Genomic DNA, 144,179 nt, shown 5'->3' on the forward strand with positions numbered 1-144,179 from the left:
TTATTAGCAGCACAAATCTCTAAACTGTCTTAACTTTCAAATTAATTAAAAAAAAAAAGGTAAAAACAATTACAAACCACAAAATGTATGTGAAAACATTTGGACATTCAACATATAACGGGCAGTGAGTTTGGTCATTCATAAGTTTAGTTTATTTGTTTATTTGAATAGAACTATGTAAGTTCATTGACATTTCACAAGGAAAGTAAAAATATGTCAAGATTGTCAATAGCCAGAAGTTTATCTTATTGCTCCTTACCCAGGTCTATAGTCTGCAAAGTCTCTAATCCTGCAGCACAATACAGAAATTCTGAACACTGATTCATATGAGAACAAATTCTAACAAATGCAAAGCTTCACAAGCATTTTTGCTAGTACAAGTGTTTCTCTGAGATAACCATAAATAACAGCCAGTTGAACAACTGCAATGCACTATTTTTGTTTTTGTTGTGCCATTTGTACTGCCATTTCAACAGTTAAAAGCTGACAGAAAGTGTAATCGTTTACTGTCAATTTTTTTTACTGTTTCTGTGTGCAAAAATAGAAATATAATAATATATTTTGATTGTTGAACAGAGTATTGTCCTGCAACAGACTGGCGACCTGTCCAGGGTGTCCCCTACCTTCGCCCAAAAGTGGCCAGGATAAGCTCCGGCAGCCCCGTGACCCCGAAAGGGACAAAACAGAAGAAGATGAATGAATGAATGAATGAATGAATGAATGAATGAATGAATGAATGAATGAATGAATGAATGAATGAATGAACAGAATAATATATTTAGCAACACAAAAATAAGCAGAAAATTAACAATAAAAACATGTCAATATGGTAGTATCAAGTCCCCTTTTAAAATTCAAATTCAACTTTATTTATGTAGCGCTTTTCATGCTACAGAGCATCTCAAAGTGTTTCCCAGAGAAAAAGTTAAAATAAAAAATATTATAAAAAATATAGTAGTTAAAATAACAAACACAGTAAAAATGATGCAAATAAAAATTAATGAATTAATAAAAACGCATAAAAACACAACACATACACATCCCACCATTAAAATCAAAACAAATCAAATTAGTTGTTAAAATTTTATTAAATCAAATAATTAAAATCTATGTGAAAGCTTAACTAAAACCTCCACAGTGGCTGAAGCCCTCACGTCCTCGGCCAGGCTGTTCCACAGGCGAGGCCCACAGTGCTGAAATGAGGCCTCGTCGTTGGTTTTAGTTCTGACCTTTGGGACCACCAGCAGACCTGGACCTGAGGACCTGAGGGCTCTGGGAGGTTCTGGGAGGTTTAAAGGATTTGTTATGAAACTGATGCCTGGAATAATGTTGATATAACATGTAAGAACGAAGAATTTCGGACACAATGTGATATGCTGAGGCTAATTTTAGTTTCTCTGTGTGTTTCCATACACATCAAAAACACTTATTTAAAACTTTTGAATAAACTAGATTATCCCACTGTTTTATGGGTAATGAAATGTTTGTTATTTAGTGTTAAAAGAAAAAAAATATAAAGAAAAGGCAAAAGGACTCATGCATTTTTGCAAACACTGAAGTTTGCGTCATGATTTTCTTTGTTAAACCTCATTGAAATTCTCGGCTGGAATGAATTTGTGATGACATGGTGCACATACCCATTAACATCGCTCAAAACACCTTAAAGAGGCCAATGTAATTGTAAACTGTTTCAGGAGGAGAGATCAGGGACCAGTAAGTAAAAACAGTTTGCTTCGTATCTGCTTATGCTCTCTGATCTCTCTAAGACACAGCAGTCTCACTGGACACATTTTCAATCATGCAAGGCCTCATAAGGACTGATTACCTGAGCACTACTGTCAGTTTTTACGCATATTTATTGAAAATTCAATAAAATTCACCAGATTTTTGCTGGGAGACCAATATCTTGATAGGAGTCTTGAAGAAGCAGTCAAAATAAGGAATTGTTTTTTTTTAATCTGGCTTTAGAGAACAGAGAAGATCCATTCACCATCAGCCACCTTCTAACTACATTCTCAGTGCGTAATGGCTCTAGCTGTGCTTTTATTTGGTGATGGAAAAACTTGCCAGTCCGGTCTCTTTTTTTGCCATGTCAGTCGTATAGTGTTTCCATGACTTTTTCGTTGGGGCACAAGGGTGACAAATAAAAGCAGAAAAGTGCTGACAGATGAAGACGATGTGCCAATGGATGTATGAGGCTAGAAAAGTGCTCAAGTTATGTGTGTTGCTACCGCATACGCTGTTCTTTAAAGAAAAGATTTGTTACTATTTTTTTTGGTGGGCTTTTTTTTTGGTAGAAAAACAAACAGATGAACAGCACACTAAACTAAGTCTTTTATTAATGCATTATTTTTCATCTATCAACCTATGTATTGATCCCTTCATGCTTAATGTGTTTGCTTTGTGGGGTAGTGATGCATGATGTATTAGTACACTAAGGGAGGCTGTACAGAGCTGGTAAAGGCACATGTTCACATCCTCTTGGCAGTTTGAATGTCTCTTTTATTGGCGGCAAACAGCCATATGCCATATTTAATAATTTTATATTTTCCCAGAGATTTTTATTGCCTTTGAAGACAAGCCAGCTGCATTCAAACAGCAAACATAAGCTTTTCTTGGCTGTCAATGCTAAAATCATGCATTAACAGGCACAGTATGTGACGTAAAACATGATTGATGGCGCTTGATTACCATGAAAAACATTTAAGGTTTTTACCAAAACTTGCCCATTCTAGTAAATTGGACAACTGAGACAAATCCTATCCAGCACATGAGCAGCATCAACAAACGACCAAATATCTTTAAACAGAACATTTTGACATGCCTGGTATAAACAGGTCATTTTTTCTCTTTAACGTTCCCTCCTAAAATACCTGTGGTGGTGTGGTGTAACGGCTAACACCATTGGCTTGCAGCAGGGAGATATCTGGTTCATATCCTTGCTGAGATTTTTCTGTGTGGTGTTTACATTTTTACAGACTATTTGTTGGTTATAAATATGAGTATAAGTGTAGTTATCTACCTTAGCAGTGCACTGGACATCCGTTTTGCCTTTATAAAAGATAAGAAATGGTTTTGCAACCCTGGTTAGAATGTAGCAGATGCACATTTTTACAAAACCAAAACAAATAATTCAACCTATATGTTTTGTTTGGATGTCCATTCAGCTTTCATGACTCAACTAAATTGCAAGTGAAAGCAAATATTATTAAATCAATCTATTTTTTAAATCAATTTGTATTTTTTAGTTTCAATGGATTAACACGTGAAATTTTGCATTGATTCAATTTTTTTTTGTGAATACCGGTAGTTTAAAGTTGAATTTAAAGAAGAACAAACTCTCAAATTCCCAGTGGGCTGGTACCCACTTTGAACTTGTAGCAGTATTCTCAGTGCTGCTCAGGACCACTAGAGGGGTAGATTACATAACATCGTAATACTGTTTAGTGAAACAGACAGTTTCCCAATGACTGTACGTGTTCATCCAATGAGAAAGATACTGCATGATGCTAAGGAGAGGAAAACTGACAACAAACAGGAAACATGGGGAGGTTACAAGAGCCCATGCAGCAGTTTGTTTTGAATTGGTTGACATGTCTGCAAGTATAACACAAGTTTGAGTTGTTAAAAAAATTGAAGTTCAACCATTATCACACACAGGAGAGGGAAATCCGTTCTCCGTATTTGACTACATCCCCTGAAGCGAGCTGTGAGCAGCAGTCACAGTCGTGCTCGGGAACCATTTTGGTGGTTTGCCCCATTCCCCGTTCAACCCCTTGTTGCTTTGTTATGCTTCCTTTATATTGGTTTAAGTATTTAAGTATCTTTCCCTAAAAGTCAGACTCCGATCATGATCATCCTTTGATCTAGTGTACAAGTGTTCCCAGATTATGCTGCTTTGAGCCTAAATACAAAAAAACTGTCATTTTCTAGGACATATTGTCTGTAGAACAGCAGTAGTACATTAAAGATTTGTGTCTGAGTTGTGGGCAGAACTGTTGGCATGAAGCAAGCCCATGCCTCTCTACCCTTCCCGTTGCTGAGCGCTTGGAGCAGGGATATTGTGGTCCGCCCAGCGTATTATCTAAAAATCAGATCAGCCCGTTGTTAAACTGCCTTTTTCATCTGCTCCTGATTCACAATGATATGAATAAAGGAATAATAAGAAATGCATTGTTGAGCTTAACTTTCCTAATATACAGTATGTCATCCATCATCAGAAAAATGCCACAAGAACATTTTTAAACACCAAAAACAGAATTTTCATCTGTGTTGGCCTTTAAGTATTTAAGCCACCAACAATTTTTATGAGAAATGCAAACATTCATCCATATAATCTGTACTCCGTCCACATACCCCAAACATTCATCCACCAATAGTCTGCAAGATGACAAATGAATAGTGTCACCTTGCTAAATTCCTACTTGCACTGTTATTATGGTCAGATACAGCAGTTATGCAATGCTCAAAATAGCTCACAAGCTTGAAGAAAAATCATGTTTTTACCAAGCAAGAAAAGACAGTCTAAACCTTTGCTGTGAGCTAAAACATTGTTTTATCTGATGTGAAATCTCAACTCTGTAATTTCTCTTAAGGAACACTACAATATTAAACCCAGTCTGCCTAGAAAAAGTGGTTAGTTAAACCTGTGTCACTTTGTCCTTCACACCACCTAGTTTTGCATGTCTGTCTATGAGCCATTAGTGGAGCTGCAGAGCGAGTGAGTGTCACTCTGCATTAGTCCAGCTGCCTCGTCCAGCCATTCTCTCCTGTCTGATAAGATACAGTCTTCTACCGTAACCCACTGTGTCAAACCTGAAATCACACAGATGTCACAGAGCATTATTGCCTCTCCTCTGACCCTCATGAAACCAAATCCCCATTTTATGTTGAGGGTTAAAGACATCCAAGGTAAATTATAAAGGGGATTCTCACACATTCTGCAGAGGGGAAGAAAAACAGCTATCTTTACGATAGCTGCAAGTAAAAATGTAAAGGGGGTCATCAAAGCTTTAGTATCCCACCTCATACACATCCCCGCTTTTATCATGAACATTTGGATCATAGAACTGTTCCACGGCAGTGATTAGAATACCTAAATTCCCACTTTAAAACCACAGAAAATAAAGCAAGGCTTGACCTTTTTTTTCTCAAACTTACTACAGGTTATTATTAGGACAGGTTATTTACGACTATAAAACTGAATAATTAAAATTAAGTAGATTTTTACTAAGAAAATGCAAGATTGATCATTCAATTCCAAGAATCCATGAAACAATACTTTCAAAGTAATGTCTTATCAGTCGAAACACATTTTTTTGGTTTGCTCTTAATGTAAGAATGCATTTACTAACAAAAGTTTCACTTTCATAAATCACTACTTCTGTGAAAACGATTTACATTTTGTTTTTGGAATTACGTTTTGTTAAAACAAATTGAGTTTAAATAAATGTAATTGAATTTTGAAATAGTGAATTAAAACCAAATGGGTTAAATTTTTTGGCAGTGATACCCAGACATTAGAAAAAGAAAACTGTAAATGAAACCAAAGAAAACAGTAAATGAACAAATACACATAATTAGCGGACAGCAGATCTACTCGCGTGTTCCCACGGAAACAAGATCCAAGTCCTGGAAAGAGTTTGTTTCTGGAAAATCAAAGAGAAAACAGATCCATATCCATATCAGTTTATGATTGATGTAGAGAAAGAAGATTAACTGTTTAACAGAATTACACCAAATTTAGACATGCATGAACCAGAAAAACCATACATGAAAGAAAAACACTTGTTTTCATTTTATCATTTTAAAGAAATATTTAAATAGAATTATTGGCACACGTATTGCAAACTGGCACACCTATCGATAAAATGCTGAAGAACAAGGAAATTAAGTGGTAACCACTAAAAAAAAAAACATGTCACCAATTATAATCCTTTTAAAAAAAACTACAGAAGCAACATGGAGGAAAAAATCTTAAAACAAAAGCAAACCATAAAAGCCAAACTATAGACAAAAAAGTCAATCTAAATATGGTTAAGGGTAATTATAAAGGGGAAAAAAACATTTGTACCAAATAAAAATTACAGATTTTAATTATAAACAGAACAAAACAAATAATCTTTAGAAATATACATTAAATAGTGTTCATACTATTAAAAAATGAGAAATTATGTTTATTTTAATTTATTTAATCTCTTTGCATGCAAAAAAGGTGGCAGTTAACTAAGCTTATAGGTGATTAAATCTATTAAAGAACATGTTTGAGTTGAAGCTGTATTAGAATTTAAACTAAAACCAGCTTAAAAGGCTACAGTTCAAACACAACTTCAAGAAGAAGCAAAGGAAATCTCCATATTGGGTCAATGCAATGGCAACTCATGGATGCACAATCAGTTCTGACATGTATGCAAAACATATACTGATGTGCAATCATTGTTTACTAAAAATATACAAATGACCACATTCATTAATTCCAACTTTTGAAAAACTAAGCAGAAAGAGTCATTGTGTTATTTTATATGCATACTTTTGTGTTTTTCTTTTGCTCCACTTCTCTTTTTTTCCAGTTTTTTAAGCATTTATACTATTTAATTCCACCCTGATTAGATTAGCCACAAACAAATTTAGTTTTTTTTCCAATAATTATACATGTCAAATTTAAAGGTATGAATTTGAGCCCCATGTCTGAAGTGCTTTAAAATGATGATGTAATAATGGTGAAATATGTCTCAGCACTGATTAGCTGCTTTCCTTTCTCTTTGGGAAGAAATTATTTAATTAGCTTGGCCTTTCTAGAGGGCTTAACCTTTTTAAAGGCCAGGTGAAGAGATTTAAAATAAGTGCACCATATTCTCCAAAGACTGCTGTTTTACAGCGACATGGCAATCTTCAAAGTTTCGGCACAAAAAAAAAAGCCTGACAGTGATGAATCTGCTGCCTTTAGCAATTTGTTAGAGTTCAGATATTCTCCTGGAAATCCCGTTCAAAGCAGAGGACCCACCAGCTGAATTGAGCGATCTAAAAGCATGCATAACAATCACCTTTCCACACTTTATAAGAATTTACAGAGTTCATCCTATTAGTTTTGCTTTCAGGTGAGTGCTTTCTTTCTAAATAGCATTAAACAAAAACCTGGGTTTGCTAGACAGGCAATAGAGGATAAAGTACAGCTATTCCACTCAATGACAGGGCCATTTGTTTGATCTGAGAGATCAATCTAGCTCTGTCTTCTTTGGCTTTCTTAGGCTTTTGTTGTCACCACTTCAGCTGTCTTTACTAATCATCTGCTTTCATATCAAATAGATGAGATGCTTTATTGCCAGTGCTTCTGCAGCTCCACCACTGGTCAAAATAAATGAGAATGAATATGGGTTATTTTGCAAGGACTTGTGTGCATGTGGAGCAAATGCAGCTCAGCTATAAAGGCCTCTGTCAAAGTAAATTGGATCACACAGATGACACATCCAGTGCACTTTACCTCTGCAAGAAAAAAAAATACTTGTGAAAATTTAATGACTCTAAGAGAAATGTGGTGTTCAGGATGAGTGATGTGAAAAGTGCCTTAAACTGCTGTTTGTTCAAAGCATACATATGATGTCAAAAATAACCAAAAAATCCTGTTTTGAAATCTTAAATGATTAGGTTAAGTTTATCTTTTCCTTTTTTAAATAGGTTCTTAAACAAATGCACACATAATGTGACAGCTTTGTGCTTAGCAAAGAGGGAAAGCTGTGTTTGTAAGAAATGATTAATCGTATAGACGTTTTATTTTTTATTTTTTTTAAATATATTTATATAGATAGATAGATTTTGATAGTCAAGTACCCATACTTATTCTCTGGACACAAGCTTTTCACATGAGTGTCTGCCTGTGACAACATATATAATTCATGTAAGCAGTAAAGCTTGACTTTTGCCGTTCACACAGGAATCACTAAGACACGATCCCTATCTTTAAAAAACTATCTGGGAAGTTTTTTTGGTCAGTGAACACTTTACAAAAAGCTACGCACACACTGGCCTCAGCAGCTGGAGTTCCAGCAACCACTTCCAATGAAAAGTCTATTTAAACACCCATAAACCCACGTTTCGGGCTCTTCTCATGTTTATTAAGTTGTAAGGCAATTTTCAGGCTCTGCATACAAATTGAAATTTCAACCTGTTAAACGTTCGACTGCTGACCTTTGACCAGTCAGGGACTCAGATTTAGTAGTGACGTTTGGGAGTATGTTGGGAGTATGTTGCAAGTATACAACAAAGGAAAAAATGTGTATAAAATGTAAAATTTAGTGCAGTGAAAATAACAAACAGCCAAGGGGATAAGTTGCATAAATGCATACAAAGATTTACAAGTATTAATAGTTTTGAGAGTTGTTTTGAAAGTGGAGTGTGATATTGGTTATCGTAACAATCTACATCTCTAAGGAATTGCAGAAAATATGGTGTTTTATGATTAAATTTACATTTAATCATTTACAAAGCGGTGCAAATTTCATGTATCTTGCTTCCTGCAAAGGCTTTGATAGCCCAAAATGCACATGCGTTTATATGGAGTTTACGTTGAAAGTGTTTGCTTGAACATGGATTGTCGAGGGCAGTGTGAAAGTAGCTTTAGTTCTAAAAATAATCTTATATTATTCACTTAAGTGACACTATTCTGATGTGTTTGAAAGAAAATATTCAATGTAAAAAGCAAGAAATCACACCTCGAGTGCAGGCCTGTTACTCACTGCAAAAAAGTATGGAGTGAAACACAGGAGAAATGTTGGGAATACCGAGGAGCAGAAAGCAAAAACATTTCACGCCCTTGACTAGAGCAGATGGTCTTTCTTAGTATCAAACACTGACAGGGTGTTGGTAAAGAAATAGGTGATGCAACACTGTGGAAAACATAACCACTTAGAAAAGCAGGGCTGGCATTTGTTTCTTAAAATCTACCAAATTGTTTCACCTTTATTCAGCTCTTTTATTTATTTATTTTTTTTTGTCACAAACCTAATTTCATTTTCTGGAGTTTCTCTTCCTGCATTATTTCATCTTGCATTTATTCTTTTTTGTTTGTAACCTTTCTAAAACAGTTCCAGCTTGACCTTCAGCTCAGACTGCTATTTTACAGACTCACATCATCATGGAGAGAAGCTTTTGAAGGCCTTGTCCTATGCGTGTGCTGTTTGTGGGCTGACTCTGGCCTTGTAGACATTCTAATTATAGCTATAGTTGTATGCCGAAGTGGCAGCACTTCCCTCTGCACTATCAACACCCACTTCTACCACTGACAGCAGACTGCATAAAAATATTCAAATAGGTTTCAAGATCGACTACATTTACACTACATTTTTTTACCAATTTTAAGCAGGAGAGCTGCAGGAGGAAAAGAAAAATAATCCGGAAGTAAAAGCTGTGCTGCATTTTCTTTAGACAAAAAGAGAGACCAAGGTTTTACATTAGCATGCATTCATTGTTAATATACAGCAACCAAAGCCTCACACTTTTACTATGTGACTGGGAAAATGAAAAGTTGAACTGCTTATCTATTCTGCTTAAACCATCTTATTTCTTTATTACAGTTTTGAGAACTTTTTAGAAAAAGCTGACCCCATAGGACGCTGTAAATGCATTTGATTGACAGCACGCGATTTCTCAAGCCTGTGTTACGGCTTCCCAGACTATTAGAGCATATTGAGGCATTATTTGTGGGGGATATTTGCTGGGAGTAATTAGTTAAGCTCTTCCGACTTTAGAAACCTAATTGCAGGTACAGTAGGACGGCCAACAATGGGATAACTGAAGCGTGGCAATGGTTGTATGTGTGTGTGTGTGGGGGGGGGGGGGGGGGGGGGTAAATGCACCCCACATGAGCAACACTGGAACACACACAAACTCTTGCGGTTGCCAAAACAGAGAAACAAACATAACTGCACACTCAAAAAAAAATATGCTAACCATTCTCTTTTTGAATCCATTACTGACAGTAATATTCATTTATCTACCAATTTCATGTTTCAGTAGAACTGCAAATACACCGAGCGCATTATTAGGAGGGACCGCGCAGACCATCCAGAAAATGTTTGTCATTTATCATACGCCACAGGCTTTAGTGAGATATTACAAATGTTTGACCTTGAATTATGTTTTTCTTTGGTCCTCGCATTTTGAAAATGAAAGCACAAGGCACTACAGTTACACTAATACCATCTACTAAGTGCCTGAAAACATACATCTGTTATATAAAGATAAATATTTCTCTTCCTTCTCCATCATGCCTGTGGTTATCATTATTTGCATGGAGATTAAGAGCATGTACATTCAGACCATCTTGCTGTTCAGCCTACGCAGAAAAAAACATGCAAGGGTGATAAATCTTCTAAAAATTTACTGTTTACTTCTGTATCTCATATGTGAGACCGACATTAAATGATTTAACAGAAGCAACATCTGAGCTGAAGCATCAACCACTGGAAAATGTAACACAGTGGACACAGTGGTAATTATTTAAAAGGGTCACTGACTGTTAATGGTATTTTGTCTCACCTGTCCCATTATCTGTAGCAACCAGTTTGTTTTCCTCTCAATTAAGCACAGCGAGTGAACAGCAAGCATATGGCAGCAGAGGGCATGAGGGAAGGAAAAATAACTGGATGCTGTTGTTACCACTGCTGGTACAGCTGGTTTCTACAGTCATGGATAGGAGATTTTTCTTTTTGCTGCATTGACAGCAGTTCATTTCTATATATTCGTTCAACCACAACTTGTTCTATTGTTAAGCCTTTGTCTGTATCATTTAGTGGGCAGGAAAGACTGGACCACTGAAACTTGACTCCAATGAGAATATATTTTTCCCTTTTTTTTTGCTTCATACTACTAATATACTTTCATATTTACAGGTCATGCAAAGGTATTTTTACCTGAAGAATCATGTTAACAGAAACTGAATTGAGATTTTCTTTGGTCATTTACTGTAAGTCTGATGTATCTTTTTCTGGAAAACAACCTATTACCATTTGTTTTCAAATTTTCATCAAGCCTATTCAAGACTGTCCAATATTAATCGTACATATTTTGCAGCACACGTTCTGCTCAAAAGGCCTAAATACAACTATGTATTAGCTAATTTAGTCACATCTTCTTGCTAACTGAAAGAATTTGAAGTGAAGTCCCAACCAAACTAACGCCAGGTCTCTTCTGATTGAATTTGACCGTGACCAATTTTTTCACGCAGGGTGAGTTTTATCTTTAGTGTAGAAACAAGAAGTAGTGCATGTATAAAGGTTTCTTTATACATGCACTACTTCTTGTTTCTACTTTTTTGTGCTTATACCTGATTTGATTCACACGACTTTAAGATGATTTTGGAAAGATTGCATTTTTTGATTTGGACAAGTTTATTATTTGCCTTTTTTTCCTTTTGCATTCTTTGGCCTGCACTGAGCAGGTTTTTTGGTCACAGAAATGGGTGACAGTAATGCTTAATACATCCCAAAAACAGTTTCTCAAACCATGTGTGAAAATGAAAATTTGTGTGGTGTTTTTCTTTTTTTGGGTAGTTATTATTTTAAGTTAGGTTGTTGCAAAGATGTTGCAGCAATATTTAATAAAGCATACACACAATATAATTGCAGTACATTTCTAAGACACCACTGCTCCCAAGGAAGCTTTTTGTCCATGCATTTTAGTATTTATTATATCTAAAAATATAATAAATCAAAATTATAAAGGCTTCAGAACAAAGAATTAACTTTATCAGTTAAAGACAATGTCTTTAATTGTTGAAAACAACGGAACATAATTTCAAATGGAACTGACTAAATAGTGAGCAAAGCAGTGAAAAGATTGCAGTGATGGGAGGCTATAGATGTGGGATGTAGGATTTGTTCAGCGATATAATCCCCAGGTGACAGGAAGATGGAGAACAAGAGTTGTGGAATATCCTCAGCACTGAGGGATTTTTTGAGCTTTTTTTCTTTGTAGAATCCTCTCAAGCAAACACAGTTCCAGTGAGTAATGGTGGTCCTGAGCCCTGTCACTAAGAGCCAAAAGCCCCAGACTTAGTAATTCCTAAAGTCACTGTCATTTTGTTTTGCTGTTTTGTACCATTTTTTCACTGAGCAGCAACTTTTTGTCAGGTGTTTCCAGATAAAAACTAGATGTATTTGGAGTTATTACACCCAATCCAAACAGCATGTTTGTAATGAGTATTCTGTTTTGTACCCATTCTTTACAAAACACTCTTCAAATATATATATGGAATAAAACTTTCACTATCTATTTAAACTTTCTGTTAGATACTGTATATCGACTTTGAAAATTGCCACAATTTTGTGAAGGAATGCATAGTTGTGCGTTCAAAAAAATTGCCATGCCAAACCGAACTAGCCCCTGAGCCCCAACATGCCTGGTTGTTCATGGTACAAGCCAAAGTGTCCCTAGTTCAGCGATTTAAGGTAATTGGAGTGATCCCAGGAGAACAGCTTTGCTGCATCCCAGAAGTGACCCATATTAAAGTCTCCACTCCGCTGAGCTACAGATGTGCATCAAGTCTTTCTAGAGTAATGTGCACAGGAAAAAGGCACACTAATGGAATTAGTATCTGTGGGATTAAAAAAAGAAAGAAATGCATAAGCAGAGCACAAGGTATAAATAAGCAGAACTTCATATAAGTTAAAGGCAGACAATTGATAAACTAAGGTTAATATGATTTTATATGTATGAAAAGAGAGATTAACTTTGGGGGCAGGTCAGGACAGAAAGGATTAAAAATAATTTAGAATTGATGTGATGTCACCAGTTTTTTTTTTCCAACTTGAAATAGTTACACTCAGCAAAAAACGGAAGAAATCCCTGAGTTTTGACAGTTTTCTTCAACTTGAGGAATGGTATTTCCCAGTTTACAAAAGGTTGGAGAGCAGCTTTAATGGACACTTTGGTTGAAACTATCTGCCACTGCAGGTAACTTGTGTGAAGATGTACAACATTTTTTTCTGTAGATCAGGCAATTGGAACCAACTCTGAATACACGCCCATGCTTTGAATTCTTTCTATAGACAACCTCAAAAAACACTCAAATTAAAGACAAAACCTGCTTATACCATTTTCACGCATTAATGCTATTTACAAATAAACAGTTTATGCCTCCACTTTCAGTCATTCGCCAGTACTCATACTTACTTCATATTTTTGCTTTGCCTATAGCCTGGGTCTTACGGGAACTATTCATTGCCCAGTGCAATGAAATATATACACATATATATGTGGCATCTTGGAATTATCAGCTCCAATCACCACATGAAAATGTAAATTATTTGTAACTTTCAACATTTATAAGTAATAGGTTCGTGTTAAAGAAATCTATCAATACTGTTGACTTTAAAAAGTCTGAATGTTCAGCTGCATTTGTTGTAACCAAATAAAGAACTTTTTTTTGTCTTCACAAGAATAAAAAAAATGCTTCAGATAAAAGTGTCTGAATCTACTGTCCAGTGGTCACGTGAAAACTTGGTTTATTCTTATGGTTTAAAACAAATTTGGCACTGTGACAAGGATGCCTTCAAGTCCCACTCCATCATTTTTTTTGATCTACTTTAAAAGCTTTCCAAGTGGTCTTTCAATTATGATTATGCTGCTTTTAACCACAGTCAAAAAAATCTGTGTCACTTTCTAAGACATAGTTTCTGCACAGCGGTGATAATTTCTTAGAAATCTTCTCCAAGTTGTGGGAAAGACTACTGGCGGGGTATAAGCCTGCTTTCATTTCCCAAGATCCCTTAGTTTACACTCTCTCTTGCTGGCTTACGGCATCTCACAACAGCAACTTAACATTATTGGTGCAACAAAAATGGTGACCAATATTGGAGCTTTCCAGTAGTACAGTTTTGAGCCGGATGCCAGCTCGGATGAGGAAAACAAAGCTGTACTGCACATGGATATATTTGTCCGCAAGTGGATGCATCGATATGGAGCGGAGCACCTATTTCACAGCTACAAGCTTTTACCAGCTGCTCTTGATTCACAACGATTTGAAAAAAGAAATATTTTAATCTTAATTTTTCTCCATCATGAGAAAGTGCTGCAAGAACATGTCAAAATCACCAAAGACACCATTTTTCATTGGAGTGGGTCTTTAACTGTTTACATTGTGGAATGGTGTTTAAACATACGTGTTTCTATGTGGGTGGGATTCTCCTTTTCTCTCCCAGACAGCTCCGATCTTACGTGCCGATGACTGCTGTCACTGTGATTCCTGCTGAAGCTGCTGTGCCCATCTTTGTAATCACACTCAGGCCAAAGGATGTTTGTTGGCAACGAAAGGCTGATGATTCATTTGTAATGCCACACACTCCGGATTCAAATAGTAAAACTGAGGTGATAACTTTTTCCTTGTCCCTTGAACCATGTCATGCTATTATTTGGTGGCACATGCGTGATTCCATTTTCCTCTCGGGGAGTTCACAGAGATTAGGCTTTGACATCATTTTTTTTTCTTCTTTTACAAGACTGTCCTTCTTTTCTCCAAATGCAGAGTTTTCTTAGAGTTGTTTTGAAATGTGTTTTCAGAAATTTACATCTCCAGGGTACACACTGTTGGTTGAAACTGTCTCCTTCAGCCAGATTTGTTCTTTCTGTAACGTCTATGTAGATGGGCCACAATGACAGCTGCATGTCTGCATGAACAAGTCACTGCTTTCCCCAGTTTCTTTCACTGAACAATGCACTGACAGAATAAAGAAGAGCTCCTTGAAAGCAGTCTCTTATCAGCCTCTAACATCTGGCTGAGACTGATGAGCTCTTGGAATAGCTCTCCAAATATCATTGAGTTTGAGCTGCATAATGCTTGTTTAACTGCATCCTTCCAACAATACTAATTCAGCCCCCTTCTTATGTGTTTTTCACCAGAGGAACCCATTTCTATGATTACTGAAATTAGTTCCTCAGCAGAACTGGATTGATGTGAGGCACTCTTCTAAAAGGTAGAAAATGAAGAGATTTAGAGGTGAGGTAATAGAGCAAAAGGGAAATGAAATGGCATGGCCTGCACTAAGAGTCAAAAAAAATATTTAATTTTCAAGCTGTTAAGCTCTAATATCTCTGACACAAAAAGCCATTTTACCTGAAATACATGCAATCTTTAGAGAATTAGTCCTGCTAAATTGAAATTTTCATTTCTAATTGAAAGTGTATGGCCCTCATGCATTACAGACTGCCAACTTAAAGCACTGAAGTAGTGTGCCGCAGATTTCAGATTTTATCTACCCTTCATTGACTAACCAAATCAGATCCCATTCTGTCCATTTCTGCACAAAAATGTAATCTGGATAGAACCAATAAAGTTTGCATTGTGTTTTCTTATGATCAAAGCTTTGCTTTTATGTCCGAAACTGACTTTTTATTAGGTAAACACCTGCAGTGTTTCATTAAAATTTTTTTTTTGTCATTTTCTTTTAAGTTCCTCATTTTGTGAATGCCAGCACCCCATGCTGTCAGATCCTGCTGAGCTAGTCCCTATTGCTCATAAGAGGAGAGCCACGCGTTGCCGTCAATTCACATGGAGTTGCCAGCTGCTTCTTCTGACTTGACAGCAAGAGGCTTCACAGCACATGCAGAGGTTCAGAATGCCTCCAACAGATCAACATATTCCTTCAACTCTGCCTCTATAAATAAAGAAACATAACTGGGGATTGTCATAGACGCCATGGGAAACTTTGATAAATGACTAACCACTAAAATGATTCCTTAACTATTTATCAAGCCTAAAAACTTCAGAACAAGTGTTTTACACATTCTAGGAGCTAAACGTTATTAAATAGAGTTCTATTGATTTATTTTAAATATGATTTGCCTTATATAATTAATTGTGGTTGTCGATACCAGTTGTCGATACCACTTTGACTCAGAGATAAATACCTGAGTACTGAACAGTAGAGGGGATGTTTTCCAGATTCCTTGTATTTCTCACAAAATTATCAATTAAATGAAATATGTGTACAAACAAACAAGTAAACAAGAATTAATGGCAAATCCATTCACATTTTAGTTTCTTAAAGTTTAGCCCAATGTTGTTTCACTGTATAAATATAATAAAAATGGAACATTAGAACATCACACTGTAAGGTCACATCTCTCTGTGTTTCCATACATTGGACTGTAATGATGGCTTGACCCTTTTTTACAAGTTTTTTTTTCTAATATCAATTAGAATCATTTTATTTAATTTGACACAATTTAATGGTATAGGTCAATTCGATTAACAACTTGCCTCAGACAGATCGATTTGATTTGATTGTATAGGAATATTAACGGATTCATCGATTTAGTCGGCTATTTTTACACCCCTAATACTAAACATTAATGAAAGAGTGTAAGCTTCCATACCGACACTGTTGTCCATCCTAAACTACAGAGATGTTCTAAAATCTGTTCAAAAACATCTGTTTGTATGAGAACTGGACTGAGTGAGTTTAATGACCCCCACGGGAAATGAATTACTTCTGGCTCCAGTGAAGTCAATTCAGTGGCTGTTTTTGTGATACGGCAGATATTGTTAGTAAGCAGTGATTGATCCAAAGCTGTCTAAACACACCAGGACGAATATTCGCCAGGCGTTATTCGCCAGCGTTTTTTGCCACGTTTTTTGTGTTCACACCCAGGCGATTTTCGCTGACGATGAGCCGAGCGAACATGCAATTTCATTCCCTGACATTAGATGGCGCTTAATGTAAACAGAAATACTCCTGTACTCAAGGTGGCGCTGCGCAACTTTACGCTTCTTAAACTCGCTTTTCCCTCAGAAGAAGAGAGCAAGTATTTACGCGCTTGTCAGAATCATACAGAAAAAAAAAGAATATTTCAAGCACCAGTAGCTCCAACTGGTGCTTGGTTCGGGGATATTTTAGAATGTCCGTCATTATTTCTTCGCGGCTGTGTAGATGGCGTCTATCTTCTTCGCTGCTATGTGTGCTCAGCAAGGCAGTTTTGTGTTTGAGCGCCCCCAAGTTGTGTTTTACTGTAACTTCAGAAGCTCCAGACACGTGTGCAAAAGCGCCGTTCTCATTGGTCGAATAGATTTCGACGCGTCAAAAAAAAAAAAAAAATGAACCCGAGGCGTTTTTTTTTTTGATGCTTTGACGCGTGTCGTTTTTTCGGGTCGGTGTGCACACTCTCATTGGTGCCCTTTGTTTAGTCACGAGGCGTTAAACCTCGGCAGAAATCGCGCGCGAAATTCGTCCTGGTGTGTACGGGCCTTAAGTCACCATTTCTATGGCAACCACTTTCGCCAAACAGGAGAGAGCTTATTAGAAGTCCACACCCCTACCATTTAAATGCAGGTGAATCTGTCAATTAAATTCTTCAAACATTCAAAGGAAATCCACATACTTTTTTGAGGCATCTGATTGACCAGTATAAAACTTGAATAACTTGTATAACAGAAAAAAAAGAAAACGTAGAATTAGCAAGAACATGATGAAAAAGGGAACGTTTATTCTGACAAATATAATGACTCAATAAAAGCTGTATATTTCTCAGTAGATGTCTATGTGATTTTGGCTCCTTGGAATCTCTTTTAATGCTTTCTAGCACACTACCCGTCCACAACAGGTTTCTGTTTACTGCCTCAGCTGAGTTGTGTCTGTTTAGCACCTGGTTTCATTTTGACTCTGCTGGATCATTCTGGTGCTGTGTCGTCCTTATCTTCAGTTTGTGTTTCTGTTAACTATAGTAGTTTGTTGCACAAATGTTGTTCCCAGTGTTCTATGCATTGATTCAGACATTGAAATAGGTGATGCTCAAATTATAATTTCCGCTTAAGAGTTTAAAGAGTGCTATGATAAACCCTGATAACCATGATTATCAGGGTTTATCATAGCTTATAATTTAAGTGTAGGTGGGGTTGTATGATATTTCCGATGTTAATGATCAATATTGCATTATTGATATAACTTGCAATACATAGACAAATAGCAAAACAACCAAAACCATTATTTCCATTTCACTGCAACAGTTTAATTTAAATAAGAGTCAACATACCTGAAATTATACTTTAAATCACCCTAGTATACATAGGAGGTGAGCATCTAAAATAAAAGGGCTCCATTCGATTGGTCAATTGCGTAAAGGGATTTACTTGATTTGTTAAATACTTCAAGCACATTTAAGGTTACCATTTATCGCAATTTTTGCCGTCTTTTGCGATATGCGTGTTGCACAGCTTGCGATTTATTGTGCAGGTCTAAGCGTAGGTAATTTCCCTTTAATAGCTCAATAAAGTTAAACTAAATCTACTTGAAAGAAACTGGATAAGGAGACACCTTCAGCTATATCCTTTGGAAATGGCTTGTCCTTTTTGTTGGTATATTTAAGAGTTTTTTTTTGTTAGTTTGTTTTGTTTTTATCTCCAACATAAAAGTTCATGTATTCAAATGTTGAAACTGTTTTTTGTTAAGACCTCTTAATGATGAGAAGAAAGCTAAAAGATTGAGACAAAAACAAACTATCCAATGTTCATGAGCAGATAAAAAGCCTTTAAAACAGTAGCACTCACCATCTTAAGATGTCCACTCTGGCATGTAAAGTCACTTTTCTAAAACAAAAACAGCAAAATAGTATTGACACAATAGTAACCCGTTTTTGCCTCTAACAGGCAGAGATTGAGATTCAACTTTCTTCCATCACAAACACACACAGTTGATAGTGAGGCTCTGTCTGTCAATCACTGTCAGGCTTTTCATGATTTCTGACTGGCACCCTTAAATGTGCTTTTAAAAAGAAAAAAAGAGCGTCACACAAACATTTGTTTCATATTTTTCTTTCAACTTTGCAATTTTACAACAATTGCAAAGTTGAAATTCCACCAAATGTATTCTTACATTTTAATTCACACAATAAAAGCCTAAAAATGAACACTTACAACCCAATTTCACTCAGATTCTGAGGTTTATGCTCTTATCTTTAGAAATGTAGAAGCCGACTCTTTGAGCTCCAGAGAATGCAGCTGTACCATGAGTTTTACCTATGCCAGGCTTAATCATTTTAATATTTAAAAAGTAAATATTTCACTGATGTAGGCAGAGTTAACATTTTGATCATATTGAGTGAAAAAGTTATGTTATAAGGCATTTTTTGTCTTTTATTACATTGTCCTGTCAAGCACCAAGGCAAACAGATAATAGCTGAGAGCTTCTCGTGTTTGACAGATTTTATAGTTTCAAAAGAGTGTATAGCTTCGGACATAATGTGGTTATTTAAATATCTTGTATTTGAGGCTTAACTTAATTTATATTATACTTTTGAGTGTTTCTTTTTGGACCAGATGGAAGAGAGAGGGAGAGTGCAATATCAAAAATGGGGGACATGGCTACAAAAAGGGCAAGAGGGGGTCAAGAAGTAGGAAGATGATTAGTGCAATGCTGCTCAAATGAACTTTTATAATTACAAAATCAGTTTCAAAACAATAATAAATAAATATTTAAACTGCAAGGCAAGTAGGATTGAATTTGAAAGGGATTTAATGAGATCGAGTCAGAAATTTTTTTTATGCAGTATAAGGGTGGTACCAAAACAGAGAAAACATCCAGTGAGCAGCAGTTTTGTGGGCGTAAAAGTCTTGTCGATGCTAGAGGTGAGAGGACAATGGCCACACTACCCAAATACCCACTTGTTACAACCAAGGTCTGCAGAAGAGCATATCTGAACGCACAACACATCCAACCTTGAAGCACATGGTCCACAGCAGCAGAAGATCACACCAGGTGCTACTCCTGTGGCTACAGGAAACTACAGCTAAAATTACACAGACTCACCAAAATTGGACAATGGAAGATTGGAAAAAATGTTTGGTCTGATGAGTCTCCCTTTCTGCTGCCATATTCAGAGGGTAGGGTCAGAATTAGGCATCAACCACACGAAAGCATGGATCCATCCTGCCTTGTATCAACGGTTCGGCTGCTCGTGTCAAATGTTCTCCAGAGTCACCAGATCTCAGCTCAACAGATCACCTTTGGGATGTGGTGGAACAGGAGATTGGCATCATGGATCTGCAGCTGACAAATCTGCAGCAACTGTGTGATGCTATCATGTCAATATGGACCAAACTCCAGTACCTTGTTGAATCTATGCCATGAAGGATTAAGGCAGATCTGAAGACAAAAGGGGGACCAACCCAGCATTAACAGGGTGTATAAGGTGGCCAATGAGTGTACATTCTTTCACATTTTTATCATTTCAGGACCATGGACAGCGCCACTCTCTTGTTACTGTTAATAGAGTTAGAAAAAAGGAAAACAATAAAAAACAAATTTTTTTGTCTCAATATTTTTTTACATGCTATGCCCCGTTTAACAGAAAAGGACGTGCCTCAGTTTCATCTTTTTTTTAATGGAAGGTTGATTGTCACAGCTCCAAAACAAATTGGAGTCTGGTTTTAAATGATGTCATCTGTAAACTCGTGGGAGCAAACTTTTAAGGCATTTTGTGTTTTACAGTGTCAAACCCCACCACCACTTTCATCCCTGTCTACTGGTCCACTCTGGTAAATGCACCTACTCCCACAGACACTTCCGAATTGAACGTTTTTATTGGCCCGGTCAAACTGGTGTTCACGTGCGCAGAGCTGCTTCCACGGTCTCAAAGCCCAGCGGCGTAAGGCTTCTTCGTCAGATCAAGTTTGACCAACACTGGCCGCGTCCAATCAAAGATCAGATCAGCTCCTTCTTTCCTCCACGACCCCTCCCCTCCCTCTTTCCTTCTGCCTCTCTCTCTCCCCTCTTTCTTAGTTGAAAAAAGGGAAGAAAAAAAAGCCTCTGCAGCTGTGTTGCACCTCAATGAATGAATTGGTGCACTGTGAGCGCCCATTAGCTATCCACTGGATTTCCGTTCGCTTCCGTCTTTCATCCAGAACATATGAATCTGCTTACACAAACCGTTTCTAGGAGTTGAATAGATAGGTCGGAGAAAATGGCACAACGCGTGGTTCTCCTCCTGCTGTGGCTCTTTGACTGCACATTCGCAGGATTCCCCAATCAGATTAACATCGGTAAGTCTTTTGCTTTATTAGGCTCAAGATGATTCTATTTGGAGAATAAAATGTGGACGAACACAGCGATTTCAGAAAGAACGGGCTCTGCGTAAAAATGCTGCCGACTAACTTGCTTTCCTTTCCCCCTCAGAATGAGCTGCGTGCCAAAAGCTGCTGCTCTTAAAACTAATACAGCAATTAAATAAAGTGAATTGAGTCTAAATAATAGCAATCTAAATTAGTAGGGCTTTTAGTGGAGATGTCGGGAGAAGTCTTTAGTTTTTCCGGTCAGGGCGCAGAGTTACAGCCAGGCGCACAGGTGAATGCAGGAGTTGTTCTGTCATCTGCTTTTTTTTTTTAATTTAAGTGCAATCAGTTTATAAAATTGAAAAAAGCATTTGAAAAACTGCTGAAGAGTTGTCTGATTTGTTCTCATTTCTTTAAGGGGGGCTCTTCATGCGTTCCACTGTGCAGGAGCACAGCGCGTTCAGGTTCGCTGTCCAGCTCTACAACACCAATCAAAACACCACTGAAAAGCCTTTCCATCTCAACTATAATGTCGACAACCTGGAGTCGTCCAACAGCTTTTCAGTCACCCATGCATGTAAGTGCGCTTCCCTGTCAGCCTGCTCGTTGGAATCCCCAGCACTTCTGTCCACCAAGAATGAGCAGAATTATTTATGCTGAACTCCTATGGAGCTTGTAGAGCCCACAGCTGAGGTTCTGCTCACCTCACTCTGACTCAGAAGGTCTCAGTGGGATGGGAAAAAAGAGAGAAACCTGTATGCAAGCACACTTATGTGGCTGAAATTGTCCTGTAAAAACCAGCAATAACGGTTATTTGTGGGAGTAACTCAGAGTATTATTGGATCCACCTTCTCCTGCATTTTGCATTTAATCTGTTGTTAAATGTATTTTAAAGTCAATGATGCAGTATGCTTGTTAGTTTACTCTTTTACGTGTACCCTATCCTATCCATAATTTTGGCTTAATGTGTATTTATGTCAAGAAACGTGACAGTCATTGTTACTCATTTTTATTTAGTCAACTATCTTTTAATATGGACAAAAATGCTTAAAAAGTTTGGATAAAAAGGCGTCTATGCTATTTCAACAACTTCTTGAATTGATTTAAATACAAACTTCTGGGTGCACAGCTCTGTTTGAGTGACTGGTGCGACTGCGTCCCTTTAACCCCCGCATGGCACAGTCATAATGGACCACCGACTACCCGTGAGCAAGAGCGCCTCAGCCTGCTCCGTCCTCTGACTCCTCCTGTGTTAGGGAGCATCTCCCCCCAGCACTGCAGACTCAGCTCATTAGCACTCAGCCCTCATAGCACCTCACTGTCCTGTCATTGGGTAAAAGGAAGAAGAAGAGAAAAAAAATCCATAACTCCCCAACCATTGCTAGCAAATGAGTTGGACTGAGACCTGCAGAGGAGGTGGGTCTGAAGAGGGAGGGAGTTGGAGCAGAGCATCGTATCGCCCTCAGCAGAGCTGCATTCGTCTTAACGAAGGCATCCAAGGGAAACAATAAACAAATGAGAGGGGATATAGGATAGATAATGCTTTGCAATTTCGCACACTTTGAAGAGGAAGGTAAGTGTGATAGACAAAAAAAATAATTGATATCAGAATTTAATTAAAATCAGGGGAAGACAAAGTATAGAACCTGTCAATCAGAGCGCAACATGAAAACATGTGGTGAACTCAACAGTTTATGCTCCCCTGACAGACCTCATAGTTCTCTGCTTCCATGTATGAAACACTGTGCAAGTGCTGCAGTGACCAGTAGCCTCCCCCAGCAGGACTGTGTCACGCCCCTGTTCAAGAGCTATTCAGGGAGAAGCATGCAAACAGTTCAGGATGTCCAAAAAATATATTGTAGATGCAGGTTGTTTGAAGAAAAACTTTCAATGATTGTAACACAATGAATAAGCTTAAATGTATTTAAATAAACCATAAACATACTGCTGACAGCCCAGTCTTTTCAAAAACCCAACCCCTCATCAAACAAAAGAAAGTGTTATTTTTTTTTTTACTTTTTTAAAGACTTTGGTCTTTGTCCCTTTTCAGTAAATAAGTGGGTGCAACTGTCAAAGCAGTGTCTTCTTTGACCTTTTTTACTGATACCTTCATAGATAAACCACTCAGCGACAATCTGGTTCCCCAGTGATTTAACAGGCCTTGAAACTTCCTCGTTCCCAGTCTGTAAGAGCATTTCAGGGATGTGCTGGAGCCGGCCCAAAACTCACAGGACCCAAAGATCTGCTGCCAAGGAGGCGGACATCGCAGAGCAACCCCAGGGGTCCGGTGTTCTGGCCTAATGAGTCAAAGCTGTTCTGGCAGCAAAGTAAACTTGATTAAACAGGTGATTTTACAGTCCTGAATGATAATTAATTGTCTTCTCCATAGATAAAAGAACATTAAGCATGAACAGTTCTCAAAGTTACAGTGACAAAGTGTCCTTTTAAGTGTATTTTGAAGAAAAAAAGTCTGAAGCTTTTGTCAGGAGTTATATTGTCTAACAGAGGTCTGAAAGTGTACACATAACATGCTAAGCCTTAGTGACGTCCACAAGCACCTCTAATGCGCTCTGTCTGTCAATGTAAGGAACAAAACAAAGCTGACAGTTATTAATTATCACTTATCTGCCGACATCTAAGCCTTAAGTCCATGTGCTGTCAGCAAATGAAGAGCTTCAGGTTTTCTTAGTGCCACTGTTTGTTTTTTTAAATTTTTTTAAACTAATTTTTTTAAAATCATTTTATCATCAGTGGGCGCCTTTTACTGCTTCATATCGGTTAACCTTATGTCTGTATATTTTAACGTTTTTAGCATGAAAAGGACAAGTTTGGAGAAAAGTAACAGCATAAACCCAGGATTTTATGAGTTATTTCAAAGATCATTTTTTTTAAGAAATGCAGATGTGCAAATTAAACTAACATTCTTGTTTTTTTTCAGAAACAAAAAATACAAATCCTTAGCTGTAATAAAATCATAATTAAATGCAACTTCTTTCAAGTCAGTTTAAAGCAACATAGGATTAATTGAATTAGTGTCTGTACAAACAATGCGAGGCCTTGGTAATCCTGGAGGCTTCACTTTGTGCCACAGCAGCATGGGATGAGGTGACAAAGCTGTTGTTTCTTTGAAGTAGCACAAGAAATGTTAAATGCGTAATTATCAGCTCATGGTCCATAATAGTTGTGGAAGCTGGTTAGTCAGGTATGAGTCCCCAAAGAGCAGAGACAAAAAGGTAATCAATTTGAGGAAAGCACACAGTTTACTTATGAATGTTCATTCTTGGCAAACTTTTCTGTTTACCTTTTTTTCTGTAATTGCTTTTCTTGAGGCGTGGAAAATAAAACAAAACAGAAAACATCAGCCACCCTTGAGCTTCCTTTTGCCTTGCTATTTATGAGATTACTCGCCTTGATTCTTGATAAAGGCAAATTTTGCACAGCTTGAGTTTAGAATCTCATCTCCCTCTTCTTCATCCCTCATTCTGTCATTAGGCTAATGGTGTGTGTCCTCACTTGCCAGCCTTTTTACATCTGCCTACACATCTTTTATTGAATCTTCCAGGTTTTTAAACCTTGGCAGAAGCACAGACTTCAATGACTTTTGTCTTCTTCCATATTAGTTTTTACTTTTTTTTTACATCTTCTTGCCCTGAAATTGCTTTAAATATGTATGAAAACAAGATAAAGTCAAATTGAGTGGTGTTGTTTGGATTTAAAGAATTACGGGACATAAAAGCATAATGAATGTGATAATTTTTTAACTTTTTGGCATTTGAGACTCAGACAAGTTACTTTTAAGAAAAATATCTTGTAGAAATTTGACAATTCCTTGTTCTTTACACTTCCTAGATGTTTCAGTATAAATCCACAGTACTGATTATTCCCTTATCTCAACTCAACATCCTCTACATTTATGAAATTCATCCCAACAAATTGCAAAGCAAACAAAACATTCTGTGTTTCAGAATTGGATTTAAAAACACGTTTTAGGTCATTTGTGTATTTGTACTGTAGATTATTGTCAAATTGGGGGGTCAAATATGAAATATCCTGATTATTTTGTGGTTATCATACAATTTCGAAATATAAAATGTAAATGTTGGAACTTTTTGGATTATTATTACTTAAATGTAATAGTCTACATTAATTTTTAATACTCTTTTCCAATGCAAGAAAATACAAGGTAATTTAATTGCAAATTTTTTATCTGAGCAGTAAAATAAAACCATTTCTCAGATTTAGCTCCACTGCTGATGATGCTAACCAAAACTGATAACAGTTCAGTTTGCCGTTTAGTTAACAAACCAGCTCCCTGGTCAAAACTTTAGACAAAACTTTTGGAAAATGCCGACCATATTGCCACTGTTTAAGAACTTACTTCAGTCATGGGCCCTATGGTACAAAACCAGGAGGAAAAACAAAACTAGAGTGATGCTCAGGTCAAATTACAAACTGCAAAAATATTTAATTACCGTACTTATATCAGCCTCAGCTTGCTAACTCAGAGGCTGAAAACTAGATGTTTTCATTTCCAGAACATTATTAATTCAACAGCACTTTGTTACTCTTCATGCATTTATGTGTATTTGTATTGATAATAAAACTTAATGAACTGAGTACAAAAACTAAGTGCTAACACGCTACAAGGATTAGCTTCTTCAGTTGACTTTCATGTCCTTGTCAGTCCTAAAAAAACGTGTTTATGAAAAGTTTTTAGATTTTCTTAGACTTAGTTGGATCATGATTAGAATAGTCCAATTATTATATGAAATATTCTAATCTTTTACATAAAATTGTGCATGTGAACACCTTTTTCATAATTAAAAACATACACATGGGTAAAAGCACGCATAGAATGTTCTGGTGCTTGTGTGGAACTTTCTAAGCCTTAATTAGTAAATTGTGGCACAATTTTTTCTTTCCCCACCAATCCAGGCTTTGAATCTTTTGTCTTGTCTTCTAGAGGATTTGGATATGAATGGTATGTTCACAAGCCTCATCACTCCACCCATGATATTCTCATGTTCTTGACGTCTGTTGTTAAGCAAATGAATGAAAGCAAGTGTAAATTCCTTGTAACACGCACCTACACATACAAATACAAACTCAAATGTAATGCCACATATGATGAAAGAGGGGTAGGTTAGTTCCCAGAAAAGAAACAATGTCATGTGTTGCCAACGGTGCATTATTCATAATATGCTCATTAACATGTAAACAGAAATAATTCAGTTATTGAAACACAAGCAAACACATTATTCAGAACCACTCCAGATTATTCTGTGCACATAAACAATCACTTTAATTCTTATGCTCAAACTTGCAATTTCCAGCTATTGAGTACAACAGTAACGTGTGTGCAGCTGCTGTTTTCAGATGACTGATTGAAATGACTGATGTCAATGTTTTATGAATGGTACAGCATTGTAAATCAAATAAATATTGGGCATGAATTTACTTAATCAGTGAAGCAGATTCTTGAGGTTTTGTTGCATTTAATGAACGGATGATCTTTGATGTTTATGTTGGCCGGTCCAGGTTTATGAAACATACAGTATTAATGAGGTATTTCTCATGCTCGCTGCAAAATTATAACTTGACATATGCTCTCCAGTGAAGTACCTATCAACTACCATTTCTAACAGCCCCAACTATCCTGGAAGATTTTATAATTACTGAGAAAGAACAAGTAATGTTGCATGTTCTAGTAAAGTAAAAGTCAGTGATCGAACAAGCTGACCTTAATATCCAGCTAAAGCTTGAATAAAGTTTGTTGCTTTGTTCTTTATCTCAAGTTTCAGAGAGGAAATAAGGAAATGTTTTTACACTATACACTGGATTGATTTGCATTAAGGAACAACCAGTCTTATTCTTAAGAATCTTGCTTAAGATATTTGTTCCCTTTTTATTTAACAAATCCAATTAATCTGGTGACTTCTGACCCACTAGGAAGGCTGAAATGTAAAAGCGTGTTGCGTTTCTCATAGTATTATGCCGTTGGAACACGTGTGAAACAACCTTACCTCCAGTATTTGTAAAGATTCTGTGGATCATTTAGGTTATTTCATTTTAGCCATTTAAAACCTAACTTCTTAACTTTTGTTGTGCATGACAATGAAGACAAAGTCCAAGCAAAGCAGAGCATTTCAAACAGTTCCGTAACGGAGTCCTTGAAAACAAAAATTGACGCCTTTGACCTTTCCAAATCCCAAAATGCATCATGTGTCCTCTGTAACCAGATGCTTGTGTTTAAACAGATGTGAAATATCATCATAACTCAGTGGGGTTGCAGTCATATTGTTGTTTACACACACATCCGTAAAATGGTCGTCTTTACTGACCTTTACACAAACCTTGGAGGTCTATCTCTTTTCAACGACACTAGAAGAGAGTGTTACATGTTAGCACTTGATGGAGCTTGTGTGGCAGAAGGGACTTGAAGCACAGATCAAGGGCCTTCTATTAAATCCTTACACTTATTCTGTTGTGTAGCTCTTGCAGTTGTCGTTTTCCGTGTACTAAATATCTACAAAGTTGGTTTGTACCCAGGGATAGAAATATGCTACAAAAAGCTAGTCATACAAGTAATGGTAAGATAATTGTTATGGTTCTTTAAGGTTGTTACTTCAATCAATGATGAGAATATGGAAAGAAGGATGCAAAAAATGTGTAATCTAATGAAAGGGGAGAGGGATGGTGGCATTAATGCAGAAATGATTTTTTTTTTCTAAGTTGTTCAGTGCATCCGCACCCTACCAAATAAGACCACACATTTGAGACTGAGACCTCTTCAGGCTATGGGGTTATACAAGGACATGCCATCACAGTCCAGCTGTGTTTGAGGCACAGATGGAGGTTTGTTTATGGATGCATACACATATGCATGCAAGTGTGGACGAATACGAGCAATCGCATGCAGAGAAATACTCCAGTTTGTATGCCACAAACTTCCTTCTGCCCTATTTTAACAAGCTCATAAAACACGAAATTCTTTCGTATAGGATGGAATTTTGCATAGTAAATGCATGAATGACTCTGCTTTATTAAGACCGGTAGACATCAACAACATATTAGTTAGGATGTTTAGAGAAGATTTTCCAGACAGCATTTTTGAGTTGATGGTTGATACAGATTTTTGTGAAAATTACTGGTTGATCACCAAGCCTTATTTAAAGGCTCAGTCCAAGGAAAATCCCGTTTTTGGCGTTTTTAACATTTTCTTCTGGCATTTATCTCATTATATTAATTATAAAAAATTATAAAAAAAAAAACAACTCTTGATTCTCTTGATTATGGAGGACGTATAATTAAGAAAATTAACCTCAAAATTGGGTTTTTGAGTATTTCGTTAATCAAATCTTTGTAAATTAGAAGCCAATGACAAAAAGTTATTTAATAAAGCCCGTAGTTGTGACGTAGAAGCTACAATAGGCGGGCAACAAACTCCCTGCTGTCCTCGATTCCAAGGCAACCACTTGTAAATGACAAGATTCATGTTCGCCTTCATTTTCCTTGTCTGTGCTGGCATCTGGCTCAAAATTGTACATCAGCTCCAATATTGCTGTCCATTTTTGTTGCATCTTTAATATGGGATGGGGGTGTGAGGAGCTGTAAGCTAGTGGGAGAGTAAACCTCAGTCATGGGTGATGAAAGGGGGGGCTGGGTTGCTCTGCGCCTGCAGTCCCGCCCACAACTCTGAGGTGAATTTCTGATGAACTACTGTGGTTCTGTCCTAGAATATGACACAGGTTTATTTTTATTTATTTATTTTTTTAACTGCATGCAATTTTAAACCAGTCATCAGGCCCGTGTGTGTACCAAAAGTGTAGTGCTTCAGTTTTTTATGACTGTTTTTTGATTTCAGGTTTGAAATGTAAAACTTTTTGCCTTTTGACTGAAAAACATTTAGTATTCCCTTCTAAAACAGCGACAGCATTGTTAAATGATTTACAGCCATAAGAAGTCAACAAAAACACACAAAGGAAAATAAGTTTTAAAAAAAAGCACTTTGATGCTTCAGTAAAAAACATCCAAAACGGAGAAAATTCTGAGTGTTACAACTTTAATAGTTTAAAATATTGTTTAAATGTTTTACATATTTCAGTGTCAGACTGCCTTTTTCAATAAAAGTCCACAAACTCTTCAACTAAATTGTATTGAGCCAAAAAACCTTAATGAAAGCTTTGTAAATAATCAAATACATTCATCTGAAATAGGGTTATATAACTATATAATCTATGATTGTTACTTGAAACTGCACACTGTTGTTGTTTTGAATTTAAATCAACTGTTTTATAAACTGAAAAGGACATGGTTCCATCCGACACGTGCCCCCGTGTTTGTGAGATAGTTGGGGAGCAGCGGCAAGGATAGAGGCAAACTCTATTTCAGTCAAGTCAGTTTTAATTTATAGAACTGAACGGACTGTCTTTGTGTTTGAGATGAAATGAAAGGGGTAAAGAAAGGGATTTTCAAGATAAATATTCATGTGAGGACTCTATACATTACCACTGGATAAACATGTGAGCTCACAGTCTTGCTGATCAAAGATCTGTCACTTTTGCTGCACTTCTTAAACAAGCCCAATGGGACACACAGACCTAGGAAAACCACTCCCCGTCAGCACTTTTTAGATTAATAAAAGGCATATTGATCAGACTACATGTTAAGAGCACCTCTCATGCCTAATGAGATGTTGTTTATTCAGACAAAAAATGTCTAAACACCCACACAGGACATGGGACCCTGCCAAAAAATAGAAACTGAATTATATTATTAAAAACATTATATTATGCTTAAATACAAAGTTTATCTGACAAGTTTGTTTTATTCTTAGCAAGTCATTAAGGTTTACGTCCACTGATTTGTCCACCAAGCCACTGAGTTGGTCTCTATTTTCTGGCAGAGACTAACTAAATTTCTGCTTTAGATAAGAAAGAGTATTTTTTATGGCATATTCTTCTAACTAAAAGTATTTTCTTTTTTGTGTAAATTGCACGTTGTAAAACAAGAGGGATAAATGGTTTGGTTAAACAAACAACACAACCCTACAGAAACCTCTGAGAGAAACATGAGCCACTGTTCAGTAATGGAGTGATTTTGAGGTCAGCAGGCCAGGTGGTCTCATGGGGCTGTTGAAGAGGCTAGATATGGGTCTCAGTGAAATGAGAGCAAAAATGAGCCTGGATGGAGTCGCATGCTCTGTGGGCTGCAAAAATCTTTGAGAGGGGAAGCACGCCGACAGCTCATGGGACCGACCCATAATGCACTTTGAGATTAAATTAGGATTATCATTTGATGTCGTCATTTTCTTTAAATATTTTTCACCTCTTTTTTAGTTTATACTCAATGACCTAACACAAGGACAGCTTTTTTTTTTTTGCTTTCAAAACATATGTTATTATTTACGATTTTTCTAAATGTGCTTTTTTTTAAATCTTTTTTGCTATATTTACAACAAAGAACTAAAGGGCTGGTATAAAACTTTGTTGTATTTCCTAATAAAACAACACATAACAGGGTGAAACAGTTCCAAAGACCAAATCTCCAAAGGGAACATTATTTTTAACCTAATTTACTGGCCATGAAATGCCCTCTGCTGCATCTTTTTTAGCATCAGGCACATTGCTGAAAGCAGTAATGAGATTCAAAATACAAAACATAGTACACACTGCAAGGCAGATTCAACACGATGAATTTTTAATCAGAATATCAAAGATCCTCTTAAACTCAACCTGCAGAGAAGAGCTGCTGTCGGAGAGTTATTTATCTTGGAATCAGCGATGTCGGCAGATGTTGTTTGGCAAAACAACAGATTTCCTCCCTTACTGCTGTGATGCCTTCAAGTCTCTGTGCTTCCAACAAACGCGGGGCGTTTGGCCATTTTCAGCTGTGACGGAGTATGACTAGTATGCAGTGGGAGAACAGATTTTTGCTTTGAACGCACACCAAACTTCATCATATGGTAAATTTACTTCAGAGTGTTTAAAGATTTCCCATGCCCCGACACTTATTAGTCCTTGGTGCTGTCTTCAAACCGTCAGTTGGGATTTTTTAATTTCCAATTAATTTCCTCGGACTAATTTTATGGTGTGCTTATCGTGCATTCCAAATTATAGGAGGGATTATGACAAACTGGCCATGGAAGGAATACTCTGATAAAGTCTGCAGCCTGTTATCACAAGAGCAGCTGACAAAATATTACTGCCATGTGTTGGTACTAAATATAATGCTTTTTATAAATATTATTTTATATAATTTACTAATTTGGCAGTTGCAACATGTAAGGATAAACTGCTTTTAAATGCATTTTGTTTTTTAAATCTTTTAACCAGAATTAATGTTACATTGAGAGCATGACAAAGCATGCAAAGCCTTAGAAGATCAGCATCTCAGTTTCGTCAGCAGACATGATGTGGTGTGACAGCCCATCCCTGCTCTGCACATCTGTTTGCAGCTGTTCAAATAATAAAAATGGGCTTAAAACTATAAGTCCACAACCTCAGACTACGTCTGTGTTCCTTTATTGAAGATGGTATCGACGCAGCCTTGTGATGAGCAGGAGGAAGTGGCTGACCATATGAAAAAGCAACGATAAACCCTATGAGGGGACTACACAGGACAGGGACACAAGAATCTCAGACACACATTTGCCGCTGTAAGAAAAACAGTTTCTGATAAGAATGGAGCATACTTGGTGCGCATTTTAAGTAAAATGAACAAGGAGTAGGCCACTGTTATGAACTATTCATCTCGTGCTCTGCGTGATGGCTGCTTTCCGTTTTGTTTTCTCTGTGAGCAAAACCTCTCTAGGAGGGTGGGTTATGTTATTTGCGGCTGAGATTACTTTTTTCATTTGAAAATCTCATTTACCCTCATGTACCCTTTTTTGAAATGGCAGAAATGGAAATGCGTAAAAATCTCAAACCTTCTTATGGATCTCAGTCACTGAAGCAAACATTTTTAACTGACCCCTACTGCTTTTGTCTTTTCTTTTTTTTTTTTTATTCCCCCCTAATATCACCTTTATAGCTGATCTTGGTTCCCATAGATTCTGCAGACACTTGCAGCTACTGTAGCTAAAGGCCATACCCTCCACTTCACTACAATAACTCTAATCACTGAATCAGTAATCCCCTGCTGGAGCTGGAACAGCAGATTTGAATTGTGCTTCCTCAAAGGTTCATGCATTGCTATGGCTTCTGTGGGACAATGAAATTCTGCAGTCTTCCTTAATAGTAGATGCTGATGGCATGGTCCCGACCAAAGTCATACAGCCTTTTTAAAGGTCCACTTTAATGAAAATTGCGTTTTTTGTGTTTTTAGCATGTTCTTGTAGCATTTTTCTTATGATGGGGGGAAATATTTAAAGAAAGTTAAATTTGCATTTCTGAGTATCTGTTTTCTCAAATCATTGTAAATCAGGAGTAGAAGAAAATATGGTCTTGGAAAAAGCTTCTGACTGTGATGTAGAACCTACAACCGGCAGGCGACAAGCTCCTTGCTCCGCTCCATTTTGATACATCCTCTTGTAGACAAATAGATCCATGAACGTCTTTGTTTTCCTCTTCTGAGCTGGCATCTGGCTCAAAAGTGCATGGCTGCATAGCTCGAATATTGTTCACCATTTTTGTTTCACCGGTAATGTGAGGTTAGGGTTGTCAGGGACTGTGAGCTAGCTGGAGAGACAGTAAACATGCTTACCCTGCGCCAACAGTCCTGTCCACAACTATGAGGCGAATTCCAAATGAACTACTGCCATTCTGCAGAAACTATGTCCCAGAAAACAATACCGTTTTTTTTATGCTTTCTAAAAAAAGATCTAAAAAATCCTAATTAAAAGACCACTGCGAGTGCATTCACAATAGATCAAAAGATGGACTATAAGAACCCAAAAATTCCACGATAAAAGCTTCTTCAGGCTTCTGATCACTTTGACCGTATCGCCACCTATTGCATTGATCTTATCCCTCTTGTATTTGTGAGGCGCCCTAAATCCTCAATGCTACAGCCAGTCAAAAACCAAGCAGATGTCATAGCCGTGATGTGATGAAAACAAAGCACCAACAGGGAGTGTCACGACATCGTCTCCCAACTTGTAAATATTGGATCACACTACGACGGGGCTTCAAGCTCGCAGCTCCCCCTCTGCCGACTGAGCAGATTGATCTGCGCATTTCTGGCCTGTTTCAAAAGAGGCAGTTGCTTGCAGAGCCCTGCCAAAACGGCATGTCTGTGCTGAAACAAGCGCTCCATCATAAGTGATTGCTTGTGACAGTTCACAGTCGCCAGGCCACTGAAGCATCATAACCTTGTGAAACTAGTGGATGGGCACTGTAGTACACAGGCAAAGGACAGAAGGAGGACAACATATTAACATAGTCTTTGCAGTGATGCAAAGGAGGCATGTTCTGCCACAAATAGATCCCGCTGTTAATATTAAAGATATCTTATATAATGAAGGCCATTATGAAGGCCAATGTTGCCGCATATCGAGGAGAGTTTTTTGCAGTTGATGATTTAAAGAGTAAGGCCTCAAACGGGGGAGGGGGGGCGCAAACGGCTCTGTTGTTGCATTGGAGTAAAATGTAAATGACAGCGAAAGAGAAATATCTTCTGGCACAGCTGAAGAACAAAACTCTGGGTTTCCAGATCGCTTAAGTTGAGTTTGGCATCGTGACAAATATATTTCAGATTACTCACTGAATTGCAAAGTCGGCGTCAATTTAATCAATTTTGCACAGATTCTGAAAAGAGCGAGATCCTGATCAAACCGCCATAAGTAATATGCTCACAAGCAGTCAAAGCTCCACCGGGTGCTTTGACCTCCTCTCTGCCACATCAATGTCAAGACAAACGTTTCCATGGCTGTCTGTCATCTTGTCAGACTTCTTCTGGACGGATGTGTTAGTGGTGTTGCTTTACATGTTTGTTCCCATCTCTCCCCTGTCCTTAGTGCTCACCATCCCCATGAGAGAAAATTAAGAGAACATGATGTGCTCTTTCAACCGTGACCCTCCTCTGTTCCTCCTTCCAATGGCTAATTCACAGAGAGTGCAATGTGTGGCTCTTGCCATTTCACACATGGGCACGCAAAACCTGTGGGCGGTTGCTCTCAAGCCACTGCCTGTGTTTGCGTGTCCATGCATGACTGTGTTGATGAAATCTTAAAGTGGTCCGTCACTCTGTGATCAGCCGTTTGATCACCGTCTCCTGTATTTGTGTCCCTTAATTACGTTATTCTGTCCCATTTTTCTCATGTTGTGGCTTCATTTGCTGCAACAAGGTGTGATGATCAGGTGGGCGAACTTCATCTCAGACTCGTGACACAGCTAATCAATTACAGCTGCATAATGAGAAGGAGATTTGGAGCAGATTCGTTCTCAAAGCCTCAGCTTTGTTCGGTGTCCGTTGTAACGCTGTTACTGGGTAAAATAGGATGCCAAAGGACACAAACAAGTTCAGCTGCTTTCCTATGATTTTTAGTGATGGAAGTTTTACAGAAAAGATGCAGGGCAAAAAATAAAGCGATGAAGGAAAGCGGTTTGTGAGATCTGCACGGCTTCTACCTTTAACTACGGTGGCTGAGAGGTGCAAGACACGCTTACATTTAAGATACAGCAACATCAAATCCCAGTACAAATGAACAAATCACGAAACACAACAGCAAATCATGAAACACGACAGCAAATCATGAAACACAACAGCAAATCACGAAACACAACTGCGAATCACGAAACACAACAGCAAATCATGAAATAAAACAGCAAATCACGAAACACAACAGCAAATCACAAAACACAACAGCAAATCACGAAACACAACAGCAAATCACGAAACAACAGCAAATCACGAAACACAACAGCAAATCACGAAACACAACAGCAAATCACGAAACAACAGCAAATCACGAAACACAACAGCAAATCACGAAACACAACAGCAAATCACGAAACACAACAGTAAATCACGAAACACAACAGCAAATCACGCAACACAACAGCAAATCACGCAACACAACAGCAAATACTAAAACACAACAGCAAACCACGGAACACAACAGCAAATCACACAACACAACAGCAAATACTAAAACACAACAGTAAACCACGGAACACAACAGCAAATCACGCAACACAACAGCAAATCACGCAACACAACAGCAAATACTGAAACACAACAGCAAACCACGGAACAAATGACAGAGTCCTGAAACACAAAAGCAATTTTGGGTGAAAACTAACAAATACTGAATTACAAAAACAATCTCGATACAAATGAACAAATCCAGAAACACAACAAGGAAAGCGGAGAAACGGCGTCTAACTGAAACGGAACGTCCTGAATCCCGGAAGTGACGGAATATAAAACTAATTGTGTATTATTTTTTACATTTCCTTATTACTGTCTTTTTTATGTGGACATTTTCAATACATGAGACAGTCCAAAAGCATTTCTTCAATTGTATTAGTACAATAATGTTATCCTAGGCACTTTAACATTGGGAGTTGGGTCATCTAGACCCACTAGACAGTCCTCTGAACCTTTTTTCTTCAATGATTTGTGATCTTCACTGGTGTCCATGGATTATATGAAATCTTTCCACCTTTATCCACCTTTGTCATTGTAGGAATAACACATCAATGTAAGGGTGGGGTCATCTAAGATAGCACAAGGGATAAAAATTACAACAACTTTTAAGAAGGTAAAGTTTTTGCTTTTCCGGTATTAAGTGTATTCCCTCTCCGTTAAGACCACTCTAACAAGAATGCTTCAGGACTGTTTCATGTATTTAAAATGTCCACATAAAGAAAACAGTAATTAATAACATTTAAAAAAATCATACACAATTGATTTGCTGTTGTGTTTCAGTATTTGCTGTTGTGTTTCGTGATTTGCTGTTTTGTTTCATGATTTGCTGTTGTGTTTCGTGATTTGCTGTTGCGTTTCAGTTCTTGCTGTTGTGTTTCAGTTCTTGCTGTTGTGTTTCATGATTTGCTGTTGTGTTTCATGATTTGCTGTTGTGTTTCGTGATTTGCTGTTGTGTTTCGTGATTTGCTGTTGTGTTTCGTGATTTGCTGTTGTGTTTCCGTATTTGCTGATGTGTTTCCGTATTTGCTGTTGTGTTTCATGATTTGCTGTTGTGTTTCGTAATTTGCTGTTGTGTTTCGTGATTTGCTGTTGTGTTTCATGATTTGCTGTTGTGTTTCCATATTTGCTGATGTGTTTCCGTATTTGCTGTTGTGTTTCATGATTTGCTGTTGTGTTTCGTAATTTGCTGTTGTGTTTCGTGATTTGCTGTTGTGTTTCGTGATTTGTTGTTGTGTTTCATGATTTGCTGTTGTGTTTCATGATTTTCTGTTGTGTTTCAGTATTTGCTGTTGTGTTTCGTGATTTGTTCATTTGTACTGGGATTTGCTGTTGCTGTATCTTAAATGTAAGCGTGTCTTGCACCTCTCGGCCACCGTATTTAACCGACAATTTCAGTGACACGGACAGTTACCAACATAATCCATAAAGGTGCTTATCGCACAGAAATGTGAAATATATTTAAAGGAACTGATTTGAAATACACAGAACTTCTAATACATTTAGATATAAAGGGCTGCATAGTTGTTTTAAGATTTAAATCCATAAAAAAGAGTCTATTGTTTTCTTCCTGTGACTTTCTTCTGCCCACTGTGGCATTTTCTGCTGCAGCTGCAGCTTCACCAGAACCCTCCTTAAGCTGTAAGGGGATCGACTTTGAGTCTTTTATGCATAAAGCAGCTTAAGTTTTGAAATTTCTCTCAAGTGCCTAAAGTTTATGAAAAGTCTAAACATTTCAATGCCAATTTCAGGGGTTTGACTTTGACTAAAGCATTTTAAAGGCACACTGTGTAATAGAAAATGCTAATGAGAAGCTGGGGGTGAGTCACGCTTTTTCTATATATGTGTAAAGTCTTTCATGAGCACTGAAGACCACAAAATGTTTGTACATGTTTATATCTCAAAAATGCAAAAAGCAGGAAGTTCCATTGAACAATAGTTACAGGCAAATTGTGATTTAATTTTTATTTGAATCAAAGCAGTCACTTAAATTAGATCCCCCACTCAAAAAATGCAATTACTCAAAAAACTAAATCAGTTATTAACACACAGAGAAAAACCTTCAATGTAAAAATAAAACAAATTAAAAGTCTTAAATTAGATCTAAACATTTTTTTAGTTTATTAGACTTGAAATTTTGCCATTTTTTACAATTTCTTTTAATTTCTTGACTTACCAAAACAATGAGGTAAATAAATTAGTATATAAAAATGATTTTTTTTCAAACAAATACGAATGTGATTGTTATTTTCCCTTAAGATACAATACCATGAAGAAGCTGAAATGTCCTTTTTTTTATCAAACAGGACCTACCTAACCACTTCACAATTCATCAAACTAATGTGCATTTTTCCATTTCTATGGATAGTTCTTACTTTTATGGGTTAATGGAAGCTTGAGCCTTTCCAGTTTGTCATTACACATGAAGGAATGCATTCTAGACAGCACATTGGCACATCAGTCTACTGGGCCACACAGAGACAAACGAACATACAAACAATTTACAGTTACGAGCCAAGCTAGCATTTGCTTTTGAGAGAAAACCAAACAGACTGACAGGGAACATGTAAACTAGAAAGAAAAGAAAAAAAACCTCAGTGAGGATTGGACATGAAAAATATTCCTTTGTGGAAACAATAAAGACCACAGTGATGTCAGCAAATGGACATTAAATCTAAAAAATTTGAAACAAGGTTTTTCTGTAATTAGAAACTTGCAAGCTAATTTGGTTGCCTGTAAAGCTGAGGGCGATGTTACGCATGTTTTCATTTATGACTTTGTGCAGAGTGATGAGAAAAATAATATGCAATTTAAAAACTTTTCCTTTTCTCTGAACTGCTTTGAAGTTGTACAGGAAAAGACCTCATTTATCTTATATTTTATGATTCTGAGAGGATTTGCAGACCTTGTTCAGTCAAAGGAGATCAGCTGCAGTCTGATGACATAGATAAAGGGTTGGGAGGGGGGGCAAAGGTTTAATAACATAATAATGTTAGCAATAATTTCAAAACAAAATCGGTGTGTTTTTTGTTCTTGATCCGTCACTATATTGCGGTTCCCTTTGCCCAGTCTTGGAGAATGTTTTTTTTTTTTTTTTTTTTGTGTGAAAATCAGCATGTTTTTTTTTTTTTTAATGTGTATTGTATTCTGCATCCTGATTGGCTGTTAACCATAGTTCGTCAATCTTCTCTGTGCTGTGTCTCCTGTACAGTACAAAATGGGTTTGCCACATATACATAAAACTTTGATCGCTGGCAATGCTTTGGTTTTATATTTTATTACCTCGCCTCTGCTCCTGCTCCTACACCTGGCTGTGGTTCCTGTCTCCGGCTCGACTCGCGCCTTTGACTGTCCCCACAACCACGGCTGGATGAAGCTCGTCTGCTGGACTTTTATATATGTAGTTGTAGATTTAGATAAGTTAATTCTTCTCTAAGAGTTCTGGTAAATCGCCTGTCCGTCCTGGGGGAGGATCCCTCCTTCATGTGGGCACCCCTGAGGTTTCTTCGTTTTTTCCGGAATCCGTTTTTTTTGGGAGTTTTTCCTTACCGCGAAGGGGGGTCTAAGGGCAGGGATGCCAGTATAGCTTAGTCAGTTTGTTAGTTCATTTTAGTATTTTCCTATTGAACTCTTTGTATTCATGATCCTTTTAAGTTCATGTTTTACTTCGAAGCCCATCGAGACGACTGTTGTTGTGATTTTGGGCTATACAAATAAAATTGTATTGAATTGAATTGAATTATTATGCCCCGGAGCTTTCACTGACTGCAAGGACCACATTGTTTACGCAGTCGGAAAAGTTTCGGCGCCTTTGAGCAAATATTTGACCCTCACCACATGTGCGAAAATTCACCAAAATTTGCACACACCTAGGACCCGGCGAAAAAGAATTTTTGGCATAGCGAACGACAACACCCCCCCCCCCCCCCACCACCACCACCACCACCACCACCACCACCACCACCAAGACGATGACATCAAAGGGAGCGATACCATAAAAAAATGAATGGGCCAAAAATTGCTTAAGGAGCCAAAAAAAAAGAAAAACCAAAATACAAGTGTCAGGAATTTCCAAAGGAAGTTTTGAAATTATTATTAACGCAGCTCGGGGCTTTGATTTTACTTATATTTCTATGAAGGTTTGGAATTTGAGGGAGTTTTAACAGAGATAAAATTGTCAAAATATTATTGTCAGTCTGAGAAAATTGTATAAAGTCTGCAGCAAGGAGCTTTACAGCCTTTAAACATTTTTAATAATTGTAAAAAATAATTTTGCCTATTGAGGGTTGTATTTGGAATGCAACTCATGTGACTAACAAGGGGTTTTGTGATTAAAAAGAATGATTAAAGAGGGAGCACTGAATAAAATGTTGGGTAATGTCACATTCAAGCTTTCCTGGGAACATTATATTATGTCACCTGAAATGACTTTAGAGTATTTAGTAATATGTCATAAAAAAAGATCTTCAGAGCAACTCTGCTCATGGGCATCCCCATTAACACTAGAGCTGAAGCTGAGCAGTTCAGTACAACACTTTTCCCTATTCCCTTTTCTTGTTTTTATGACCCCAAGAAAAAATATGCATGAATAAAAAGATAAAGATTATTTTATTTGATACAAGAAATGTCTGCCAGTCTTCTCTCCAAGTTGGTTTAATGAAAAGACTCTTAGTGGGGGAAAAAGAAAAACCTCCTGTTGAAAATCTTTATTGCTTTTAGTGTTAAATGTATCATATTTCAATTTCAATTTTATTTGTATAGCCCAAAATCACAACAACAGTCGTCTCGATGGGCTTCGAAGTAAAACATGAAATCAAAAGGATCACGAATACAAAGAGTTCAATAGAAAAATACTAAAATGAACTAACAAACTGACTAAGCTATACTGGCATCCCTGCCCTTAGACCCCCCTTCGCGGTAAGGAAAAACTCCCAAAAAAACCGGATTCCGGAAAAAACGAAGAAACCTCAGGGGTGCCCACATGAAGGAGGGATCCTCCCCCAGGACGGACAGGCGATTTACCAGAACTCTTAGAGAAGAATTAACTTATCTAAATCTACAACTACATATATAAAAGTCCAGCAGACGAGCTTCATCTAGCCGTGGTTGTGGGGACAGTCAAAGGCGCGAGTCGAGCCGGAGACAGGAACCACAGCCAGATGTAGGAGCAGGAGCAGAGACGAGGTACTCGGTCAGGTACAGAGCAGAGACGAGCCAGAGATGAGCCAGAGGCAGGATCCACAGCCAGGTGTAGGAGCGGGAGCAAAGGCGAGGTAAACGGTCAGGAACTGGAGCACGGATGAGCCAACTGGAGTCTGGAAGCACTCCCACTCCCCAGGAGGGGAGAGGAAAAGAGGGACAATACATGAATCGCACTGCACCAAACAGAGGCATGGAGAACTAAATAATAAATTATGATCAAGAATAGAGGAGAGGAAGGGTAGAAGTAAAAAAGGAAAGAGGACAGAACCCCAGTGTACCATAGTTACCCCAGCTTCAACTTCTAGCAGCCTTTTAAAAGAAATAGTTATTATTAAGTTTAATTTAAACAAACTAACATTAAGTTAAATAATCTCTGAATACTAACTAGTCTGACAATAAGCCTGTCCAAAGAGGAATGTTTTCAGTCTAGCTTTGAATGTAGAAACTGAGTCGGCCTCTCTTATATGAGCTGGGAGTTTATTCCATAAGACAGGGGCTTGGTGACTAAACGCTCTACCTCCAACCGTACTTTTACTAATTCTAGGAACCACAAGCAGTCCTGCATTTTGCGAGCGAAGTGTTCTGATTGGTTGGTAAGGGACTATGAGGTCCTTAATATAGGACGGGGCCATTCCATGTAAGGCCTTATAGGTTAACAGGAGGATCTTGAACTTAATTCTAGAATCAACTGGGAGCCAATGGAGCGAAACTAACACAGGAGTGATGTGATCTCTTCTGCTGGTTCCAGCTAACAATCTAGCAGCTGCGTTCTGAACAAGCTGGAGACTTCTTAAGGAACTCTTAGGACACGCTGCTAACAAGGAGTTACAGTAATCCAGCCTCGACGTAACAAATGCATGGATGAGTTTTTCAGCATCACTCTTAGAAAGTATATTTCTGATCTTAGCAATATTCCGCAGGTGAAAAAAGGCAGTTCTACATGCCTGAGATATGTAGAAAAGAACAAGTGTGAATAGGCATTTTAGGGCGCCTGTATGCTCCAAATAAAGAGATTATATCTTTGTCACTTACATGCCTTCTGTTTTTCATTGTCTACCTGCTACCTTCTCCAGCAGTTCCATTCAGGCTGTACAAAAGTGAATAATAATATAAGAAGTGGTGTTGGACTGGAGATGCTCAAACTGAGAGAAAAAGGGGGAATTTTTCCTTAAGTCTTTAAGGTTAAGTGAATCCACCTGACTTATTGTGTTATTAGTTGTTGACTGACAGCTTTGTGCAGGAGGGGGGCCCTTATGCAAACTTCACGGTGGAAACGTTGACACACAACCTTAGACCTTTTCACCATTGGCTCAAAAAAGATCTGCAGATAAAACTGATGTGTAGGAGCCGGAAATTTTGCACTTAAAGCTCCCAGACACCTTCAAAGTTGATATTTTTATTATTATTGTATTGCAGTCCTCTAAACAAGAGCAGGGAAAGGGGATGTTTTTAGCTTGAAGGTGTTGTTAGATTTAAATTCAAGTCAGCAGGGTGCAGCACATCTTCTGTGGAGGATCACTGTGAATCTCTGCTCAGATGAAACCAGCTCTCCTGTAGTCAAGTCACGTCATCTAGAATCCCCCTCAGAAGGTATTCCTTTAATCTGTTTGATGAGACTTTTTTTTAGCTTGCATCTTCTTTTTTTTTTTAGGTAGCCCTGAGGTGAATTGTCTCCTATGATTCAGCAGAGCTCACCTGGCTTGCTTGTTGCAAAGGCAGATTCCTAGACCTCTGGTGACAACGATGGTTTGGCCGTTGTGACGTGACTGTTTGAACTCTGTCTCCATCCTGCCTCCTCCTCGCTGTCCTTGGCACCTTGCTCGCTCTAATCACCGTGCCCCCGCCTCACAGGTGTTGATTAAACTGGCAGTTAGGACCCATTGGCGCACGCTAAGCTCCCCCTTCTTTGTGCACTTGTGCTGCTATCCACACCCCACTTCTCTTCCAGAACCCCCGTGCTCTTTCTTATTTCATGCACCATTCTCTTCTCTTCTTCCACATTCATCTGCGAAGAAGAGCACGCTTTATACCCGCAGTGGTGATTGGGAGGATTAGTGGTGTGTGAGGGACTTTGTCACCAGCTTTCTGGGAAATCCAATTACCGAATATCATAAGCCTTTACATGTCTCATACTTTGCTAAAACCTCCTTGAAAATGCACACCTCCATCCTCAAAGGGTCAATGTTTAGCACCTGTCCTCGCTGTACAGCGCAGGGAAAAGGTGAAAGTAGTGATCATCTTAGAGAGGATAAGAAGAATCCTAAAACACTGCCTCTGCATTGCAGCAAGCTCTGGACTGCATGAGCCTGTTGAAGGAGAGGGCGGTATTTGCTCCATATTACGGGCTGGGATCTCAGCGTGTGTCAGCTGAGGTGAAGCGGGGGCCAAAAGGGGTTGGGTCTGTTATGTGCTCACAAAGATAGCCCTTAATTGCACTTGTCATGAAGATGATATGCTGTCGTTGGAGGCTCGTAAAGTGCGGTGCTGCATGTATCGGCCGAGTCCAATCAAACTGATAATATTCAAAGCTATTAAGTGATTCATCCAATCTGACAGCTACATCATAATGCTATTATCTGAATTTTTGGAGTGGCTTCTTTTTCCAACACAGGCATTCTTGTTCCGACCTCCTGCTCTTTTATTTTGCATTTTAAAGAATTGACAACAGGGCAGAAGAAACAGGAGAGAGTTTTTCTGATGTGAGGGTCTGAGAAACGCAGAGAGGTACAAGTTTGAAGGTGAAAATTCATGTCAGAAGGAGACGGAGTTGAGTCACTGGCTCCCATGAGGATTACTCACTGGCCGTGGGTATAGGGCTACATCATCAGGATGGCAGGTAGAGGAAAGAGTTGCAGAACTATATCATCAAGATGGCAGGTGGAGAAAGGAGGCAGCATGTGGCTGAAGGGCTGAAAGGAAAGCAAGTTAGAAATGAGATCAGGAAATGAACTCTGGAGGGTGTGTGCACGTGCTTCACCTCTGACCTCCATGAGTCCACTGATCAACAGCATAGTCATTTTAAAGCAAGTCACGTTTATACCTAAAGCATGTCAGGTGTTGGTGACGGTTGAAGGAAAAGGTCTACATTTAAAGTTTGAAACACAAATGATGGTCAAAACTGCATGTTGCAAACAAGAAATTGGGGGGGGGGGTTGCCAAAGTTGTTATTATAACTTAGAAAAAAAAAATCAACATTAATTAAGTTTTGGGCAGTGAAAAATTTAGTTGGCATGACAAAAAACCTTTTATAACTGCTTCACTAATATGTATATCACCGCCTCGTTCATTTTTAGTTCAAATTGATTCAAATTTAACGGGGAAAAATCCTATTTGAAAGATCTAACTTAAAACTGCTAACATTTGAAACTTGAGCATAGAATTTCTAAGAATTTACAGTATTTTCTGCCTTAATTTGTTTCTAAAAACAACTGTACACCTTATAACCTGGAATGCCTTATATATGGAATTATTGTGGTTGTGTTTACTGATGTCAAAGCAATTTTGAGAGGTATATATATATATAAATTATATATATTATATTATATATAAATTCTGTCAACTGAACGTTTAATGAGAAAAACATCTGTGTGTGTGATATTTGCAACATTGGCACACAAATTCAAGGCATGTTCCCATGTACATATGCAGCAAAGCCCGAAGAAGAATTGGAAACTGTTGTGTTTTCTTTGAACTCTCGTGTCTTCCTTTTGCCCTCTTTCTTTTTTCCTACTGAAAACAGCAGATGGGGCAGTGAAAAATCTGACCCGGCAGCTCAAACATTTTACAGATGACAGCTCACTTTGCAAGAAAACAAATACATGAGAAGACCCAATTTTAATTGGGGTTTTGCAGTGAATTTACTTATATGAAAGTGTCTAACAGAGCAAACTAATATAAAGGACGAATCTGTTCCTTTTGCGAAGCACTTGACATTTTTTTTACAAGTGCCTCACAAGCGATTTATGACACAATAAAGTAGCATTTTGATGATGGTTTTATACCTTCATGCTATGAAAGGATGTAGGTGCTTGTGTTTGTGCCTTCAACAAATAAGCATTGTTCATTTTTTTATATCAACATTTGCAAAGCTCTTTTTATTGTAAAACCTGCTATATTGCTTTTTAGCAGACGTTTTTTCTCAAAAATGTGATTTATTTTGTGGAGTACAATCTATACACAGGCTTTAGCATTTTTTCTCTAATAACTTTGTAAAACTCCCCTCTAGGTTTTTTTTTACCATCCTTTTTTTAAAATATATTATCTGGAGAGCACTTCCCTCAATGTGTGTCTTTTATCCTGGCCTGAAGAGACATTTTTCACAGCTTTTGTACACATTCACAAGTGATTTGTTTTAAAGAATTTAGGTCAATCAATTCAAATGAAAAATCTGTCGTTAATACTTCAATTAAAACATTTTACTCCTCTGTCATATCTAATATGCATGTGTGGTTCTATTTTGCTTTGATTAGCTGAAGTTAGCAGATAATTTGAAGTCTAAATAAAAATTCCAGAAGTTGATTCAGAAGGACTTCTAACAGCTTTCTTTTATCGGCTCAAAGCACCTCTGCAGTTGAGTAGTTCTTGAATCTGGGTCTGCCATTTGAGTTAACAGTCTGTAGCACTTCACATCTCTGTATGACAAGAGCTGATGCAATCCCCCTAGGCACTTACAAGATATCTCCCTGTGACAGCATTCCTTCTTCATTTTGGGTTTGGAATGGCTGTTCTTGATGCTGGCAAATGGGTTTGGGAGGATCCAAAAGGACCAGTGAGGAGGACTAAATGAGGAAGGGGACAGAGATACAGGAAGTAACCAAGAGGAGAGATGGATGAAGCAGAGATTAAAATATATATTTTGTGACAGAGGAGAGAAAAGCAGCTAATCACTGTGACATTTACTTTTCTTGACCCACCCAAGCCTGTGCAGGATACTAGGTCGACCACGAAGGGTCTAAATGCTGACTGAACGAAGACGCCTTTTTTTACATATTTTTTGAATTAGCCCAATGTGCCTACAGGACATCATGCATCCATCTGAATGAGCATTTCAGCTCAGTCATCTCAAGTGATGCATTGGAAATGTAACATCCCTGTAGCACTGTTGAGTGGCCTGATTATAGATGGGAATGAGGGCAGCACACTGTGTGTGCTTGACCAGTGAACTGGAGAAGGGATGCATAGTTTCCCTGCAGCAGGGGAAGGGGGGAGGCATGGTTAGCTGCAGAGAAAAAAAGAAAAAAGACTAAATGGGATTAAAGAAAACTGAAAAAAGAATGGGCAGATTAGAAAGAGCAATGTTTTGTGGTGTGCTGTTTACCGCTTAGACCTATGCAAGATTCTGTAATGACTGTCGGCGTGCACAGGGCCGCCTTACTTAAGTAAATTAGCATTATTGAAATTCCAGGTGATGCTCTCAGAATCATATTAACAGACGCATTATTTCTCCTGAGTTAAAGATGGGGGCAGCCACCTATATTTCCACACAGAGCACAACATTTATTTTCTTTTTATTTAATTACAGAAAGATAAAGCTGAGGCTAGGGGATTTCTTCAGTGCAGCCTCGATCCCTGTACCGCGCTGTGTCCTCTGTTCCTCCCAAAGTCCAACACCTACAGTATATTTGGTCCACTGACAGCGCAGGATGATATTATGAGGGAAGCGGCCTGAGAGGAGAACGCAAGAGGCACTCAGCTGGAGAGAAGTACCACCATGCTTGAAGAGGAGTGTGCTTTGGGGGATGACCAGATGGCTGAGGCAAAGAAGCAAGCAACAAAAGAAGGAGCCTAATAGAGTAGTGGAGATAAAGGAGACAGGAGTGGAGGGAGACATTGAGGTGGATAAGGAGGAGATCACTCCTGCATGGAAAAAAAAATCTATAAGAAAGTGCCTGAAAGACTACAAACTGTAGAGAAGAACTGCTGTGTAAATGTATCACAGAAATAAATACTTCAGTTTTGTTACTGTAAATCAATTATTATTAATATATATGTTTGCACACTAAGCTGCATTTTTGCACTGAGGCTGAAAAAATATCCAACATATCTACAGTTTGCCCTTAGAAAGTTGTAACTTTTTTGATTTTATTGAACTTTCTGCTGACGTGTCTTACCGTCTCTGAAGAAACAAGGCAGTTGACTTGTCAGTTTGATCTATCTCATTTTTCATTTTTTTTTCCACTTTACATGAAAAAAATTACTTTGGGGATTCTTTTGGTACTCTATAACTAGTGAAATTGTATTGCAGTGCATCCGACAACTAAAATAAATTTATTTCAAGACCATTAAGACCAAAAAGAGACACCTGGGAAACATTCTTAAAAATTGTTGAAAACACAAATACATGATTTTGAATTTAAATTATGAGATATAGGATATTAGCACACAAAGTAGTAAGATAAAGTGCCAAATACATTATGGGATGTTCCTCAGCAGTCTTATCTTACAGCATCATAACAAAAAAATTAATCTTAATCTGAAAAGCATTCCTCTGAAACCTCAGCAACTAGTTCCACATCAGTGGAGCCCAAAGGACAAAGAGTTTAATTCCAGTTCTTTCTTCTTCTTTTTTTGGAGATCACAATAAAACTGCAATTTGGGCTCATTTGGAGTAGACTATTAAAAGAATGTAGGGTACAGGGTGACATTTTAATTGAATAACTAAGCAGATTAAACAAAATCATCTTTTTTTTATTTTGCTTGTCTTGTTTCAAATAAGGGTATACCTTTCATTGGCAATACTATGCTATCCAAAAAACACAAGTGTTCTACAGTACATGAAGTGTTTTCAAAAAAGGTGATCAAACTACAGCTTTACAAAGATGCCAAAATGCTCTCTAGGCCAATTTACCCTAAATCACCCATTTCACCAAGCTCTATTGACAAAAACAGCTGAGTATAAATGAATATATTGACACTAAAGAAAATAGACTTTTTTTGACAGACTTCATTAAAAAGAAGGAAAATGTTATTTCAACCAATTAAAAGTAAAATGTGGATCTGCTCAAATAAATACATGAATACTTTTTTAGATTTAGTAAAATCTAAAAAGTAAATAAGATACAAAATTATCAGGTTTTAATTTTTTTTTTTTTGGCTAACAACAATGTGTGGTTCAAGATGGTAAACAAAAGTATTAAAGACATTTCAAAAAATGTTTTAAAAAACCCTCACCAGTGAAAAACTTCCCTGCCACAGCAGGGGGTTTCTCTCATCTTTTGCCAGCAGTTCTTCTTCAGCTGTCTCCTCAAAACCTTTCCTCATGCCACAAAGAAGGATTTCCTAAAGAATCGCGTTGTGCTTTATTTCATCTGGACAGTTATCACTGCTGCGGCTCCGCCCTCTTTTCCCTCCGTTTCATCTTTGATGGCTTTTGAGTTTCCGTCAGCGCCTCAGACAATACTCTCATTCTAAAAGCATTTATCTTTTCATGCTTAATGGATTGTGCCTTGAAGGGTGTATCTACCAAGGTTGTTGTGTACAAAGTGGTCATAAGTTATTTTAGTCAGGACATATTTCAACGCGGTGTACCGTGAGAGTCATGTTTACATCTTCTGTGAGCCATGTTTCAACCTCAGAGTCTGAGTTCTGAAGAGATTCAGCATCAGCATAAGGTTTGACCTTAAAAAAAAATCACATCAAATTCACAGGAAAGTGAATAAGTGACATCAGTATTGGTTTTATAACATCCACATCCTGCAGAGTGGAAGCATAGCTCTTGATTTGCTTATCGACATAAAGTCTCAGGGAGATGGTCTCATGCAACTTTAACACCTGAGTTATCTGATGTGAACCCCACCTGGTGGGAAGATCTGTCCCCGGCGTGTGGTGGAGTTTAAGCAAAGGAGTCAGCAAGTGTTAGAGAAGCATGTCAGGCTTTAAATCTTTCTTCAGCTCTCTTTTCTCCATGGAAATAGTGACAAAAGCATCTCAAGGCTTTTTTTTATTTTTTTTTTGTAATTTCTTGATCATGCTTTGCTGGTGACTATATTTGTGCCTGAAAGAATGGTTCTGATGCAGATGATGGAGGAAAAAATGGGTTTGTGGATGAATTTGCTGCTGACAATACTCTGATTCTTGGAAGAATGAAAGTATTTTATCACTGCTGAATTCTTGCATTACAGCAGTCACTCAAATACTTCACATTTGGGCTGTTTTTTGTTCCTTCCAACATTTATAACATTCTCGTCTTCATCGTCTCCTTTATCTCATTGAACTCTGACATGCTGACATGAGCAATCATTTGAACGTTGTCATGTGTGCAGTTGCAGGGTGACGGATTTACAAAGCCTCCAGCTTCTGCTCATGGATTGAAAACCAATATGGAAGTCTCAAATGTTGCCATTCCTTCATGTGATGACTGAAGGATGGTTGCAAAGGGCAGCAAGTTCTCCTTGAGTCCATGGTTTATAGATTGATTTTACAGCAGAAACATACTTAATGTCAATCTGGTTTAATATATCTATGATTGTTGCATTATATTTTATTTATAAAAAAAAAATATATGTTTGTTTGTTTGTTTGTAATTATCTGTGTGTGGGGGGTTAAATGCTTGATTTTAATGTAGCTCGGATTTTTATATTATTAGAAGCATGATTTTTCTTTTTCTTTTTTGTATTGGCTGGTAGGTGGACTAAAAATATCTATGCATTGTTTAGTTCCACTCTGCTGTTGAAGAGGGAGGAGATGACTCTGACCAGTGCTCTCCTTTCACTTTCATATTCACTTTCGATATCCTAAAGATCATTCTAAAATGATTCCTCTGAGCCCTCACCGCCCCTTGCCAAATTTGGTATTAACTCCCATCGACTACCTCATTGACTTTTTGATTGGAAGGTGGGTGGACCCAACAGAGCTTTTACTTTTACTTTGAGACTTTACCTGTGTTTTACCGCCCATGTGTCCTTTTCAGATGTGGGCGGAGTAAATTCTAGTAAATGATCCCACCCCACTGAAGGCTTAAGAAATGACATTCAAGATTATCTGTGCAGTATAAATACATGTCTGAATTTCCAATATGATTCAAGCTGTAACTTTGTTCCAGAAGTATCATCACAAGTATCTTTTTTTGCATTTTGTGTTTTATTGCCGATTCAGATCATTTATTTTGTACAAATTTTTACCAAAATCACCATTCTAGCAAAATTGGCCATAGAAGGGAAACTTTTGCTTTACTGCAAGTTTAACCAAATTTGACATGAGAGTGAATTTTATAAAGAAAACATTGCATGTGTCCTCTCATGTAACCTCAAAGAAGAAGAGACAATTTAAACCCAAATCTTTCCATGTTTATGTGTCAAAAGTTTCTTTCAGAAAAATGTAAACTTTGCATTGCCCTTTGTGAGTTATTGACTTGTGGCCTGCTTTGGATAAACGTCTACTGAATTAGCATAATTATATACTTAGTTCTAGTTTAGTCACATGACATTGAGATAAAATCCAAGATGCATAGCTTTTTTTTCATCTTCAAAAAAGTCAAGGACACAAAAGGTTACTGTTTGTCATCTTCTCCATCCCTCAGACTTTAACGAATCTTGAAGCTCTGCCAGCTCTGATCACTTCCCGCCTGCAACATATAAACCCCTTCTGCAACACCAAAGACTGGAGATGTGGCATCACTGGTTGGTTGGCCTCTAACCATGGAAATGTGCCAGTAGTGATTAAGAGAGAAAACAAGAAGCTTCTGCACAGCTCAGCTTAAAGCACTCCTCTGAAAAATCAATAAAACTGCTTCCATTATTTGGATATTGGAATTTGGCTGGAATTCCATGAGTTTACAGTGAACATATATAAAGCAGCTTTCAGCCTTTAACCTAGTGGAAATGACGCTTGTGTAGACAGACTCTTAAAAAAACTGGTTCTAAAGGAGGAACATTGTGATGCAAGTTAAGACGAAGAGTTCAGCATGATTTGCGGTTAAGGGGCAGAGCTGCAGAATGCTGCCAGATCTGGTGCGGCGTGACTAACCCAGTGATGACCCCAAAACGGAACCCTTCAGCTCTCGTCTGTAACATCTTCATAAACTTTACCGCCACGAAAAACGCCAGCTTGGGTCACCCTAGGTAACCTTGCTTTTGGGATCCTGCTCTGCCAACATTTCTACTACAATAAGGTGGAGAGAACTCAAAAAGGAGCAACACAAAGAGACTGTTTCACTGAGGGGGGGGTTGAACAGAAAGCTCAAAGCTCACCCCCAAAACAAAAGGATGACTCGTGGAGGGGAAAAGTTGCCACATATGTGCCAGTATTGGCCCAAATTGAGAAAGAGAGCAGGACAAACTGGGCCTTGACAAGGCCTGAAACTCTTACTTGCTCTTTTTTATTGTGGGCGACGGCAGCACTCCCTCACAATACCGCTGTCCAACCTGTTGAGTCACACATCAAGCAGCTGCGTGTGTGCTTGTCTCGTCGTGTTAAGCTGCGTTTTTTGTGTGGTGTTCCTGGAAGTGGGGCCTCTGTGAGGACAGATAGAGGGTGGGAATAGAATTAAAACGGATATCACAACAGTGGCTAGGTCTTTCATTTATGCAGCGGTTGTGGTTCAAGGACAAACACGTGAACCGTGTCACGCTGTCCTTTGTGCGTCACAGAAGCTTGCACATGCATTCTTAAAAACAAAACCTCTCAGGGCGGCAAAAAAATAATACAAACAAATGTATTTTTTCTGTGAAGTATAGCATTTTATCCTTGATTAGGATGAAAGCACAGATCCAGACTGTCATGTTGATGATTGATTGTCTTCAGCACAGAGGACACTAACTCTACATTTAAAGAAAAAGCCAAAGGTATATCTCAAGTGTGTCGCCATCTGACTCAAGTAGATATCCATCAACCAGTCAGACGCAAAAGCCTGACACATACTTTACATAAAATTGGATGGAGACATCCTCACTGTCGACCAACAGCTTTGCTGGAATACAAAAAGTGTTTACGGATGTTGACAATGGTTGATTAACCACTGGGAACCCTTGAGAGTCAATCAGAGTGAGTGAACAGGCAGTCCTGATTGGTGGGAAAGCAAAAAAACATCTGCAGCTCTTGGTATTAGTTTACACATTAATGGCTTCTGACTCGCTCCAGACTTACAGTTTATGCCGTCCCACTAGAGTGTATGATGAAAATGCAGAGCGTTTTTATTTTGTCCCTGAAGAAATGTCATATGCATATTCTGATAAACAAAAAGCTCTCTGCATTCTTGAGATGCTCAGTCCCTGAAGTGCTTGTTCAGATTTGTTAGACAATATTAAAATAACTGTTCTTTTATTCTATGCTTTTGGTGACTTCAGATTACAGTCTCGCTTTCGTGTCAAAGACAGTTTTTTCCTACTTCCACACATATTCTTCTGCAGCAACTTGCACAGATTAAGAAAAAATGTTTGTGTAATGTTAATGAAAGCAGAACTGCTTCCATTTAGCAGAAAGAGATGTCTGTTTCAGCTAGCAGGGAGCTTTTGCAGCAGTAGCTGTCACAGCTGCTGCGAACGCTGCAGTGACTTGTTCATTTTGGGTGAGGAAGCAGAGCGATAACTGGTCGGAGCTCCTGTTGGGAGCTGTAGAGCTCCAATGAATGGTGTGACGTTTCTATTCCTCGGCTGCCACTTTGTTCTGGCACAAACACGTATGCTGCAGTGCTTACATTTGTGAGCTGCTATCATTAAATCTGTCCACCTCCTGCTAGAATTCTGGGGGGGTTTGTGTGCATGGTGCATTAACGCAGAATGTGTGCAGATACAAATGAATGAATAGCATCCCATTAGACCCCAGAATACAACCTGGGTTTGTGAAACTAGTTCATGTAATATATTTTTGTATTTTTCCACACAGTATTTGTTGTGGAAAATGCAGATTTCCAAAATAAGATTATGAATGTAAACAATAATATTGACACAGTCTCAGATTTTTGATGAAAAATGAGTTATGTTGTTAAATTGGGCTTGAAAAATCTTGATGAACTTTAATTTAAAAAAGACATACTGTAAGTAGTGTGTAATGATCACATACAAATCAGGATATCAAAATAGATTACTTTAAGCTTCCTGCTTAATGAAAGTAAATCAGTCTAAGCCCTCTCTACCTGGCCAGAGTTAGACTCCAAATTCACATTCTAGTGGTCAATAAACTGTAAATAACAGCTCAATTATACTAAGTCATTAAAGAGATTGTAATGAACTGGCTGTAACTCCTTGCAGCAGAAATTGTACTCTCCTGCTGTTCTAGTGACCAATTTAGACAGACATGGTGGAGGAAACGGCAGGTTTTGGTTTCTGAAGAAACTTCTTCTTTTTTTTTTTTTTGCGTAAGTGAAATTGATACGATCTTGTATAAAAATCCCCTGAAATTTCTTGTTGAATTACAAAAATCTATCATGCAAATCAAACATTGCATGTACAGTTGGTTAATTAAAATGGTGGTGGAGGGTTCATTTTTATAACAGATGCAATCTGTTCTCAGCACAAGGGCCCTAAGGTTGAAAAAGAAACTGGGAATAGAAGGGATATCTGATCGCAGGGGACAGCTAGCATTTAAAGAGGAATGGAGCAGCTGATAATAGTTTTTAAAGATGGATTCTCTACTGTTGCAGTTCAGGACGGCTATACCTGCATTACGTTGGATGTTAAATAGACGAGCAAAGTGCAGTTGGATTGGGTCAGACAGGCTTTTAGTGTGAAAGCACTCTGAGTGGCTGCCAAAACTTAGAAAAAAAAGAAAAAAGAAAACACTACCGGTAAGGAACATAAATGCTGTCCATTTAAAGTTTCTTACGATAAAAAAGACATTGAATGACTGATAAAAACTGAAAACACTGCTTTCTATAATTCTAGTGACAGCCAAATGAAAATTATATTTTAAAAGGCACTCACATGTTTTTCTGTGATACTTTTTGTCCAATCATAGTCTCAGAAATGTGTCATTTTAATAATGCGACACACATACTAGAGTCCTGTATTAACCGACAAACATTCAGCAACAGTGAGTGTCAAACTAATTGCTCATGAGAACTCCAACAGCTATCACAACTTGAAACTTAAATGGCACTACCTCTGATAAGTAGCTAAAATAGCTTATTTTTGTTTGAACCACAAAGGCAAAGAAAAGTAATGCCTAAATTGACTGCCTTTTTTCACCACCTAAAGCTTTTTCTCTTATTACAACTCTATACGAGTATGATTGAATCCATTCCACTCTTCATAGTTCTTTGTTTTTTTAACAAAATAATTCTTTGTGAACTGGTTTTATTTGAATTTAAACTCATGAAATGAGACTCTGATAAGATGTGAAATCAAAATCTAGAAACAATATATCACTGACCCCCCCCCCCCCCCCCCCCTACACACACACACACCTACACACTTACGTTCACAAAGAATAGGATCCCCCTGATTAAAGCAAGGTGGCACATATACATATATAAAAACTGTGACACAGACTTTCAGTTATGTAAGAGGCTGGAACACCTCTTCCCCCCACCTTCTCACTGGGCAAACATTAGGCATAGCAGAGATTGACAGCTCAAGTAAATGAGAAAATCCAGATTTTATTGAGGTTATAAAAGCTACCCGGGTGCTCCCATGGCCTGTTGTTACTGTGATATTTCTTTGTGTTTTTTTTCCCATCAGCCACTGTCATGAGCTTCCCCACACTGTGCACTTTGTATCTCCGAAGTTTCTGTGCTGCTGTGATGCTAGAAAATTGTGTCTTTGAAGGCTTCGTTGACATACCGCTCATGATTAACTGTTTAATTTCGAGCCGATGGCAAATGCGACATTTCCACTCTGCTGTCTTTAAGAGGTATATCTGAAGCAAAAGTGAGGAACTTGAATACATAACCTAGCATTGGCTGTCTGACTTATTGCCACTGCTTTAAAATGCATGTATGACAACAGCACTAAGGCACAACACGTTTGTGTTTAGTTACAAACTGCAGCTGACTGGATCCTGCAGTTAACTTTAAATTTGAGATCAAAGTCGCATTCCAAACGGACGTGTGGTATTTTAAATCATAAATAGGTCAAGAACAGAGGGGTAAATTCCAGGCCTGGAGGGCCAGTGCCCTGCATGTTTTTCAACCAACTGGCCATTGTGCCTTCTTATTGGCAAAACACACTTGATCCAGGTGATCAGCATTAGGTAGGGCAGAGTTTTGAAAAAACTGCTGGATGTCAGTTATCGAGCGCTTGACAGTATATGAGAACTGGACTGAGCGGCCACTACCCCCTCAAGTTTCAAACAGGAAGCACCCGCTGGCTCCAAGAAGCCAAAATCCTATAGACTTCTTGAGAAAAAAACAGCTAACTACTCAGTCATATTTGTGAGAATCACCATCTTTGCCCTTCCAAGTTTTTATATGTTTTTACGAAAATCCTAATTTTTTTATGATAGTTTTTTTTTGCAGTGGAAGTTAATCAAGTTGTAAAGTGGCCAATCAGAAGCCTCAATAAAAGTATTTGGTTTCACATGGAATGTTTGAAGCATTTGATTGACACATTCCCCTGGGTCTGCTTTTAAGTGATAGGGGTGTGAAATTCCAACAATCTCACTCCCGATTGGCAAGGGTAGTTGCTGTACAAATGCTGGACCAACATGATGATTTTCACATCACTAAAAAAAAAAAAAAAGGCGACTGAATTGATTTCATTTGGTTGGAGCCGAAGTACCATTTTTTATGGGTGTTGACATCACACTCACTCGGTCCAATTCTTATATAGCAAATGGGTCCAACACTCCCAGTCTAGAATAACCTTGATGGGCGTGTCCCAGGAGCTGTGAGGTCAGTTTATCTCAGTAATTTGCCCAACTGTATAAAGGTAAGTATTAGTTAAGTCACATCCGTCACAAATTGCACCTGTCCCAAAACTAAACTCTGGCTTCAAATTGGCCTGAATACTGAACAGTGACGTCATCACAACCAATTTTCCAAGCCTTTCTTTTCACCAATTTCTTTGTGAACAAAATAAAACACCTAAACTCTTTCATGACAATCTGTCATTATCATTATTCTTTTTGTTGTACTGTATAATAACAAAGCTCAGAGAGATGGTGCAGTACCTTTTTAGGGACCCCATCAGCAAAATGGTTTGAATATAATGCCTAGTAGCTTCAGCCAAACTCTAATATAAAATAAATTGAAAAACTCTAAAATTATATATTTTTAAAAGTAAAAAATAAAAAATACAAGAGAAAAAGATTAGAGTGGAACGCTTAATGTCAGATTTGGGACATTGCTACTATTTTTTACTTGTATTAAACGAACATTTGTTTCTAAAATTCTTGAAAATATTGGGCTGTATGTTTAAAGTTTTTGAATTGCGTTGTGGTGATTCATGAAGTCTGTTAGACCCTGGTGACCCTCTGACTGGCTGTCAGTGCTTTGTCACACACTAAAGCATTTCTGCCTGAACTGATGTGGCCCACATTTTAGAAAGTGCATACATGCTGACCACTGCTGTAATGCTTGTGCTCTTCTGTGCTCTGCTGTCCCTGCAGTTTGCTCTCAGTTCTCCCGCGGGGTGTACGCCATCTTTGGATTCTACGACAAGAAGTCCATGAACACCTTGACCTCGTTCTGTGGTGCTCTGCACACCTCATTTGTCACGCCCAGTTACCCCACCGACAATGAGGTACAGTTCGTCATCCAGATGAGGCCTGCCCTGCGGGGGGCGGTCCTCAGCCTGCTGTCGCACTACAAATGGCAGAAGTTTGTCTACCTCTACGACACTGACCGAGGTAAGAGGGAAATCGCAGACCTTGGATCACTCACGTAGCTTGATTTACAACATGAAAACACACAATAAAGAGTAGATCAAACCTGAAACACAACAGAAAGCCTTTAGCTGTAAACACAACACTCTTTATTGAAATAATTTGTTGTTGGGTTAAAAATATATTCACCAGCAGCTCATTGCACTTGTAAAAACAGCATCACACTCAAAGCAATGGCATGTTCCATGAGCAATAACCCCTTGGATCCTTCCAACAGTTGACTGCTTTGTGTCAGTTAATCTTCTGTTTAATCGTGTTGTTGATATTGGCTCGTTTCTCATTTGAAATGAGGTATGTCACAGCTGCCACTGAACGCTTTTATACAGAAATTAGACTCTGCCTCCCAGTGGGGGCTTTTCATTGTGCTCCTTCGCGAGGGTTTTGTGTAGCTCCCATATTGCATTTCATTGTCTACACCACATATCTGACAACCTGTCATCACACCTAAGTGTCAATTCTTCTCATTTCTGATGTCAGAGAGAAAATGAGCTCATTATCTTCCAGCAGAATTTTGCTGCTCCTACAATAACTTTGATTTGTTCACACAGCACCTTGGAAGGTGTGAAGGATATGTTCAGAAAATGACAAACAAAACAAAACAAAATTGACTTCTGTGTTGAGATTCCACAAACTGTGTTCATCCTACAATGGTCCTGCCTTTTTTTTGCCTTATTTATTTGGTAATAATGGGGGAGCCGGTTTAGCTAGTGCTGGTTTGCGGCGCCTTCCGTCCGTGAAACCAGGGTTCGACTCCGGGCTGCTCCCTATTCCCTTCTCTACTTCTGTGCCGGTCCCAAGCCCGGTTGCTTTGAGAGGGTTGCCAAGTTTATCGTGCGACTCGTTTGCTGTGGCGACCCCTGATGGGAAAAAGCCTAAAGGGAAACAAACATTTATTTGGTAATTATGGAAAGGTCCTGACCTGCAGAAGGGCCCCAAGCTTTCTATCTCCTGCAGCCTGTTCTCAGCTTTTTTATGTAATGGTCTGGCCTCACGTCTCTTTCTGCAACTTGCTTTGAGGCAGAATATTTGGAGTGTTTTAGCATAGAGTCCTCTGTCTATCAGTCTACAGGCCTGCATGGTCCAACGCTAAGAGCCTTAATCTTCCACACTGCCTGCAGATAATATGTGGTTAATTAGGGTCATTCTGACTAGGACACTCATTGGATCTTCCCCGCGGACGTTTGCAACCCACATCTTCTTCAGCACAACCACTACAGCCGAGCCCCCATCCATCTGCCTTTCAACTTCTGTCTGGCAAGCCAAACTGTCTGGAGCAGAGTTGGGATATACAGCGGAGGTGTGGAAGGCAGAAATACAAACACTGAGGAGGTGTTGCGGAGACGGAGAGGCACTGATGACAAACTAACATATTCTTTAAAGGCACAAAAGGGCAACAGAGGGAGGGAAAACAAGGATGAAGAAACAAAACATCTATTCAGTCCAGCAATTAAGGCAACAGCAGGCGCTTGTTATTTACAGCCCGTTACCTGTGTAGAGACAATTCCCAGCATAGAACATCGGCGTGCTGAGGCTGATGCCAAGCCACTTTTACCTCTCCCCTTACTGCCAGTGGTGTAAGACGATCCCTTATTAGTGGGAGGACATTGGCCCCAGGAGGGGATTAAAGTTGTTTATTGATGCACTCCATCCAGCACTTTGGGGGGCTTTGACACTTGGCTCATCAAGCAGACAGATGTGTCAAAGAGTCTGTGCTGCTGCTATCAGGTAGTTCAGCTCCTCTGGCAACGTGGACCCTGGCTGTTGGCTACACCAAGAGGAGTCCGATTAAAAATTAATATCTTAACACTGCTGATTTCACCCTCCAGCTCTGAAGCGAAAGAAAACTGACCGACATCTTAGCATGTTTTAGATCTTTTGGAGCTTTGTTTATTTCCCACTCTCTTTCAAGTGATTTGTTTCAACTGTAAAAAGTATGAAAGCATCAAAACTTGCTCTTTAAACCTATTTTATATTTTTTCAAATACGCATATTTCTCTTCTACCATGCACTGCTGTGGAACCTCTTGCTGATTTTCCCTAAGATGTGGGCATTTCAGGGGAAAAGAAAAAACATAATAAACGGTGACATTACTTGAGTCAAAATATATATAGTGTTCCCTCGCCTATCGTGGATTATTATCTTAAAATAACTCGCGATAAGTGAAATGTGCAAAGTAGAATAACAGGTGTTTTAAGGCTGTAAAACCCATCACTACACACTTCATGCACTTTTTTCTGACAGACATGAACATTTTCACACTTTTCTAACTAGTTTAAACTGTAAAAGTTCAATCCTATATTAAGAAATAAGTCCAGTATTAGAGAATGAAAACAGAGATCTGATCGCCATTGAAGACGTATGTTGTCAATGATCTTGAAAGGTTTCATATTTTTCTGAATCAAACTGATCAGGTCCAAAAAAGTGACAGATCTTTTAGCTGATCACTTATCCAATCAATTTATTATCAACTAAGAGTCCTAAAATATATATTAATGAGATCATTTTCTTTCTTTTTCTTCTAGTTTTTGTAGTCTATTGCTGTATTTTATAGTCTATTGTTGTATTTATGTTGCATCTTTTTGAATCCACACAAACAGCTCCTACCATATTCTGCCCGTGCAGAACAAATTTTGCACCAGGGGAAATTAAAAATAAATAAATATATAAATAAACACCTGCAACAAATGACCCTGTGATCCGAATGGGAACTTCAAAGCATCTGAGGAATTTGATCATTTCCTTTAAGACTATTTTATCCCTTTTAATTTGAGCTGGATAAAATAAAATAAAAAAATCATTGATTATCCACAAAAGTGGAAGCAACTTAGCAATTATTCCACAGTCTCCCCTATTACAGGAGAAAATTACGGTGCTAAGGGAAACAATAAACAAATAAATGAATAAAAACAGCTGAGTTCCACCAAGAGGTTTTCGTTCAGTCAATATAAAAGATTAATTACAGCAACACTATTCATTTTGGTCTGTTATTGGAAAGGCGAAAAAAAGGCTTTTAGGCTTTAGTGCAGTGCTTTTTTTCAGTCAGAGAATGATGGTCTTTGCGTCACAGTCTCGAAAGTATTAAAGGGAAATGGAAGGAAATTTGTACCTTAAATGTCAGTTTGAAACCATTTTTTCTATGATCAAACCACAGTGAGGGTAAATAGCATTTGTAGGCAGTGTTACGCTCGTTTAATGACTGGTTGCTCTCCTGTTTCGTGTTTTAATGTATGTGCTAATAAAGGGAGATGTGAGATTCAAACATCTGTCATCTTTTTCGATTCACCCCCCAACATCACATATAACTAACCTGGATAAACTGTACTTCAATAGCCACCTCTACTCTACTCCACCCTTACCTCCGCTACAGGGAATATTATCTTTTTACTACCTTCTCTTTCAGCTTCCATCAGCACACATATTTCCCCTTAAAAACCAGAGTGGTACAGGGCGATAAGGTGAAGGTAGATGGATACTGCCCTTTCTGTTCTGGCGGTCAGGTATGGGTAGATAATTGCCAGTTCTGTGCAGCAGAGACAGATGATTACAGGCTTTATTGTCTCTCCCAGGCACAATCAACCCTGATTCAGCAATCTCACCTCTTCTTGATTTATGAGTCACTTTCTCTCTTTCTCTCGTTTCCACTCAAATCTTGGCTGTGGGCCCTGCGTGGAGTTTGCATGCCCCCTTTTCCAAGAGGGCTCATATTTTCCTTCCTCTGTCTCAAAACATGCGTATTAGGTTGTTGATTGTCTACTAGCATATCCTTGCTGTGGTTTTTTTGTGTGGCCTTGTAATGGACTCGTCATCTCACCGGGATGTACTCTCCCTGAAATACTCCAGCCTAGAAGAGACCCTGATCAAAAAGAAGAGAGCCCAGAAAATGATCGAATGGAGGGTTAGGTCGGCTCAAGATGGATAGATGACCTAACTCATATGTCAGTGTTGCTGGGTGGTTTGGAATTTTTGAAGCAGAGCCTAAAACAAACAAGCAAACCTAAGCCTAAAAAAGCAAGGAAAATCAGCTTTCAAATCCTTTAAACCTGCACTTCTAGCCAAAGAACAGAAGGTTCTTCAGTTAAGCTGATAGCCCTTCTCTGGCTTAGGCAGAACACTGTACCCTCATCTCATTTACAGTTACACTATGTAACATTTGGAAAGCTTTCCTGGTAGAAATACTATCTAAATTTCATTGCTATTTTAATGAAGGTAGACATACTAATCTATACATTAGTAAACCCAAAGCAGATCTCCAGGGCTCCTCCAATTGTGGCTGAAAAACCATTAAAATTGTTTAAAATCTATTTTGTGCTACATCAGTTGTAAATTAACTTTATTCATTTGTACCATGAACCAGTGTTTTTTTATTTGTCTTTAAATTAAAAAATAAAGCACCTTCCAAACCCCAAGTTAGAACTAGTCAGTCTTGCTATAAATTATTTGTACCTAATTTCTGGGTGTAGTTGTGTTTTCATTACATAGAGGTGAAAGAATGCCTTGTTTTTCCCTTTGTGATTCACACTGATGTGGCCAAGTTCTGCAAAGGTCTGTCTGGTAAAATTGGTGCTTCTGTTTGAGAAGGCCTGAATTTCATTATGCTAATGAATCCAGGCCAGATTTTTTTTTATTTTTTTTTACATAATCTGCCCTGTGGAAGGAAAGCGCTCCTTCAAAATACAGGGTGACCTGATGAGACTTTTTATGAAAATGCTTTCAGGTATCCATAGTCCAGGTCTCCCTTAAAAAGACATCTCAATGGGACTTCCTGGTAAAATAAAGGTTAAATAAATAAAAATAAAGTATCATATCTTTGTATTGAGAAAGCCCCTGAAAGGTGTGCGTATGACATATATAACCCTTGTAGAGTTTCACTGTCATTAATAAAGGTTTAGCGATAATTTAAGTAGTAAATATCCTGTTATGATGTAAACATTTCAGTCACTAAAGTCCCACCAATGTGGTTTTACTTTTACAGCCACATTGACCACACCTGAAGTATACTAATAGATGTATTTGCACCAGATTAATAGGAATGTAAAAATAAAAAGCTCATCCTGTCAGCATTTAAATGAACTGAATTATCTATAGCTGCAGGTTAAAGTAAACAATTAACCTCTGTCAAACCAGAAAATTATTCTTCCATGCAGAGAAACCTCTAGCTGGGATCCAGATCAAGATGTCCTTGTTTTGAGGCAGTTGTATTAAATTCTAATGTATATGATTCAATTCCACATTTTAATATTTTTTTAATGAAAGAGCAACAAGACAAGGGACTGGCAGTTAACTTTTTCGAGCAGTTCCAAGTTGTAGAAGAAGTGGATTCTTGCCTGATGGTTAGTACCATATTTTCCGCACCACAAGTTGCATTTCATTCCTCATGGTTGAAGTCCAACTGACTGACTTATCTCTGAATCTTTTGTCTCGCTTAATGCGCCTTATATTTTGGTGCACCTTATATATATATATATATGACATAATTTCGTTAATAATATATGACATACATTTTTAATAATTAATTGACGGTGTGCCTTATTCCCTATAGTGTGGAAAAAACGGTAGTTTGTAGAGAGTTTTAGGGAAGATGTAACAAGAAATAAACCTAGAGGAATGTATAAACGCCCTGCATCAAAGGAGAGACGTACATTTACTTTATTATAGTAGAAGAAAAGAAAAATCTCATGAAATGAGTCGACAGTCATTTACCAGTCAGCTCTTTGAGCCTAAACTCAGATCAAACAAGCCAATCTGGGTCTTTCTCATTGCAGGCAGTTGGTAGTCTGTGCTGTCTCCTAGAAAATACAATGTATGCTTAGGAAAGGGAGGTAAAAAATAATAACTATTACAAAAAAAACAACAGCTGTGAGAGTGATTTAAGTGAGTAAAGAGACTATTTTAAAGCAATTTCATATTGTTGCAGAGTTTACTTAGGTTATCTTTAGCTGTCTCATTAGCCTGTTGCAGGTATAGAATGTAAATCCAAACCTAAACTTCTCTAGCCACCAGAAAAAAAAAAATCATAATATGACAAGCATTCTTTTTTTTTTTGCTTAAAAACAATTATATGTTATTAAATTTCATTTATTTGTCAGATAGCACTGTGGTGAAAAAAGTCAATGGAAGTGACAACGTGCTGTGATATACACTGTTGGACAGTTTAATGGAATCCTTCTAATTAAAATTTTACAAAACTGTAAAACTGATGTGTAATTGTTGTATTTATTGATCTATGTTGTAACTTATTAGTAGCTTTAATTCAGTTGTCTTGTTAGTTTGGACCCTTTCCGTTGTACTGAGGGTTTAAGTTTTCTTTACAAAATCTTCTTACAAATGTTATCAAAGGCTCTTCTGCTTCATAGATGACTGCTGACAGAGGTAATTCCCAACAGAGGACTAATGTTTGTGAATGGGAAGATGACCACACCTTGATCCCCTCTAATTCATGCCAAACTGTGACAGTGTGGTGGGCAGAGGAAGAGATCTGAAGTGTGGCAGGGGAGGATGGATGGGAGGGGGTAGTTTGAGCAAACTTTGCTCCATGTCCTTCAGCAATCCCTGTAATTGGCCATCCTGAGACAGTTGCCTTTGTTCCTTGGAAGAGTCAAACAACAAATGCTGCCTGCTGTTCTCCTGGATGCTTTTGATGGCAAACAAAACAAAGTCTGTCCTTTTAATTAGGTTGCTGCAAGATCGGCGTTCCTCCTCATGTTGTGAACAACTTAATAAACCAAAATGTTTGGTGCAAAACCAAAAGCACACAGGACTGTCCAAACTAAAGAGATTTACCACATAAAGGGCATGAAACAAATTATTTTTACTAACGCACGGCCATTGAGGAATGTGCAGCTTTCATGTGAATTCTCTGTAGTTTCTCTTTTTATCTTTTAACAACTCTGCTTTACAGAAGCCTGGGGAAAAAAAGCAATAATTTTCAGTTTGTAAAATTAGAAAGTACTAGCGCTTACCCTTTTGGTTTGGCTTTTTTGCAAGAATTCTTCTGCCACTCTGACTCAGATTTCACACAAATTATGTCCATTCAAGTGCAATATTGTCTTTCACAATGGTTGATTTATAGTTCTTTTTGCTCGCAGTGTGAAATACTGAATGAAAGCAGCTCCTCACTGCAGCCGTGTTTATATCATACGCCGCGGATTGTTTCCGCAGCGTTGTGGGCTCATCTCAGCCACAATAATGGCACATCAGCTGCACCCAGCTGCGACTTTGTACGCACGCACACACGAACGCAAACGCATAAACGCGCTGTGAGCACAAGAGTCCCTCTCCTTCACGGTGGCTTCATGACAACTAAATTATGCATGCACCCAGAGAATAAATCAGCCTGGACACTCTGACAAGAAAGGGCACATCCAAAAACCCATACAATTCACAAGAAAAATAATATTGAAATATGGATGAAAGCACGCATCCCATTCTCTTCTTATTTTGCTCACGTAAACAGATAATACAGCCAAAGTCACGGCCTAATAGACAGAGTCAAACCAATGGTGGCAACCTGCATAAATTCAGTTTCCCCTTAAAGTCAAACACGTGTCTTCAAAATAAATAAAACTCTGATCTGCATCATCTGTCACAATGAGCACATAACAAAAACACTGTCACCCATGAATCTGGAATGAAGACATTTCACCACCAACCTGCCATTAGCTTCAGCAGCAAACAGCTCAGACATGTTTTTTTTTTTTCATGACAACAAAGTGTTGCTTCCTTTTTAGAAGGAGCTGCAGACACTGCTTATGCCTTAGTCACACTGCACTGTTGCTGTAGATTCTTGGGTTCTCTGGGCTCGTGGAGGGTCGTAGACAGGATAGACAGCACAGGTGTCTTACAGTTCCCTATTAAGATTATGACCACCTCAAGGGAAGCCATGAAGATGGATCGGCAACTGTTGTAGGTGTAGTAGGTGTATCGTGAAGTAATTGTAAGTATTTCCTTTAATTAATAAAATAAAAGTTGCCTCAAAGAAAACCCCCCAATATTTACACTACCTCTTCCTTTGTGTTCATTTATCATACAGCTGCTTTAAAGCTACTTGATCAGTTCCTTCACGCGCACACTGTACAAAACTGTGTGCACAGCATGTGCCAATATGTCACACTGGTGTGAGTGAGTGGAGAAAAATCACAGGGAGAGACAGGAGTTGTAGAAAGTCTGTGGGTGGATTTTCACATTGGACAAAAGTTCTCCTCCCCTGCCTCCTGCATTCACATCTCAAAGATACAGACAGCATGCTGCTTCTGTTTGATTTGACATGCACTGTCTTGTTGATTAGGACAACAGTTGGCAGTGGAACTGTTTTGGTTGTAGGCCTACTGTAAATACCACATCAAAGCATTGGCTTTTGGGCTACTTTGGCATTCACTTCTCAGTAATTCATGTCTTTCTAACATTCCTCTAAAGGTCTAAAGGAATCTTTTTCTGTGGGCATGCAGAAATTGAGAAGCTGTAACAATTGTTCTTTCTCCCCCCAACAATTTCCCAAACAGCAGTCATATTTTTTGATACAACTTCCTCTTGACAAAGATTTTTTCTCCTAACGACTTTGATCTTGACTTCACAAAAGTGATGGTTTCTTTTTAGCAAAGAATAATACTCACCAACTCTAAATGTTCTATTTATTCAGCCTCCCTCAAAAGACAATCAAGTCAGAGCATCTGTGGGAATATTTATAAATGAGAACAGACAGACTGACACAGTTAACCAAGAGTGAGACTTTGACAGCTTGAGTTTCAAACAAGCTTTCATTGTGTCCTCGTGGTGATGGCAGCTGTTGTTTCAGGGCTTCTTGATTTATAACAAGGTCACTCTTCAATGAAAAGTACATTTTTAAACTACAAATTAAAATCTACCACATATATAAAACATATATCAACACAATGCAGGCACACATATTTAAGTATAGAAAATTTTAGTTTAAAAAACCTTATCCTGAGTCATGCAGGTTGGTTACATGTCAATTGTTGGGAAAAAAAGTAAATTGTGGGTTCCTGAACGTGGTTTTAGCAAATGGGATGTCTCTACCCGATACTACCGCGTCTACCTACAACTGGAATAGGCATGGTGCGAAATGTCAGAGCGATGCCCATCTCACAAATCTTGCTTTAGACTTTTTCTTTGACAGCTCTATTTCTGGAATATGAAAGACTTGGTGTGTCCTATAATTCTGTCCGGGCACAAACTGGTATCATTCATTTTTCCTCCATGATCAATTTTTAAACATTTTTCACTTCTGTGTATTGAAGAGGACACCATCCATATGTCACCACTGGTTCTACTGCTTTAACTTTCAGGGCGTGTACAACGACCGTGCGTTTGTAGGTAGAGCCAGGAAACGTGCATACATGTGCGGTCACATAGACCTTTTCTTGGAGGTGGTCACTTGAACACGCGTGGGCGTGGCTGGTGTGAACACGTCATCAGAGTTGATTTAAAATCTGCCTCTTTTTCACATTTGTCTCCTCTATTTTCCTTCAGTCAACGGATTTAGGATGTACTTGTTTTCCTTTACCATGTGATCGTTTGGTTATTCCGTTGTGGCTAGCATTGATTATTTCAGTCAAACAACTCATGCAGTAAAAGAAGATTTATTTCCATATTTCTTTTAGTTTGGCATAAGGCTCCATTCAGATACATAAATCAAAGATCTCCATAGAAAACTTTGGGTATTAAACTACCAACCCCTAACGGAGCTCACAGGTGGAAGCCGGGGAGGAGGGTGGGGTGAAGAACACAGAGCTCGCACAAATGGAAGAAGAGGGATTGGACCGCACACCTGGAACTTAAGTAGGACGCTAAACAGGTGAGTTAATGAGACTGAACCGCCCCCGGGGAGGAGTAACTGCTCAAATTGCCTTCCTGAAATACTCCCAGGGTCGTTTATTTTTTTACCTAATATTTAGATATTTTGAAATTCTTTAAGATAAAATGATTATTTATTAAAATGGGGGAAAAAATCAGAGCAATTCTTTTTATGTTTCTTACACTAAAACTAAGTCAGTAAAATAAATGCTTTGCAAAATTTCCCTGAATTTCCCGGTTAAAGTGAATCGATAGATTCAAAAAGAAATGAGCAAACGTGGGGAAGAAAGCGAGACAGAAGCCTGTACGGAAGCCTAATGAGAGGTAGGTAACCAAAAGAGCTGGGCAATGAGATTAGATGCAACTCAATTCAATTACTGCTGAGCCGCTGCGGGTGACGCTTCAAAACTCATCCTGTTAAGATCCGGTTCACAGATGTAGAAGAAGACATTAACTCCTACTCGGCCACTGTTCGCTAGATTGCTACAACATTTAAGTGTGATGCGAGGTTTCAGAAGCACTCGAAGCATCTTCGGGCTCTAGCTGGATCCGATGGCAGAAGACCAGAACAACTGAGTTTCATCCATCACAGCTGCTGCAACAACTGTGAATGTGTTTCAGAGGAATGCTTGACAGCAACTTACACCACTCACTTTATACTTTCAAACTTTCATTCAGGCTTGGATGTGCCGGCTTTCCATTTTCTACAGTAGTCTGTCATTCATGCTGTTTATAATCTAAAATGATCTCAAAAAGAAGCTTAGTGGATTTTGGCAGGTGACTGTTAGAGCCTTAAAATGTCCACTTGAGTTTTGCTTAAACCCCCCCTTATATGTCTGTAGACATGTGAACACGCCTTTTCCTCTCCATGTAACCCAAACAGGTTTTAGCCTTAGAGAAGTTAAGAATATATTTTCATCGTAAGTGCAATTTTAGTGATTCCTGCAGTTAGGAGAAGACCTCATGCACTTTAGCAGATAGAAAAAAAAATGCAGAATTAGTTGTGGTCAAGTTGATATTCCAGCCTGACATGCAGCAAAAAGTCCAAAGTAAATGTACAATTTTTCACAAAGATATTTTACCTTCAGTAGTTTGCCAGCGCAAAAACAGGCCACCTAGGGATAAGTCACAAATTCTTAAAATATTAACATTTTTCTTTAAATAAGCAAAAAATCTGATAATGTGGTAAGAAATATGGTCTGACTAAAAATTCTTATTTTAAAAAACCTCCTAGTTATCAAAATGTATTTTCTCAAACTGATATTTGCTATTGAAACATGTTATACATTTATATTAATTGCAGGACTAAATAAGACTATTTTTCATGAAACAAGGGTCTTCCTACATGTTTTAAGATTAAGTTTTTGCCGTGTAAAACTAATTTTTGATGTTCAAAGGAATTGTAACACATGAAAGTATCAGTATAATGCATTCTCACAAGTTTAGACAGAGTTATGAATTCCTGGTTTTATAATCACATATATTTGTCATCTAAAAAGTCTTATTTTGTTCAATCTTTAATCAGAAATCTATGGAATTCACCTATAATGATTACTGCTGGCCATTACTGCCAAGCTACTGAATCTGATTACAATCCATATCAACTTCTGGTTTAACTTAAACGCAAATAAATACTGTTATATCCCTCAAATTTCTATTTTAAAACCAACTTTGATTTTTGTTTTACTATCAATATGTTTAACATACATTTTTATTTGGAAAAATACATTTTCTATAATAAAAATGAGCAGAAAGGCATCTTTTTGTCAACAAAAAATTTAGAAAGCCCTTAAAAAATTGCTTTAAAGACTTGAATATTTCATTCTGCACATTCTAAGTAAATATTCATGTAATTGTACCTGGTTAACCCCAGTCCTCCTCATATAATTATTGCAATTAAATAAAAAATAAAAAAGTTTGAGGACATTTATTTGACAATAAATACACACTATTAAAAACAAAAATACCAGAGAAAGATACAACTGAGAAAGTGCTTAAGTTTTTAAATTATTAAATATAATGTTAAAAAAATAAAATAAATAAAACTTGTAGAAATGTTTAACATCAAACACATCAACAAGTTAAACATCATTTTTCATCAACAACAAGCTTATATAGATGTTTAACGAAATTGTTATCACTATTACATGTTTTTTATGTAGGTTTATTTGACATAAATATAGTTACTTAGTTACAGGTTAAAATAATGTAAAAACAAGGTTTATCTGTAGAAAAGGATCTGCATCTTTAGTGTTTAAATGAATCTTATCCAAAAATCTTTTTTCCAAAAGGAACCAGGAGTGAATACATAAACAGTGTGTATACATGATGAAGTGTAGTTTCCTCTGTACTCAGTTTGTATGTTGCTATCTGTTACAGTACTTCATGTAACTGCAAATATCATTGTTTCGCAATGATTAGCAATGATAGCAATGTGGAGCCCGATCATCACAAGCTGCTGCGTGTTGATGCATCTGCACCTCAGCAATTTACAAGAGCTGATAAGGAGACCATGTTGTCCTCTAAAATTTATGTAGTCGACTGTATCACATTTTCAGATGCAACACAGCTGCAGGGCTCCCGTTGGCAAAGAGGTGCAAGGGATTTACAGCTTTTCTCCGTGATGGAAATAAATATCACTATCAAAAGCGTTTATGAGAGTCTCCGGGGCTGTTCAGGAGGATGCATTCATTGATTGACTCAAGCTGGAAATAGATTCTTGGTCCAAGAAGGGTTAGTGGCAGATGTAAATCTTTGCAGAGAAGCATGGATTAGCAAAACTGATTTGTCATTTGTACTTGCTGAAAGGTATGAAGAGAAAACTATCAGTCTCTGTGCTGCTGTCAGATTAAGTTGAGAGCTCAAAGGATTTCGTTCATCTTTGATTTTAGACCTGACTCATGAAATATTAACCTTTGTGTCACTTTAAAAACAAAATGGATTACAATAGGAGCAGGAGTACCCTGTTGTTGGACAGGCTATTTATTACTACCGGATTGTGTAGCTTCAATTCTAGGCTAATGTCAGTTTTTGCCGGCACTGACTTTTCTGTAAATCTCGGGTGAATCTAATTGTTCCCTTGGTTGTTCAGGGTTTGCTGGGCACAAATGCTTCACAAATAGCAAATTCAAAATAAAAGCCTTTCCAGATTCGAATTCAGTTGACAGTTCCAGTCTGTGGTGCTTTCGTGTTTAGACATCATGAGTTTTGACAGTTTTTTTAAAGCCTCAAAACATAAATATTTTATATTTTTAGACAATTATGCACCTCATAAAATAAGCTTATATCTAAACAGAATTCACTTGCAGTAATGATAGGATATAAGTCTGTGTTTATAATTTTCAACCTTTACCGCCTGCCTAACTGCACACATTTTTTTTTATTTTATTTTTTTATACATGTGAAATAATATACACTTTGTCATTTTACCTATTGTGCGTCTCTCTAAACTGATATAAATGCTGCTTGTTTAAATTTGTTTTTGACTTCTATCGTTTTAATTTTTTTTCTTCTTTTTTTAACATGGTTAGCCTTTTTAAACAGTTTCCAACCAGCAGAGACCATTTTGACCCAGTTAATCTGCACAGTACTTTTTCATGTGCAAAGCTCTTACTGCTGGGAAAACTGCTATGCTACGAGCAGGCTTATGGGTGTTGAGGTTCTGAGCATATATGCCTCAGGAAAATGAATAATGCATCTGTTTTATTCAAACCTCTATACTGTAACTTTCAATTTACATAGAGATGTGAGAAGTAAAAGAAGACAGGAGGCTGCTGCTCTATTCATGTAATAATGATGATACTTAGTTCCATATACTCTTCTTTTTGTTTGTTATTTCTTCAAGTTGGAAATTGATGGAATCTGCACTAAAGATCACCACTGACTGAATATCAGTCATGATATTTTTTGTTTGTTTTTATTTGCCACAGTAGCGTAAGGATGTTGACCCTATGACTGAATCTTGGCAGTTTATATTTGGCTCTAGTATATTTGACCTCTAGAGTTTGGTTGGCTTATCTAAACGTATTGCTCCAGTCTGGTTTGGAGCTTTGATCAGTGGGCTTTGTGTGCGACAAAGTGCGACAATCTACAACTAGTTACCGTACTAGTAACTAGTAACCGATCTTGTGAAATCCTGTCTATTAACTTTTCAAAACAGTTTGACCTTAATGTCAATGAGACTGCAACCCTGTTGTCCTCCTTACCCAGATGCTTGAGATCACCCTGATTGCTTTCTAGCCATCTCTGCCCTGTTCATTCCCAATAGGCAGGATTAGTTGATTCTAGGTTTGGATTGATTGATTAAATACACCATATCCAGGTAATTGGCAGCCTATTTAGCTGGGCTGTGCAGCCCCACAAAAACAGGCTTAAAAAGTAAATAAGGCAGATATATTTGCACTATTCAAGGTAGCAGTTTGGTAACTTTAGCACTTGCAAGTCCTTCTCTTCATTTGCTGCTAAAGCAGAGGGGGTGCACTGCTGCCTACTGTATTGGGGTTTAGAAAATAGTCAGTCTGGATCAATAAGCTCAATGTCAGCCGAGCTGGGAGTCTGGATGGCGCAAAGAGTCTAGCTCTAGCTCAGTTCAAAAAATGATGCCAAGTGATCGTAGCCCTGAAACAGCTCTGTGACTCAGGATACTTTTAAAGTACTTCTCTGGAAGTGTATCTGTTCATATCTTCCACACCTGGTGTCATTCGACCATGCTTTTGCTACAAGTTAAGCCTGTTCTTTGAGATCCAAACTGATATTTGGATTGCTTGACCTTCAGGTCAACTGGTGTGTCCCAAACGACAGATTCTCCAGTACGCTTTGTACTGCATAGGGAAAGGTCACTCTGCTTTGACACAAATTTCCAGAGTTTGTCAGCATGGACCAAATAAAGCAGAAAAGAAGAAAATGTTGGAGTTTTGCAGCTGCTTTGTTGCGGTAGCTTTCATTATTTCTTCAGATAATATTGTCCTTTATTCAGCAATTGCAGTAATCTTCCTGGAAAAAGAACCAGAGGACATTAAAAAATCATTGAACTTTGTGTCTGGAGAAATTGCAAACCTCTCAAAACAACGGAACTACTTAGTCGAGGAATTAGTCAAAGAAATATGGTAAAAAAGGAAAAGGAGTCACAATAGAAAAAAAAACGAATACATTTCCCCACTTCTCTTCAAATATAGATGTACAGTATTTACATACCTTACCCTGACTGGCACCTGATTGGCCTCCTTGAGTGACCCGTTTCTTAAATGTCATGTAAACCAGGAACCAAGTAGAAAAAAAAACAGCTTTCTCTATGATCTCATTTGCATTACAATGACCACTGACATTCTGGGTTTAGGTAAAGGTAACCTGGGTTACTGCTGTGCATTTCAGTTTATAAACTAGTTACTCTAATAGCCAGGTTTACCACAGGTTATTTAAGTGCATTTAAGTGAACCTAGGAAGACCATCAGGGGTCTGCAACCTGAGGCTCTGGAGCCACATGTGGCTCTTTTTTCTCTCTATTGTGGCTCTTTGGCTTTGAAGAAAAATGGAATTTGAATATGTTATGGGCTTGTTGTTAAGATTAATTTTTCATAGTTAATTACGTTTTGTCAGTTATGTTTAGATTTTTATTATGTTGGAGAGCTGAGCCAAATGATAGTAAAAGATTTCTCCTTTTGTCAGCGGGTTTTTAGAAGAAAGTTAAAGCACGTATTCTTATCTTTTGATACAATGTAGTGCCTAGTTACTGTTTAGAGGCAACGGTCTTAAAGTATATATATCTATAGATAAAAAGACATAATGATTTTATACCAATGTCATTTTTATTTATTCAGTGGTGAAAGGAGAAAAAGGATGGAAGTGAACCAAAGTCAATGAGAGCAAATGCAGTGTTTGAGTTTCTTGACTTTCTTGGATTTTTAATTCAAGTAAATCTGCTACATCAGTGCTTTTTTTTTGAAAGGTACTTGTTTTTCGCTGCTGTCGAAAGTAAAAGAAGTTTGAATACTCATACAGAGAAAATTGCATAACTCTTATAATTAAATTATCATAAACATTTAAAGCTACATTTAATAAATGAATGGCTGAATTGATATAAAAGCATAAGAAAGTGTATTTTTCTAAACTGTAAACTGCTTTGCAGCTGTCGCTGGGTTTTGGTCCGTGAGAAACTGGACCAAATGTTTTTTTTAGTGTTAAAGGTTGCAGATCCCTGGTATAGCAGAATTGGGTGTTGAATACTTTCTTTTGTTCTCCTTCTGTCTTTTAGTTTACTGCATTACAGATGCTGGAAATTGAACAGGAGTACCAACAAAAAAAAGAACCTTGTTGAACATCCAGCTCTAGTTGCACTGTCCTTGGTTTAATGAAATACCAGCTGCCTGTTTGCTTTTCATTAATAGATCCTGCTTTCATTTTCACTTGTTTAACACTGCAGATGAATGAAGGGAGTTTTATTCCTGCATGCAATCCTTCCCAACAGAGGCAGACCTTTATTATTCATTGCTTTGGTGTGTTATTTGGTCATAGTGTTTCTGAGCACTGCGCTGACTGAAAATATTTCACATGTGAATTAATCATTAGAAGGCCTCACAGTCTTCTCACAGCCCAATGACTTATTTCTAACAGTAGCCGGGATTAATCTTTTATTGTCTTTATCTTCAAAATGCTTCACAGCATTGTCTGATCTAACACGGTGTTCAGCTAAATACCATCGTCTAATTGATGCCAAATGCAGAAACATCTCTGCTGATCAATTTATGAAAAGTTTTTTCTTTTTCTTTTCAAATATTCAAGAAACAATATTTTTGGAAGGTACATTTTAATTTGTGCTCTGTAGTGGAAAAAGTTGGACTTTAAATGCTATGTTCTCAACAGAAGTTCAGATTTGTTAAAGCTATTTTAATTATTTTTTAGATCTTTAACCTTTGGATTTAACAACACTCCTATCTTTTGAGTCTTATCTAGCCTAATGTTTTTAGCTATCTGTGTTATTTTTTTCTCCTCTCTAGGTTTCTCCATCCTGCAGGCCATCATGGAGGCAGCAGTGGCTAACAACTGGCAGGTGACCGCTCGCTCTGTCAGCAGCACAACAGACGCAGCAGAGTTCAGACGCATCATCGAGGAGATGGACAGGAGGCAGGAGAAGCGTTACGTGATCGACTGTGAGGTGGACAGAATCAATACCATTTTAGAACAGGTAGGTGTCATGCTCCACACTCATATGAGGTCATGATAACACCAAACACCTGCACTATCCCTCCTGTCTGCTAATGGTTCATTCCAGAACCAGTGTTTGACATTGGTTAGTTTGCAGTAATGGTAACTGTGTCTCAACACTAAAATGCTGGTGTTATGTAATCTAATCTGCTCCCAAAAGAGAGTTCCAACTTCAGGGGGAATCTAATATCAGCAGATAACTTCAATAAGGCATGCCTTTTTTTCTTTATTATATTTAAAAAGTGTCAGTGTTAAATAAACTCATAGCTGGCTATGAAACGCAATAAAAATGTAAATGTACTTTTTGGAAACTAGGTTTCTCCAAAAAATGGTTTGGCTGCACAGATCCAGCTTTATCAGCCAAAAAACAAGTTTAAAAACGACACTGATGGTGGCAGAACGTGTCAAACGGAGCTCAATGTGTGGAATTTGGAGCTGTGAAAAATGATTAGTTTTTTTACCTACTTCAGAAGTTATAAGTGTGGGTGTGATTAATTGACCTAATCAATTAATCGATTTATATTCCTACGATCCAACCAGATTTATCTGTCTGAGGCAAGCTGTTAATCGCATCGACCTATACACATATTTAGCTTTAGCCCCAGTGTTGACATCCTTGAATTACCAGAAGTCACCAAAGATTCTGAATCTGAGAAAAGCCGCTTTGCAGCACTTTACAGTAGTAAAGTGGTCACGCATCAACGTATATAAGCTGATTCTGATGTAGAGAAGTATATGTGACAAAATGCAGTACTTTACTACTGTAAATTACTTTTCTACATTAAAATGTTGCATATCAGCATTAAAATCTTGAACTGTTGTTGATTGTGGAAAAGGTTGAAGTGCATGTGTTTTTATTGCTTTCCCTGGTGAAAGCTTTGCTGTTAAAGGGTTAAAGACTTTAACTTAAAAAACAAAGTTGTATTAAAATAAAACAAATTATTCAAGATGCTCTGTTTCTCTACTGGGTCACAAAGATCGAGCAGACAAATAAAATTTGTAAGATTTTTACACAGAAAAAAAAGTCTGGATTCAAATTTAACTTGTATCTTCAATGACAAGTCATTTGGTGACTAACATACTGTAAATGAAGACGCATGCCAATGCATTTACCAATGTTATGGTGACTACAGGTAATGCAACACAGAAAGGCAAAATGAAAGCAAACCTTAAAAAAGAAGGGAACCGTGGCCTCTTTGCTTGCTGTGCCTGTAAAGGTGTTGACACTGGGTTGTGCATCTGAGGTCTTTCAACCAGCAACTTCCTTTGACCTTTAAAATGCTGCCAATCATATATTTGAAATATTGGAGATAAGAGGGGTTTTTCTTTTGTTTGTTGTTGTTTTTTTGCTATGCTCCGTGACATGTTTGAAAATGACTGTGAGCCTGTGGTGGAAAAGCCTGAGAGGGAGCAGTCATTGGAGAAGATTCAACCTCTTTAATCCTTCACTTGACAACCCCAGACCCCTCCATTCCTCCATCAATTTGATTGCCTGGAGAGAAAATGAAAGGTCCACCAGTCCTTGCAGTGAGCAAAACACAATTACCGTGAATAGATGAGTGGCTATTATGCCAAGCATCTCCTCTGTCGGCCTCCTCTCGCTCCACCTTGCTTCACCGCTGCCTGCTTATAAGGCAATCAGTTCCAGAATTGGATCTTGATCGTTAACATTCATTTAGATATTGGCTTCTCTTTGCCTCACAATATCCCATCATCAACCGTTACTTTGCCTGTTTTTTTTTGTTTTTTTTTATCCCCTGACTGTAATTTGATCCCGGAGTCATAGTTTAAAGCACAACTGCTGTTAGTATTAATTTGCTGTGTCTAATTTAATTCTTGAGCCGAAAAATTTCTCCACTTAAAATCCTGGGGTAGACTGAAATCTGATCCCTTCTCACGTTAACAGCACGCATCAGCTCTTAAGAAAGGCTTAGAATATTTATCACATCTGAGGCGTATTGATGGTTATGTCTGTAATTGCTTCTTTTCCCTTAAAAAAAAAAGATGCACAATCGTAATCTTTTTAAAGCTCTATGATTCCTGTTTTTGTTCATTATTAGATATTGTAATTGTTTTCTCATCACCCCTGAATCCCTGTCAGTCATCATCAGTCTCTTACCTATCCAAACATTGTTTTTAGACAGATAAGGTAGTTTCCTTTTAGCAGCTAACCTTCAAATCAGCAGCGTGTTTGTTTTTTGACTCATATTCCAGTGACATCCTCAGCATGGGACTTTTTATTCTCCCCTTTTTGGAGCTAATTGGAATAATCCGTCCAGCTCTGCCAATATGAATGATTCTCAGGCATTCAGGGAAGCTGCTGGACTTTTCTCTGTAGCTGCCCCATATCGGGCAACACTATTATTCTCTGAAAAAGCAATGTGCTTTCTCCCATGAGGGCAATCACACCAAAAATGGCACCCACTGTCAGCTATGTGGAAACCTGCTGCTTGTACCTGCTGCTGCAGTTCTATTTAACAATGATTGTAGACAGATACAAATGCATCTGCGCATTTGAGCCTGTTTGAGGAGCCAAAGCCGCCGTCTGCATGGTGTGGCGTTCGCTTGAGACGAGGTAGCTAACTGTGCGAGAATCAGGAAGCAGGACAGATCCAGATGTATCTGAGCACTTTGGCCGGTGAAATCCCGTTGCAGAATTAAAGCCCTCATCAATGAATCAGACAAAAAGCAGAGTTATGCGCGTGCAAAAAAGCTTTCAGTTTTGTCAAAACTGAAAACTCTTTGTTTTTAACAAGTCAAACAAAGAGGCCCTTTTTATTCATTCTCTACCGTTTTATCCCTTTCGGGGTCACAGGGCTGCTGGAGCCTGTCCCGGCTGCTTGTGGGCAAAGGCAGGGGGGACACCCTGGACTGTTTGCCAATCTGTCGCAGGGCCACAATCACACACCCATTCACTCTCACACTCACAGGGACAATTTAGAGTTGCCAATTGACCTATGAAGCATGTTTTTGGACGGTGGGAGGAAGCTGGAGACCCCGGAGAGAACCCACGCATACACGGGGAGAACATGCAAACTCCACACAGAAAGGTCCCCCATTGATGTTCTGTTTCAGGTTCCTCAGCCGGGACTTGAACCAACCAAATACCATAACTATTGATTACCAAACTATATATCCTGCACTATGGGCATTATAAGGCACACCAACAGTAAATCGTCTAATTTTGGACTCATGTACTTTAAAAAATATATATATGTATTTATTTATTTTCTATTTTCATTTATTATTTTTGTTTGACTATAAATTTGCCCAATGGTGTATATTTAATTTTGGCTTCTTGATAACAGCGAAAAATCAAGGTTTTACTTCTTAATTAGCACTTTTATGTACATAATTTATTACTTACTTACTTTTTACTTTTTTCTATTTTTGCACATTTTTTTTGTATTTGAATACTTGCACATTTGGGAACACCCCTCACTTTTGCACATTGCTGTCACTTTTCTTTTCTCTGCTCTTTGGAACTGCTGTGACAATTGAATTTCCCCAATGTGGGATCAATAAAGAATATCTATCTATCTATCTTAAAATATTATTTAATATATTTGTTTTTTGGATCCAGAAGTGATCAAGTGTGTTTAATCCTTTTAACGAAATGGTCAAAGGGATTGAATAAACCACATTTATTGGGAAAATATTTCCTGTACTTTTATTTTTATTTTTTTAATGGCCTTATAAAGTAAAGTAGCTAAAAATAGTTCCAAACATCTTCATGGTCTGCTCGACATCAAACTTACTAAATATTAGTTCATCTGAGAGGGTAATACTTTCTTTTTCTGTTAAAAATGACTTGCTTTTCACTTCTAGTCCACAGAAATACCTTTTTTCTACAGTTGTTTTCATTATAGAATGATGAACGTTTTGAATATAATAAAAAGGAAATGAGGTACTTTGATAGATTCACTAACTAATTAATTTATTGCAAACGCGTTCAATCAAAACAGACTTTTATGTACAGCATCTGTCAACAGAGCAGATGAACAGCGATCTTCTATGAAAATACATGCAAATATATTTATGGCCCTATGGTGACAGCTGTGATGACAGCTGTCAACCATTTTCATTACTAAATTATTTAAGGTTTAAGAAAATCTAACTGCAACGTCCTTTCAGCTTTTCAAATATCTTTTCTTTGTCCAGAATTAAGAAACCATCAGAAATCAACAGCAAATTTCAACCAAACAAATGTATATGTTTTAATCTACCTGTTGATAGTTCAGAATTCTGACTGAGAAGTTTGAGATTAGGATCATAATTTACAAAACCTGATGAACATTTTGAAAAATCCAGCTTCCTTTTCATCTTGGAAACACTACCCACTCTGATGGCAGAACCTTTAGTGTTCTCTTGCCAAACATAACTAGGATAAAAGTTACTAATTAAACTCTGCGGCAGTGTTTACCATCTAATATGATTGTGAGTGTGGATGTAAATTACTTTGTATACATCTTCAAGGCAACACTTATACTGTTTGGAATAACTGGTGATGATTAAACATAAGGGCCACTTGTAATTGTATTTTTTTTCATTCTTTGCTAATCTTCTTTCACTGTGAGAATGCTTTTTTATTTTTTTTTATTTTGAAGGACAGAAACAGATCGGCCATTGAAAATTTTTCACTATAAGGACAGAACAGACGGATAATGATAAAGGAAAATACAGAACTAGTGTGCTTACATCTTCCCTTACATGATCAAAGACAATATAATACTTTTTTTTTTAGATATTACGTAAATAATTGACATAAGACTTATTTGAACAAATGTGTTTCAAAATTATAAATAAAAAAATCCTAACTCTACAGCTAAAAAAACAATAATTATAAGTCGAGTTTACCGTGAGTACCACTTTTTGTACAAAAATACATTTTTGCAAAAAAAATTCTAGTGCATAAATAGTGTATTTTACAAAAAGCTATTCATTTCCAAGTATTAAAAAATGATTATTGTAACTTTTTAACAGTTTCTTTAGGAATTTTCAATTCGATATACAAGATAAATAGTGTCCCATTCTTGAAAAAACAAACTTCAGAAAATGTAGTAACCTTATATAAAAAACATATTGTATGAACAAACATTGTGACCATGTTAATAAAACTGTAGGCTATTTTCCTATTTATTTATTTTTGTTTTTGTTGTTGGAGTATTCGGGTAAATTTTACATGTTTTTTACAAATTGTAAACATAACTAATGATTTAAGGGTAGTGTGGATACAATTTAATTAGATAAACATAGTATCTAACATATATAAATACATTTTAAACAATTTGACTCTTGTAATAGGCCCCTACTAAATAATTTTTTATAGTGCAGCACAGCTCCTTCTAATATCTTTTTCAAAGTAGCGTAATCTGTCCCTGACAATTACTTTAGTCATGCTACGAGCTACTTTCAGTTTGTAACAACTGCCCCTTGGTTGTGTTAAGTAAATATCTCCATCAGTCCCACGTTTCCAATAAATTAACATTATTTGCCTAAAGATGAAATTAGGAGAGCCTCTGAATGTTTTTCCTCATCTGAATTTCTTTAAAACCTTTTAGCACAAGATTATATGTGTTGATTAAAAAAGCCTGTGGCCCTACAGACTGCCTGTGTGAAATGTAAATTAGGATAAGTTAATCATCTTTGTATTGCCTCTACTTTTCATAATTATGCCTTTTAATCATAGCTATATGCACCCCAGCCCCTTAGTGCTCATTTTCTTTCATGCAGTTTTGACCTTTAGTAAAGGTAACTTGAGCTATTCTCTTCCACCCATCCGGAGTTCTTCTATTCCCTCTTATTTTGGCCCTAAACAAGCTTTATGTTATGGCAACAATCTGGTCATCACTAATGTGAGGAGAGGGGGGTTACCGCATAGAAGGGAGCAGCGACGTCTGGGACAGCCTCGAGGCAATCGGACCAGCAATGAGCACAGAGCTGCAAGTGAAATAAATCTCAGAGAAACAGGGAAGAAAAACAAAAGCATATGGGGATTTGTTCGGAAAAAAACATTCTGCAGCCTGTGGCAGCATTAACAGGGGCTGCATTGTCTTCCACTGTAGACATGGAGGTGTTTAGGCTTGAGAAAGTAGAACTGATCAAACAGTGGGGTGATTTCTAGGAATGAGACATTTGTGGCAGACAACACAGCCAGCGACTGTTTTGAAATAAAACCTACTAACTCTATCTAAAAAAAATGGATCCCAAAGCAAGATAGGAGAAAACAGTTATAAGAACATAGGGGGATGGCAGAAAACTTAGATAGCTCATTCTGAGAGGAATGATTGACAGTAAAACACAGATGTCAAGTGTAAACTTAGTCACAAGCTGCTAACTGGTCAAAATACTAGAGTAAGCAAGAACAAAGAAATGGAAACTAAAAACTACAAACTAGGCAGTACATAAAAAGAAAGAAATGCAAGACACCAAAAGAATGAAAAAAGTTCAATTCAGGTATAATGAAAACTAAAACAGAGGAATCTGTCATCCATAGATTAAGACTGTCATCTTTTCTGTACACTCAATGTATACAAATGGCACTAATTTCTTTATTCATTTTTTTTTAATTAATAAAAATATATATTTTTTTTTAAATAATTTTTTTTTTAATCTTTACAAAATTCAAATGATCTAAAGAACCTTGTCTATCAGCTTTTATTGCAGCCATTTTAAAGTTATCTAATTAAGTTGCTATGGAGACCATTCCCTGTTGAACTACCAGGCATCTTCTTTCAGCCTGCAGCCATTTTTGTTTATCATTTTACTTATTTTGAAAATGAATGTACCAATAATCAAACAAATGCAGCTAAATTCAATTTGAAAAAAGCCTTAAACTGAGTATGTGTGTGGGGGGCTGTTCCAGTTTGGTTGGAGGCCTGTTTGGTTTGATTTGAGGTTTCTGACATTGAAACGGGGGCTTAAGGATAATTGCATCATTATTTGCTCATCTTTCATATGCTTTAGTGATATTTACATGCTTTGGGGAATCATTTCCAATGGGCCTCTTGCTGTGTCGAGGCGAACTCGGCAATGAAAAGGTCATGTTTTGCAAAAAAATATATCTTTATTAAAAATCAAAAGCTGTAGTTCTAAATTTAGTGGGGTTTTTTTATTTGGTAGAGTCGAGGCTTGCCGAGACTAGATGAGGCTGAAGTCAAGGTCAAAGTTGTCTGTGCTCATCTGCGCTTTAAAGAAAACTCCAAACAGCGAACTGTATGCTCTTTAAAATGTTGAACAAAATGTGCTGGTGCTAGCTAGTGCATGGATATCCAAAAAAGAACAGATTCTTTTCAGCTGCAAAGAAACTCTGTCACTCAGAGGAAAGGAGCATCTTTTAGAAATGTTTTTCTTTTTAGATTGTGTTCCAATGATCTCCTGTAGAAGCAACAGTGATACCAATTAAAAGTCAGAATGATCTTTGAGAAGTTGCATCGATATAGACTTAAAGTTGCAACCTGTTGAAAAATGTGAATTAAGAGACAATATAAACAATAACATCTCACTTTTCTCTTTTTGGAATCCTAAGAAGGGATTATGCTGCTCTTTTGTGCTCAGTGATATTAAGTGATATTATTGGCTCATCTTGAAACAAAAAGTACAGTTTTATCTACACTATAACATCTACCCCGAGTAAACATGTTTTTCTGTTACGGACTTCTTAGATTTGATCTTTTCTAAAGAATTTCATGAAGTTCAGAGATGTTCCTGCATTCATAAGTTGCTATGATGAACCAGAAGAAATATTTTTTAGAAAAAGCAGACCAGGGTTTCCAGGAAGGGTTTGGCCCATCTGTGTGCTCAATTATTTATTTATCTGATAGTAAAATGCATGAATATGCATAAGCATGCATAAGCTACCAGCATGCTGCTGGCTCTTTCATAAGAGCTTTACAGCTTTCTGCAGATCGTTGATAAGCAGAATTTTGTAACGTTATAAAGAGCACGAGCAGCTTTATGTTTTTATACAGAAGCTTTTCAGGGAAAGTATTGACATCTGAAATTCAGGGATCAGTCAGAATAACAGCCTTAAGTTCACATTTAACAATAAGTGATGGTTATTAATAAGTACTTCTTGTAACTGTTGTTGTCACTGTCTGAACTTTTTGTGCTGCTTTCAACAATATTTGGGGTGCAGTGGGATTAAAAGTACATTTCACAAATGAGAGCTAAAACATTTGCTAAAGCTTCATTTTAAATAAACTATTGCAAAAACTATATAAAAACTTCAAAGCTGAAACAAATTGTTTTCTATGTAGATTAATACTAGAACAGGAAATTCAATCATTGAAATGCTCAGAGGTATTTATTCAAACCCAGACCAATTGTTTTCTTAAAAATAAAATTGTGTATTTTCCCAAAAAACCAAGTGGACCACAGCACCTATTTCTGATTACATTTGTTTTCTGTTACACTGATGTCACTATGGGTTCTTATGTGTTAAATCCCCCAAAATTGCCAACCAACAGGTATATCAAAAATTCATATCAAAACGAGGCTGAACGGGAATTGAATTGGAAGTGATTTTTTTTTAAGCCACCAGTTTCCCTCAACGTTTGAGAGTAAAATATCTGCACTTGATTGAAACTTTATTTTTACAATAAATGTTGTCTTGGAACCATTAATTTGTGATTTAGACTTTGTGATTTAGAACCCAAAACTGTCAAAGTTGAAGCTAAAAAATGGGAGGCTATCTTGCTAACTTCAGCCTTGTCCAACTTTCAGGTATGAGAAATAAATACGAAAAAAAAGTCTCTAAAACTGGTATTTTCGAAATCATATTTATAAATTAATAATTTTCTAAATTAATATTATAAACACTGACCAATTTTACAAGCTGCATCCTAAAATTCAGCTGAATGCTGAATATTCTGCATTATTATTATGGGGTGTGAGAACAACTGTGACTATAAATCCACGTTTGTGGTTAAGACTCCTGGTTTTTGTCTGTTAAGTACAGGTTTGATTTTTCATTGAAGTCAAAGACTCTTTTCCAGTGAAAAGAAACTTTCCAAATACGTTAAACGCATGATAAACTGTTACTTTTATAAGCTTAAGACTTTAAATTTAGCAGTCGAAGCAAATGCTTTGAGAAAGTAGTGGATGTATTTTTGACATGTGAACGAGATCTGATGCGCGTCAAGAATGTCGGATATTTCGGTAAGAGTTGTTTTCCAAAACAAAACTTCCTTCAGAATCAGACTAAAAATAGAACAGAAAAAAATATAGGTTGTGTTTTCTTTCTGTGTGGCCCGAAATGAATTATCCCACAGAATAATACCAGTCTCTGGTCCGGGGTTAGGGAGTACTGATTTAGAGCCAGATGTTTTTTAAATCCAACACCTAGTGGTATTACACTATAGTGCACCACAGGGACAGCTCTACTCTTTATCTATACTTCTATATCTAGAAATGTATACTTTTTTCATTTCAACATCAAGCTAAAGATGCACTGATGTGACCCCCCCCCCCCCCCCCTGTCATAAAAATACGAAGTAAACAAGTTGGTTTGATTTGATGGCAAGAATATTTTTAAAATTTGTTTTAATATGTTTCATAAAGCCATGCTTTAAAATGTGCTTAATGTTTTCTGGTTAATAATAGAGCTGGAGAGGAAAGGTTTGTGTGTTCTGGCTGAAGGTTCAGTGCATCTCCGTGTTACCAGTGGCTTGCTGTGCTCCATCCCTGGGCTGCTGCGCGTTGCCTTGCCAGCTTGGCTGTGTGCTGCAGGCTGCAAGCAGGTAGTGAGGTTCTCCTCTGGCCAGCTCCAGGGCAGTTGTGAGGAGGCTTAAAGCCAGAGTCAAGGTTAGCACTTGTAAGAGAATGCAAAGCTGTGGGTTTTGTCCAAGAAAATGCAACAGAGCTTAAAATCCAGCGACTTAACCTGATATCACTACAGTAAATGCTCTATTCAAATCCCTTTTTTTGTTGCTTTCTGTCTCTTTGTCATTCAATTAAAAGTCAGATCAGCTCATTTTGTCTTTGTTTTCACGTCACTTTGTCAGAAAACAGAGACTGAAGGTTTATTTTGTCTTTGAGGCAGGAGCTGTTTGGGTGCTACCAGATGGGTTAAAATCAGCAACACTAAATTTAAAGATTCAATTGTAGCATAGATGAGCAAAAGTCAAACTGCTCTTAAAAAATATTTGTAACCTGAGACGTGAAAATACAAAGGTGCTTTTAATGGCTTTCCTACTTGGGGGGGGGGGTAAAAAGGCTGTAAACCATCTACAGTCACAACTATTCAGTGCTGCCAGTCCACCGCGCACACACAGGCAGAAGATAAAATGACGGCTTGTTTTTGTGACAGAGCCAAGGCCAGAACATGTGCAAACACGCTGATTTTGGTGTAAACTTGTGTTTCTGTGTTTGCTGAATGCAGATGAAAATTGAGACATGGTTGACAGGTTTTCAGCGTGGCAAACACTCAGAAGGCCGTTCACAGCAGACGGCATTGTCGACAAATAACAGAACCCACAACAAGGGTTTGGTCAAAAATACTGTCCGCTGTGTGGCGCACAGTAAGAATGTGAGCTGTTTAACTTCATTTGAAATCAAAACGAAAATAGAGAACATAAAAGGAGCCATATGGTTTGTAGCAGTGTGATAAAATAGCTTAGAACACTATTCCCTATTTTCAGGCTGTGTGGGTTGAAACATGCTGTTCAAATCCAAAGGTGCAATACTGTCAAAGCAGAGACAGATTTACCCCTTACTATCTCACTGTAGAAGCCTTTGAATTAGATTTTTTTTCAACACGGTGGGCGGATTCTCATCCATGTTTTTCTCTTTCAGCATCATTTGCTTTTTAATGGAAACCTCTTCTGTGACTTTGTGAAAAACTTGCTGCGTTAAAGGTTGTCACTGCGTTCACAGAGACTGTTGGAGCCACAGATGTCAGCCCCGGCTCTTAGCTCTCATCTCATGGGTGGTTTACTGTATTGATGTCTTCCTCTTGTAGGTTGTGACCCTGGGAAAGAACAGTCGTGGTTACCACTACATTCTGGCCAATTTGGTGAGTAATAGCTCTGCTGTTCCCCAGAGATACTGTGGAACCTGCCTTTTGTGGAACACATGCCTGCAGTGTGTGGATGAGACGGAATAAACCATATCATGTGTATTTATATAAAAGCTAAAAACTTTAAATCCTCAAGTTTATGAAAAGACTGCAATCATTTTGCACTTCTCTCTTCCTTAAATTAGTAGATTTCAGTCCTACGGAATAGATTAACAAACATTCATTTTTTTTGTGCTATCTTTTAAGGGCAGCCATCTTTTCCCACAGCACGTGGATGGATATGCTCATATAGCTCTGATATTAGCATGAGTTTTAAATCAAAGTCTGGCCCTGCTCTCAGTCGCTGATCTTGTGCTGGCGTTACTTTGGATTTAGAAGATGTGATTATGCAGCAGTCAGAGACATGCATCCTTGCACAACATGACACAAAGCTGCATCTTGAAGGAAAAAAGCTATTTGACCATGAAAAAAAGAAAAAAAGTACAAAGTTTAGTAGCTCGAGGGTGAAAGGGGAAATTTGTGTTTCAGAAATGTGTTTGAAACTTTTCGTTTGTTGAAAAGGCAAAGCTTTGGTTGTGAAAGTAGGCCAGTGTTTTGTCATATGATGTAACAAAACATGGTTGTTTATCATAAAATTAATTCTGGGTTACTGTATGCAAGTTTTCCTGTAAAAACAGAAAGACTTTTGGAATAAAAACAGGATTGTTTGAAAATTGCACTCGCATGGTTCTTTTATGTATTAAGATGAAATGGCTCTTTGCCTTAGGTGTTTGTGAAAACAAAAAAGGCTTGCTTCTCATCCCTATTTTCCTTTTTGTCTTATTTCAGGGGTTCTCTAATGTTAGCCTGGACAAAGTTTTTGCCGGGGGAGCCAACATTTCAGGGTTTCAGATCGTCAACCCTGAAAACCCGATCGTGCAGCAATTCATGCAGCGCTGGGAGCGCTTAGATGAAAGAGAGTTCCCAGAAGCCCGAAATGCTCCTCTGAAGGTACTGGGCTTTGGAAGGTCTTCCATTTTGCATGCAGAATACAGCAAACGGCCCCTCTGAAGTCCCATCAACCGGCCCTTCTCCTCTCATCTCGTTTGCCTTCGTCATTCTCTCGTCCTCCAAACGCCTTGCTTCCTCTTTCGTCTTTGCTTTGCATCTCTCTGAGCGATCGATATATTGATAGGCAGTGCGAGTCAAGGTTATATAGCAGCTTCAATTTACATCTAATTTAACAATAATCAGGGAAGAAATGGATTTTGAATGCCGTTTAATTAGATTTTGGCGTTGTGTGGTGGTCAACAAACAAGTGGTTCAAGACTCCGTGCCAAAGAGGTCAAGAAAAGTCGGAGAGAGAAGTGCAGGGAAGATAAAATCCCTTTTTAATTCAGTTTACTCTCCGGTGCTGCATAAAACTTTCCACAGAGCAGGTCCTGACCTGTAGACAAGCCCTAGCTCTTCTAGACAAATCTCTCTAAAACATTACTCCTTGATAAGCAAAGAGCCAAAGTTTGCATCCAGGTTAGCTACTCTGACCTGACCTTCACGCAAAGGAGGTACAGAAACTTACAAAATGCCTCAGAATTCCCTAAATGCAGGAAAGTATGTGAGCTATCCTGGAAAACATACTGTCTTTTTTTTTCACACCCTTCACAATGTGTTTTGTCTCACAGTCTGTTCAGTTGCATTCTCTGCTGTTCCCTTTGTACACAGTACACCTCTGCTCTGACCCATGATGCCATTCTGGTGATAGCAGAAGCCTTCAGGTACCTGCGGCGCCAGCGCGTGGACGTTTCTCGCCGCGGCAGCGCGGGCGATTGTCTGGCAAATCCCGCCGTACCTTGGAGCCAAGGCATCGACATCGAGAGAGCTCTTAAAACAGTAAGGGGGAGTTAGAGGGACTGTGGGGGAGGGCGGGGGACCAGCCGCCTAAAGAAAAGACTGGGAGAAGTGAAGCTGAGATAGCAAGTGAGTGTGATAAAGATGGAAAGTGACAGAGAGAAGGGGAGTGGGTGCAGAGCTGCTCTCCACTTCATGCCTCCAGATATCTCTGCACAGAGCTCGCTCAAATCCAGGCCCTCATTACCATAAAACTACATCTTTTATTAAAGTCTATCCAGTTCATCATTTGATTAGCAGACTGAGTGCTCTCCAGTAAGCCCATGGATGTGAACACTGCTATGTATGCACCACGAAGGCTGTTCCACATTCCCTCGTCTGTGTGTCTGTCTATCAGGTCCAAGTGCAGGGTATGACTGGGAACATCCAGTTTGACAACTACGGCCGCAGGATCAATTACACCATAGATGTTTATGAGATGAAAACAGGAGGGCCGAGGAAGGTAAGACCTCCATCAGCTCCAGCGCTGAAAGTAGCTCGAGGGCTGAGCCCAAACATAACCCTGATCTTCATCAAAAGACCTGATTGCTAATTGTTGTTTAAGGATAAAAAACATTATAACTTTATGTGTGAAAAAACAGGTCACAGGACTGTTTACACTTTAAAAAACTGCAGATAATTGGTTTTAATTTTTAAAATACAAATGAATTGTATTCTCTGAAATAGCAATGACTGAAAAAAGTTAAAGTCAAAATATCAAAACTTATACAAAAGAGATTTGTGTCCTTTGCTGCAAATTTCACACATTTACAAAATTAGTATAAAAAGTTTACTTGGGTATAGTTATACTTTTATTCTACCAGAGTACCCAAAACATTCACTTTTCAACAAATCTGGTTTAGGATTGTGTAATCCAGCTGTGAAAACCCATTGTCAAATATATTATTTAGGACATGCAAACCGCAACTTAAATAGAGGGTATAATTAACAAGTCACATTTATTCTAGTGATTTAAAAATATGTATATAGTGTACAGGTAATCTTACTTTTTAGTTCAGTACAGTAGTTTTATGATGAAGAACAAGAAATCTTACAGAGCTTCAATGAGTTAGATTGGTAAATTATACTTTTTTCTTGTCTATTGACAATTTATTCTGCACATCTGCCTTATATTTGCACAAAAGATTTTTTTACTTAAATTATTATTTTTTCTTCCGTCAGTCATTATTTGATCAAAAACGTCTTACTTTCAGTTGGTATATATCTTTTTTAAATAACAATACTCTCATTTAAACTTTACTTTTGAGTCCTCTGCTCATCTTTCCATTGAAATCTGTACTGTTTAATATAATCTGTCAGTGAGTAACCTATTCTGGAACCTAATGAATGCTGCAACAATGTGTAGAAGAATCCAAAAAAGCCAAACATGACAGTTTGCATATCATTGTGTGGGTTGAGTTTGGGATGAGAGGACAGTTCAGTGTCAAGCTGACATGGTTCTATTCCTCTGTTGAACAGAAGCACTTATGGGGTAAAGCCAAGCATAGCGAAGCCCTCAGATGATGCACTGATGGCTGAAACAAACAAAATAATCTATACAAACCTTTTTTTGTTGCTGTGGTAATAGACAGGTATGATTTGGATTTAAATCTGACTGTAATTATCATTCCAATTACCGAGTGTATTAGAGAATTAAATTTTAAGTTTTAGTAACCAGTACCGCATGAGACCTCTAGTTTTATTTCAGACCTGGCAAATTTCCAAACGACGGCTGTGAATTTCTTCTTAGCTGGATAAGTGTGGGCTCAGTTTGATTTGATGTGTGATTATGCTGCCAGCCTCGCTGGCATCTAAAGCCCCCACTTCAATTAGTATTGCTTAGCTCTCGGTTGAATAGAGGAAAGAGTTGGGAGATGGATGGCGAGTGTGTGTGTGTGTATGTGTGTGTGTGGAGGGGGGGGGGGTTCAGAGGAAGAGAGAGTGAGGAAGCAAGGGATGATGAGACAAGTCGGGCGGCACTTTGTCAGGACCTGCAGCCTCAGTCACCTCAGTGACAGCTGGAGGATGAGGGTTCTTAGCTGTGACTATCATGAGTGATGTATGCGCTGATATCAGTCCCAGCGGCTTGGGGTGAGATCAGGACGTCGTGTGGTGCACTAAGCTATGAGACCAGATCGAGTATTCCTGTCCCACATCTCAGATATCTCTGTTGGATAAGAGCTGGAAACTAACATTCAAAAGTTTTTCCCAATTCCGGCAAGCACTTGAAGTATTTTTCACAGCTGTAACCACAGCTATGAGCTCAACTTTTCTCACACCTTCTTTGGGTAATTCACTGCTGTGCACCTGTTTGCCCCAATCACTGAAAGATCTGACAAAAAAAGATCTGCAGACCAGATGTAACGAGAGAAACTGTCAGCCAGAAACGGTTCGAATGTATGCAATGACACATGCAACATGTTTCATCATGAGCCAGAACAGCTATTATTTCAGATGGCCAAACACTTCACAGTAGTTCCATTTAGGCATCTGTGCACCATAAAACAATCCAGAAAAAAACTGTGGAATGTTACAGTTAATTATTAGCTGTGTTTGCAGCTTTCAGGCTTGAATATAAATAATTTACCATAAAAAAATGAATGCCAAGGTGGGAGACATTGGTGCTCACACAGTAGCATTTTTAGCGAACAAATGTAAATTCAGTTGGATATTTGTAAATTAGCTAATTTACTCAAATGTCAGCAAGACCACATATTGTTTTAACACGTCTTGTTTGTTTCTAATCTACATGTTTATTCTTGTCTTGTTAGTTTTCAGAAAACCATCACTTACCGTTGTTTTTTTCTCTGCAGATTGGGTACTGGAATGAGTACACTCGATTTGTAAATATTATGGATCCGCAGGTCTCCAACGACTCCTCAGTGGAAAACCGAACCATTGTGGTCACTACTATTATGGTACACTTTCCGCGCAGTTTTAAATGTGTCACCTATTCTGCCACTCAAGGTCATGGTGTTGATGCCAAAGAGTGATACATTCTGTCCTGGGCGGGTAGAACCACATCTTTCTTGTGTTGCTTTCCATCCACTCACTGCACGTTGAAACAGTCGGCCCGACACCGGGAGAGTGTTTCAACTGTATCCGTGTGGGTGTCAAAGCATTTTAATTTTCCATACTTCAGTGGCCTGTCGTAGCAGTGACGTCACAATAAATGGTCTAAGTGGTTGACTCCATCAGTAACAAAAAGCATACAAACACATACGTAAGTAGACGTGTCTGTCCTCATCAAGTAAATGTTCAATGACATTCGTGACAGATGTCCTGGCAGAAGCAGAAGTTGAACTGCAATAGTGTAAAGTTGGACAAAGCTAATAAAAAACGATTGAGGAGGGGTATGAGAGAGTGTGTGGACGTTTTTTGTTTTGTTTGTTATGGCTTCTTTAATACATTTGTATTGGCCCTTTAAGTGTTCTGTGTTGAAGTGTATGTATTGTCCTCCAGAGCCATGAAAACAGATTGTTTTCACTACATCTTCTTAAGCCAAATTATGATAAACAAACGCAATGTTTTAGATTTGCTTTATTTATTCGCTCAAGTCGATGTTTTAGGCTCTCCAAACAGCTTTAAAATGTATTCAGTGGCTGAGTAATAGCTCAATAATGTTACCATGCAATAGCCCAATCTCTGCAAACGGACGCTTTGAAGTGATAAAAACAAGTTTCTGGGAGCCAATAGGTGTCAGTGGAATGTATGCATTCACAGTGAGATTTTGTTTGTACTTTAAGATATAAAACAGCCATCCCTCAATGGCAACTGGGGAAACGTTTAATTGCTCTCGATAAGAACTACAGTAAACATGCGAAATACTCAAAAGGTCCGAGGTGAGGGGATACATTCAGCACAGAACAAACACAGCATTACTCTTTTTACTTGCACTCTTATAATTGTGTGTGGCTGTAATGATGATGCCTGCACTACTGAGCGCTCCTATTGTTCAATAATGATGATGTGCACAGTTAATGGAAACCTAGCTGCATCAGCAATTGCAAAAAAAAGAGAGGAACATTAGCATGCTCCTGCTCTTCTGTTCCAAACAGTCATGGTGCAGGGTTCTTTGGGTTTGCATTGCTACCCTAAAAGTTGTTTTCCTTTATTCTATTTTTTTAAACAGCATTGACCTGTCCACTGATGCAATGTGCTTGATATACTCTAGGCACTCTCTGATCCCCCCCCCCCCCCCCCGTCACTGGCATTTACTTGTAAAATTCACCCCACCCCATCCTCACCCACTTCTGAGCTCACCTACAAGTTTCCTACCAATAACACTATTAGGACACTGTGTTTCTTTATTTGGAAATATCTGGTCAAAGAGTTGCTCGTTATTTATCATTAAAAGTAGAACAGGAATTTTTATTCCCACATAGTTGAACACTTGGGCTCAAAATGGGTTGGATACATGAGGCTTGATGTTTGCTGGCTGACACAGCGTGTTGAGAGCAGTATGATCCATGATCACACTTCTGTTACGTGTATATCTGTGCTTTTATGGGATATCATGTGCGCATGCATGACTGCACGAGTGTGGTTGCAACAATTTGTGTTTGCGAGGATGAATTACTAATGTCTGTTTACAGCTACATTAGAAAAGCTTCCTTGTTGGGAGCAGAGAGAAGGTCCTCATGAACAACATTTGAAACATTTATAGAGAACAGTTGCTAAAAAAAATCTAACTTCCTGCTACAGAATTTTTTATTGGACTGTTTTGCACACTTTTTTTTATTTGTGCATGGCAAAGTACTCATAGGCTTTCCAAAATCAAAATAACAATACAAGAGTAAAGCTTCAAAGCTCTTTGAGGGTACTTCGAAATACACTGGCAAGTTTAAGAAAATATACATATATTTGTCACCATAATGAAAGAAAGTTTAGAACATACTTTAAATTGAAGAAAGATTCAACAAGGACACAGAACAGCTGACTTAGAGGTGAAGGCTTCAGCATGGGAAACTAATCAAAGGAATGTTATGTCTTCACGGCAATATGTGTGTGTTTGTGCATGAACATATTTGTGTGCATGTTTGTTTATTTTTTTTAGAACTTGATGTGCGTAAGCGCATGGGTGTGAATAAACCAGCGTGTGTTTGAATCAACAGGAAGCTCCTTATGTGATGTACAAGAAAAATTTTATACATCTGGAGGGGAATGACAGATATGAAGGCTACTGCGTCGATTTAGCATCTGAGATTGCCAAACATGTTGGAATTAAGTACAAACTGTCTATAGTAATGGATGGAAAGTACGGCGCCCGAGACCCTGAGACCAAGACGTGGAACGGGATGGTGGGTGAACTGGTCTATGGGGTGAGTACTGGGAGTCTCGATTACTCTGATTACATGACAGTTTGCAAGGAACTTCAACATGAGAGGAGATCTCATTTTTCTGTCTTAAGATTATCACCAACCCATTGTGAACTCATCAGCTGGTTCAAAGTCTGATGCTGTCTGAAGAAGCTCAGCTGTGAGTGAGTTTGTTACTTTTTGCAGCCTCACGCGTTGGGGAGTTGGTGGTCATCTTGAGACGGAGAAAATGAAATCATTTCTCAGTGCTGTTCATTGCAATGAATCCTCCTTAATTAGCCTAGACTGCTCTTCCTCTTTCTTTCTTATAGCTGAAAGTGAGGTAGGTAAATGAAAACAATGACTCCATATGGCAAACACACTGTAATCACTTTGATGAATGAAAGATTGTATGCCTTTGAAGTGATCGTGTAATTATGTTCAATGTTTCACGCGTTTGATGAATATGCCACATTCACAGCTGAGAAATCAGCCGCAGAATCAACAGCTAGATGAGGGTTTGCTGTTTGAAACTAGATCCATATGTGCCGTGCCGCACAAAGGTTAAACCTCTCACATTTGGGAAAGAGGGTCATGCTTGTTTTACATCTGACCGAGCACTCAGGCTCCCATAGTCCCTTTGGCATTCCAAAACGATCTCCCACAAGCTCACTCACCTTCCGCTCCCCTCCTCCTAGCACTTCTCCAATGCCTTAACAGCTGAGTGGTGTCCAAATACAAATGTATGAGGGTGAGGCTCCCTCCCTTGTTCAATATCCCAAATATCAACCTGGAAGATTGCTTGGTTTGATGGGCTATTGCCACCGAATTATCTTCTAAATGGGACAAGTCTACTCTCTGCCGATGGAAGGTTAACACCACTTCTTTCCAATCTGTGAAGTCCTTCCAGGCCTGTGATTTTACCACAGGTGGGCTGGCACTAATAGTTTTCTACATTTTGACCTTTTGACCACTAAATTAATTTGATTTTTCTTGTCTTTTAAAGGTGAGGCCCGAGGGTGCTCTTTAATGCTTAGTTTCCTTCACTGATTTTCTCATTGATGGAGTGCTTCTTACACTGGCACGAGGATTAAATGGTTATAGTCCATCACGCTGATGTGTTGACAGCATAAAGAAAACAGCCGTGTTTATTGGCTCCATTTGTGCTGCGCCTACCCTGACCTTGTAGGAAACAATTTCTCCCATTCGCTCCTCCAATTAAATGTTTTCTTAGCTTTGACATTAAAAAAACACAACACAGCACAATGGAACAGTACTTTGCGTTCTCTTTCGTGTAGCAGCTTCTTTGAAGAGCCAAATTATTTCATTAATAGCACGCGCAGGAGCCGCAGTAAATCTGTCTAACATGATTAATTGTTTTTGTCTGCTTTCACAGAGAAATTCATTGTGATTTTAAAAACGCCAGCACCACCTTCACAGATGTGTTTCGATAGCATAATGTGATTGAAGTAGCAGAGCAAAGTATAGAGATAAAGAGAAACAGCTTGGAAGAAGAAAAAAAAGTCAATTCCACATTAAGTGTTGGTGTTTGGAAAATCCAGAACACTTGATACCATGTGTTGAAGTGTACACAGCTGGGACTCACTGATTTCTTTATACCTTAGCTTCTTAACATTCAGAACTAAAGTTTTTAATTAATAGCACACGCTGATTATATAATACAAACACTTGCAGTTGACTTTCTAAATATTTAAATGCAAAGAACTAATTTCTGGATTTCAAGAGAACTTTCTTTACCCTCTGTGTCATTTGTGCAAACATACCTCAGAAGCCCTTCTCTCTGGGCGGATTGTTTCCAAGCTGTTTCTCTGATTGTGTTGTAGCAAACTTTCTCCTTTTTAGCTCTAAATGCAACACTAGCTGCGTTTACATGGACAAAAGTAATCCGAATGAACGCCTGATTGGAAGAAAAATGCATCATGTAAACACGCCGTTTGGAATACTCTGCCGATCCGACTCGTTCAGATCAACATTTCTTTCCGATTGAGATAGGTGGGTTATGCTGATTGTTGATCCGATCGTTGTGCATGTAAACAGTTCATTCCGATCGTGTGTCACTACTGCTCAGGCTTAACGTCACGCATAGACGGTGTTTCGCTCCAGAGAAGGCTTTGGAGCTCAAACAGGACCGACCAGCGGTTCTGCGGACGCCGCTCCGCCCTCGCCCCGCCCTCGCCCCGCCCTTGCCCCGCTGGCTCCTCGCCTCTCCCCTCTCTTACACCCCTCGCAAGGGGGGTGCCGGGAGGAGCGCTTCGTGCCCCCTGACGTCTGGACCCTGCGCGGTCCGGGCTCAGTTGCCAGTGGACCGAGCGATCCGTCCCGACGCTCTTGGTTAGCAAGCTGCACGAGCAGAGCTCGGACTGCCAGCTCACACACCGGCTTTGGGGTGTTGTGTGAGCTTTTCAAAGCAGAAATGCTGCTCAGTCCTTAGAAACCGTTCAATCACCTGGATTTGTTTCCAGTCGTGTCCCGACAAAATAAAGGCTTATGTTATTCCACATATTTACGTGCAGCCAAGATGCAGATTGCAGCATTTCCTGCATGGATTTTATGTTCATACAAGGCTAAATGTTGTTAGCGCGTGTTAGCCTTCTTCTAACCCATCTTCCAGCTCCGTTCCGTAACAAAAAAAGCACTGACCCCACGGATTAAAAATAAAATCATGAGCGAACAGGCGCTTCATAACAACTATAACAATAATAAAAGCAAGTTTAGAAGATCATCTCGTATATTACAGAGCTGCCACGTATTTATGTACGTGGCAGCTCAGCTTGTTTACAGCATTTACTCATTTCCTCTTCCGGTATTTCAAACACTACTGAGCATGCCCAAATGATTTATTCCGACCAAAAGTGTGACCATGTAGATGTTTGTTATAATCGGAAAAGGTTTTTCTGGGCCCATGTACACGGTTGAATTCTAATCCGATCATTGATCCGATCAAGATATTTTGCACATGTAACCGCAGCTACTGTCTCATTGGAAAATGTTCAAGTTTTTGTTTGGCTTTTTCGAAGAAACTCTGTTATCCTCATCCATTTTCTGTATTTTTTAAGCTCAAAGCCAGCAGTTGGTTACTTGTTCCTGAAAGCCATCTGTAAACTGTGTGATGGCTAACATTCTTGAGTCAGTCACACATAAAATAACTTGTTACCTTGATGCAGGTCATGACTAATGCTTGCTGTGCATGTCCCTGTTTCCAGAGAGCAGATATAGCTGTTGCGCCTCTCACAATTACTCTGGTTCGAGAGGAGGTGATAGACTTTTCCAAGCCTTTTATGAGCTTGGGCATCTCCATTATGATAAAGAAGCCGCAAAAGTCCAAGCCTGGTGTTTTCTCCTTCCTGGACCCGCTGGCCTATGAAATCTGGATGTGTATAGTATTTGCCTATATTGGTGTGAGCGTGGTACTGTTCCTGGTCAGTCGGTTCAGTCCCTATGAGTGGAATCTCGAGGAACAGGACGAGATCAAAGACCCTCAAACTCCCCCTGATCCTCCAAACGACTTTGGCATCTTCAATTCCCTCTGGTTCTCTCTGGGTGCCTTCATGCAGCAGGGCTGTGACATCTCTCCCAGGTGGGTCAGCTCCAGTAGATACTGGGGTAAGAAACATATCTTTTCATTTGTCCTCTTTTTTTTCAATGTTGTTAGAAGCTCATTAGCTGCAGTTTTCCACAGTTTGTGTGACTAACTTTGCCAGTCTGTGTGTTCAAGAACATACAATTCCAAAAACTCTAAGGCAATCTGTTAACCCAGAGTCAATCAGACTTATAACCAAGAACTTTTGAACATCTTGTATTACTTTCAGTGGAATTGTGTTGTTTTTTTGCTGAGTGCTGATGCATTCCCATGTTTTTTCAATGATTTACAAGGAAGTTCTGATGACGTGAGTGAAGCGTAAGCGGGAGGTGTTAGCGGCTTGATGGCCACCACATGTCAGAGTATTTACGTTCCACATTTCCCTGTCATCAACCTTCTTCCCTCAGGTCTCTGTCGGGCCGTATCGTTGGAGGGGTGTGGTGGTTCTTCACCCTCATCATCATTTCCTCCTACACAGCCAACCTTGCCGCCTTCTTAACAGTGGAAAGAATGGTCTCACCTATAGAGAGCGCTGAAGACCTGGCCAAGCAGACAGAGATAGCATATGGCACTCTGGACTCAGGCTCTACAAAAGAGTTTTTTAGGGTAAGTAGTACTGAGATAAACTCAGAAGTTACCATCTTAAAGAAAAGAAAAAAAGAGGTAATGTAATAAGCCCATAACTTCCTTAAAAAACCTTTTCTTTTTGCACTTTCTGTTGAGCCATGACAGCTTGTATACGATTTCCATGAATAAGGCATGTTGAGATGTAACAGAACTCTTTAAAAATGATCGCAAATGCATACAGCATGACTGTGATCTGCAACCTTATAGCTCAGCGATGAGCATATCAAGAAGCACTTGAAAATGGTCTTTTATTTTCTTTGCAGTTTATTTGATCAATTTTTCCTATTTTTCAGTTGTGCACACATTTATTATACGATTCCCATCACCAGAGCACAAAGCAGAACCTGAACCTTAAAAGAACTAAAATCCCCATTGCTGTTAAATGAGGGGGGTTCTCTTGTTTTGATGACACATATATCAGCCACTTTAAAAATAAGAAATTTACTTGCAACATATATGAATGAATATATATATATTTTACAAAAGATATTTGTCGTACACATCTTGACCGTAATGTAGTTACGGTTCAGTGAGGAAAAAAAATTGACAAGGAACGATGCTTATGTCATGTTTTGTTGTCATTCAATGGAAATGTGAAAGCTAGAGCCATATTGAGGAGAGATAACTGAAGAAGTTTATTTATTTATAACTTGATTGATTTAAAAGAAAGGGGGGAAAATTTTCTTGTGTGTTGGCTGGGCAGAAATATAAGATTGCCTAAAACATTTAGAACTAGGCACTTTTTAGGACATGACACCCAAAAATTAAAATGTTACCCAGTACTTACCTATACCTGACCCTAACCATTAGTGTGATCTACAGTCTCCAAAGTTTAGATGTTGAGGCCAGACTTATGAAAAAAACCCTTCGTTTGGGAAGAATGAATGAAAAGAAGTTCCTAACAAGCAAAAGCTCCATCCAAGGAAACTCATTTTATTTCAACTGATGTGGGAAAATGACTCAGCTAAGATATATACAAAAAGGTTTTTTGTAAGTGTACAGGAGGTTATGTAAGAGGTCAACAAAGTCATTTAGCATTTTTATGATCATGGAGAGTGCTGGAATTATGCATGTAGTTGAAGGATCGAAAAGTCTGAAAACTTTAGTTGTGATCCAGTGCTGCACAATGTATACAGGTCAACACTGTTCATTGGCATACATATAGGTGGGAAAGGTTGTAGACTTGGATGAGAGTGCTCAGGTGGCAAGGTACTGTTAAACTGAACACTGTGGGCCAGTGTCGAGGCATTTAATGCAATACGAGCAGGCACAGGAAGTGCGGTGTGACCTGTGTCCTTTTGGGTTGATGAAAAATGAGGCGATCACCAGCATTTTAGATCAGTTTTAGAGTACTGATTTTTCTTGCTCTGTTGGAAAAGCAATGCAGTAGCCAAAGGTTGCGGGTAGGGTCTGATTCCCAAGTTGATGAAGCTAAAGCGGTGCTGTCTGAAATCAGAATAAAACACGCCAAGTAGAATGTGATGACGCCTACTGAACAGCTGCATTTTATGTCTAAGCATGTCCATTTGACACAAACGAATGGGTCAAGCCACAAAGAATAATTACACAGCAGTTTCTAAAAGACAACTTGGCATAATCCTCTCGTTTAAACTGTCAGGTCTGAAAAGTCCCTGCAATTAATTTAAAAATGAATTATAATCCAAGGCAAATGTTATCAGTTTCCAAAGGAAGCCGCATGCTTACAATGCAAGAGTTAAACAGTCGCGCCTATCCGTCAACACACAGTGCTGCGCGATCCATGTCTTAGCTCGTGGCCACAACAGCAGTCCAACACTGAAAACGAATTAATGAAACAGCACTTTGCCTGTGATGATGAAAAGGCAATATGACAGTCTTTTATCTAACAGACCCTCATTACTCATCAGCGGGAGAGAAACAATTCATATGTTTCACAGCTGCAGCCTTTTGGCAAAGAGAGCACTTTATTTGAGTTACCCCTGGGTGGATTTGCTCGCAGCAGCACAACACAGAATCAAATCCATGTTTTTACAGACAAAGAAGGACAAGATAGCGTCAGCAGGGTTTGATTTAAAATGCTTTTGTTTCAAGTCTGTGCACACGCGGGAGCTGGTTCTAAACGGTTGAGTTCAGTGAGAAGAACACTCTGTATTCAAGGAAACATTGAATGCGTGACAGCATCGCTTTATACTATAAAGAGTATCTCACAAAGCTGTTTTATTGCATCAGAAATGCTGCACAGCTGTATATAGAGTCGGGTCTTCAGTGTGTTTTTGTGTCACTGACTGACTCTGTGCAACTGGCTGATTAGGTTTCCAGCCTGACAGTGGAGCAACTGAAGGTCTGTTAGGTGGTTGAACAATCAGAGAAGTTGTAGAGGAAACATTTTTTCCTGTACTCCGTTTAATGAGTGGCCTAGTTACATGCCTAAGTCTTCAAATAGGAAATGACATGTGTGAACTGCAATTCCAGGGGACTTTTAATTAAAGCTGGAGAGGGCTGACAAGAAAAGAAAAAAGTAAATAAATAAAAAATGCTGATTTATAGAAGTTCACGTTCTGTTTCAGATCAGTTTCTCAGAAAATAAATTCAGGCTTAATTAGACCCATACGGCAACAGCCAGCTGGAAATTTGGAATCTAATCTAGTATTCCTAACCTGACACGTATCATCGCGGCTGACACTGCTGGCCTTTCATCTTTGATTTTTTTTTTTTTTTACCTGTTTTATTATTCCACACTCTCTAATGTCAAAAATGCCTGCCTTCATGTGCAAATATTAACACAAAGAGCCATGAATATCACTTGTAATGTCGACCGATCCAACCCTTTAGATCAGGTATTTTCTGCTCAATTATCTTGTTATCTGTCTGTGAAAACATCCTTTCTTGGATTTTCCTTTGAGAGATTATGAAACTAACACTTCAGCTGTATGGCTTGCTATTGAGATAGACAGCCATCCCCCTCACTGCGAGCATCTTCATTTGACAACGTAGAGAAGCTCTGGAGGAACTTTCAAAGTCAGTTGCGTTAGAGTAGATCCCTCAGAAAGCTTGGATTTTGATGCTTCGAACTAACTAGGACAGCTGGTGTGGGAGCCTGTTGACGTGCCCGGAAGAAGCCTGCATCGCTCCAGGCATTTGGCAGTTTCTTTCTACAAGCTCCTGGCTCTTCTTCCCTTGACTACCTTGCTTGTTTGGACACCTTCCTCCTGTAAATCTTCAGGCTGGGAGATGGTGAAGGATGGTTTTAAACGTTACTCTTCTTCTGTACGTCAACGTGTCATGCGTCACTGCACCACTGTGGTTTGTTTCTTCACTGAAATTCCTGCCTTGACTCTTTCAATGCCGGCGGTTATATATTTAAGCCTTGGATGATTAGAAAGCAATAAGTTGTACGGGTTAAGCCTTTCTTCACTCCTTTTGATGAGGTTTCATTCTGTCACCAGCTTAAACTTTAAGATGTACATTGAAATAGATTCTGCCTGAGAATAATAGCTGGGATGAAAAAATGAGCTGATGTGGTTGCTTAATTATGCGTAAAGAGATGGGTGAGCCCATCAAAGACACTGCTGCCCCTTCATGCACATCATTTAACAGCCTAACAATAAAATAATGGTAATTTCTTATAGAAATCCGACCACAACATGCTCTTCTGCTCCCTTGAAACGATTCTACATCACCCCAAAAAGCTGGTGTGCAGGTGTGGAGGGAAGTTGATGAGGGGACGACAACAGCTTGGGCGAAGACACAAATACATTTTACTAAGCATGAAAATCAATTTCACGTCTCAGCTATTGTGGCACACACTGTCACTTCAGGACGGTCCAACGCAATGTTTAATAAGTAGCTTTTTATGCAGCTCGACCCTGCATCAGGGTTGCATGAAGAAGAGCAAGGAGATTCATAAATCCTGATAAATCCTGCGGTAGCCTTGCAATCATATGCATCACGTTGTAACACAACTCCCAGAGCTCTTGTCACTCTGTGTTTCGGAACACTGCTGAGTAAAGAGGAGGCCACTATAAAGATTAGAGCCCGTTTGCATAAAAGAGAAGGCTGACAAAAGTGTGTACAGCAAGATATGCGTAACCTCTGAGGGAAAGCGGCGTCCTCCAAGGGCCTTGTCGAACTTAAGATGAGCAGCAGCAGGCGATGGAGAAGAGCTACTGGAGTCCAGCAACAAGCATCAAAGACGAGCATTTGGTATTCAGAGCGTAGCATGTGGCACTTCAATGACAAAGTACATCCCCAGAGCCTCAACTTTCATCTCTGCATACTTGAGATACAGGTAGCCCTGGCAGACAGGATATTGGAGGAAAGAGGTGATGTTACAAACAAAATGGAAGGGAAGTTAAGTCAAATGAAATGCAGTGCAGGAGAGTGTGCAGATGGCCTTTAAATGCACAAACAGCGGGAGAGGCTGTAATGAAAGCAGCCGAGCGACACCAGAGGAAGAATAAAAACAAGCTGTGGTTCGGAGGGCAGTGGGCAGAGGTCTGGAAATGCTGCGTAACTCAGAATCAATACTGAAAAAGTGCTATTTAGAATGAGGAGTTCGGTCTCTTTGACACTGAAGTTTAATCGCTTGCCTCATCTCAGTCATTTCAATGACACGGTTGCAGGTCCTTTTTTTTTATAAAACAAAAATTTTATCTGCTCCAAACATTTTTCTTTCCTGTAACTTGGTTAAGCAAAGTCACATTTTCAACAGTTGCTTGATCTAAACAAGCTTTGAACAGCAAGAAAATAAGAAAAAACAAAGAAAACATGAAAAACAGACAGGGATTTTCATAATTAGAGGTTTAAAAATTAATCAAATAAAATAGAATTGATCTTTATTTGGAAAATGCTTTGCCAATCAATCAAATTGTAAGATTTTTAAGGCAAAAAACTGCTTTTAATTAGTTTTTAGGAATAATACTTTTCCAATGAAGGTTCCATCTTTGTTCAGGTTACACTGAAATTGTAAATAAGTTGATATAAATCAAACTGATTCAGTATTTTGAGTAATATAGTGTCCTATACTTAATGCCAAACCTTTCACATTATAAAAAAACCTCTTTACTGCTCGTCTGCCTTAAAGACTTTGCTCAATGTTGGCTTTTACTTAACAAACACATCTACAAATTTACAGTGTGGAGCTTACCAAAGTTCACACTTTAAAAGTTTGGTGGTTTGACTTGCAATAGAGTCTGTGCATATAAACGGAGACAAACAGCACCAGTATGCTCTGGCACAGAGATAAGTTAGGAGTACACACAACAGTTGGCAACAGTGTTGCAACCTGTGTGCACAAATTAATAAACTGTTCTCATTTTTATAGTCTGTGAACACACAGATGAATGTTTGTTTAGTTTGGTACAGAAGTGTAAATTGTTTACAGACATTCTGCATGTTGTGTAATGTGCTGATCAAAGTATCCTATGTTATCAAGTCTACAATATAATATATAACAGAATAGCGACTAGACTCCTAAAGGTGTGGCCCATGGAGGTCCAAACTCTTAACTGAGGTACCTGATAACTTCTGTGCAGAAGCATTTCTAAACAGAGATGATCAAGTATTCTGTGCACTCAGATTGATAAACTGGGAGTGCAGTTTAAAAATCTCAGCATGAATTTCTCTAACTGTATTTTTTTACCCCCTGGCTCTAGACAGAACAAACAGAGAGCCAGAGAAAATATATAAAAAAAACATTTGGTCCACTTTTGTCTTTAAAGAATAGTGTTATTCAAACAGATTATAGCTTGTTTTCACTGTGACATATTTGGGAGAAACTAAAGGGTAAATTTACTGTGACATGTGAGGTGTCTTTAAAATTCATAAAGTAGCTGAATATTGTAACAATAACATTGTGGTAAAGGGTAGGCAAAATGTTTGATAGATTTTATTTTCTAAGGCAAAAACTAATAACAATATTCCACTCAAATGTAGATGTCACAAGTAACTGTTTTGTGTGAATAACCTTTATTCTGAATGTGAAATTGCTCTTTGTAATCACCTAAAGTATGTACTCAAATTCTGTTGCAGCTTTAACACAACTGAAAAACAGTTGGAAGTACCAAATACCTCTCTACAGAGATGGTGGATGATGCAGGAGAGCAAGAATCACAGCTAGGATTGTGTCTGGGCTACCATAGATGTCCCCTCACCCTGGTTTGCTTAAGGCATCCTTGTTTTATTTTGCTTTTTTTCCCCCCCAATGTCACAAGGTTTGAAAAACAGAACCGAGTTGGGGTTTTTGTTGTTTTTTCATGGCCATTGTTAGACAGCAGGAAAGTTTCAGGCAGATTTGCAGGTTGAACACCTACACAAATGATGTAACCATGTGGCTTAGGTAGGAGGGTTGGCTATTTCAGACAGCAATATAATGATCGCTTCAGAATGAATTGAAAGACATTTGGAGGAGGAGGAGGAGGGTAATGGGATTGCAGCACGGAATTGTGCTTTCATTTATTTGTAGTTTTACTTTCTCCAGTGGAAGGTGAAATGAAGACACTCCTTTCTAATTTACGTGAAGCTCATTTAGAATACAAGCGTTTTTGTTAAGAGGGAAATTAGGTAATGTGGAGGAGAGCCTCATATAAAAAGCTGCATTTGTGATTGTAATTGTTCTGTAAATGATCTATTCATTGTTTATGGACTCGTGCTTCTTAATTGAATTCCAATTGATCGCCAAAGAGGGGGAATTGAAGCATTTAAAGAAGGACAACTAGAGCTCATGAGTTGCTCTGATTGTTTAGGTGTCCAAAGGTTTCCGCACTAAAACCCTAGTGAATATTTTTCCTCCTTTATGTTTCCTGGACATTTTTTCTGCTGGGATTTCAGCTCTAGTAGAATAATTTTATTTAGGCTTCTGTCTCATTTTGTCCCCTCGCTGTTATTGATTAATTGTCTTCATAAAGTGCAGAGGCAACACACACTCTCTCAGCACTAATTAATGCTCACATCTATTCTGTTCTTGCTTAGAGGATGCATTTGGAGCTTTCTTAAAGATGAGTGTAGAAGCTGTGTGTTCTTAGGTAAATGCTTTCCAAACAACCTGTAAACAGCTTTCTGTTGGTGCTCTTTATCTGTTTAAATTTGATTCAAATGACTGTTACTTCAGCAGAAAGTATTTTTTCACAGGAGTAAATAAACAAAAATCAAACAGATTTTTTATTTGGGTGCTGTCTCTCTAATCTCTCCCATTCCCTGATGCTGTTGTGCAACAAACAGATTGCATTTAAGTACTTTAAATCAGCAAAGTGATTTTAATAAGATTGTTTCCTTTTTTATATAACAATGTGATAGAAATGAAACTTGCTGTGTAAATGTTCATGCCCCCTGAGCTGTAGAGTAACGGTCGCTGCACGGAACTGGCAATCAGAAACTCACTGGTCCAAGACCAGGTTCAGTCATGGAGTCTTTGCATCAGAGAGCAGTAAACCTCTGACTAATCCCCATGCCAATAACTCAACTGTGGGGAGTTCAGTAATGGAGGATAACAAGCGGACGATGTGTCTCTACAATGATCACTGCTTGTATGAGCTAAAATGTAAATGTGGTTCATTCAACTTTAGCAAAACCACATAAAGATGAAGAAAGTACCTCTAACAAGTGTAACAACCATTTATTTTTTTTATGTTTTCTTATTTTGATTGACTAACAATCAAAATATTGTATCATTTTTTCCTTGTGACTTATTTCATTTTGTTCTTACTCTTTCATAACATAATTTGTTCAGTCATATCTTAAGGATGTTGCTGCATAATTAAGGCATTCAAACATCAGAAATGTTCAGCCCATTTTGAACTTTATTGTGCTTTTAGCAATTTCTTCAGCAACTCATATTTTTCTGCAATTCAATACCATTGCTGCATTATTCCATTTAAATGAATGGCTTTAGCAGCTTTAAATTTTCAACTACAAAAACCCTTCAAACCTGTATTTGTTTAACTCTTTCTGGACTTTTCAGCTGCCTTTAACAAACTTATGAATTAAAAAAAAGGTTTAGTTAGATTCAGATTATAATGTAAATTCGATGGAGAAGTTCAGCCCTCTCGTCGAAACAATTCTCTCCCATGACTTTCAGGCTCAAGATACGGTTCAAACTTTAGTATGTAATCAATGAATTGAGCTTTAGAATAAATATAAAAAATTTAAATATTTGCTACATCTGATTGAAAATAGGCAACCTTTATCCCTTTCTTTTTATGTATAATTCAAGTCAGTTCGCAGCTCAATATGTTGATTTTTTTGATCTTCAAGTAAATTTAGCCGTCACCTTTCAAATAATCTAACTCTAAATATCGTGGGAAAAATATTTTTTTTGCTGTAGATCTTTAACTGCCAAAAGAAATTAGGACAAAATCCTTGCAGAACAATATAAATCCATGCAGGTCTGTACAATAAAGTGATTTTTTACATCCACCTGTTAAGAAATCCATTAAATGTGTTCTTTTTTTTAAACACTTTATCCAAGATCATCACCTCATGTATTTGTTTTTCCACCTTTTTCAGGACATTTTTAGGCTATACTAGGTCATTGGCATCTTTGTTTTTTTGTTAAATCTCCTTATCAAAAAACTATAAAGCTTCAGCAAATATTAATGGACTGAAAGGACTTTTAGCTCTACTTCTATATCTGTTTCACATGTGTCAGTTGTTGATGTTGCAGGTAAACAAGAGTTTTCATGACTTTCCAAGTTAAAAACCTTTAATTGATTAACTTTTTGGAATATTTTTGATGAGTTATAACTTCAGTGTACACTTGCTGAGTTCAGGCATTCAGATGTCTTATAGATAAGCTTATTTAGGGTATTGCAAAAATATGTTATTTTAGCTTCATAAATTTTCACCAATATCTTTATGTTGACAATGTTCACATGGCTCTGATTCAGCAAATTTGCACTGTATTCATCATTTACTGTTTCTTTAGCAGTTCGAACTGTCAATGCAATGCAATCAAATGCATTTCTGCAAGAAATGTAATTTATCTAAATTGATTAAAAGAAAATGTATTTTATTTAAAGAAAAATCTCGTGAAATCTCCTTATTTAAAAAAATCTTCAATGTACTGAAATATGAGTATGAAATAACCACAATTTACTACGATACACAAAAAAATTTATGGATTCACAGACAAGCATCTGACAGGCTTCAAGCTAGATATTTAGATATTTTTAGTGGCAACTACATCAAAAACCACAATTTCATGGAAGATATTTTACAAAACATTAAAACATTAACATTTAAACTAAGCACTGATCTTTAAATTTGTGATGTTTTACTGAACAATTAATAGCAAAGATTTCACTTCTAAACCCTAGATTTATGAGATTTGTTTAAAAGGCCCCAAACTCTCATTTATACTCTTTAGCTCTTCAGTAAATTGAGTAGCCTTTATAATTAACTGAGTGCTGCTGAACTAATGACTTGTGGATCTAAGAAGTAAACATGTTAAATAGAGGCAGCCCTGGTTTTTGGAAGTATTTATGGTTTGAGGAGGTTTTCTTGAAAAACAGAAAAGCTGTATGCTTGATTCATTCTCCAGGACACGTCCAGTAGGAAATACAGCTCATCAGTGCTTGGACGAGGATTACACAATGATGTGTGACACGCTGAAATAAATCCAGCGGCTCTGAATAATTTAATTGATGCTTATTATAGATAGCACCAAACTCCCCCAGATTTTGAAGTCTCGCTAAGACTGACCCCAGGCGATGGAGAATTGCTCGTCTTTGTCATTTTGTCACGGACAGCCTTGTTGTTCCCTTCTCCTTCTCCATCTGAGTCACACTCCAGATGTATCCTTCACCGTGCTGTGGAAATGGATGATGGGAATACTGTCTACAAGTTAAATTAGGGCTGTGAAGAAGGGCTCAGCTTACTCACTCAGGCCGGATCTTCACATGTCTGATACAGACTTTTAAATAAAAAGTTGATTACCTACGATTCTCTGTCACAAAAGCTGAATTACTGAGGATAGTTTTGCATTACCGCCACCAAACGGCAGTTTTTCTTCTGAAAGGTTCATTTGCATCTCTGTGTGGGAGTCGTGTGATTCCCATTCAGACGGTAAACTTCAGATCTTACATTTTCCAAAGAGTATGCAAACACTGGAGAGAAGAGATGGATTTTGTAAATTCCTGTACTTCATGATGATGCAGAAATCCGTCAAGCCGTGTTTCCTGGAAGTATTTAAAGATATCAAACACTCACTTTCCTGGATGTCTTGAAATACTTCCCAACGCTTGTTTAAGTAATGCCATCCTTAAGCACAGAAATCCCACAAAATCCATCTTAAGATTTTCTGATTTCTAATCTATTGCTCTTCTTTTTTTTTCCCTCTGTGCAGCGATCAAAAATAGCAGTTTATGAGAAGATGTGGTCATACATGAAATCAGCAGAACCCTCTGTGTTTGTTAAGACCACACCTGATGGCGTGGCGCGGGTCCGAAAGTCAAAGGGAAAGTTCGCCTTTCTCCTGGAATCCACCATGAACGAGTATATTGAGCAGCGGAAGCCATGCGACACCATGAAGGTTGGAGGGAACCTCGACTCTAAAGGCTACGGCGTGGCGACGCCCAAAGGCTCAGCATTAAGGTGGGTGGAATAATATAACAATATCCCCTATGTTGTTATAGTATTCCACCTACCCTGATGTCCCCCTGTTGTCATTCTCTTCTCCTCTTCTTATTTTTGTGTGGACGCAGAGGTAACGGTAGTATGCATTTCAGTGTTTTTGGATTAAAATGTTTTTTGTTTTTTTTTAAGAATTGCTTTTCAGACTTGTATTGAAAGCTTCTGTTTTATAGTACCAGAATTAAACCTGGTATGATAAGGCTTGAGTTTAAAAAAAGTAATTTTTTTCCCCTTCTTACTGCTGATTTTCTCTCTCCTTCGATCTCTCCTTCTGTCCTGTGTGCTGTCCTACCTGACTGTTGTGTTGTCACTTTTAATTTAACAGTTCAATGGTTTTTCAATTTAGCCTTTAAAAGCTGCGCTGTCACTTGTGACGAATGTTAATTGCATGATGTTTGTTGTTGTTACTTTTCTTCTCAATGACAAGTGTCCCCATCCCGCACACTTCAGTTCTAAACTACGTAACCCTCCATGCCACCTTTTCCAAGATTTAACACTGTCTATAATCTATATGAGCCTTTTCTTACCTCTCAATATTCCTGAAATTCTAAAACAATTTGTCCTTTTCTAGACAATTCTGATAAACAGGTAGCAGTCTGTCATAAGCCCCTCCTTTGACAGTGGTAGTCTCGCTACCATTACTTTGATGCTACGTGCAATTACTTCTTTGCATTAGATTTCTCACGGACCTGTGCATTTTCTTACAAGTTATGTTTTATCGTTTCAAGAAATGCTGTTAACCTGGCAGTTTTAAAACTGAATGAGCAAGGCCTCTTGGACAAATTGAAAAACAAATGGTGGTACGACAAGGGAGAGTGCGGCAGCGGGGGAGGTGACTCCAAGGTCAGCCTCGATGTCACCACAATCGGGTACCATAGTGCAGAGTAATCGGCAAGGCTGTTCTGACGAACCAAACTCTCACCAAATGTAGTTCTGGGCCATACAAGCTGCAGCAACTACTGCCCCAAGGCAGATTATTTCTGCACAGAACAGTTCAGGTCAAAATGAGGAGCTCTTGCTTTTTCTAACAGAAAAATTGATTATTCATGAAAAGTCACTTTGAAATTTGCAGGATATCTTGCTGACATTGTATCAACATCTTAAGGAGAAAATGACTGCCCTGCATATGTTAAAGGACTTATTTTATGTAGTCATCCTTGCACATGTAGGGCAGAATGAGAGCTTTTTTGTTGTTAAAACTAGAACATGTGACCTGCAAAAAACACAGAAACTATAATAATACAGATGATAATGTGCTGTAATCTTAGCAATACACTACTTAGAGTAGGAACAGAAGAAAAGCTGCTCCGCTGAGGCCGGCAGGAAAGCAAGGGGAACAGCGGTGTCTTGAGGGGACTAAGCATCGCAGGCAAACGTGAGAACTCTAATTAACTGACAAAACTTTTTTCCTTAATTGAGTGACCTGACAAACCACACAGGTTTTAAATCCACAAAATCAGCTTTCAAAAAACAATGTAACCCTTTGAGTATCTGATACCATCATCTTTTCCACGGTTCACCCAAGGGTGAATATTTCATTATGCCGGCTAATACTGTGAAATCACACTCAGATTACATGCCATGACACACTGTAATGCTTTCACACAATAAGGCGCACACAGTGTCTTTGTGACGTTGGTGAGTATAATTATTACATTGATTTCAGTGAGATAAGGTGCAGGCATTCCAGTTAATAACTTCATTTTGGTGTCATTTTATTCTTTTTTATAAAAATAAAATTCTGACATCAACTTAAACTAAAAAAACAAAGAAATATATGTTTTTTTAAGTAATTTAGAGATTTCTGCAAAGTCACTAGGGATTATATACTGCAGTATGCCATTTTTTTCAGTTGCAAAAATATGCATTCATTATTAAGAATCTTTTTTTATAGAGATCAAAACAAAATTTAAAGCCACTTTTTCCTTCCTCTCAGAGCACAGGAAAAAAAAACTCCTAATATACCACAGATTTATTAGCATGCACAGGTATGTTGCTTGCTAACCGTCGGGTTCCTGGCTTGTTTTGGTTCCCCAGGATTCAGGGGGAAAAAATGGAATAAAGCCGCCTGGAGCTCTGTGTTCCAAACTGAAAATCTCTTGGCCCAGTCGTGCTTGCAAGTCCATGCTCAAACAGACATCAGAAGCTGCACATAATCACACACACAGCTGCTTGACTCAGAAACAGAGTCCTCTCCTGCCCCTCAGGCACATTGCAGTGACTAGATTGAGTTTCAGATGCAAAGCATGTTGCAGGATAATTGCATTGTTAATCAATGTCTCACCAAGTCAAGACAATGGTCAGGTCTTCACAGTCCGTTTCTCCTGATTGGCTATGTGGGATATTCAGTGTTGTAATCTTCTTTCAGTGCATTATGCATTGAATAGATCCCCCTGGGGGACATTGTTCCCAGGGAGAAGTCAGGTCACTCATTCATTGATGCACTATTTTGCTTTACTCCTATTTACTTCCACACAGAGATGAGCTACCTTTGTAATTTGATTTCAAACTTGAACAAATTTGAAGATAGATATGAACTAATCTGTCAGTGCAAATTACACTTGTCACACAATATGCAGCTACAGGCGGCTTTAGATGGATATTTCCCTGACACTGTGGAACTTGGTGCTGCGGCTCTGTGCAGTTGGGCTGGGATACAGTCATCTTTCACTAATCTGCCATAATTAGAAGATACGGTTCCCTTGAAGTGATACCGTACATGGCAAAAGAACACACACGAATGACCCTTTTGAGCCACAATTTATGTAACTGCAACATTTCCAAAACAGACAGTTGTCCTGTTGCCACATCAGAGGAGTTAACCACTGCAGGCCGGAAGTAACACTCATTTTTTACTGAATAGGTTTTTTCTGTTTGATAAGACAAGGCTCCTGTTGGAATGAACTGCTGCTGGAAGCTCCCCACCCCTGCATTAATCTACCCTGGTCTTTTTTAAAACTCAAAGACTTGCAGATCGTACGTTCAGTACCTGCTTGTCGCCTTGGTAACAGCGTCTGCCGATTACTCAAAGCGATATGGGTAGGTCCTGGCTTTAGACTAGGGGTTATAAAGGTAATAGGTAGAATGCCTGCTCTTTGTCATGTTGATATAGCCAGGTGTCCTGCTTTATCGCTTTGTAAAGTATGTAGTAGTTTAAAAGTTGAATAACATAAAATAACATAATATAATGTTATTTATGTTATTTCCCACGTGAAGAACTCCTGTAAACCTTGCAGTATTGAAACTCAGTGAACAAGGCATCTTAGACAAGCTGAAAAACAAATGGTGGTACGATAAGGGTGAATGTGGAACCAAGGACTCTGGAAGTAAGGTCAGTCGCTGCAGGTCTTTTGTACTGATTCCAAATTGCATTTTGACGTACTGTTCATATGCAAGACAAAACTTTCTCTAACATCTTTAGTGTGCTTTTTTTTTGTTTATTTGCTACACATAGCAGTTCTCTTTTTTTTGTAGCATGGCCACGAGCTGTAACTCAGTTTCTGTGTGGCTTGAAAACATGGCACTGCTTCCCCACATACAGTTTTTTTGTCTTCTTTGTTAAACAAATGAAACACTTTTTTGATGAAACATTGAAAATGTGAAAACTTTCTTTTCATAATGATAACTCAGAGGGGAAAACAAGACCAGTGCCCATCCAATATGCTATTGTAACTGAAACATAGCATTCAACTCTTGTTAATACTTGCTGTTTTTGTTCATTTTCATTCTTGACATTCATGATATTTTTTTTCACCATTATGCTGCTGTTTCTATTTACCAATCTGTTAATTCAAATTTGATTTATTTGCGTTCTTACTAGTTTGCATTGAGATGTGTCTATTAGATTATTCGGCCTCCTGTGGTGTGATGAACAAGGGAAGCCTCTTATTGTGATGAGTTATCCAAATTCCTCCTCCTCAAAGCGGCGAGGGCGCCGTAGGGCGTCCTGAAATTCTTCCGGCTGCTTACAAATGGCTTTGTTGGCACAAAACAGGAAGTTGACGAATTTAATAAGACCACTTTTTAACCCTCTGAGATCCAGGCCAGGCCTCGGATCACAGGTTGGGGTTACTGTGGTTAAACTGCAAATAGTAAAACTTTAATAAACACATTTTTAATTAATATCTATAATAGGTAAACAGCAGCAAAATGGTTGGACCTATAGTGTTCTTCTTAACTTTAGCCAAGTCATTCATTTACTGTGAAGATGACTGTACTGTATGACAGTGTTGCTATAAAAGTTATACGTACATGTCGCTGAGAGACAGGGACTCAGAGCTGTTGACCTATGCGATACTGACCAGCTTCCTTAGGTGGTCAAAAGCAGTAGCCATTTATCATATGCATAGCTTAAGGGAGGAAAAGCTCTACATTCACCAACACATAGAATATGAAGTTCTGGCTTCTTTCTCCTTAGCAGTGATTGATTTAATATTTTAAAGCCAGGGATTAGTCAAAATAAACTTCTCATCACATGCCTGTTTTCGATAGTAGTTATGATATAGATCGTTTTCTATTTCTAGCATCACTAAGTTATAGACTACAAAATTAGTTTCACTGCAATTTTATATAAAGCTTCTTTTTTTAGGGTAGTTTGAGTAGTTCATTTTGTTCTGTCGTCTTTGCTCCACTGCAAAAAGTCTTAAGTCTGCTATTCACTTTCTCCCAGGACAAGACAAGTGCTCTCAGCCTAAGCAATGTGGCGGGTGTCTTCTATATTCTGGTTGGAGGGCTGGGGCTGGCCATGATGGTGGCTCTGATAGAGTTCTGTTATAAATCACGACAAGAAACCAAACGGCTGAAATTGGCTAAGAATGCTCAGAATTTTAAACCGGCTCCCCCGACCAACACCCAGAACTTTGCCACATACAGAGAAGGCTACAACGTTTACGGAACCGAGAGTGTGAAAATCTAGAGGTGGGTGGAACCTCTGTATTGTGTTGTGGATGATGGAAATGTTGTGGCGCTTACTAGCTAGTGTGTTTCTACAAATGTTATCCAACAAATGTGTTTGTTGTGTCTCTTATAATCCAGTCTGACAATCTGTCAAGCTACAGTGAAGAGCCCACATTCTCATTAGTGGGTATTGTATTAAAGCACTTCATCAGAAGTTGGTTCTTGGTTTCAAGAAAATCCAAATAAAAACGTAGTCATTGTGATGATGTTGAACCCACCATCAATGCACTTAAAAACTCTAAAAATAAAGATATTTACTATATAGGTATTTACTATAAGAAGGACCAGGAGAAAGGAATTATTTTAAAACATTTTAGATGTATTACTAACTTTAATAAAATTGATTTTCATCCTGACTTGTCAGCAAAGGTTGCTATAATTATACATGCAAAAAGATTATATAATTAGAATACTATTTTGTATTAATCAACTAAATATATTGTTTTTTAGTTGGATAAAATGAAAAGAAATACATCTATTTTTACCACAATAATATATTTTATTGTAGGAAATAATTTATATATATATATATATATATATATATATATATATATATATATATATATATATATATATATATATATATATATATATATATATATATAAAAATGCATGTAACTTTATGTTAAATGGATTTATATTATCAATAATAAAAAAAGATATACGTTTTGTAAATTGATCATTTAAGGTCATCTTTCATAAGTTGTTAAATAGCATAAAGTAATCATATTGATGCATACATTTAAAAAAGAATCTTTGCATTATGGCATAAACCATTAAAACTGCGAGGTCCTGCACTGATATCAGCAGCGATCATTCTCACAGTGAGTAACCTATGCTACATTGCACAAAGTCATTCAGCACAATGCTAATATAATTGCTAATCCTGTTGTAAAGCTTTGTGAACCTAAGCCACATATATTCTTTCCACAAAAAAAAAAAAACATTTAAAAATGTACTTTTTAACATCAGCTTCTGCTGAAGAACTGCTATTAGTACTTCAAGTGAATGTTGTGATGAAAAAAGTAGCTTTAAAAGCAGAAAAAAGCCATAAAATAACCTTAAAGCCGCTCTGAAGCACTTCATTGAATAAAGCAAAGAATTAAATGCTGGCTTTGTTTTTAATTAGGCTGATTGGAAATTAATGGTAAGCCCGGTTCAAGGCGTGTCAAAATTAATTACTACATGCATATTTCATCAATAACCTCTCTATGTTTAAAATCCAAAGCTTTCTTCCAACGGAAAAATAAAAATCCTTTTGATTTTATGCATGAATAAGACTGAGGCTGTGTTTTGTCCTTGTCTTTAAATGTGCTTACTGTCAGCTGGGCTTGGATGGAAAAAAACTGTACGTCATGGAGAACATTTAACATCAGCTGAAAGGGTTGTTTGCAAAAGTCACTGTCATTGTCAATCAAACCACAAAAGCATGATTTTAATAAAAAAAAATTGTTAGATCTGGTTGTTATCGTCAGAATTATTTACAGTAAATTCTTCTAAAATGTCATGAGCAATAAGAACTTAAAATATGAACAATATGTTGTTAACATTACTAATAATACCATAAGTTTTTACACGTTTGTGGTTGTAGATTTAGGATCTGCATTGCTAGGTCCCCCCTTTACCTGCTGTCTGTTTCCTCCTTTTGTTAAAACAGGTTTACGAAACATTTCTACTGTCCTTTTCAACTGTGACTAAAAATCAATGAAAGGCACAGGATCAAGAGGATTGTGCTTCAAGAACGAGCCTGTGGGGGCCAACACAGCATGATAATCTGCAATGATGACACGACAGGACTGGTCATGGGAAGAGCCAATGAGGTTACCTCCTCTCAGTGCCTTATGGAACTCCAATCAATGCAACTCACAATAATATTGCTTTGTGCTTGAAACTCATACCAGAAGAATTGTGCAGTACATACTATATATATATATATATATATATATATATATATATATATATATATATATATATATATATATATATATATATATATATATATATATATATATATATATATATATATATATTTATTTATATAGAAATATGTATGTGCTCTATGTGAATCTAACATGAATGAGAGAACTAAAGCCATCATTTGCAACCTCTAAGCACATTTTGAAGTGCCACAGTGACACTGACAAGTGTTTAATTGGTTTCTTGTTATGGGTATGATTGGATTATTCTTCATCCTTCTGCTGCCAGATTTCCAACACTTAAATGTGTTCAAATAATTTTGTTAGATTGTCTCAGTGCACTGTAAGACACTGGTTATTAGATAATAGCTTTTATACTCCTGTGAGTCACCTCCAATGGCCATGTTCTTGTTGTAACAGATAGGTTAATCGAATTGGAGCGAAACGCCATTCAGCCCAAAACAAAGATGGGTGTGATTTGCACTCTTCGAATGTGGTGCTGCTATCGCTGTCTTCTGAAAGTTTGACAGGACTGGGGATGATAAGGTGATGAGCCGAGTCACTATTCGCACTTCCAATACTGCCAAGGGTGTTGTTTGTGAGACGACTGTGTAAAGCCTGTGTAAAGAAAATCTGTTTGTGATTTACATACTGTAAAAATATCGAGGAAGGTTCAACTCAGCAAAGAGACTCCCCCCGAGGACCAGTGCCAGCCAAGTTTTTACATTAAAATGAAGCCAACCAAAAGAAATGGAGGATTATTCCATTTATCGACTGCAGCCCAATTGAAGGAAAGCAGCAGCAAATTTTTAACAAGTTTTCCTGGATAAAATACAACTTTTGTTGAAATCTGCACATGTTACTGACCGTGGTTTGCTTTTATTTTAGCGATGAAATCTTCAGTGTTCTGTGACTTCACTTAATAAATGAAACTTATATGAATAAAACACAACATAGATTTATTCAAGGTTGTAAGGGGTGAGACCTGAATCTTAGCACATTTCCATATTGCTGTAATCATTTCTTTCATGAAGACTGTGACTCCATAGGATTTAGGAAAATAATTATCACATCACCTAAAACTATGGGCAAATGTTTTATATATAAAAAAAAATCACTTCTAGATATAATGTGAAAAAATACGAGCAAGTGAGAGGTGTGTACATTTAGATAAATGGAAATTATTTATTTAAAAGAAAAGTTATTTTCCCTTTCTCTTGTTTTTTATTTGTTTTTTTTATCTTATAAATTGCATGTGGAATCAATGATGCTTGACAAGCTCTGCTACTCCCAAACTGAGCTTATAGGTTTGAAAATCCAGCCCTGCAGGTACTTCTTTTGTAAATCAGTTTCGCACTTTTCTTTTTACAACATTTCACCTTCTGTAGAAACAAGAATCTCCAGGCATAATAGTGGGTATAAAAGAGCAAAAGATGCATGCATAATTTGTTGAACCTCATTAGAGGAGTGCTGTACAAAGAATTTTAATACATTTTGTAAATAAAAATGTACAGAAAGGGTATCGTGTTTGAGTTGTGTGTTGTGTACCTGTAAAGTAGCATGTAGGGATTTTGCAGGAGCACACTTCAGTTCAGGTTAAACAAAGTGAATAGTTGAAATCAAGCATGCTGCCTCTGAAGAATCATTAGTCTGAGCATACCCCATGCTGACCATTACACAAGGGGAGGAGGTTTTCCTGTAATAGTCCAATATTGAGCTGTTAGTCAGTTGAAGTGTGTGTGTTTAGAATCAATAGAAGTACCATCTGCCTCAGTTCTGCAATCCACAAAGTGAGGGCCCTATTGACAGCCTCATCTAGCAAATGATTTTTCTTTTTCTCTCTTCCTCCATGCATGATCTGTTATGTACTATAACCTCCAACTGCTCTGAAAGGACACATGCTGTATTATTATGACTCCAAAAACACCCTGACATTTTAGATTTCTTTGAGAGCTGGAGGCAAATGTGTCAAATTTAAAATTTATAAGAGGTGAAAGAGCAGCTTCAGTGCATGAAGTAAAATTCTTTGAGACCTGAAAAATAAATCCAACAAACACAATGGCTATGTCCGAATTCCATCCCTTCTTCCTAACAACTATATAGTACGGGGTTATCTAGTGCCCTGGATTGTAAAAACAATTTGGACACCAATTCTTTTTTTAAACGGCCAATATTATTTGACAGATTTCACGAAGTAAAAACCTCATAAATATGAATATTTTACTAAGACTTTTTATGAATCCTCTGTGTTCTGATGATAGAAAAAAGTGTGGATGATTTATGAAAAAAATTTACTAAAATACTTTTTCTTTCACAAAAATTGTTCACACGCAACGCATTGTGGTCTAAATTTGCCAATATATTGACCATGGATGCACACTGCCTTTTCGCAAAAACTGGTGGGAAATTTCTAGAGCACTCAATTTTGGAATTGTAGATTCAGACGGCCCTAGAAAATGCCAAACGCACAATACAGTATACTATGTAGTGAGTAGTGAAGGAATTTGGACATAACCGGTGAGCCTTGAGTTATTTTTTCCCCCATTATCTTTTATTCGTATTTTGGACGAACACAGTGTGATTCAGGATTTTCTTGCAGCATCATTCCTGTGGAACTGACTTGGCCGCCATGAAATATTCCTCTACAAACCAGACAAGCCATTTCTGACAAAGCCGCAGCGAATATTGCTTTTTTTTGTTCTTCCTCTGCCTCAGCGCCTCTACTTTTGTGTCTTCCTATTTCTTGCATTGTTATGCTTGGACTGTTACCAAAGAAGGAGCAGACAGTGTTGGGAAGTCGTGTGCAAGGATGGAGCTGCACTGCAGCACATGATGCTCAAGAGACAGTTCTGCAGAATTAGTTTATGTGCCTATCAAAGACAGTGGCAGTGTTTGTCCCAAAAGAACATGAGAGAAAAACAAGGTGTAACAAGCTATTACAATGAGGCCTCGCATGTGGAAAATAATACAGTGTTAATCTTATCAGAAGCAACAGAGCAGATTTTCCTTCACCAGAGGATTACTAATCATCTCCTACACGTTGAACTGGAAGCTATTGGTGCTCACTATTTCTTTAGGCCAGTGGCTATGGGGTTAATCTGATCTAACATGGCCTCTGTCATCAAATAGAAGATGGTTAATAGTTTATTTGTCAATGGGAGAAAAGCAGGTGTGTGTATGTCTGAGAAAAGGACATGAGAAACCTTTAAGGTTTATGGAGGACTTGGCTCAAGGAAGTTCCTACGATTACTGCTGTGGGAGGGGACAGCTTTCTGCTTCAGTGGCAAAGGCCTCTGTCATTTTGCTGCGTTCTGCAGTCTCTCACTTCTTGTCTTTCTCTCTCTCTCTTCAAGGACACAATGAATAAATCAGATTCCAACTCACTTGTTCCATTCCTCCCCCTCTTTTTTCTTCACTTGGGCTCTTCAGCTGTCTTCAAGTGCATCTCAACAGACCTGCACCTGACAGGTTCAACAGGCGTTTACCGGTCTCTCACGCAGCGCCTCTGTTCTTTAAGAAACCGCCTCACTGTCAGAGAAAAGATTTTTAGCGCGGTTTTCTCTCGTGTGCAGCTCCTCCTATGCTTTATTCCTTCTGCCGACAGATTGGCGAGAGCTCACACAAAGCTCTCTGAAGCACATTTTAATAAATTTAAGAAGTGCAGAGACACAGTGAAATGCCACGTGGAGATCATATGAGAATCTGTTGCAGACAGAGCATGGGAAAATATTAGAACAGCAACTGTACTGATCTGGCAACAATGATTTACACGAAATGGGTCACAGAAGTGTTTTTAAGTAAAGGATTCTGCACACATAAACACTTTTGTGGATTTAAGGCATGTCTCTCGTCTATGTAAAAGATTTTTTTTTTTTTGCAGACATACAGGTGTGACTCAGAAAGGACGCAAGAGGAGGATTTGTTACTGTTTGATTTGATCTGAGTGGGCAATAATCGCAATGTGAGCCTGCACGCCGTATGAGCTCTGGCAACAGATGTGCCACTTTCAGCATCTACTGAGACGGCAGCTCTCCAGGGAGATTTGAGCTCTACACTTTTAAGGTCTGCGTCTTATCTCAGTTGACGGCTTGCAAGACACATGCAGATTTGACAGCTTAAAAAAAGGAATAATACTAATAGAACATCAGAGGTCACAAGGACAACAAAAACACATTAACTCTAAATGATGGTTTTACTTAATTCTCTAAACTCAATTGCCAAGCAATGAGTGCCTAAACTGTTATCTACCTTTCCATGGATTTCTGTGACATTTTCCAGTGTTCGTCTTCCTCACATTGTCAGGCAGAAGTGAATATAAATGTTACACACTGAGACATCTAGTATGTAAAACACACCAACACCAAGACATGCAGTAGATATTTGTAATACTTTTACCAATTTTGGTCATCTTTTATTGTCCAAAATATATAAATTCTGGACAGAAGGAATGAATAAACTGATAAAACATGTTGAAACATGAGCAGGAGAGATAAAAAGGTGGCTAGAAGACAAAAGCAATGAAGTATCAATGTATACGTGTATGTACTGACAAATAAAAAAGGAAAAAAAATTACATGATGCATGATTACATGATGCATCTGCCCTCCTTGATTAACTACATTTCTTATTTGCTGCCTCTCTTACAGTTTTAAATCATGTTATTGGTTTTCTTGTATATTATGTTTATTTTGTTCCAACTTTCTAAAGGAAAAGCACACCATCTTCATGTTACTAGTTGGGTTAAGCATTGGGTTAATCAAAAATTTAACAACTTTTTATATCAGCATGTCACCTTTTTCAGTGGTAAACTAAAGGAAAAGTTTTACCAAGTAGATGTTCTGAGCATGAAGAAACACAAGAGTAAAAGAGCTTATTTTTTTCCATATATTCTTCTGTGGATCTTTGTGCAGTTGGCTCAACTTAGTAAGAGGGTTTTTTTTTCTGTTCTGTAAAAAATCCTGTGAAATTGAATAAGATACAAAATACAATCAATAAAGATAACAAGTAAGAGATAAAAAATTAAAAAAAAAAGCTAACTTCAGTGTCAATTTTTTGACCTAAATGTGTATAGGAACATCAGTAGCGGTTTTATGAACGGGCAATACGGGCAATTGCCCTGGGCAGAAAAAAAAGGAAGGCGGCGGTTCAGCGCTTGTAAAAAAATATATGCCACACTATTAGTTTACTTAAATCGCAGAGTTTGTAACAGCCTGGCGGCGCCCCCGCCCCGCAGCTGAGCGCTCTCCTTTCTTTGAGAAGAAGACGCAAATGTGTGTGAAGAAGGAGAAGGGGAGGGGGCGCGGGGTGAAGGGCACAGGTTGCGAGGTGAGCACAGAGTATGCGCAAAACCTGGCTGGATCATCATTAAGGTGGGTGACGGTCGCGGGCCGCGGCTCAGTGCTTGATGAAAAAATAAAAATAAAAACTGCGACTGCGCCGCCATGTAGGGAATTGGCGCCCCTGGCTGCAGCTGCATGCGCTCCTGCTGGAAATGTGTGACGAAAAGGGGGAGGGCTGCGGGGAATCAGTTCAACTCTGGGACGCTTCCAAATTAAGGGGCCAGGTGGGGGACAAGGGCAGGGGGTGGAATCTACTTTACAAAACTTTTTTAAAAGTCAGTCATACGGTGACATTCTATAACCTAAATTATAATAAAGGTATAAAAAAATTATGCTTTTTTGGGTTAATTTTTTGTGTGAAATGGCCAGATAAAGAATGGGAACACAAAACAATGTTGTCACTAAGGTGACAGTTGGTTTAGTCGACGGACTTGATGCCTTCGTGAGGACATTTATGCTAAATGCCAAAAACATCTGAAATATGGACAAAAAAGGTCAAAGCCCTCTGATGCCCAATTTAGATAGAAAAGAAAAGAAGAAGAGGAGAAAAGAGATAAAGAAAAGGGTATGTCCTCATAGCTAGGTGCAAATTTTCTAATGCCCTGCAACAACAACGTTGTTGATGAAAACCTTTTTTTGGTGGATGACTAAAACTGGAGTAGACCCAAATGTTGCAAATAACATCATTGTTTATTTTTTAAGATTTTCTTCTTAAACGTTTGCTCTGTCTTAACTAGATTCGTGTGTCTGTCTGCTCTACTGAAACACAAAGGTTTTGATATTTATTTATTTTAAATTATTTATTCAATATTTTGTTTGATTTAATATTTCCTACCTAACTGTATTTTTGCCATGCTTATGGTTTTTTATTTTTTATGTTCTGATAACTGTTATAATGCGGTGCAGAATTCTGATAAACGTGTTTTGTATCAATTTTTTTTATTTCAATGACAATAAAACATGTCAGTTGACATGGACAAAGTTCTGTTGTGACTCTGTGGGTGGGGGTCTGGCGAGGGTCTCGCCCGGGGGGGTAATTCAGGTTAGAACTGCCACTGCCGAACATAAATAGCACTTGTGCTCAACACAGCAATAAGTCACAGTCATGTGATGAAGAAAAAGCCTGGATGCTTATTAGCAGACAAACTGTTTCCAATTCAAACTCCTACGATAATTGCCTTGTGCTGCTGATAAGAATGGCTTAATACAGGTGTTTCATTCAAGATGATTAATAATCAGCTCTGAGCATAACAGTTCTTAGTACAAGGAGGCTTCTTAACATCTAATTATTATGAAATCTTCATTAACTGCTATTAGATTAATACTTTTTTTCTCATTGTGTTAATATTCAGTGAAAACCAATAAAAGAAAGTGCATATAATTAATTCACTGACCTACAAAGCACTTGGACAGAAAGGCAGGGTCATTTTGTTAAGAGCAGATAATGATGAAAGGATTTGGTACTCAGTAACAGCTTATAGGTGAATAATTAGGTGAGGGTAGACTATTTAGGACTCAGCTATATTCAAAGAAGTTAGCAATTTCAGTTACTCTAGGTACTTTACCTGGTCATCTTTATTAGACAACACATGACATAGTTTAACATAGTAGACAGTGCATACATAGTTTAGGAGCTAGTTACATAAAATGTTTTTAAAGAATAAAAAAAAATTAGTCAGTCAGGATTTGTTTAACGTAAATAATTGAGAACCTGCAAAAACATCCAGATTTTTAAAATTTTTTGTAGGCGTTTGTATCTTTTCATCTCACATGATTCAGGACTGATACGTCTACAAATTGATACATAAAAGATTAAAATTAACTCTGTGGAGATACGATACAGTCCAATTGTTCTACCCTGAATTGATACAATCTAAATTTTTACAATTTCTTTGGCATTTAAAACTATAAACTTTTTAACAAAGAAACTTTTTCCCCAACTGGCACCTATTATTGTAAGTAACAAAAACAAAATATCTTAAAAACATTAAAGCCTAGAATCTTAGACCTTTTAGTCTGTTTTAGGTCCAAGTTTAAGTTTATTCATTTGTATGGCGCCTTGAAATGACCACAGTCAAACATGGCACCATACATTCAAAGCTCAATAACATTCCTTCCATCTCTGTGGTAAAAGAGTATCATATTGAGTTATTCAGGTATTATTTGCAGAGCTGTGAAAACAAGGTTTATCATGTGTTTAGTCCACGCATCCCTTGATGTGGTTCACTTTTAGCCAATTGTCAATGACCTGACTTGGTAGAAGCAGGCTTGTGATTGGTCGGTTTTTTGCTTGCTTTGCTTCACAGTTACTTAAAGATGCAAAGACAGTAGAGAGCACAACATAAAGAGAAATTGACAAAGTTTGCCAAAAACCAACTATTTACTTCCCGATCAATGTAATAGCTTTTAACCAACATAATTTTGTTTGTATCTGGGGTTTTCAACCAATACTGCTGTCTCTCATTGCTCGATTAATTTTTCTATACGTATTTGAAAGTTTTACATCCCCGTTCTTTGTGTTTGTGTTTTGCGTGCTTAATATCCTGCAGTCTTAAATGAACTGAATTAAAATAAATTTTATATTGTATTTTTCCACCGGTGAAAGGTGTAAATGTAAAAACAACCTGTTGGTAAATTAGTAGCTACCAGCTTTTTTATGCACATACTCACAATAAGTTAGGTTTTCCTTCTGTGAACTATCTAAAAACATCTTGATCTACATTGCACGTTTTTGCCTTGAAGACTCCTGGTTTAACAACAGTCAGTCAAAGAGAAAAAGGAAGCATTCTTTACTTTACAAAAAGTTATAATTTTGTACCTTACAAAATGACAAAAACAACACAGAGGCTCACGAATGTTTCTGTAGACAGAAGAAAATGTCTGCCCACTAAAACCACTTGCCTGAGCTTTCCTCACTTTACGGTTTTCTGTTTTTTCTTTCACTTATTTCTTTTCCTCCTAAATTAAAAGCTGCGCTCAAGGGGGTATACCACCAGGTGTTCAACCCTTTGCTCAAAACATGAAACACCTTGCAGCTGCATTACTTTATTGATTGTTGAAGCTCTGTGGAGCAAAAAAAAAAAAGGTATTCTGTATTTAGCAGCTGATTTCACCTCCAGCAGTAAGTGAGTGTTTTCCAGCTAAATAATTAAAATTACAGGATATAAATTGGCTTAAATTCATGGTGCAGAACTGTTTGGACAAAATTTAGTCTGCTATTCAGACAAGACAGTCCTTTTAAAAATATTCAACTGCAATATCTGAATGATTTTAAGAACAAAGACTTACAAAGTCTGAAGATAAAGCAGGAAGCTCTAAACCAGCATTAACCCGCATCGTTTCTCATCAACTGAATCCATCCTAAGGTGAATCCAGCTGCTGCCGTTTGAACCCTGGTCCAGAGCACTGGTGAAGTGTGCATTAGCAATGTTTTTTTCTTTGTTTTTTTTCTGCTTTGATTGTTCTTGAGCAGGTTTTTGCACTTTCACTGCACATGTGGAGGACAGAGAGTGGCACAGGGGAGAGTATCAGAAAGATCAGAGACAAAGTGGGAGTGGCCAAGGGCCTGCAGAGCCCATTTGCTGCAGCAGAGCTGACAAGTTGCTTTCTATGACAGCACATCTGGACTTTGCACTTGCTCATTATTGCCAAGAGTGCTGGGCTTTTACTGATGCAGACTTGGCACACAGCTGACTGCAGAAACATATGCTATCAAACCAAATCCATGCTGATAACAGACCTATTGCACATTTAAGCCTGCATTTAGATTGTCAAATGATCCTCAGTCATTAGCTGCAGGAAGGCAGCACTCAGTAATTATACATTCCCCAAATGTCTAATTGTTTGCACCACGTTAAATTTTTTTTCTCAGTTCTAACTGAAATGAAACAATATGCGTTGCTCCTCAGAAGATTTTTCTGAATCTGTGTTTGTCACTGCAAACAGGCCAGAGAAACAGGCCAAAAAAATTAAGGACTTGCTCTTTTTTTGCAGGATCTCGAGCAGGGAATAAAAAAAGATTTAATGAAAATACCATATAGAGTAAAATTGGCTCATGGTCATGCTCTTTTCAATTGATCAACATTACAGATATTAGATGAGCAGCATATTAGAATCACCAAAACAAAGTATGTTATACTTTCAATGTCAAGAATGTTTTGCTGAAACTCTTTTTCAGTGGTGGATTGATTACAAGGCTCTTTTTCTTGCAACAGTCCCGTGTATTTTATACACCCACTACATTTTACATGACTTGGTAGGTGGTAAGTTACTCACTATTGCACACAAAACTACAGGTCTAACTTTAACTCAAACTATACAGGGTAAAAAACATACATAGACATGTATTCAAGGGGTAGTCTAAAGAGGTGTTTTTGGCTAAAGTTTACTCCGTCTGAATCAACAGTGTGCCAAAAATGACTGATTAGCTGGCTGAGTTAAACCCCAAAAAAAAAAATAGACAACCCAATTCTGCAGACATTTGAACTCTAGTTAAAATCCAAACAGCTGATTTAGAAGAAAATCCGTTGTCATGACAAGCTTTAAAATACACACATTTTAAAACCAGGCTGTAGTTTATTTTTGGTGTAAAGTTGGACTTCTTAAAAGGTGCTCTGTGGTTGTTTCAGAAACTGCAACAATTTGTACTTTTGTTTAATGATAAAAGCAAAATTTGTTGCTAAAAACTCATTCCTAATCAATTTGTGTGTTACTGTTCTGTTGAGCTGCTGCTTTATATGTGCAAAAAAAATTGTGATTTTCAACAAGCAACTTAGGAGCTCAAATCTCTTTATCTATTACTGAGGATAACTTGAAGAGGAGATCAAGTTTGTTCAAAGGTGATTGTTATTCTATTTGAATGTCTTCGCTGCAGCTATTTATGCTTAGCTTGTACGGAATGCAGTCCAGTTAAAGGGAAATTCCATGTCTAAAAAGCCCCACTATCTGTACTCCTACATGCCACTACCCTTCCACATACATGCAATAAAGACACATGATAATCAGACTCAAGTGTCTATAAAAAATTATAACTTTTGCGGTTTTCAGGCTGTTACTGTTTCATTGAAAGCTGGGCTTCATGCTTCCATCTGAACCAGACAGCTCGCTCACCCTCACTGCTGACTTAAAATAGCAAGCTTTCAAAACAACACCAGCAAAGTCAAATAAGGTGCAGGCCAAGATGTTATGCGGATAACCCGGACATGCAGAGCGAGAAAAGTAATTTTATTTCTTCACTGAAGCATCTTAAAAGGAAATTGTAGTTGCGTTATGCATGTACTTTAGATGTGGAGCAGAAAAATGAGAGGTAATGCTCAAGTTGTTTGACATATCCGTTTATGACTAACAGTAAGATAAAAGCGCTTTAAACCCCTTTAAAAAAAAGCCCCCTTTGAGTGAGTGTTAAAAACCAAACTTGCTAGAAGAAAAGAAGCAAAGGGGAAGAATATGGCAGTTACTAATTTTCCAATTTGCCCCACTTAAAAAGATGAGCTCTATAATGTTCATTATAGGTGTACTTCAACTGTGAGAGAAAATATGATAACCAGGAAAATACTTTGATTTTTAAAGAATTTATTTGTATATTGGTGCAGAAAATGTCACATGCAATTCAGCTACTAAGAACAAGCAAACATTCTGCCTCTCACAAATATGTTATCATTGATTTAAGAAGCTCTTCTGTCATCCACTCATTACCTGTATTAATGTCACCTGTTTGAGCTTGTTATCTGTATAAGACAGCTGTCCACACCCTTAAACAGTCAGACTGCAACCTCATGACTAAGCTGAAGAGTTGTCCAAGGACACCAGGGACAAGATTGGACACCTTAACAAGACTGGGCTGAACCAATCTACAGTAAGATGAACTGTTGGAGCAAGTATAGAAAAAGGAAGCAATACAGGCCCGATGACAATCTCCCTATACCTGTAAATCCATGCAAGAATTTATCTAGTGAGGTACAATCTATAGATATATCTTGAGAACAGTGAGGAAACAGCCTAGAACTACACAGACAGAGCGGGTTTATGACTTAAAGAGAGCTGGGACAACAGTAACCAAGGTTACTATTAGTAACATACTATACATCGTCACTGTTTCAAATCCTGCAGAGCTCCGAGGGTTCTCCTGCTCAAGCCACTGCATGTCCATGCCCATTTAAAGATTGGCAGAAACATTTTGGATGATCCAGTGGAGGATTGGAAGAAGGTCATGTAGTCAGTAGAGAGCGAAAAAGAGGAATAAGAAAAATGTTGAGTACTGTTCCAAGAACACCATCCCCACTGTGAATGATGGGGTGGGAACATCATTCTTTGGGGCTGCTTTTCTTCAAAATGGGAAAGGACGACTGATTTGTATTAAGGAAAGGATGAATGGGGTCAGGTATGGTGATATTTTGGGCAAAAAACTCCATCTGTAAGAGCATTGATGAGAAAACATGGCTGGCTCTTCCAACATGACAATGATCCCAAGAACATTGACCGGGCAACAAAGAAGTGACTTCCTAAAAACATTTCCAGGTTCTGGAGTGGCCTATCCAGTCTCCAGACCTCAATAGAGAATCTGTGGAAGGAGTTGAACATCCATGTTGCACAGCAACAGCCTCAAAACATCACAGCTCTCGAAAAGATTCACATAGAAGAATGGACCAAAATAGCAGCTATACTTTGTGCAAATCTGCTGAAGACCCACGGGAACCTTTCATTACCAAACCAGGGTTACACTACATTGTTAATGACAAAATACTGATTTTCTGCACCAATATACAAATAAATTCTTTAAAATTCACAGACTTCCCATATATTTTTTTACATTCTGTTTCTCACAATAGAAGTTTATCTATGATGAACATTACAGACCTCATTTGCAGAATCGGTGACTATATACTTTTTTTTTTTTTTGCACCAGTGGATTCCTAAACTGAATGTCATTCTGTCATTGACCATAACATCAAAACACTTCCACTGCTCCCCAGCTGATGAGAGCTATTCAGTGTGGAGTGGTTGAATAGAAATGCAGAGCCGGCAAAAAGGCCGTGTCCAATCACAGAGCGCAGGCAGGTGTGCCAGTCTGGTAGAGAGATGAAGCAGTGGGGGAGACACATTGTTATACAGAAATTGCATTACACAAATGCATGAACAAATTAAATCTGTCTGGTCAAAGGATTTTTTTCCAAATGTTAGCACTTTTAGTTATTTGACGCAAGGACTGAAAGGACTTCAAAAGACACTTCTTGGATTTTGTGCATCATGTGGTTAAAGACATTGACTTTTCTTAACAGAGATTTTGAACACTGAGTAAAATGAAAAGGAGCAAAAACTTCAAAGAAGGAACCCCCCAGGAAAAGTGTTTTACAGGGCCAGATTTACAGGATTTTTCAATTGTCTGCACATAACGCCCGTGTCTTATGAGAAAGGCTATTTTTGAGCCATTTTCTTCAGCAATAGCTCAATTTAATAGAAAAATAGGGTGCTACTTGCCTAGAACACTGTTCTATTTGATTACACAGTTCATGGGGACTGCGGACTTTGATAAAAGATTGATTTATTTTTCAGAGCTCGAAATAATAATCCTCCATTAAACCTTCATGGCCTCCAGGCCCAAACTTTTAATAACATTATGAGAGATATGAGAGTTGTGGCCTGGTGCTGCACAGCTTACCCATCCTATATCAGATTGAACTTCTGCACAATGGTTTGTTTGTGATTCATCCACAAAATGTTTATTTTTAACCAAATAAAGTTAGCATAGACTGCCCCTTTGGTAGCAGTGGTGTTAGATGACTATTTCTTTAATAGCTGCAGGATCCTTGACATAGATTCAAAGTTTTCTTTTTAAAAATGGTTTATACGCTGCACCATGCTGCAACCGAATGGTAAATTATGGAGGACTGAGATGACGGTACATGAGGGAAATTGTGACATAAAAGGCTGAATTGCCTCGAACTGCCACGGGGGGCTCATAAAAACTGAATGGATACTCTGTTTCGTGTGAATTTTTTAAATCTAGAAGGCCATGGCTAAAGTGGAGCTGAATTCTTAATGAGGGCACGTGGACATCACTGCTTATGTGACAAAATAAAGAGACACTGAGAAATGACTGCTGCTGGCTAGTATTGATCAGATGTGCCACGGTAAAAAAAAGTGCAGTTTGGTAATATAATTATGTAAAGATACTTCAGGTAATGAAAGTTATAAGCTAGCTAAAGTCCGACAGGATTTTTGAGGTCCCTATCACTGTTCCTAAAGATTTAGGGCACAGTTGTAGTTTCTCGACTTCATTGCCACAACAGGATTATTTTGTAAACATGTATGTAAATGAGCAAAACCTTATACTATAAAATCCTTTTTTTCTGTTTACTTTGGGGGAAAAAAGATTAGATGGATAAAAAAAGATGGATTAGGATCAGAATTTGGACTGAAGGCTTGTTATATTGACCAGTCGTCCTGTGTTTACTTGCAGTCATTTCAGTTGATTACACATAACCCCTCATCAATCCATTCTGTTCACCCAATTTATTCTGGATTGGGTTGCGAAAGACGGAGCCTCTTCGAGGTGGGCTGTCATGACCAGTGGGTACCTTGGAAAAGTCAGCAGTCCATCACTGAGCTAATCAAAGATAGATGAGATAAACTAATCACTCACGGGTCTGAATAATTCAGAATTACCAGTCCATCTGAAGGGTCATATTATTTTTTAAACCAAGGAAGTGCACCAGCTGGGAATTGCTGTGCAGAGTCACAGGTTCCTACACAACTTTTTAAATTAACCCCTGTCTCAACTTCCCAGACTTAAGCATGTGTCCGACCAGCTTTTAATTAAACCTAGCACACATTTAGTCCACTTCACCGCTACCCACAGTTACTCCAATTGAACAAAGCATCAGAAGTAAATAGATTTATTTTTTTATTTTATTTTTTTTAACTTGTTCAACAGCTTAGCAGACAGATGAGAGCTTAAAGCTTCTTGTGTTGGACATATTTTACTGTTACAACAGGAGTTATGAAACATTTGACACACTAGGTGAATATTTAAATAAACCCCTTTTGTGAAAAAAAAAAAGTAAATGGGTTTCTTGTGTTTTGATGGTCACTGCCAAACATGTATTGAGTTTTACTCCTTTCAACAAGAAGCAGGTGCTGCAGTTGGTCAATCAACCCCTCCCACATTCTAAATACTCACAGCAGATTTTTAAAGCGGATTGGCCTAAATATTTACACTACATTTTTTATTTCAATTCTTAAACAATAATGTTTTACTAAAACTGTAGAAACAATAAGGTCAACGATTTATATTCTATTTCTTTAAAATAAAACTACTCCTGGTCCATGCTTCAGATATTTAGTGCAAAGTGCTAAATGTTATCCCGTTTGTTGTTGTTTTGAAATTGTTTAAGATAACTTAAAGGGAGAACATCTAAAGACCATAGAGACAAGAATCCAGAAATCCTATAGAAACCATGGTGACAAAATAACCACAACACCACCATGCTGCACATAACTGGGTTACAATCAGAGTATTACCAAGGGGAAAAACGTGTGCAAACTATTTTTACAGACCCAAAGAAACAGGTTCATACTTTTGTGCAATTTTGTGCAACTGATAAACTTCCAAAAATGTTCCTTTAAATCACAGAATGACACAAAAATAACACAAAAAATACAAGACCAGATTTTCACCTCAGGTTGAATGTACTAATTTTGTGAATATAAAGAATATTCTTTCATTTATGTAAGCATGTACATTGAGACAGGTAATCCTTGCACTAAAGTACCCAGAAAGTAAAAAAAAAAATAACATGGTTTAACTTTTTCTGATTTTAGGAAGCACTGCATCTTTTTTGCAAGCAATGCTTGAAAACAAAAAAACAAAATGTAAACGCTTAACACTGCAGAGGACTGCTTTTCTCTTGATGGTATGCCTGCGGGAATAAAGAGACACCAGGTGTGAACAATTTACAGGAGTGCAAAATGTAAAAGACAAAAACAGAGATCAAAAGAGAAGGCAGAACTTGGAAAACCTGGAAAGGAGGAAGCAGAATACTAAATAAATAAACCAACATTTTGTAAATCAAGGAAGCAAACCACAAACACTGAACTGATACATATATTTACTTGAAAATATGATTTTTCTCAGCTGACAGTTTAATAAGATCTCAATTGGATCAAAAGCTCCCAAAAATGACATTCTCTAAAAAAAACTTCATAAAGCCAAGGGAACCCATAGATCTAGATGATTATTATTTTTCATTAACACAGCAGCCATCCTTTTTATAAACAAAATCACTTGATACATTGTTCGAATTAAAACACTGATTAAGGCTACCCCAAGGAAATTAACTTTGATGATTTCATTAGGAAAGACTGCTCCATGACATGTAATCATATAAATCTCTAAAATAATCAAAGTGCCAATATTTCCTTCTAATTTGGCACAGGAATGAAATACAGTGCTAAAAGCTTTAGATATCTCCCAACTCCCAGTTGGTTGAGATTAGATTGGTGTCTGACCTCATCCACAATCACAAAGCCAAGATGTTTTTATTTTACAGCCAGTGGTCGTCTCCCCAGACACAAAGGCTAATTACGATTGATAACTGATAGCATCTCTTAATCATGGCTGGACAAAGGCCACGGCCATCCCAAGAAGTCCCCCGATTGAATTAATGATATTCATTAAGCCTCAATGAGAGCCTGAACAGATGTTGCGACCTTATCCTGCCACTTCATCTTCCTGGGATTGACGGGGGTAAAATACAACCTGAAGGGGAGAGAGTCGAGTGGTGAGGAGGAGGGGAAAACAGAGAGGAAGACATGGATAAGAAGACCTTGAGAGATTAATCCCCCGGAGTAGCAAAGAAAGAAAAGCGAGTGAAGAGGAAGAGGTGTCCATTTCCCCATCAAGACATTTCCACTGCAAGTAGTGATGGCAGCCAGATTGTTTCAGAGTGGATTACCTTCATCTTGCGGTACAAGTCTGGACTAATCCTACTTGAATGCTAAATTTCATCCAATGTCCTCCTCAATTGTTTGTGAGCAAAATGACAGAGAAAGGGTGAATCACTTCTTCCTCATTAAATTGACTCACCTGTGGCATGCTGAGGGGAGCCCGGACCTTGTGTTGGCAGACATCAGTCAGGTGCTGCTTTAGCATCAGGCGTGGGATGAACAGGCCTCCCCCACACAATAGGAGTCATTTAGAGCCGTTCTCCCACAGCCTGCTAATTTGCAGCTATGCTATCAAACCTCCCCCAAACAAGCCAGGTCAAGCAACTCCAGAATACAGAGTGATGTTGACCTTGAATGTTTATGTAAAGATGCAGGGCTGTGAATTTAGGGCAGCAGAAACCACCTGTTACACGCTTCAGACTCTTGATGATTCAAGCCCAAGTTCAGGCATGAATTGTTCAAACAGGAGATTACAAGCACACGGTTACCTCACGGAAATGACCTGAGACCCCAAATGAAGACAAAGATGCCCAACTAAGTTAAATACATGACAAAAACAGCATGTTTGCTATATATAGGTAAAAATGTGTTTCCTTCTAATTTTTCATTCACAAAAGATTTTTTGTGTATTTTTGTGATTTCTTTTAAATATTTATTTTTTACGATTCAGCAAAATCTTTTTTTTTTTTATTCACAGTTAAAGTCCCACTCCAATCATTTTTGATGATTAAAAGTGTTTCCAGTGGTCTTTTCATTATGATTATGCAGTTTTAGCCAAAAATAAAAAATAAAAACTTTTGTTTTCCAGTACAGAATTTCTGCAGAGTTCATCAGAGATTTGCTTCTGAGTTGTGGGCGGGATCATTGGCATGGAGTAAGCCTGCGCTCATTTCCCACAATCTATTTGTTTACACTCTCTCCCGCTAACTTACAGCCCCTCACAACCCCAAGCTAACATTAGTGGAGCAACAAAAATGGCGAGCGATATCCGAGCTATCCAGCTGCACAGTTTTGAGTCAGATGCCAGCTGAGACGGGGAAAACAAAGACATACATGGATCTATTTGTTTAAAAGTGGATGCATTGAAATGGAGCACAGCAGTGAGCTTGTGGCCTGCCGATTGTAGTTTTTTTTGGAACCGCTACAATAATTTTTACAAAGGCATTTTTTCTTCTGTTTTAATCTTAATTTTCTTCATAGGTGTCCTGCATCATGAAAAAAATGCTACAAGAACAAGTTAACGATACCCAAAACAAAAAGCATTTCAAACGCATAGTCTAAACAAACCTGAAGTGAGTGAGGAGAGTTTCTCTTGAGTTCTCCAAAGAGTTCAGCTGTCATCGGGTTAGCATAAATGTTCCTCACAGCCATTTTTAAACATGGCAGACTATTAGGGGAAGATAAGCGGTTACAGGATAACAAAGTAAGGATAACAAAAGAAGCAAAAGTTTGTTTACACAAATATGGGTGAAAATGGAAAGAGGGCTGTGTTTACAATTTCTCTCCAATATTCAACATGCAATAATTGCTTCCAGAAAAATTACCAAAATATGAGGACATTCACCAAGTAAGTTATCCATAATAAGCAAAATTGTCGTGTTCTTTAAACACAAGATGTATGTTTTAATATGGAAAACCCTTCAGCTGAAGCTGCATAAAAACAGCAGGCAAATTTGCTTTGTAAAGCTTTTTAAGTACACAAAAATTGTTCACATTGTGTGACTGATGAACTGGTATCACATGGTAAACATGACATGAATGCATGAAAAGCTGAACTGATCACTTATGCCGCAATAAAAACGTCAGAGTTCTCTGTGGCTCTTAGATTCGGTCTTTGGTTCATTGAAACTGGCAGTATCGGGAAAACGTTGCTGTTTTCCAAACCGCAATTTAAAAGTGAAACACTGGTGTGTTTGCATAATGGGGATGGAACAGAACGAGACGGCGCGGGGGTCACAAATGATTTATATAATCTGCCTCATTAACAGTCTAAACGCTGCATGTGAAGGTACCTGCCGGGGCATCCTCCAGTTTTTCAGGTGAGCACATCCATGCTACATAACACCCACACAGAGGCGCCAATGTCCCCATGGATGAGGATAAAAACACATACTGTATGTCCCACTTGCAGGATTGCACTCAGTGCATCTGTGTTCACTTTGTTGTGCGTCGCTTCATGCTGGATACACTGGGTAAATCACATGAGTGTTAACAATGCAGCTAAACAATGCAAGCACACAAACGCAGATCTCTTGCTGCAGTGTAGCGCCCCCTATTAAACATATCCCTGTGCTGGCTTTGTTTAGGAATCTATTCTATGAAGTACATGCTTCTCTGTTTTTTCCCACTCTGACTTATATAAAAACAACAGTTCAGTGGCATGCACACGACGTTCGTGACAAATATGTATATCTGTTTATGGGAGGTTGCTGAATGTATAAATGTCGGAATGCAAGTTAAATGTTTTGGCCAACAAATTATCCAGCTGTTGGATCTTTAAGCTGTACATCTCTGTCAGCAGCAGGGGCACAAACACACTTCTTTATTGTAAGGAATAGAGTTAACAAATGGATGTGTTGCCAACCCAGCATTTCTTTTACATGCTGCTTAAACAGTAATTACTCAAAGGAATCAGAATCAGAGTAAAGCTCATTGTGTGAAGCTTTAGTGGGTCTTCTGAACTGAGACAGAAAGAAGGCAAAAAGTATCTCAGTATAAAAGATGTTCACAAGGCAGCAGGGAAAAAGCCCTGTGAAATATCTGCTGAACCTACTAATTTTCATTAGTAGGTTGATGTAAAAAAAAAAACAGACCTGGGTAGAATACATGTGCTTTTTGTGGATTTGTCTTTTTTGGGTGGCAGCTCTTTCTGGCATACAAAACTGAAAGTGTGAACATGTGATGTTGAAAGGAGCTCTAAAAGGTTCACAGGTCTGACCGCTTTGCCTTTTAGCTCTTTTTCTTTGCTCACTCTTTGTGTCACCTTCCTCCAACGTGACTGGGTGAGACAGGCGTGGATCATCTGTGAGCCTATTAATTAGGCCAATCACTGGCAAACAGAACAGCACTATCAGTGATGCACAACAGCCTTTCAAAGCTGAAATTAAACCATGCCCGCCACTGTGCCTGTGCCAAGGGGAGCAGAGATTTAGCTCCGCTGGCACAGATAAATTACCACCACTAAGCAGCCTGTGGCACCGCTATGGCACTAAATAAATAAAAATCGTCTAGGGGAAAAAGAATATCCTTCTGTTTATGAAAAAAGGACCAGTACATGAAAAATGGCAAACTGCTGACGAGCGTTTTAGTTCAAAGAGAGACAACTGAAACCTCAAAAGGAGGTAATGTCTGTCGGAATAAGTGTGGAGAGACAAAAACAGACTCAGTATTGTGAGCTACTGAACAGAGGAGGGATGCCAGAGCTTTGGCTGTTTGAGATCTGCTTATTTTGAATGCAAAAGTCAAATGCATGGAACAAGGGAATCTGAAAGTCAAGATGTGCAATGGTGCTGAGTGGAAAGGGCTGTAAATATGTGTAAACCGAGCGAGTATAAGTCTTTGCTGGTTATGAAAAATAAATAAAGCTGAAGTTTTGGCTGAAAAATGAATGTCAAGATGCATGATTATACGTGCGGCCAAATGTTCCAACCCAGACTTCAGTTATGGTGTATGGGGGAAATGTTTCCCAGCTTAAGGCCTGTTTACATCCCTTAAAATGCAGATGTTGGTAATAAATCCCACGTTTTCTCATTTATTTGGGAGGACTGCACCTTGCTTTATTAAACCCATCGATCACTTGGGGCTCTTGAATCAATGGGATGCAGAGGAAAGCAGTGTCAGCACGCCGCATGCAGGGAGAATACAGCAGCTAAAACAAGTGAAAGAAGAGGAGGGGTGGGAAAGACCAAAACTTCACTCACATTTTGTTTGTGCTATTGAAAGTCAAATTACTGTGCTTGTTATTATAACGGTATCTCTATATTCAACTATAATTTATCGCATTGACTAATTTGTTGTGAGCATCATAATTTAGCCTAAGTAAATTCTGCACACAAATTCACTATAGGTGCAGGATGTAAGCACAGACCTGAAAGAAGACAGTTAATTAACTACACTGAGTCTGCGTTTGCTATTCAGATATGCAGAGTAATCCCATATGGCGCCCATCCAGGACAACCTCTGTTGAACTGCTTCAAACCGAGTCCATCTGGAGATTCCCTCCCAGAGATCCACTCCCATGCAGAAGGAAGGCCATATACACCTCTGCCCCACATCTGCCACATCCTCCACCTAGCCTGTAAGGAGCTTGTTAAGTCAATCTGTCTCAGCCCACTCCTCTGCTCAGACCTGAAAAAAAAAAAGACTACAGCAAAGATTTGGCGTAGCAGTGAGGAAAAGAGAGAGTGGGGGGAATAAAGTTGGAGAGCAAAGTGAGAGTGGGTGAGAATAAATGGGTGGAAGGGAAAGTGAATGTCGGCAGGGAGTAGAGTTTCTGTGCGGAGGGAAATCAAAGGCTCACGACTGGTTCCTGATTTTTTTAAATTTTTTTTTTGAGTTGCTTCTGACTGGCTAAGTGCCGCAACCTCCACTTTGGACCAAGTTAACACCATAACTTCATCCAAACGATCATTAAACATAATGAGGCATAACCCTTTTAAAATTTTGAGAATGCCTCAATCCATCTTTCATCTGCAGCTGGGAGTGAGTTGCCGGTCACAGTGATCAATGTTCAGTAATCTGTTAATGACTTATGTGTGTGCCTGCCACTTTGTTTATTCACAGAGTGGACACAGCTGTCGGCTGCAGAACTGCTGCTTGGAGTCAAGCTGAATAAAAAAACTATAAAATAAAAATTTCCATTGAAGTATTGTTTTTGTAGGTACATTCGTGCAAAGTAAAAAAACTGAAATCATTAGATAATGGTTACTCATTTCAGCTAGCTAACAATCTTATGTTCAGCCTTGACGGGGTTGCCAACTGTTATATTATAAGATGTACCCATTGCTCAACTTTCTGGAATAGAATACCAATAATAAGAAAATTATTTGTGGTTTAAAAACAGCTGAAACTGTGGCTTTTGGAATCTCAAATGTACGATGACTAATGACCAGAAATAAGAAAAAAAATGTATTACAAAACAGGCAGTGACTTTAAAAATGATTTTTCTGTTCAAATGTTACTCTCTGTTTTATTTATATTATTTTGTATATTGTCATTTACCTGTGTTTCATGATTTTTTTGTGTACTGTCTATCTCTCAAACTGTTTTATTTATTCAAACCTGCCAAAGGGAATCCAGATGGGAAATAGCCTGCTGCTATAATCTGGCTTATTTACATTTTTTTAATGTTAATCAATATGCATTGTACCTTTTTCAAAAAAAATTAGAAGATTTACAAAAAGGGTATTCTGTCTGTTTTCTTTGTATCACGACTTCTAACGACTTCCAGGCCCATCGGTTTATAGCATTTGTTATTATTTATTTAGCATTAATAAAAAAAAGTTGTTTCTCTCTATAAACGCTATAACACACCGCTTTGATACATCACATTTGGACTAAAGTAATGCACTGTACCATGGAAATAATCAAAATGCCCCTTTACATTTATCTATGGAGCATGATGTAGCTCTTTGGCTTTAATCAGAAACAATAAAACATTATTATTTAAAGAAATTCTCTTTTCTCCCTGTATGAACTTCTTGTTTGTTTTGGAATTCAATTGAAATTAACTATGTATTTTATAAGTGTAAAATGGCCTGGTTTCCCAAAAGTCTTTACTTTTTTCAAGTTGAGGGATCTGCATTTATTTAAGGTTGTTGTTCCTGAAATGAAACGTAAAACCATAGATATACAGTAACTAGATCAAGAGTTTTGTTCAGTCAAGCCATAAGCCCTCCCACCTGTCAAGCAAAAAACATACCCCTAGCTTTGCACCAATTTAAGCTCTATAGAAAATGTAAAAAAATTAATTTCTGTAAATGTATAGAAAATAAAGCAAAAATAATCAAGGTTATACATACATTTATTTTCTTGCGTAGAAAAATGTTTTAGAAATGTAATCTTTGTGAAACCGCCCCCCAGTGGTTGTTTTAGGAGCTGCAACATTTGATCACTTCCAGGTGGGCTTTACATTTTGGAAAAGAATGTGGGGGAGCAGTGGTTAGCGCTCACAGCAAGAAGGCCCCTGGTTCAAGTCTCGTTTGGGGGACCTGAAACCCCAATGGGGGACCTTTCTGTGTGGAGTTTGCATGTTTTCCCCGTGCATGCGTGGGTTTTCTCTTGGGACTCCAGCTTCCTCACACCACCAAAAAAAACATGCTTCATAGGTTAATTGGTTACTCTAAATTGCCTCTTGGTGTGACAGACTGGCGACCTGTCCAGGATGCCCCCTGCTTTTGCCCACAAGTAGCCGGGATAGGCTCCGCCAGCCACGTGACCCCGAAAGGGACAAAACGGCTTAGAAGATGAATGAATGAATGAATGAATGAATGAATGAATGAATGAATGAATGAATGAATGAATGAATGAATGAATGAATGAATGAATGAATGAATGAATGAATGAATGAATGTGGGGACTTGCTTAAGACAAGAAAGACTGGTCTTTTTCTGTGGTTGATACCAAAATATTGAACATAGTATGTCTTCCCACAGTAAAACCTTTAACTATCATCCGAAGACGGGCATTATCTCACCATGAGAATTGTAGTATTTTATTGTTTTCAAAGTATTATGTTGTTTATTTACATAGTTTTTGTTAATTTTATTATTCTATCTTTTCCAACTATATTGTATATTAATGTGTACAGCATATATTTTAGAATTAACACTATTTCAGGGTATGATTTATTGCTGTCACACTTTCATGCGCAACACATTGGTCCTTTTATTTTAAATGTAAACAAATTGCACTATGAAAATAAAATGAAATATATCGGATAGTTAATGTCACATTTTAGTGACAGCTCTTCATGATCTGCAGCTCTCCTGAACAGATGCCAAAATCCATCACTGGCAGCAGGTACTTCTATAAAAGCAAAAAAAAAAAAAAAAAGATGCCAAGTAAAATAAAACGAGCAACTATTACTTCACCCAATAAATCCAAATATTTAAAGTAAAGCCGTCCGATTAACAGTCTTGGTCAAGCATTGGCTTTAACTCAAGCAAACTATGCACGTTGAGTGATATTTCAGTATTACATTTTACCCAAGCTGTTACCACTATGACGAGATGTTGTTGATAAAAAAAAGTATGTGCTGAAAACTTTACAGAGATGAGTAAGCAGCCCCGGGCATCATCATCTATCAGAGCTAACAGGAAAACCCTTGGGCTTGTTGCAACAGCCGCACTCAGCATCTGGGAGGTCTTGTCTGTGTTTATCAAGAGGTCAGCATGCACATGAGCTCAGCTCACTGAAAGGCCACTGCACACATAAACGCTTGGGACTCCCATGTTACCATCACTCACCATCAAGATTCCCGTCTACAGCTGGCAAGTCAATTTTCTGAGCCAATTATATCATTATGACAGCCTAATTGCAGGTAATAATCAGTGTGAAAGCCAAAAGCTAAACAGAGTCATGCAACAAACTGAATACCGAATGTATTCTGCCAGGAAACATGACAGCTTACATGTTTCCTAATAATGTTTTACAAGCACTTGGTAAATATTAAAGCAAACAAGCCACTGTTATCTAACACTTCCACTTATTCAGTTGTGTTCCCACAAATTTGAGACAGATCTTCAAGTAGCTGACTGCCAAAAATAAAACATGACATGAACACAGAGTTTAAAGGACTTCTGCGGGATTATCTTAAGGTACCATTGGGCTCATGCATAAATCATGCAATCATCATCAATGCATATTCAGAAAAGCTGAATCGCACTGCTTCTCTATGGGAGATAGGGGGTGACGAGACTGTGACAAAACCCAGCTGATTGTAATGAGCTTTTTTGTGGCTTCCTGCACTGACAAAACAAGCCTAAATTAATTATGAAACCACCCTCCTACTGCGGCAAGGAAGTCTAACGTTTCCATCGGCACACCCACTCGTAAATTGGACCCCAAGACAGGCATTGGTATGATGTGAGCAGAGCCGGGCTCCGAAACACTTTCATTTACGTCACTCAGAGAAATGGGTGAAAGAATATGTTTTTGGTAATTGGCTTGCTTCTATAAAGCACAAATCAAATGGTTGCTGTTTGTTTGTTGAACCATCTGCAGTGAAAGGCAGAAGATAAGGGAGAGAGAGGAAAAGGAGAAGAAAAAAACAGCAGACTGTGGGACATACAGCTATGGCCTTAGGAAGCTGAATCTGTGTGTTTGGATGCTGTCTTTAACATAAGAAATATATTTACAAACACATATTTTTGAGATAATTGATATCAAAATGACAAAACATTTATACTGTACGTTTCAATTATTTTGAATCCTGTTTTAAGTGTGTTTAAGTGAGTTTCTATGGAACCAAAACATACCACAAGTATAATTCCCTTCAAACACATGCAGTATATTGAGGCTGATGGGATTCCTGTATATTTCTGTACAATCAATTGTGTGGATCTTTTTTTTCTATTTATGTAATAATATAATAAAACTATTGGATTCAATTTATCTGCACTTTTCCAGATACTCCTCATTCATACTTGGTGATGGTAGAGGCGTCCAGTTCGCGCCTACGGTCCCTCTAACCATCATCGGGATCATTCACGCACATTCATGCAGGTTAAGGCCCTCACTGGGTGATGTTAATTGCTCACCATTGATATGGTACCATTGTTGATTCCCCTCTGGGAATCGCACCCTGGATTCCTGCGTGGTAGCCTTTCACCTTGCCAACCGAGCTACCCATAAATAAAATAAGAAAATAACTTTGAGCGGAGACTTTAAATATGTTTTGCACACATCTTTTAGTTCTCATATTTTGCTTTAGTACAAAAAAAATCTGAAAATAATATGTCTTGTTTTGTCATATCAAACTAAACTGACATGTAATAAACACTCAAAACTTACAGTAAATATAATAAAAGCACAAAATAATCTTCATATATAAAATATGTTTAATTAGTTTGTGCTATTTTTCTGTCAATCATCATGAAGCACAACAGGTCTCCAGTGGTAGAGTGTGCTCCTACACCTGGCTGTGGTTCCTGTCTCCGGCTCGACTCGCGCCTTTGACTGACCCCCCAACCACGGCTGGATGAAGCTCGTCTGCTGGACTTTTATATATGTAGTTGTAGATTTAGATAAGTTAAATCTTCTCTAAGAGTTCTGGTAAATCGCCTGTCCGTCCTGGGGGAGGATCCCTCCTTCATGTGGGCACCCATGAGGTTTCTTCGTTTTTTCCGGAATCCGTTTTTTTTGGGAGTTTTTCCTTACCGTGAAGGGGGGGTCTAAGGGCAGGGATGCCAGTATAGCATAGTCAGTTTGTTAGTTCATTTTAGTATTTTCCTATTGAACTCTTTGTATTCGTGATCCTTTTGAGTTCATGTTTTACTTCGAAGCCCATCGAGACGACTGTTGTTGTGATTTTGGGCTATACAAATATGAAAAAAAAGTTATTGAAACAGAAGTGATAAAGGGGATTAAATATTTAGAAGATGAGCACAAAAATGCAGCTTCATTTTGAAAATCCAAAAGTGTTTTTAATGTATTAATTCTTATTTTGAGGAAAAAATATACAGTTTCTTGGAATCATGCAAACAAAAACAGAGTTTAATTAATGTCAAAGGTTCTTTACATAAGTTTGTAATTGTACCCCAAAATGCTCTCTAAAAGTCTATCACCACCCACACTTTCAGTTAAATCTTGTGTGTTATTGGTTTCAAATTTAGCAATTTAGCAATCTCATTGTTTGGCTGATACTTTTTTGCTTGTTATTGTTTGTGCTACCACTCCCATTGTATTTTGCCTCTACAATAATTTACACAAAAAAATGATTATTATTAGTAGTATTTATGAACTAAAGTAATCTGTAAATATTACACTCCAAACTCTAATGCAGGTGTAAATCGCTTCTGACAAGGCAGAACACAGGACTGGACTCAGATGCAGAGCTTAAGGTTTTAATTTCTTGATACAAGAGAGGAACTTGCTTTGGCAGGTGAAAGCACATGACAAACAGGCAAACAGGCACCGGACAAAGGGAAACACAGGCTATAAATACACGAGGAGGGGAAGCACAGGTGGGAATGATCAGGGATGATGAGGCAGACTCAGGTGTGGGGAGCAGACACAGCAGGAAGGGGAAGGTCTGGAACGAGAGGTAGGTTAGACTTTCAAAACAAAACAGGAAACCCCACATGAGACAACAGGAAGCTTGACGAGACATGACAGCTTCAAGGCAAGTTTACACACTGTGGGATGTCAAAACTGACATATCGCACTTTTTTAAGTAAAAGTTTCTGTTAAAAAATGTGATATGTTGATTAGATGCTATCCTAAACGTCAAGGGAGAAGGACAGTGGAGGTTGTGACTTGAAAGGGATCCGTAGACACTTTTCTTCAGCCCTTTTAGCTGTAGAGACAGATGCTTACACCCCTTTCTTTCTAAATGATACTTTCTTCATTATTCGACTGTCTGAAGTGCCACAGGGCATTTCTGTGAGACAAAAGCCTCCCCAGCAGGAACCACGAAGGAAAGATAGGGATAACCAAAAAAGAAGACAGGTGGATGAGAATAACATGAATGTACCAAAGAGAGTTGAAACACTCCTTCTTGGGCAGGTTTTCTAGGTTGAGAAGTTTCTATTCCAGCCATGTGCCTCGGGGATATACAATGTCCTGCGATTTAAAAGGCTCATCGTCACATTTTTGCATGTTCAGCATTTTCTGATGAGAGAAACTGGGTCAAACTGACAGACTGTGATCTGCTCGCATAATTTTAGTGTGGGGAAAAACTGATAGGAATTCCTGATTTTTTTTTTTATTTTTTTTATTTTTTGTTATCCCATCAAAGTTATGCTTTGTTGAGTAAGATTATGGAGGGCGTTTTTGCAGAAATTACATCAATTATACAGTTGTCAATGTAAAATCTGGGAATCTTATTCAATCAGAAAAATATCTTAGCTCAGTCGTCTACTTACAGGCATTGCCTGTAACCAGCTAACAATTACATAGTTTTAACACCAGAACTTTAGCTCCAGTGTTGAAATGTTTTCAACTACAGCAACTTTACGCAGTTAACATGATTCCTGCAGATACTGAAGTGGAAAAAAAAGCAGCTTTGCACTGATATGCAACACTTTACATCAGTGCAGTGTTTATGTAATCAACATAAATCAGCTGAGTCCGTCATGGAGAAAAGTGGTTTTGTGTCGTTAGTCAACATGTTACTAATGTGTGGCATATCTGCGCAACATCGATACAAAAAGCCGTTTTTCTCCATGAATAACACAGCTGATTCATGTTGATCGAGAGAAGGTAGTGTTATTTAGGTGTCTCTGGTGACATCTCCAATGTTAAAGGGTTAAAAGTAAAAAGACAATAATTTACAATTGCTTTTAACAAGGTTTATTTATTTAACGCTCAGCTGTTGCTGGAGAAAGCAAATAGCAGATGCTATTTGAACTACTGTAACTCTGACTGTTTACGCAATTAACGCAATTTTAACCGACTGCGAGGTGCAAAAAAGCAGCTTTGCAGTTGTTTTTTGCCGCATCAGAACCAGCTGATTAAAGTTAATTGCATAATTACTACTGTAGAGTGTGTGATATCAGTGCAAAGTTGCTGTTCTCAGCTTCAGAATCTGCTGGAATTATGTAAAATGTGTGAACAGTTGAAGAGTTATGGTAATTCCAAGAACGTCAACGCTGGAGCGAAAGCTCAGATTTTAGAAGGTTAAAAAAAAATATAAGAGTTGCAGCTTCTTTGAAACGTGCGAAATAAAAGAAAAAAATGATTTGAAATTCCAGTCCATCAAATAACTTTTCTAATGGCCTATAGAATAGGTTTACTGCGGTGGGAGAACGGGTGGAGAAAAAAAGAAAAATAACAGATTTACAGCGTCATCAAATTCAAAACCTCACAACTGCAACACATCTTCGTGCTGTTCTAGACACAGAACAAAAACATAAAGGAATGTACACAATGTGCAGGCTCAATATGAGAACAGGGATGCCCCAAAGTAATTTACCCAAAATGACCCAGTATATGAATAATGCACAAAAGGCACACAATAGCAGAAAAAAAAACTTTAATAGTTTTACCTCATCCTATACAAACTACCCCAAGAGATGAGACATTACAAAGAAATTATATTGAACCTGGTGCTTCCAGAGCAATATAAACCATAATAAACTTGCTGACTCAGGTAAATATGACTCCCATCTCAGCCTGCAGTTTAACTGAAGCTGAAAGGAAAGAATAGAGTTGCTGAAAATGTCTTTGACAAAAAAATATATAAACAAGTTTATCAATGCCACTCACTTTGATTAAAAAGAGCATTCTAACAAAGATTTCCCAAGCAGGTGGGCAACATAAGGTGTCTAGAAAGAGTTCAAGGGAGGAAGAAAAGAGGAGAGTAGAAAAAGTGACTTTGAAAAATAAAAGTGAATACTTTTAAATTGAACCTGTTTGAGTTTGCCAGTATTTACAGTAGATGTTACACAAACCCTTGAGGTGTTATCAGCTTCCATTGAGGAAATTTCTCCTGAAAGCTGTTTGTCAGTTTGGGAATCTCTTTGCACACTTAAGATAATACACATGATACATTAAAGCTTGAAAGTCCTTCTTTTTTAGCTCTGGTTCTGGAATTGTGGAAGAAAGAGGGGTAGAAAATGAAAGTTAACATTAATTTTTCCTCTGCTTTCCCTATGAAATGCTAATATGGCAACTAAGTGCACCTGCATCAACCTCTCTCTCTCTCATTTCTTTGTCCCCACTTTCTTCGTCTTTAGGTGAGCAGAAAACTTATTTTACCCATGGCTACAAAAGCTCTTTATATGACAAAAAAGAAGTCACTGATCATTATTTTTTGCTAAGACAAAAAAAAATGCTACGACTTTTTTGATTTAACAATTCAACAGCTTCCTGACTTTAGTGTCTTTCTGGAAAAGGGCAAATTTCAAAGGAAGTTTTATACACCAAAGCTTCATTAAACCCTGCTGTGACTGTTCTTTTGGGTGAATAAAAACCATAGACAAAAAGAGAGACTCACACACTGTTCCACTTAAATGTTGCCAGATTCTCCACAGTGCAGATTTGCTTGTATATTCCCAGTTACCCAATAAAAACAAATCTGATTTTTGACGTAGCTAAGCCTCTGATGGAATCAGCTTAGAAACTTGCAAAAATTACGGTTCATGTTTATATTACACTGCACATGTTTGGATTCTATCGGACCTGACTTTTGGTTGGTTAACTGTTTCCACGCTATCTATTCCAATAGGCAGCAGAGTTCATTGAGAGCATTGAGCAACACAACTTCCCTTGGGAGCAGCCAAGCAGTGCCGCTGACTGTGGCGCTGACAGCCAGAGAGCATTAAGCACAGGGGTACTGCTGCCAGTGCAGGCACTCAGTGAACTATGACGGTGTCATTTCTTTTAATAGGGCGCCTTTCGTCCTCCCTCTCACTCGCAGTCTGTTTTCGCCCCTCGCATTTTGCCGTCTGCCTTATATTTTGTTTCCTTCTCTTGTACATCCAACAATCAACTTTTTCCACCCTCCTCCATTCTTTATACTTTCCTTCTTCCTTTAATCCCAGCTCTCATCGGCCTGTTTAAAATGCAAGGCATGGGTTTGTAGTTGTTGCTGAGAACCCCAACGGCGTGCGAGGAACTCTAATTGGTTTGCTTAACCTTCAGAGCACAATGAGCTGGCTGTAATGAAGGCTCATGATTCATGGCCAGGTAATAAAGCTGAAGAGGGCCGTTTACCCAAAAGCACGCACGCACGCACACACACACACACACACACAAATCTTAAGACGCTCTGAATAACACACAGCTGCATATGGGATTTAACACAACATCGGGAGAGTGTTGTCAGACAGGCGTATGGTTTCTAATAAAGCCCAAAGCTATTTGACTGAGACACTAGTGAAATGCATTCCTCCCTGGCAAATGATTTTCATCAAAAACATGCAACCAACATGGCAACCAGGTGTGGGTAATTGCCAGGCTAAATACCAGGAAGGAAAATTATCAGGGTATGTGACAGTTGACAGCATAATGTATAAGTTTTAACAGCAACATTTATGCTTGTGACAGAGCAAACTTCACAGGGTGTTCGCAGGCTTGTTAAAACCATACTTTGTTCAGAATCACGAGTCAAATGTTTTTGCTGAAGCATGACGTCACGTTAGTGGTGTTTTCTTAAAAAGGCTTCTCAGATCTACATGATTCAGCCTGAGACACCATCTGAAAGTAAATGGAACCTTATTAGCAACTTAGGGTGAAGCTTGGAGAATTTGGCTTTATGTGTGTGTGTGTGTGTGTGTGTGTGGGTGTGTGTGTGTGTGTGTGTCTGTGTTTGTGTGTGTGTGTGTGTGCGTGTGTGTGTGCGTGCGTGTTTGATGAGGTTTTTTAATGAACTGAGAGACTCTTGGTGCATATTGCTGCGTCAGGGTATGCTCTGCCTTTTAAAGGCCTCTGAATAAGTCATGATATTTGGAGAGATAATGAGATAGGAAAGGGGATGAAGGACTGGAGGAGCTAATGCTCTCAGCAGAAAAGTCTCAACACAAAGTGACAGACGAAGCTTAGAGGTGCTCTTCAAGGTCAGACTGAAATATTTAAAACAAATGTTTTTAGATCTTCTTTCAATTTCAATTGAATTAATTCAACTTTTAAAATTACTTGGATGCTGTTCAAGTAAATTATTTCAAATGTTGTGCATCAGCCATGCAGAGCTGCAGGCTTGCTCTTGCAACAGCCAGATGTCCAGCAGGGATGCTGGACATTAGAGAGAACCTGCTGCCCTG

At 38.1% G+C, this 144,179-nt stretch overlaps 1 protein-coding gene across 5 annotated transcripts; it reads left to right on the forward strand.

Moving 5' to 3' along the window:
- The first annotated feature begins 20,750 nt into the window (after window positions 1-20,750).
- On the forward strand, window positions 20,751-114,495 carry LOC101171999 (glutamate receptor 3). Of its 5 annotated transcripts, none has more exons than XR_002291017.1 (16): window positions 20,751-21,025; window positions 21,453-21,611; window positions 55,805-56,044; window positions 72,883-73,070; window positions 84,051-84,104; window positions 84,936-85,097; window positions 85,809-85,976; window positions 86,332-86,436; window positions 88,787-88,891; window positions 91,088-91,294; window positions 94,495-94,868; window positions 95,279-95,477; window positions 105,817-106,064; window positions 106,832-106,946; window positions 109,320-109,434; window positions 110,773-110,884. XR_002291017.1 is itself a non-coding variant. In XM_023959270.1 (16 exons), the coding sequence occupies exons 1-15, from the start codon at window positions 20,947-20,949 to the stop codon at window positions 111,016-111,018; spliced, it is 2,649 nt and encodes an 882-aa protein (XP_023815038.1). In that variant the 5' UTR covers window positions 20,753-20,946; the 3' UTR covers window positions 111,019-111,020; window positions 112,717-114,495. The 5 variants fall into 5 exon arrangements, 4 of the variants coding, with proteins under 4 accessions (XP_011478615.1, XP_023815039.1, XP_023815038.1 ...); XM_023959270.1 differs by lacking the exon at window positions 109,320-109,434 and adding an exon at window positions 112,717-114,495 and having other exon boundaries at window positions 20,753-21,025; window positions 110,773-111,020; XM_023959269.1 differs by lacking the exon at window positions 106,832-106,946 and adding an exon at window positions 112,717-114,495 and having other exon boundaries at window positions 20,753-21,025; window positions 110,773-111,020.
- Window positions 114,496-144,179: the final 29,684 nt, after the last annotated feature.

This window comes from Oryzias latipes, chromosome 10 (genome assembly GCF_002234675.1).
Source record: "Oryzias latipes chromosome 10, ASM223467v1".
NCBI classification, from domain to species: domain Eukaryota; kingdom Metazoa; phylum Chordata; class Actinopteri; order Beloniformes; family Adrianichthyidae; genus Oryzias; species Oryzias latipes.

Bases quoted from the DNA above. Each gene is read 5' to 3' on its own strand.
- LOC101171999 (XM_023959270.1), top strand. From the start codon at position 20,947: ATGGCACAACGCGTGGTTCTCCTCCTGCTGTGGCTCTTTGACTGCACA. The intron at 73,071-84,050 runs GTAGGTGTCATG...TTCCTCTTGTAG, and splicing joins TCAATACCATTTTAGAACAG to GTTGTGACCCTGGGAAAGAA. The intron at 85,977-86,331 runs GTAAGGGGGAGT...TCTGTCTATCAG, and splicing joins TCGAGAGAGCTCTTAAAACA to GTCCAAGTGCAGGGTATGAC.